The 115,569-nt window shown below is 41.2% G+C and overlaps 1 protein-coding gene across 4 annotated transcripts; it reads left to right on the top strand.

Annotated features, from left to right (window-relative positions):
* Window positions 1-52,616: 52,616 nt before the first annotated feature.
* LOC118106433 (endothelin-converting enzyme-like 1) lies at window positions 52,617-101,358 on the top strand. 4 transcript variants are annotated; one of them, XM_035154974.2, is made up of 19 exons: window positions 52,617-52,814; window positions 61,210-61,325; window positions 61,456-62,648; window positions 63,346-63,414; window positions 64,666-64,776; window positions 64,884-64,976; window positions 67,139-67,263; window positions 78,237-78,459; window positions 84,369-84,467; window positions 85,023-85,097; window positions 88,323-88,426; window positions 89,843-89,901; window positions 91,806-91,857; window positions 95,360-95,427; window positions 96,005-96,153; window positions 97,222-97,287; window positions 97,878-97,973; window positions 98,967-99,043; window positions 99,801-101,358. In XM_035154974.2, exons 3-19 carry the CDS (start codon window positions 61,791-61,793, stop codon window positions 99,898-99,900), a joined length of 2,424 nt encoding a protein of 807 aa, XP_035010865.1. In that variant the 5' UTR covers window positions 52,617-52,814; window positions 61,210-61,325; window positions 61,456-61,790; the 3' UTR covers window positions 99,901-101,358. The 4 variants fall into 4 exon arrangements, with proteins under 4 accessions (XP_035010865.1, XP_035010863.1, XP_035010866.1 ...); XM_035154972.2 differs by lacking the exon at window positions 61,210-61,325; XM_035154975.2 differs by lacking the exon at window positions 61,210-61,325 and having other exon boundaries at window positions 96,029-96,153.
* Window positions 101,359-115,569: the final 14,211 nt, after the last annotated feature.

The raw sequence follows: 115,569 nt of genomic DNA on the forward strand, positions 1-115,569 counted from the left end.
AATGAGACAACAACACAGTCATCACATTGTTTCTTGGAATTCATCACTTCCCGTTTAGTTGTGTGTTTTTTCCTCACTTTCTGTATCATCACTCACTCTTGCTCCCTTAAGGCTTCTTGGTCTCTGGAGCAGCCCCACCGTCTCCTCTACGTCTATTCTGACACCATTACATTCATTATGTTAATATAATGTGCTGATCCTGACATATCTATATCAGTGAGGGGAATGAACATAGTCTCTCTCATGTCACACTGCTTTTCTCACTTGGTCTAATCTGTTTTCAGTCATGCTTGCATCTTCTCATTGTCTTCTCAGCGTTACAGGAGACACTTCTCAAACTTCATGGCCACTCGGCACCGACACGATTCCCATTCCAGCCGCGTTAACAGCTGAACTCTCTGTGTGTGTTTTCACTTTCTGTCCCTTTCTTCCGCCTCCCCACCCACTTGCCTTCCGTTCTCCCTCTGCAATTCATCTCATTTCCACTCCTCCCTCTCTCTTTTTAAACCCCTCTGTGAGCGTTCTTGTTTCACAATCAAGCCATGCACAGCACACAGACACACACACACACACACGCACACACGCACACACACACACACACACACACACACACACACACACACACACACACACACACACACACACACACAAAACAAAGGCTTGTGCATATACATTTACACAGACAGACATGCACACGAGTGTGCACAGATATGCACACACATGGACGTGGTCCACTGCACCTATTCAGAGTCATTTGAATTGAAGTCAATCAACCGAATTTGAATAAGCACACATTTGAAATTTCAAATGAATTCACGTCCATATTTTGTAAAGGCAAAACATATCAAATGTTAACCAAAACATGTGCACACCATCTGCAGCCAGGCATCACTCACACTCACACACACACACCGGTACTGTTTTCTCTCCTCAGTCAGTCCTGTTTACACAGAAAGCGGTGTAATCATTAAGTTTTACGGCTGTGATAACCACAGGCAAGGAGTTGAGACTGTAATATTAGTACATCTATTCCCATCCTCTCCTCTTGCCTCGCTCTATGGGTCTGCTCTAGTCTCCTCTGTTCTCCTCTATCGATCTTGTTTGGGCCACACAGTGTGTGCCGAGGCCGTCTGTGAGGCTATATCAACTAAATGACTGGCCATTCTTATTTCTTACATTAGCCATGGTATCAGGGGCAACAACCCGCTGTGTAAATGTGGCCAACACTCATACACATCTGGACACACGCAACATGTGCATCGACAGACTGGTCCAAATAGAACTGAGCACAGTGGCAGGTAATATGCTGTCCCACTGTGACAGGCCACTCGCCATCCACTCAACGGCTGTGTGTGTGTCTGTGTGTGCGTATAATATGTGTGAGTATGTTCTGATGGGTGTCCATTTTGAAGTGTATCCTTTCAAGGTTTGTCAATTTGTAGAGATTTATATGTCTGGTATGGTAAGTGTTGTTGTGAGTCTTTGTTTGTGTGTGCTTTCTGGTCAGTGTGTGTGTGTGTGTGTGTGTCTGTGACAGGTTTGGGTGCAGGGAGTGCCATTTTAATTTTAATGATGAAGTCAGTGGAGGAGAGATAGTTCTAATTTGCTGTGGCCTCCCCAGTGGCCCGGCATAATGGACTGAAAATGGGCTCTGAATTAATGTTAGGGCCTTCAAAACACAGCCAGGTGGACCGGTCTTTAAAAGCACCACACGATGCAAGACAGCATAACACACACACACACACACACACACACACACACACACATTACACAACCCTCTCTAATCTGAACAGCACTGCATGAGCCGAATCATTTCATCAGCACTTTGTGTTTTAGTGATCATCATAATGTCCGACCAGAACTGAAAACCATCAAATGACCCACAGCAGGTGTATGAGTCAGCAAACTGTGCCTTTTTGACACAGCGGCTTCCTGTGAATTCTCAGTTTCACTTTTCACCTCCACCAAGAAGGTTATGTTGTCACCCGTGTCTGTTTATTGTTTTTGAAATGCTTTTAAGCAAGATTACACAAAAACAACTGAACAGATTATCATGAAACCTGGTGGAACTATGTGGTATGGGTCAGGAAGGAACCCATACCATTTTGGTGTGGATCCAGGATTTCTTTATTTCACTTTCTTTAACATTGTGAGGCATTATTTAACATTTTTACCATTTCCCAGAAAATGATTCATGGACCTTGATGTAAAATCAGGCATGTTTACAGGACTGATATATATGAACGTGTGAAATCTGCTGCAGCCTGATAGAATTGAATGGGATTGTTGAATCTTGTTGGAGGTGCTCTACTGAGTACCACTCTAGTTACAAGTTAGAATACTGTTCACAGATTTCAAAGGGTGTGTGGATGATAAAGTTCACTATGATTTTGTACCAAAATAAGCTTTTATATGTAGTATTTTTTAATGCAGGTAAACCAGCTAAATGGTGATTGACTCCTTTTGCACTGCCAGTAGACAAGTTTGTGTTTCTTGTGTGTGTGTCATGTGCTATTTGTCATGTTCAGCATCACGATCATGCTGGAAGCCAGGGTTATTAAAGAGTAGCAACACGGCTGGTGGGCTGGTGACTATGTGACAATGGTTTCTTTTATTTCTGTATATATCTTTTCGCTTAGTCTCGTCAAATTCATTGACTGAACAATGCACTGCATAAACAGTGATGGATGAGATTCATGGCAGAGATGACAACGAGTTACTAACCGAGGTGACACGTGTAAAAGCATTGCCCTGCAAATGGATGAATATTAGGGGGCCAATAAATACCAGTGACTGCTGCAGTGACATTTGACCTGGGAAGAAATGTCACGTATACCCTTTCTTACTGCAGACAAAAGCCAGTTGTCAGTGGGTGTGACTGTGTTTTTGTGTCCCGTGTTCCAGAATGGGCTATACAGTAGAAATTCAAAAAGTCCAGTCCAACGTGAAGTTATTAAATGATCAGTTTACTTATAGCTCTTCCTAGTTGTGTCTTTCCTTTTACATTTTTTCAGTTTTATATAACTTGGTTTTGAGATATCCACCACTTTCACCACCACCACCACCACCTCAACACAATTAACCTGAATACATTTTCAGTTGTGCTTTCCCTGGATAATTCATGTACCCGACTGTGACACCTTTAATTGAAACTACATTTGACTAAGGAAATATTCTTAGGCAACCTAACAGAGATTCTACTGAGGGGTTCTTTCATTGCTTCTAGGCAGAACAAAATAATTTAATTCCACACTGAATTAGCGTGGCTGGCAAAATCCCACTGGTGAATTTTACAAAACCTCAACTTATAGAGGCAAAGCTTTTTGTATGTCAGGTAAAGTCCATGGGATCCCTGCACCAATACATTTTTAGGAAAATCCCATTCATGCTGTGATACTCTTTCGAAGGCAGAAAAAAAGACAGTATTTTATACATATTATGTTACATTTTTGCTTTTTACTGGGATTTCTCTTGGTGCTGAGAGGATGAATATTTATAACTGTGCTGAGTTATCAGGTTTCAAATGCAGGTCAAAGCTTTTACTTAACCTCTGAAACTCTTATCATCTGTTTAATTGATTGTTTTGCAACCTTTTTTTCTTTTTTCTTTTACATCTAAATGCTAATTAACAAATCTTGTCATGCTAACAGACTGACCTAAGCTGATGAACGGTGTGAGCATGTTAGGATGACAGGATGGCCACAGCACACAGCTGTAACTGAGAAACTAACATTAGTGTAGTCTTTATATCAAGCTGAATTACAAAGCTTTTATTTTGAAAAGACGTGAACTTGGGTCTGAAGATTGTGTCACTAGCTTGCCAAACCTCTGAAATGGGCGCCATGCAAAGTATGAAAAATTAACACCAGTTAAGTCAGTCATTCAAACTTACCTTCAAAACTCTAAATCAGTTTTAATTTTATGAAAAACATTGACTATATAATCTAAGGATTGGTGACCTCTGGCTACCATAGTAACTTTGATCAAGACTATAGGTGGAAGTGAGATGATGTAGCGAATCGAGAAACTAAGTCCCTGTTGGCAGAAGGTTGTGGTCGATGGATGGGTAATGGGCGATTATTTTTACCATGGTGGTAAAGATCCAGTATGTCTGTGTGGAGGTGACTCAGTGAGCACCTCCAGGAGAACCAGGGAGAGGGGATTGGCAGAGCTGAGACTAGTTGGCCAATCAACTCTCCCTAAATCCAAAAGGCCAGCCAGAGACAAACCACTCAACTCAGCATATTAACTTGCATTATTCTTTAACATGAATTCACATATCTCAAAAGTTAAAGGCGACTAGCTTTGCAGCTCAGTCTCTGCCTCTCCTGTGTCTCTGTGAGCTTCGCTTATATGCCTCTCTCTCTCCCTGGCAGGGACAAGTAACATGTTTTGTTGGAGGACTTTTTGGTTGTGGCCTGAAGCTACAGTGTCTATTTAGTGTCTAATTCTACTTCACTAAAGCATTTTTTAGACTTGTCTCGTGAAGGAACTCAGGATAATCGGGTCTGAACTTTCTCTGCAGTTTTGAGGGAGATTCTCCACTGGAACGCTTTTTTTTCTTCATTTATGCGTCTGTCATGTGTTAGAAGCGTCATCAACCCCTCACTAGCTCAAAGTGAATCCTCTCTGCCTCTGCTGACTACATAATATGGGGCCAGATGTAGAAAGTTCACAGAAACTCCAGAGCCTCTCACTCGGACATTTGCGTTCACACATACACCTCTTCCAAAGAATTGAGTTCAGTGCATATCTGAAAGTAGCTTTAATGTCCATTTATACCTTTGTTGTGTTCTTTTCTCTTTTACTTGTGGAGACATAAACAGTGTTGTATTTCTTTCAAAACAAAAATGGTTGAAACTGGCCACCATAAAAATGTATAATGTTAGAAATACTATGATTCAACAAGGCCCCTGTTCATACCTGGCTTTAACATGCAAGTAGGGTGATCCAGTCATGAGTGGACAGCCCTAGGTACGTCTGTGTGGCCCCTACTCTATATGCAAATAAACATGTGCCTCATTTCTGTTTCCAAAAACCAAATGCATTGCTGTTTTGAGCCAGTACGACCTTGACAGATGGGTCCGTTGTCAATGTGTTTATATGTGTATGTGAGATATAGAGCAAGAGAGAGCCTGAGTGAATCAATGTGCTGCACACAGCTCAACAATGAAATGAGATTTTACCCTATTGAAATAGATGACGCGGTCAGTGTTGATGTTATGGTGATGACAAATAATGATGACGTCAGATGAGTAAGTGGTCCTTCATATTACATTTCATTTAGCTGATGCTTTTATCCAAAGCAACTTACAATAAGTGCATTCAACCATGAGGGTACAAACCCAGAACAACAAGAATCAAGTAAGTACAATTTTCTTCAAGAAAGCCAAACTACAAAGTGCTATAGCTAAGTGCCATTTAAGTGCTACTAAATCGCTACTTTTTTCGGAAGAGATGTGTCTTTAGTTTGCGGCGGAAGATGTGTAAACTTTCTGCTGTCCTGATGTCATTGGGGAGCTCGTTCCACCATTTAGGAGCCAGGACAGCAAACAGTCGGGATTTTGTTGAGTGGTTAGCTCGCAGTGAGGGAGCAACAAGCCGATTGGCAGGTGCAGAGCGGAGTGAACGGGCTGGGGTGTAAGGTTTGACCATGTCCTGGATGTAGACTGGACCCGATCTGTTGCAGCACGGTACGCAAGTACTAATGTTTTGAAAAGGATGCTGGCAGCCACTGGTAACCAGTGAAGGGAGCAGAGGAGGGAGTAGTGTGAGTGAACTTAGGTAGGTTAAAGACCAGTCGAGCTGCTGCATTCTGGATGAGCTGCAGAGGTCGGATGGCACCAGCAGGTAGACCAGCCAGGAGGGAGTTGCAGTAGTCTAGGCGTGAGATGACCAGAGCCTGGACCAGAACCTGCACCGCCTTCTGAGTGAGAAGGGGACGTATTCTCCTGATATTGTGCAGCATGTATCTACAGGAACGGGTTGTTGCAGTAATGTTGGCAGTAAGGGAGAGTTGACAGAGATATGTGGCCAAGGATGCATTTGAGTTCACACAGCTAAAAGAATGAGGCCAGATGCGTTCCAGACCACCTCCCAATATGGTCTAAGTAATCATATCTCAACGTGTCCTCAATGGATCTTGGATGCCTTTACACCAGACTGTATATAAAGATCGCTGTAGCATCTCCACTCCATACTAAGCAAGTTCCCAATACAAGCACCTGACCAAACCTGAGCCAGTCTCAGCTGTCAATCATGTCATTTCACCTAGATTTAGAAGCATAAAATAAAATCAAACTTACCGGAAAATTAACACTTGAACATACATCAGTGTAATGAGAACTACCTTCAATGACAGAAATCATCTTTAAGGGAAATTCATTTGATTTGCATTTTGACCTTTTGGTTTGGTCCATGTCCCATCCACTAACACGGGGGAGGCAGGGTTTCTCACCTGTACTACAGCCAGCCACCAGGAGAATGTACTTAGAGCTGTCCACTTGTGATCAGGTTTTAGGATGGATGTTAATAATAAAGATCTGAACAGGCACAAATTCAGTGAACGTACTCTAATAAGTGGATCTATCTGCTGAGTGAGTCACACCTACAAAATATTTTAAGAAAAAACAAGAAGACACTGTTGCTTAGAATTGTATTTGACTATGGCATAACAAACGACCTTTAGACCTTTCCCCAAAAGAGAAATGATGAAGTTCTAGTTCCCTCAACACTCTCACGCCACTGGAGTTTGCGCAGTAAACAGCAGGATGTTTCCTTTGTTCCTCTCATCATGGTGTATCTGTTTGCATAATTTCTCCACATTTGCAGGTCCAAGCCATGATCAAGTCAGACATGAAAGATATTCAGGATACATGTACTTCTCTCACTCTTTCTCATTCACAAACACAGTTCTGCAATCTACATTTTGGTAATTTGGCTGGTGACCTTATTTGCTCAAGGACATACTTGATCAGATTTTGACCAAACCTTTGGGAATCTCACTGCTGGGTTATGGGATTTGCAACATACTGCGTGGTGAGGAAATGACCACTGAGGAAATCAAGTGGCAGCTGATAAAAACATATTTCCGGCTGATTGGCCTTGGGAGGGATTGCATCAATAGCAAGGGGTGAAATGAGCAACTGCCAGAAATGTACTGCACTAAAAAAGACATATCTAAAAGTACAAAGGGAAAGTGATTCTTCTAAGAAGGTGAACAATATCCTATACTTTAATTGAGTGGACCAAATTCAGTCAGGCACACTCTTATCCAAGGAAACTTTGAAATCTTTAGATAACGGGATCTCACCTCATCTTAAAGTTTAGTGAATCTTCTTCCCCTGCTTCCTCTTGTTGTAGCTCCTTGTTTGCTTCACCGCGTCCTGAAAAACACTAAAGGGCCCTGTGTCTCAAGGCAAATTAGATTTTTCTCAGTTCCAGTCAAACCTGAGAGACAAAGAGACTGACAATGAGAGAGAAGACGTTTTGGTGCAGGCGACAGGAATGAGACTGAAAAACTGATTGCATATGTTCTGTATTTCTTGCCCTGTCAGTGGTCTACAGTGTTTAACAACTTCTGTGCACAATTAATCACTTTTTCTGTTATGCAGAGGCAGGATGGGTCTGTTCACATTGAGACACACTGCTGCTGTGGAGGAAGGATACATATAAACCAGTGGTATGCAGTGACTTTTACACAGAATTAAAGTGAAGGTCTGCTACTCGTCAGTGGTGATGGAACTTCACAAAGCTTTGAACTACAGCCAGGTCCATCACTTTTTTGGGTATAAAAGTATATTTTGTTATTATTTATGTAACTACATCATTGACCTCCTATTGTGTTGTTTGTTATCTTCTCACTTAATTAAAACAAGATATAAGACAGAGGCCCATCATCAACATCAATCAGATATCCTGCTGAAAATCAAGGTAATAGATGACAGCTCTTCCATGTGAATGGACATTCTTATCGTACAGAGATCATATTGTTAATGAAAATGAGATTTTGCTGTGAGTGCATTTGTTAAACTATTAATATGTTTTGTTTGGTTGGTAAAGAAGTTAAAAGTAGGACTTTCTTAGATAAATAAGGATTGAAAAATGCGGAGGGGCCCAGGCCTGTGTTCGCCTTGGCCCCCAAAATTTCTAAATCCGCCACTGGTGATATTTATATAGTTATGTGTGTGTGTGCGTGTGTGTGTGTGTGTGTGTGTGTGTGTGTGTGCCTGCGTGTATGTGAAATGAAGAGTGGTTGTCGTGAGACTCCAGTCTGAGGTCTTAGTTCCAAACAGACGATGGGCCAAGGAGTCTGCGAGCCAGAAATCTCAGCCTGTGGCCAAGTAATCAATGAACCATTTGTAGTGATCATCAGTCCCATCAGCCCCTGCTGATATGCTGATTTCCTGCGATGAGACGGGAAAAACAAGCTTGCTTGGAGGAAAGGGGTGAGAGAATGACAACAGTGCGGCACGGGGCATACTTATTTGATCTTGATTGTTCTGCGGTAACTCTAATTCAGTTTGTCAGTTTGACATTCAGGTCAGGGAATACACAGATAAGAGAAGACATGTGGTTAGACATCAGGACAGACAGCTTCATGGTGTGAATACAGCAACACGAAGACCTGTCCAAACTGATAGATAGATGGATAGATGTCCATGTTTTAATTTATTCCTTTTCTCCATTTTTAATAAATTCTGAGAAATTTATAAAAAACAGTTTTAATTCCGACCATCTACAAGATGAGTCATGACCATAAAACATTTGATTTTGTGCAAAAATAAATTCCTATATCGAAAAACAAAATAGGTAAATGACAGAAGAGTGAATGAACTACGTATCCGATAAAGCGTTGCAAATGGTCCCTTTCTTATGACAGGTGAACTTAAATCTCAACTTTATTTTCCTCATCCATAAATAACCACAGAATGTTATAAAGGGAAATCACGGTTACTTTGTCGGTCATAGCCGATATGATTTTCATGACTGATAAACATTTTCATAATAACAGCAAGCTCCACCAATCACAGACATTGCTATTACACCAGAGGATTTTGGGAAGTGTAGTGCTTAGAGTTGTGGCTTCTACAGGAACATATAAAATCGTTTCACAATTTGAAAGCTTGTGCTAAGTCTACCTTGCCTTGGATGGTTACAACATTATGGTTGATGATTAAATTCTCTATTCAGAAAATGAATGGGATCCAGAACCACGCTGTTTAGCTCTATTGGCAGAGACACACTACAGCAAAGAAAGAGCTAGAGAGAGCTGGTAAGTGCAGAGAGTGAGTTTCCTCAGCACGAGGACAGAAACAGCCAGACTCAAAGGAGGATATGCAATAAAGTATTCAACTTATCTTCACTCTGTCCCACTCTGTTATCTGCTGGATCAGCTCTTTCAGTCCTCACTCTGCCACCGTGTCCCAATAAAGGAGAGTGGCTGACTCGCCTGCACTGATCTGACAACACATGGACAGAATCAATCAACACTTCCAATCAAGCCTAATGGAAAACACAAAGCAAGGGTGTGGCTGTGTGTGTGTGTGTGTGTGTGTGTGTGTGTGTGTGTGTGTGTGTGTGTGTGTGTGTGTGTGTGTGTGTGTGTGTGTGTGTGTGTGTGTGTGTGTGTGTGTGTGTGTGTGTGTGTGTGTGTGTGTGTGTGTGTGTGTGTGTGTGTGTGTGTGTGGGTGGGTGCGTGTGTCAAAACGAGAATGACCTCCCTCATCTCACTAACACTATTTAACACACACAGTAATTACCATACTTCTTAATTGACCCACATTTATTTTGGATTCATAACTTCAGTCCTAATTCTTTATCAGACCTTGAAACATTTTCAGCCGACAACCTTCAGGATCCTGCTTATAGTGACCAAACTGTTGAGTATAGTCAACATGCAAAAACACAGTTTCACTAATGAAGCTACCTTATTTGGTAACAAACTGAAAGAACAGAAGCAGCCTATTATGTCGGATGCTTCTACCACGAACAACAACCCTGTCTCCTGGAAATTATGTTTTTAGACTGCAACAGCAAATATGTTTTGAAGGATAGGTAATCACTGGCTCCATTATGTTCAGAGGCAATATATTTTTTTCAATGAATGAAGAGCTGCATTTGCTAATGGCAGCTGAATTGTCAGGAGGTGGTTGGGGTGATGGTGAATGTACTTAAGTGCATGACTGTCAAATCAGAGACAAGTGTTTACAGCCACAGGCCCAGCTGTGGTGAGGGTTAGGCAGCAAAACCACTTTGTAAATAAACATGTTGTGTCTGATTTTTTCTGTATTAAACAAGAGCTCAATCTTTTCCTTAGCTTAACCAAGTGCAGTGAGTGCGACGGAGCCTAGGGCCATGTTGAAGAAAAGAAAATTCAGAGAGTTCTAGAATAACATTGCAATACTATGAGAATAAAATCAGAATATTCCAGGAAAAAAGTTGTCATCTTACAAGAATAAAGTCGTAATATTAAAAGAGTTGTAATTTTAAAAGAATAAAGTTGTAATATCAAAAGAATTAGCAATCTTATATTTAAATATAACCATATTTAAAGAAAATAGTCGTAATTTTATGAGAATAAAGTCATAATTTTAGGCAAAGGAATATGGAGCTTCTTCTTAATTTATACTTAAGTTTAAAAATAAAATACTTCATCTTTTGTCTCAAGTATCAGGATTTTGAAAAGATTGTGTAAGAAACTGAGTCTACACTGAAGAAAGAACCTCACAGCCTCTTTAGTGGAGGAGGAAATGTGGTCGGCTGTGAAGCAATTGCTACTTACATCTTGCAAAATATGCAACTTAACATTAACATCATCTTCATTATGTTATTTAGAAAATGTAAACCAGTTATGTTTCCATCACAATATGTTTGCTGTTGCAGTTTAGTTGTATACAAATGTGATTTTTAAACAGACATGGTTGTGAGTAAGGCTGCACTTAAATAAATCAGGTTCTGTTAATGCACACTGTTTACTGCAAAAGAGTTTGGCCAGACAACATGTTAGACTGAAATAATTGAGTATGCCATGACTGTTTAAAAAAGAATGCAGACTTCAGGTTGTCTCTGATAAAACCAGCTGAGTGATGTGTTCCTGATGTAGGTATGTTATAGATATTGCACTGACAGTGTTTTACTTGGACTTGTGTCACCACCTGTGACAGCCAACTCTAAATAAATCTGTTTGGAGGAGCTCTATTCAGCAGAGACTGAGTTGGCAGAAATGGGCAACAAAAGCCAGAAGAATGGGCTATACAATACAAATATAATGAGCTGGAGGGTACAATTTAAAGTAAAATATATACAGTGGCTTCAGCATAAATGTCCATTCTTGACCTTGAGAACATTTGCTGATGAAGACAATGGGACCGATGTTACTGTAACTTGACAAACTTGATGTAAATTTCTTAGGAATGTGACCTGCTCATGCCCATTTTTAGCATAATTTACACAAATTCAAATTTGCTCTAAGAATGTTTGTCCCCTTCCATTTGTGGGAAGGTTTCATCCACAAAAATGTTACGAAAAAATAATTCACAATGGTGGTATCAGAGAATTTAAAACAATTGGAAATATTAATAGTACAGCTGTCAAAGGCAGAAATAAAGAGGTAACTCTCTGCCAGGGTATTACGGGGAGTATCTCTTATTTACCCACAGGTGAAGCACTCCTCCACCCTATGCACCTCCTGGAGCCCCGCCCTGCACCGCCCTGCACCGCCCTGCACCATCCACAGGCCAATTACACATTGACCAATCCTGCTCTCTTGTCCTCGTGGGCAAGAGTACAAGAAACCCTGTGTGATGTCGAGTGGGGCGGCTGAGATTTCAGTTGATCAATTTGCCTCCAATGTTTTTTGTTATTTATATGTAGAATATTTTTTATTTTTGTGTGAAACCGTCAGTCAGGGGAGTAGGGCCAGGGTTTAGGAAGAGGGCTTGTCGTTTTTTTAGTTTTTATTTGGTGTCACCCTCTGCCCCTAACACTTTCTGAAGCACTTTTGTTCACTGTTCACTGTTGGTTATGCAAATCATTTGTTGCACTATTACATAAAAGGCTGTGTTGCCGGACACCATCGGCGCTGTGTTACTCCCATTCCTCCTAGACAACAACTGGGTTGTAACACAGGGCTAACTCCAAATCTCACCATGTTAAAGAAAGTGAAATAAAAAAGATCCTGGATCAGCCCATTTGACCAGATCCTGGCCAAATTTAATGGGTTCATTTCACCCCCCCACAGAGTATGGTTAGCAGAGTATTCAGTTTGCATCAAGTTTAACTTCATTTTAGTTAATTTTGGCTGTTGGAGATTACAGAGTGTCTGTGTGCAGCCAGATGAGAATGGTGTCACAGCTGCAAATTACTCCAGTGTGCAGTTTAATAAGAAGCATATGTCGGGTGGCGCTGTAAACGCCTGCTGCCGCCAGGTGCTTATTAAACACTGCTTTCTATCAGAGAGGCTTTAAGAAGTCAGGGGCAGTAGGATAAAGAGCGAGTGGAAAAAGACGGACAACAACAGGTCTGGACTACTTGTGAATTTTGTCCATAGAGAAAAATCATAGCACGTGAAAACTGGTGAATAAAACAAATCTATTTCTCATGCTCCACTTCTGCACAAAACGGTTTGCACGAGTGGTTTGAGTGTTGACAGCTCCAGGAGAAAAGATAGTAAGCCGACCATTGATTTTGACTTTTAACACAGTGGAGTTAAATATTAAATAAAGGATTTACACTAAGCCAAAGGCTAAACCTTAAAAGACATATCTATCTATATATTTGTATTTCAGGGTAGGGTCTGCAAGTTGTTTCTGAATTTTTTTAAAAATCTTATTAGTTTAAATCCTCTTCATGTCCCTATAGCCATCAATAAACAAAAAAAAGTCATCTGAAAAATAATTGTATCTGTGGACCTCGCAGGACTGTAATAAACACAACCAATCATTTAATTTCAGACTTATTTAAATGACTTTGATTGATTTAAATGGCTGGTGTACCTGTCTGTCACTAAACGCCCTGCCTGTGCTCACCCTGCTCGTGATCTCACACGATAGCCAGGTGTTAGTGAGTGAGGCCCTGAAAAGTCAGTAGTTGTCAGTGCACGTTCATGTTTTGGGGCGTAGCTTTTCGAGAAGGCTGATGGGAAGGTGGGATGTATTGGTTGCATTTTTTCAGATTGCTGACTTTTCCAGGATTACCAACCCTAGCTTTATTTGATGAATTGAACACACACTTCAGAAACAGATTCACAAATGTTACTTGAACCATCATAATGATTGCCCCATATCACACGAATTGAACTACCACACTATGATATTTTTTTTCTTTATTTAACAACTGTATTAGTTTGCCATAACATCTAATTTAATTTGTTTTTATTAAAACCACGTACATGATTAAGGCTTCTACGGTTACTGATGTGAGTATTGTATCACTATTGTTGGACACATCACTTGCCACCTTTATCACACAGGAATATGGACAACAGATTTCCTCTTAATTATTCTTTCTTGTGCACAGTGAAATGTATTTCACAATTGGAATTTAATCACTTTAATTAGAGAACACTGTAAATGAACCTATTCATGGTGCCACATAAATGTTTTCCTTTTTTCAAATTGACGATTGAACACAGTTTTCCCTGATTACTATGCAGGAGCTTCATGTGCCAGGGTTTCACCAGTGAACTCAAAACTCTCCACATCGGAAATAATGTTATGTAGATTACATGGCCGGCGCACAGTCAACACAAACAGGTCATTATTTTTTCATTAGCATCACAGTTACTGCCAGCTTCTGCCGACACAGCTGCTGTGTGTCAACAAGCGTTTGCACTGCTGATAATGCTATTTGGTTTAACACCACCGGGTAACACCTATTTGGTTCTGAGAACGCTGACATTTAACTGTGTTTAGTGGTGTCCAGTCTCATTTCTGAATAAATGATTCATTGGACCTCTATCACTGCGAGAGGAAGCACAACTCTTAACACAACTCTAATTTTATTCACTTCAATGAAGACGTTGCATAGGTTGTCATCTCTCGCTCTCTCTCTCACACACACACACACACACACACACACACACACACACACACACACACACACACACACACACACACACACACCATGCCAGGTCTGCAGCTCTGTGCCAGGGCCGTTGTTCAGCCCCACAATCGATATATGTCAGACAGAAACCTCAGCACTGGCCAGAGGGGTCTCATTCATTCTCACTCACTCACATTCACACATCCTCACCAGCTGTTTTTCTCTCCACCTCTCTAAAAATCCAAGTGTGAGCTGATTTTGTTCAGAGAAAAGAAAAATTGCAATATATCTTTAAAAAATGTAATAGCAAATATAGCCTGATAATAAGTGTAGAGAACAAGCAAACACATGTATGGCCAATTTGTTGATCATTTGTTACCACTACTACCATTTCTGTTACTTTTCTACCCCGACGACTCTGTTTGAGGTGCCCTCCCGGTTCCTTTGTAATATATAATAACTGATTAGGATGTTGTGAGTGACAGCCTAATTGAGATGTTGATATGTGTTGACTTCTCATGCCACCGAAGGCCTTTCTCACTCCACTAACAGACAAATAAAAGTTTCAGCTGGAGGACATCTCCCGCCCATATGTCTGCTGTGTGTCTGACTGGTGCACTGTACTGAATTCGAGTTGCTCCTCGGGTGAGGCTCAACTTCTTTCCACGTCACCTGGACCTTTGTAAAATTAATATTTCAGCTTTTTCTGAAGTGTGGCAGCACATGTCTAACAGAGGCCAGTTCTGCTGCAGACCTTCTGCAGGAAGAGTCACATTAATGCAAGACTGAGTGAGTCACTGGAGAAACACTTTGTTTTGTGTGTTCAACAATAGTAATCTAGTTGTTGTAAACACCAAACTTTTCGAAGACATTATAAAATCTGACAACCGATTTTGAAGATGGAATGAGGGTTATTCGATGGGAGCTAAGGATGAGCTGTGCTCCTCATCACAAGGACGTCCTGAAGAGGAGCTGGTCGTAGTTTACCTTGTGAAACTGTTGTGGAAAATTGTCAAGAATGTATTATTGAGCACCTTGAAATGCACCACATGAGTGTTCTTAAGGTTTACGCTGACCTCGGTCCTTCCTTTCCCTTCCATCTTTGTGATTGATCGTCATTCAAATATCTGCACTGAAGAGTAAAAGAAACACATCAGCTGGTCCATATGTAAATGACAGGTAAACCGCTGAAAACATCAGACATGTCTAGGTCACACATCTAACCCTAACCCCTAACCCTAACCCTAACCCCTAACCCTAACCCTATGTTACATTGTAAGTGTGTTATGGAAATGAATCATTTCATTCATGCTTATTCTAACAACACCACAGTCAAGTTGAAGCACTGACTTAGAGACTACTAATGCAGTGGTAGCTCAGACAGTCTTATTAACATAAATGACTTATTATCACAATGTTAAAATAGCTTTAATAATAATAATAATAATAGCTCTGATAAACCTTGTTATTAATGACACAAACAAGCATCTTAGGCGTCAGCCAAAACATGACAGTGACATACATGAGACTCAACATGATGAATGTGTTATCATACTTTGACCATAGACTGTATGAGACTGATTGATTATATTTGACTATAGTGTTGACACAGCACTAAAATGTGTGGAGCTCTGGTGATGCAACAGTAGGGTTTGACTATCATGTGGGTTAGTGACGTTCAAATGTTCCAATGTTAATTGGCTTGGATTACATTACAAATAATAATGCCCTGCCAGTTGATTGGATTTGAATTTGAGCTCAGATCACAGGCTGTTTTTGGAAAACCGAGTCAGAAGATCTTCATTTTAAGTTACAATACGTTCTACAGCACATTTAAACCTCTGGAGTTGCCCTCATTAAGGGAGTCAAATACAGTACGTGATGCCTCCCTTGTTTTATTTTCCTCCTGAAGTCTGGCAGATGGTCTGTGTACAGGCTACATGTAGGTCTTAACAAATCAACACTTTACCCTCAGCTGACCAGTAGTTTGTCTTCACTCTGGATTTTTCATTTATGAAATAATAATTTCATGACAGCCTGAGGGACAGTGACTGACTGTATCTGTTCCATGTAAGGATTCTTCAGGAAAGATTGAAGAAAATGTTTACGCTTTGTTGGAGTTCATTTATTTTTCCATTTTGGAAAAGGATGCAGAAATATAAAGTAGAACCATATTATACTGATTTATACGATAGATTTTATTTTCTAGAACCATAGGAGCTAAACCACTTCAAAAAGATTGATTTGTTACAGTTACACTGGAGCTGCTCAGGTTTGCTGCTACAAAACTGTTTCCTGACAATTCTTGTTGTTGATGCTACTGGCAGGCTGGTTCAGTGCTGCTGTATCTCTGCCTCCTCTTTGATATTCAGTTCAATTCAATTATATTTGTATAACCATATAGCCATATCAAAATATATGCAATATCTCAAGTGTCCCTCTGAGGCAGCTCTGCTGCTGCCTTTTAAACCCAAAGATCAATCAGCTAACAGCTCTCAACTGTGCTGATTGATCCTCTGGTACAGGTGAAGGTGCTCTCCCAGCTACCTCCACAACGGCACGCTCCAAATTCAGGGGCAGCTGGTTTGACTACGGAGATAAAAACGACGGCTGGATTGACCACGGTGTAAAAATCGATGTGTGCCCGCTCAGCTGAGTGTAAAAATTATTTAATCATAGACACGTAAAAGTAGCAAGAAGAGTGTGGCCCAATGTAAAGGAGTAGAAGTCATTTTTTTCATCACAAATGTAACTGAGTAGGAGTAAAAACTATTTAGCAAAACAACTACTCTCAGAAGTACAATTTATTAAAAGTAAAAGTTATGCGTTACTACCCACCTCTTGACCCAGACTTATTGATACACAAGGTGAGTGAAAGCTGAACCATGTAGTCCGATACCACAGAAGAGCTTTTGCAGCAAAAACTACTAAAAACCTTAAAGCTGGCTGTGATTTAATAAAAAAAAGCTGTCCGAACAAACTGTGCATCACAGCTTGCTACGTATGAGGCTGCGTAGTTGCAGACTGGTCAGAGTGCCCTTGCTGACACCTGTCAACTGACGAAAGGGCCTGTAATGGGCATAATAACCAAACCATTGAGGAATGGGAGATGGTAGCCTGGTCAGATGAATCATGCTTTCTTGTACATCATGTGCATAGCACGGTACATGTGCATCTTTGACCTGGGGGAGAGATGGGACCAGATGCACATTGGAAGAAGGCAAACTGGTGAAGGCAGTTTGATACTCAGGGGAATGTTCTGTTGGGAAACCTTGGAACCTGCTATACATGTGGATGTTACTTTGACATGTACCGCCTACCTTAAAGCAACCCCTACCTTTCACATGTTGGCAAGAGCTAGAAGCACTCAAAGGATGCAGGACAGATGCTGACCTGGTGTTCTTGTTACTTTACAAGTAAGTCGTAACTTTAGCTTGTTTACTTTCTTGTGCTTGATGTTGGGTGGTGTAAGTGAAGTTGTCAACTGACAAGTTTATCATCAGAAACCAGATAAACCCATTTCAAAAGAGGTTCACAAGTTAGCAAACGATTCAATGTGATTTGATACACATCATGCTAGGATATTGATAATTGCGTTGGCTACTTGCTTGCTGTGTTAGCTTGTATGCTACTGTTCAACTCGAGAGTTGAGGGCAGTGAACATTTACTGCCAGACCTCAAAAACCCAACAAGGTTGCCAGCTGCCGATTTCTTCTTCCTCAGCTTGTCAACAAATGCACATTCACAGCTGCATAGGGAAGCTCAGACTGCAACTGGCATTTACAACAGTGAATTATGTATCCCACCTCCAGTGGGAAACTGCATATAGCTAACAGCAAATCTTGCATTGTGTCACTTCAATATTGTTGCAGACGATTTCATGCCAATGTATAGAGTTTATACCATATACATATACAATAATCTATACTATTTTTACAATAGTCTACACTATAGACTACTGTGTCAAAAACTACATGGGTGGCTTGAAGAACATGACTGACAGCTCAGGGTGTTGCCTCCAGATATCAATCTGAGGGATCTGAGGGATGTGCTGAACATACAGGATGAATCATGGAGGCCTCACCTGACTACTTACAGGATTTAAAGGACCAAGGGCCTCTTGGGCTCCATGTCTCATGAGGGGGGCCTACACAATATTAGACCAGTTTTAATGTTGTGGATGATCGGCAATGTGCTGTGCAATAACTGGAAGCCTGATAGGTACAGTAACCAGGGTGAAGGAGGCTTAATATACTGTATGTCAATTCTGGCTCTTTCTTTATCCTTATTTTCCATTTCACTATTAATTTGTTTCCCATTACTCATGATGTTACTCGTTCATTAGCACCAAACTATCACACTCTTTCTTCCAATCTTTATATTTCTCTCCCTCTACCCCTCTTTCTCTCGCTCACAGTGATGTTGCTGATACGGAGGGTTGCACTGTTGTACAAGGCTGAAGGTAAAGCAAGCTCATACTCTAGCTGATAATCCATTTCACCTGAAGCAAAAGCATAACCTGGCTGCCGTTTTTTGTCAGGTTTTGACAATGACGTAATGTGCTGGCCGTGGCCACAGTGAGATAACCCTGCCAAGACTGTAAAAATGTCTGGGAAGGACACATCTTTGCATCCTCTGCCAGAGGAGACTTCAAGTAGTTTCTTTTCCCTCCGAAGCTCTTTGGAGAGCTTACAGCACAGTGACACCAACATTAATTTCCAGAAGATGAGTGGATCTGCAGATTTGGGATCGAGACCAACTTCAAGAGTCCAAATAAATGTCAGGATGTACCGGAACCCAAGCCTGACTGTGTAGAAGCAAGCTCAAGAAAATATTGTTTTCAATTTAAGGGATTCACTGCAAAGATATTATGCTTGTTACACACACACACACACACACACACACACACACACACACACACACACACACACACACACACACACTCATATATATAGTATATGTGTGTGTGTGTATATGTGTGTTAATGCAAAGAATATCCTATTAATCTAATCCAATGCATCATGTGTTTTATGTCTTTTATCTCTTCATTTTATTGCATTGTATTGTGTATTTTTGTGTTCTCTGCTGCAGGTCAGTTTTCCCTCATGGACAATTAAGTCCTGAACCTTTAAAAGCTGTTCTGTTGCTGTGTTACTGGGGCACCTAGGCAACACCTCGTAGTTGATTATGTAGCGGATGCTGTGCTTCTATGTCGACTTTAAAAAATGGCTCTAATTTCATCAGGATCTGGTGATCTTGTATGTGCTGAACCACTTAAAGACATCAAAGGGCAAAACCAACATCAAAACTAATAAATGATAATGTTCTGTGAACGTCCACTGATGCATCAAAACATAATAATTATAATTATAACAACAACAATAATAATAATAACAATTTTAATGTTTTCAGTTTTCTCAGATGTGCCAAAACCAAAGGAGACACTGCTGAGATAAAATAATGGATCTACTTTAACATCAGCAGTGGTAGAAAGTGACTGAGTAAATTTCCTGATGTAATATACATAGGTTCAATTTTGAGCTTCTTGTACTTCTCTGGAATGTTTTCATTTTCTGCTACTGTATAATTCTACTTCACTGCACTTTTTGCCTCCCTACATTTATTGCCGAGATAGGGCGACTTGTCAGATTTACATTTTACATCGAAAAATGCAAAGCATTATTAAAGATTAAATGTCTGGGACATTTTAATGATACCAACAGAACACAGAAAGACCACTTCACCGGAAGGCGACTGTGGCTCAGTAAGCAAACGGGGTGTTCATTAACCAGAAGTTTGGTGGTTTGATCTCTGGCTCCTCCAGTCCACATGCTGAAGTGTCCTTGGGCAAGACACTGAACCTTAAAATGCCCCAGAGAGCTGTTCTGTCAGGGTGTGAATGATTTGTGATGCAACATATAGAAACGGTGTATGATTGTGTGTGAATGGGTCTGTCACTTGTAGTAATGCAGTAATTACATTTTCCTTTTTCACCTTTCATTCAAAAAACAAATATGACTTTCATTATAATTAGGATGATTTGATTTTGAATCGTAGGTTGATGTAAACCAACTCAAATTAAAGCTGAGACTGACCAATCAATCAATAAAATGTTATTTGTATAGCCCAAATTCACAAATCACAATTTGTCTCATAGGGCTTTAACAAGGTGTGACATCCTCTGCCCTTAACCCTCAACAAGAGTAAGGAGGAAAAAAGAGAGAGAGAGAGAGCAACATATGAGGGATCCCTCACATGTTGCTCTCTCTCTCTCTTTTTTTTGTGCACAATCAGTATTGATTAGAAGAAACAGTTTGTAGCATAATGGAAGGTAAATGAATTGATGAATTATTGTCAATAATGGCAGAGTAATGTATAGGCTATGCCTTATTATGTCTCAGATTTAATTTGCTGAAGCACATATTCTAAAGAAAAAAATTGTCTAACTGTCCAGACTGTAAATCCGAACCAAACCAAACAACGAGGAAGGGTGCAAACAATACAATTAAAGCTCCTACAAGGAACTTTTTATTTTTTGGAGCCTTTCTGTGAACAAAAGTGTTTCCATTGCCTCCTCTCGTAAAAACCTTGGTCTAGCAAGCATGTGTTTTGGAAAAGGGTGGAAAAAAGATATACAGTTGTTTACAGGATGCATAGCGATAAGGTAATTTATCTTTCTGTTACTGTATGATTGGTATCGTTATTTTCTCGACGATTGAAGGCCCCTGCTACGATGATTACACCGTCTGGGTGGGCCGCCAGCAGTTTGTTCATGACGTCATGCAGCTTTTCATATGCTACCTGAGCCGTAGCTTGTGGGGGAAGTATAGTGCCATATTTGTTATTATTGTGAATTTTCTTGGAAGAAAGAAGGGCCTGCACCTAACCGTGAGGACCTCTTGGTCTGGGCAGCAGTGTTTGGAAACAATGTCCGAGGCTGTGCACCAGCTGTTGTTCACGTAAAGACACACACCTCCCCTTTTCCTGGAGTCCCTTGTACGGTCCACTCTGTAAACAGAGCAGCCGGCTACTTCGATCGCCACATCTGAAATGTTGTTGTTCAGCCAGGTTCTCTTTGATGACAGTCACACAATGAGGCGTAATTCTCATTCTGAGCTCATCCATCTTGTTTGTAAGAGACCTGGAGTTGGCATGACACAGACTCGGGAGCACTGGTATGTATGGGTTAGCCTTTAGCCTAGTGCGTAGCCTGGTTCGCTTCCCCCGCTTCTGTTTCCTCTCCCTCCTGCGTTGTTTTGCTGGTGGGATGTAGGGGTAAGTCGGACCTCTGTGGGGATAAAAGGGTTACGGTAGGGCAAGAAGAATAAGAAGAAAACTGCCATATATTGTCTGAACACAGACATTGAGAATAGTTTATAGAAAAAGGCAATTTTCTCCCCGATTGTCTCATTTACTGTTATAGATCATGAAGAGGCAGCAATATTAAAATGAAACCGTTTCATAACCAATTAAAAACTCTTTATAGGGGCTGTAGAGGCTATAATTATACACGATAACTGAATGGACTAAATAAAGAATAAGAATAAAAATAAGAGACAAACAAATTTGAGACTAAATCTATGTCTTCTTCGATATACAATGTATAATGGGAATTTCACAATATGCTATACATTAGGGCAAGTCAGGTAGATGTATTTATATAGGCCTATATATGACTTATGTGATACATAACATGATAAATAAAACTTTCAGGTGAGCAGTCACAAGGAAAAACAGGAAGTCCTCTGTCCCGACACAATGAAGCATCTCTGCAGTCTGATGACTGACGTTTTGGAGAATTCTTTGTCACAGCAGAACTGAACAAGTCTGTAACTGATGTTTTCCGTGATGTTTAACAGTTTATGCAAAATCTTCGTTTCCACAACCAGCCCCCGGGGCTTCAGAGACGTCTCCAGACAAATACAGCTCATAGGCCTAAGCTCGGAAAATTATATTTAATCAGCAGCAGATAACGGGGGTGGGCTGAGGCGGTGTCTGATGACGCTCTGCTCCAGGGCTCTTGAGACCCGACTGTCACAGTTTATTCATTCTTTCATTCATTATTCGCCTGCCCTTGCAATATCACCAACTCTCCTGTCATTTCAGACCCTGCCACTCCTTCCTGCCCTGCAATCACCCGCCTTTCTCGCCTTGCAGCCACCCGACTCCTCCCCACCCACCTGCACCTTTTTCCAATCCTCTAATCTCCTCCTGGTATACACTGGCCCATCTCCTCTCATGGCCTGCCAGACTGTCTGGTGTTCTCTGCCCAGCCTTCCAGGAGCCCGTTCCTGTATTCCTGCCGGCCTGTTCCTGACCTTTAGTGTACTTTTAGATTTTTGATTCCTTTCATCATTATGTTCAACTTCTCACCTCCCTTAACAATAACGTACCAGCAAATAAACATTCATTGTGTATTTACCTGATTTGATATCTTTTTTTCACTTGACACTGTAAGTTGGTTTGGACATTTATTTGCTCCCATGATTAAATCTTAACAATCTGTTGAATTTAACCTTTCAAGTTAATGTCATCATGATTTATAAATATTCTTATTATTGTCATATCTGTTATCAAACAAGGTGTGGTGTGCGTCTGATGTTGGCTTGTTATCAGTTCAGTTATTATAATCACCTACTTTTTTTAATAAAGTTCAGAGGAAAAAATAGTCATCTTTCCATTTGAATGGGGAAACTTAATGAACTGGTTCACTTTGTTGCTACTGTTATATCATTATGGTATCACTACCAGTAAAATGAACGTCCTCATCATTCAAACTTCAACAGAGGTGAAGACTGGCCATCAGGCAATCATCAGCCGATTCCACCTCTGTATTTATTTATTTATTCATTCATTCATTTATATATTAATATTGTTTAAGGCTGTCTCGACTTGTAATTGAAAAAAATCACACTGAAAATGATCCGTAACCATCGTTCAGTTTGATTCAGGTCAAAAACACCTCCAATGGTTGGACTAAATTTGATGCGTTGTTCTGAATGTGGTCCAAGTCAACTTTCTCTCTTTTGGTTCAGACTACACTGAAAAGTCCAAATGTCTGGACCAAACAAGATAGGTGTGAAAGTGCCCTAAGACTGTTGTGAAATAAAACATAGGCTTTGATACTATTTATGATCTGTATTTACATTCTGTAATCAACTCACTATAAAGCAAGGAAGTCTAGGAGGACGAATTCTAGGACCTACTATAGTGGTAATCAGAAAACCACATTTACTGTTAATTTCAGTAAGCACAGGTATTGACAAATCAACCAGGACTGACATCATAAGGATTATAACACAGGATTTTAAATGGATGACAGAGGCATTTTACACTTTTGTATCAGTACATTAAATAAATCTGATGTGAGTTCTTTAAGTGTCACCTCGTCATACTTGTGTTTCAGACTGAGTTGAAGACTATGTGTCACAGTTGAATTAGAGCTCTCACATCTCACTTTCTGCTGAACCACAGTCACAGCGGGGGTGAAGCAATAGAGAAGTCTTCAAGACAAACAAACAAAGAACATCTGATTTTCCTTCAGCTCTGTTGATTTAGAGGGTTTCTCTCTCTGAAAACCTCAACTTGGACTCGTGAATGAATGAGGAGGTCCAGTACTGTTCCTGGATCAGAGGTGTTGGGATTTTGGAAACATGAATTCAGAATCTTTAAAGTGGACAGAAGATTAGAAATATCCAGATGTGGCAACCAGAGGAAAATGACAGAAACATAAGTAAACACCAAGCAAAACGCAGATCCACCTTCCCCTGTCATTTCATTTCAGCTCACACACACCAACAGACACATAATAAACCCCCTACACACACATGCATCATTCATTTTACCTTCAAATGAAAACACAAACACGGACTTGCCAGCTCCTCACATATACAAGCACACAGACACACACTCACTCTCAAATGTAAGTGCTCACACACCACTGGCAGTGCTTGACTTTAAACATACAAATACACACACAGTCACACATGCACACAGTCCCACTCACACACACAGTCACACATACATCTATATATTGTGGACAGCTGTTGAGTCAGTCAGTGGATTCACTGGTCCGTGGTAATAACAGAGGGGCTGATGGGAAGGCAGCTGAATGTTTAGCGGCTGGAGCAGAGGGCAATCCCAGCATGGCCCCCACCACCAGTAGCCCTCCACACACTCACACACTCACACACACACACACACACGCTATATCTGCCACCCTTGCTGTCACCCCCTGTAGTCCACCCCCACCACTGCCAGTCCACAGCGATTGGAACATGGCTATCCATTCTCATCAGGGGACGGAGGGTGTGGAGGAGGGGTTTACAGAGGGGGGAGGAGATTAGAGACAACAGCTTGATATTCCCCAGAGGAAAACATTCAATAGCAAGGTTGAGGAACATGAGGAAATTGAAGACATGGATGGGAGAAAACAGGAAATACGATACAGAATGAAACTTCATTCATACGCTGGGATTAATAGGTTGTTATTCTAATTCATTCTTCATGACCTCAGCAGAAGCACCAGCGAACAATTAAGGCTAGGCTATGCAAACGCAGCCTGAATACTAAATGGTAAATGGTTTGTATTTATAAAGCTTGTCAAGTCTTGCTGACCACTCAAAGCGCTTTACAGTACAGTTTGCCATTTGCCCATTCACAAACACATTCATACAGTGCATTGGTTGAATGCACTTATTGTGAGTTGCTTTGGATAAAAGCGTCAGCTAAATGAAATGTAATGTAATGTAATGCATCTATGAGCAGCACTTTTTTTTCCTATGAGGGGCAATTCGACATTTCAGCATGCAGATAGGGAAGAATGGGATCAAACTGCCGACCTTCTGGTTGGAGGACGACCGCTCTACCCCTCAGCCACATCCGCCCACAGTAAAAATGACAGTGAAATCTACATGTGTCACCTATTTAGCTAATTGGACCTCTGCTCAGGTTGTGCTCCGCTGTGCTCTGAAACCTGTTCATGTCAATGGCATGCAGAGTGCAAGAAGGGAACACTGACACATCAAATAGAAATAAAGCATCCAGCCAGGCTCAATGCACAATGGAGGAAAAGGTGTTTGAAGCAGAGAGAACACTAAATGATCCCGAGCCGAACCCTACAGGCACTCTGTTATTTTGTTAGTCCGACTCGATCCGAGTGCGATGCAGTTAATGTAAGCTGCAATGAGTTAGTGTTACTCTGTCCCTAATATGCATGGTTAGTGCTCGTCTTCAATGATTAGTTACTGACCCCACCCAAATATCTTTCAAAAAGCCCAATCATTTGGTGCATCCACAGTCTAGAGTTCCCCGGATAAATGACACAAGTTTACAGGTCACATACACATTTTTACATTTTGAGTCCAGTAGGCAGGTCAGGTTTTTTTGACAGTCAGGTGCCTTGTTGGAGGAGAGTGTATAAACAAAAAAACTGAAAACTCTGTAAGTGGTGCACATCGCTCTCTATGTAAAAGGGCCTTAAGGAGAGTGAGGGCGAACCATCAGTCTGTCTGTGCTGAGGAAAGTTTTGATTAGTCAAAATGTTATGAATATAAATTAGTCCTAATGTTCACTCCTCCTGTTATGTATGCATAGCACTATATGTACTGTATGTAGGACCTGGTTAAACCTTACAACAAGCCCGTCCACGCCGCTCTGCATCGGCCAATCGCCTTTCTGCTCCCTCACTTACATGATTCTTGTTGTTCTGGGTTTGTATCCTCATGGTTGAATGCACTTATTGGAAGTCGCTTTGGATAAAAGCATCAGCTAAATGATATCTAATGTAATGTAATGTATGTGTGCATTCCCTACTCTTGCTGTCATGCAAAAAACAACTGTGTTCTCTAAGCAGCAATGTTGGACATACCATCATGTTGGGATGAGGTGAGGGTGGATCTTTGGATGAACTATGTGTCCTATGCATTACCAAAAAAAGAACAACATTGATCTCTTTAATTTTGCTTATATTTAGAGTGGATTCACTAATTAATTGTTTTGTCATTTACGTTTATAAATGTGGGAGTGTAAATGAATGGTACACAGCTGCAGTGGCTACAATGTAATCTGATGCAGCATCTGCAGTCTACGAAAGTTCAGTTTTTCACCCATTAAAGGAACAAATTGTTATTCTGGGTCTTTGCTAAGAGTCTGGCAACATTACAAATGACTCGCTGAACGAGAACGAAAATACAGCTCAGTTCTTTCAGATTTGTCAAAAACAGTGGTTTATGTGAGTCGACTTTGTATCCAGCTAAATTCCTCACATATCCTGCCGGACAGACCGATAGTAGGAGGTGAAATACAGCAACAATAGACTACAGCATCATTACTCATTACATCCTAGAGAGATTTTATATTCACTCCTCTTAAATATACCTCAACACCTTAACAGTATTCACTTTATTTCAGGAGGATATTTCAATATTTTAATTGTCAAGACTTGGGTTTGCTCATATTGATTGATTTTTAAATGCTTGATAAACAACTTATATAAGAGCCTGGGACTAAACATAGAAGGCAGAGCTTTAGCCAGTTCCATACAGAGTGAAGAAAAGTCTCTTAAACCCCTGTAATCAAATCCAAAAGTAAAAGATGAGTTAGAGACTAATAAAGGCTGAATGAAACAGTAAGCAGACTATGGACACATCAATCTCCTTCAAGAGGCAGGGCAGTGTGACTAACATAAAAAAAAAGACTTGAAAGAAACGTAAAGTGAAACAAGGAGTTAAAATGAAGCAGATAGACACAGAAAGATCTTGGGAGAGTAAAGCAGAGAGTTGAAAATATTTTCTAGCATGAAAGTTGGTAAAAGAAAGAAAAAGAAAACCAGTGGCATGTGGAGATAAGTGTATGTGTGGGTGTGTAATGAGGAACCGTGCAGCACCACCTGCATCCTTCAGGCAAAAGCTGTATTGACAGGTGTCAACATCAGGGGGCCTAATCTTGTTTGGATTTTTCGCCAGTGGCGCTTGTACCTGTGTGTGGTTAACGGGTGGACATCTGACTTTACGGATGAATTTGTGTGTATGTTGTATGTGTGTGGCTGTGCAGACGCTCGTGTGTGTGTGTGTGTGATGCCTGTGGCGTTTCTCTCTGGCTGCCCATAGAGCGTTGTATCTGGATGTGTTTGCACGCAGCAGCAGAGCACTGGACAGTTAATGCTCTGTCTCACATCCAAACTTACAAGCAACAGCAATTGCTGCTCTACACTTTTACTTTTTATGTTGACTTTACACAGACAGGTACCCCTCCGGAAAAAATCCAAACAAGATAAATTAGTCATCAAGAACATTCAAACAAAACCTGATGTGAAATATTGACAAGAGGATCATCAGACAATTAAAAATCAACAGGGGAGCAGAGTCATTAATCATAGCTATTTTGGGATTGATTAAAGTCTGTGAGGGAGATTTTGACAGTTCGAGTGTCCCACAACCCAGATACTGATGCTCGGTTTGAAGCCACAGAGACTGACGAAGCACAGCAGGAGAAAAGACTGCAGCTCACATTGGCTTTGATCGCATTGTTTTTCAGTTTGATCCGATTGAGCTGATATAAATGACAGACACAGTGGAGTTAAGATCAGAGAAAAACACTGTCTCAATGAAGCAACACTAATGTTGATGAAATAATATATCTATATAACCAGTAGTTAGTTAGTTAGTTAGAGTACTCGTTAAGTTTTTGTGCACTTAAATGACTGTAGTATTAATTGGTGTTGTTTAAGGTGAGGTAAGAAGTTGTTACACACTTCAACTCCACGGTTTGGAGAACCTGGTTTCCACGTTTTTGACATAAGGAGTAGTTACTGCCATCTGCCTGCAACCTCAGTGTGATGTGTGTACTCGGTAAGCTTCAAATTCTTGTCAAATCAAAGAACAACTTTGAGCATCCATCCATTATCTATACATTTTGTGGGTCGTAGGGGGAGCTGGGTTGATCTGTTCATCTGTTACTCTTACATGTAACAGATGCAAAAATGGAAAAAACAAAAAGAAAACAAATATACGGTGGCCCTGAGAGCTCAACGCACTGCAACTTAAGAAAACACATGCAAGTGGACAAAACACAAGCAAAGTAAGAAAACATCTTCATCAATTTCACAACACAACACAACACAATACAGAAATGAGCAGCAAATACAGAAACGCACTGCAAATACAGAAACGCGCAGCAAATACAGAAACGCGCAGCAAATAGAGAAAACGACAACGGAAGTGTTTCCAGAGGACAGCTAAAAGTGATGGACACTGCTGTCATATTTTTCGCGAACGGTGAACTTAACAGTTTTCATATGATTAACGTGAACGTAACGATGAACATGAGTGAACGTCACGTTCATTTTTTAAATCATCATCGTATCAGGCCATCATGAAATACCAGGAGCGGGCCCGCTCACTCGCTCGGAGAGACACACAGTGAGATCAGAGCTCGGAAGAGGAGGCAAACTTGCTCTTTTGATAGTAAAGGTCACCTACCCCTGCACAATATGGACAATACATTGCCTCACAAACAGGGGCTTGCTTGTTAGCGCTGTTTATTCAGTTTAACAGAAAACGGCATGTCTCTCGCTCAGACCGTTGAGGAGTCATGACGCTCTAAAGACAACATGATATTTGAGATCGTATACAGCCCAGTGGGTCTCAGAGGGTTAACAGGATACATCTGCAGTAATAAAGTTTGTTATTTATTAAAATAAACCAAAAACGTTTAAAGTTTAGCAAATTTTCCAAGATCACTGACGGACACCGACTTTAACAACTCCAAACTGCGGCAGCAACAACAAGCGGACGTGTCCATCACTTTTAGGAGTCCTCTGGAAAGACTTACGATGTCGTTTTTTGTATTTGCTGCGCGTTTCTTTATTTGCAGTGCGTTTCTGTATTTGCTGCGCGTTTCTGTATTTGCAGTGCGTTTCTGTATTTGCTGCGCGTTTCTGTAATGTGTTGTGTTGTGTTGTGAAATTGATGAAGATGTTTTCTTACTTTGCTTGTGTTTTGTCCACTTGCATGTGTTTTCTTAAGTTGCAGTGCGTTGAGCTCTCAGGGCCACCGTACAAATATCTTCAGGCAAGAAAAAGCGGTGTCACTCACATGTAAAGAAACAGACGAAGATGTCAAGAATGTTTGTGGTGATAAGAGCCGACACCGCTGTCTGTGTGTGGTAAAGAAAATCACGTGATCTGCACAGCGGAGTTAATACGTTACTTTCTGCCTCTGCCTGCTGCGCCCAGCTGCTCCAAGCCTCGTCTGAGTAATGCATAGGATTTGTTGCTGTTGTGCAGGGAACCTCCTGCTGCGTTGTGCTCTCATATTCACACAGTCAATTTAGAGTCTCCAGTTAACCTAACCCCAGTCTGCAATTGTCTTTGGACAGTGGGAGGAAGCTGAAGTTCACACAAAAAAAGAGGGAGAACTTGCAAACTCCACCCATAAGGAACTCTGCAGAACCGTGATTCGAACCTGGAACTTTCTTGCTGTGGGGCAACAATGCAAACCATCGCATCATCATACTGCCCCAACCTTTGAGCAGAGTTTTCCGAAAATCTGCAGCTTTATCAAGGATTATAGAGGACACCAAGACGAGCAAACAATGGCCTAACATTCGAGTATCCCCTTTAGAAACAGGTTGAACAACCTGGTTGGAACAAACATACTTAACCATTAAGACTTTTAGCCACAGTATGCGAATGATATTTTGTCAGTTAGGTTTATGGTTAAAACTAAGATCACGGAAACCTTAAAAGATATCTTCAACTATTTTCACATTGTGCTTTTGTAATACTGCCAAAGTCACAATGGTCCAATCATTTTGAGAAAAGGATCAAAGTCAATGCAGCATAAACAGAAAACAATCTATTCTCTTTCTTCTAAAAACCTGTCACTGAAATGACCCACAATGCAACATAACCACCATCAGAGATTATGGTGTGTTTGGCCTAAGTAGCCAGTGTAGCCTCACACAGACGAGGAGTGGGACCCTGAGCACTTTCTACTCCACACCAAAACAATGTTCAATCTTTAACGTTTGAGTTACTCCCTTGAGGAACTTTATCACACTTCACTCAGCTATTGAGAAAAAAAAAGAACATTAATTTGCAAAAAATGTTCCCACGAGTGTTTCTTGGTTTTGTGAAAAAAAAAAAGTGAACCACTAAGAAATTATCACACGGTGAATAGGAAAGCATCTCAGTAATTATTAAAACTAAAATTTAGCTGTGCAAATTTTAAATTTTAATTCTATTTAAAATGTACAGATCATTGAATACATTTATAAAGTTTATTAGGCTAAAAGATATGATAGCAATCATTTTGTGTACGCTAACCAATTTGCCAGACGCTAAGTTGTGGGCACTAAAGGTTAGATTAAACTACCAGGTAAAGAAAAAAATTTGAATTTTAAGTTATGATGTTAAATTTTTTTTGCAGAATATAGATAATATAAAATGTCAGACTAGATTTAATTTGTTCACTTGAATTTGCACCATCTCTGAGTCATACAGCTGCTCTTTCTGCTCACAAGACTTTCTTTGTTTACCTTCCTAAAGACACTGCTCTTTTAATGAAATGACCGTGAAGAGAGATCGGTTTAAACGCATTTAAGAGCCTATGTGCACATATACATCGAGAGTGTTCATGCGTGCACGTCACGGTAAACACTCTGTGTGTCCCTTCCCACACTCATGCGTTTGGGGGAGGTGTTATGGCAGATGATGGGGAATTAGAGAAGCGAGTAAATTGAATACGAGTCTTGGAGGTAGCCTCATTATCGAAAAGGCAATTCCAATCCAACATAATTAAGGCACAACAATGCAATAACTGTCAGCTCATTACGGAGAATAATAAAATTCACATCACAGTGTCACTCTCACAAATGCCAACTTCAGGCGCCAACTGTGATCATGCAGCCAATCCCTCCCTCTTTAACGGAGAAATTACAATGGAGCTTTGGGTGGAGGCCCATCTGCTTGGATTTCTTATCTCCCACTCCTCTGTTACTCTGTGAGGATTAGGCTAGATGAGAGGATGAGGAGGTGTTAAGTCAGTATGCCAACTGTAATTAAAAGGGCATTTCTCTTTGACTCCAAAAAGTATGAAACAGGAGGAAAGCTTAATGATACATCAACAATGTATGCAGTTTATATGTCTGCATCCAACCTTATCATCACTTTATTTTTAAAGCCTGCAGGACAAATCATTTGTGTTTCTTTTTCCTTTAATATTCTCACCTATACAGGTGATGTTGATATGACAGTCTCTGGCTAACTTGTGATTACGTCATGGCTATTGTTGTGCAATAATGCATTAAACGTGATACCATAAAATGGTGTGCCTTTCGGCATTCAATAAATTTGGTTATCAAAATAAAATATTGAATATTAATATTAAAAATATTAATATTAAATAATAACTTGAATTGATTAAAGTTACCTCGGGGCACCACCCTTCAAAGGAAGGGAAAAGATAGCCAATTTATTGATTAAGTCTCATAAAAGTACTAACTACAAATTTGGAACTATCTATATGGTTAGCTAACTAACCATATAGATAGTTAGCTAAGTTGAAGGATATAGAGTTCTTGACAGTGTAGAGGTTGGCAAAATTCACTTATGCAACATTAATGAAAAAACATTTGTGAAAGAAAAACATTTATTATGAAGGTAATAAAGTACAAAAACACAAATTACTAATGGTGTACTTAATATATAAAGATGTGTATGTGAGTATGCGTGTGTGTGTCTGTGTGAGTCAGCGTGCTTCCAAAATGGCGGTTGGCCACTCCGAAGATAACGGACTCCCCCCTTTGGAATGTTTACGACATGTGGCGGGGGTCAGAGAGATTGGTGAAGAGATATGAATGTGTCTGTGTTGGTGCCAAATTAGAGAAAGTTACTAGATGCATGCAAGGAAAGACTGAAGAGCATAACTAACATTAACTTTCAAATAACTTGTAACCACAATATCACAGCAACACAAATCAAACTTATAAACATCACACGGAATCGAATAAACAGTCTTTGCTTAGCCTAGTGTAATTATTAAGCCCAATTGTGTTACCCGTCCATGGAAAGGGAAAAAAGGTTGCTGTGCTGTTCGAAGTTCTGTGAAGTCGTCTTGCTCCCTAAAGAGACGAAATTCCCATCACTATTTTGGTGACAGTGTTCCCTGTTGAGTTGAGGTGGAAAATGATAAGACAAAATGGCATTTTATTCTAAAAATGCTGTAACATGTGGCTGAATACTGAGGCCTTTCACTAAGTGGAATTTATACGTTGTCTGAACTGTTTGAATATGATTTGTTAGCAGCTAAATCACCCAGATCTGAAAAATGATTTTGCCTCTTCTAAGAGTTTATACTTACAACTTATATTTGTGATCTCTTTTTGGCTGGACCAAACAAGTTTGTGATGAAGTTTAACCATTGGTTTACTGAATGCTGCCTGACTAAGTTAAAGGCCCAGTGTGTAAGATCTAGGTGAAATGTTTTCACGAGTGTGTTTCATCTAAATTACACAAATTGTTGTTTTATTTACCCTAGAATGGGCCCTTTATATTGAAATAATTTATATTTACATCAGGGGGGTCCTTTTATGGAGGCCGCCATGTTTCTTGTAGTAGCGCAGACTGGACAAACTAAACACCCTTTGAGTTTTTATGAAAACTGAAGGTTATGACGACGTCACTGTGATAAAATCAGGTTTTTGCAGAGCAGAGCAGCAGCTTGGAAATGGCTTGGAAGTTAACATATAGGTTAAATAAGCCACATTTCAGTCACTATTTCATACTTGTTCCATTGTCTGACAACAGAAACAATGAAGTGGAGGTTGAAGCAAACAGATAAATGACACCGGGTGTAAAGATGATCCAATGAACATGTCATGAATGTGCATATTAGCATATTGCAGATTCCAACAGTTTCCAATAAAGTCATCAACTTTAAACATTGACTATAAATGGTCGAGTCATGTGGCCTTCCAGGTTTTGACCACATGATCTTGTGAAATCCTTTTTTTGTGTAGTTCTAGCACAACTAGTATGGTTCACATGACCCTGTGTGTGGCAAATGAAAGGAATCTGTGCTCCTATGTGTGACGGAGCAGCATAACCATCTTCAGCTTACCGTAAAAGAGAGGGAGACAGAGAGAGGGGGGTTGAGGGACAGAGGGAGGGAGGGGGTGGTTGAGGGGCAGAGGGAGGGAGACATGATCTCTGGGAGAACATACAATTTAATTATAGCTGCAATCAATCTGATTTACAGGCACACACACACGCGCGCGCGCACACACACACACACACACACACACACACAGTCTTGTCTCCGTGACTTCAGAGGACATTACATTGGCTTACATTAATTTCCTGGAGATTCTAACCTTAACCATAACTACTACAGGCCTAACCCTTACCCTAACCTTTGACATGCCTTCACCTTTAAACGATATGATTTATACTACGTGTACTCGCTTTATAAGATAGACATGGCCACATAATGTGACTGCGTAAACAGATTTAGGTCCCCACAACGTGAGGAATCACAAGTGCAACCAAGTCTCTTATGAGATTAGACTTTCTCACTTTTTGTTTTTTGGGGGTGTGTTTTTACCTTGTTTCCTCTGCTTGTACTGAAGAGAAGCACCTACTGAAGTAACACTGACATATATGTACATACATGTCCCTCGGGGGAGCAAGGCAACAAATATTTGATGGATTGATTGATTCACATGCACACGCACACACGCACATAAACAGTAGTATTGTTCTCAGCAGTAATGTAATCTTGCCTCAGCTGCTGGCTTAATCAGACTGATGTAATAGGAAACTGGTATTTATGTTTTTCGGAAAAGATGGATTGAGTGGAAGGAGAGAGGAGGGTGTGAGGAGGTTACAGCCCCAGACTAACTCTACTCAGCCCGTCAGGCCTGGGGAGGGAGCAGAGGGGTGAGGGAGAGAGGGAGAGGTAAAGGGGGAGATTGGATCAGAAGAGGAGAATAGGTAAAGAGTTGTTAAATGGAGGGGAGGAGAGAATGACGGATTATTTATAAAGGGGAAAAGATGGAGAGATTGAAAGAGGGGGAGGAAGAGGACGAAGGAGGAGATTGGACAAAGTATAGATAAACAGATTAGAGAGTGAGGGAGTGTGTTTTTTTTTCTTTTCATTTCTCATTTGTTCTTGCCAAGAGAAATGGTCAAGTCAGAATGTGAGTGTGTGTGTGTGTGTGTGTGTGTGTGTGTGTGTGTGTGTGTGTGTGTGTGTGTGTGTGTGTGTGTGTGTGTGTGTGTGGTATGTATCATTAGGATATGGAGTCAAGTCTTCACATCCCTAGAAGGAATTGTAAATATGTAAAATAAATTAATATTATGTTAGAAAGAGCAGAGAGAATGGCACTGTTTATGTTGTGTTATACATATACAACCATGATAATATATGGAGAGCTGTGTGTGTGTGTGTGTGTGTGTGTGTGTGTGTGTGTGTGACATCATTGGGTTTGTAGTTGTCCAGTAGACAGGAGGTAAGATTCCAGCAAATAATTTGTTGCAATAAAACAAAGTGGCAAAGATTTTCGTAAAATCTTTGTGGTTCTATAAAAGTTATTTTATTACCTAGTTATCAAAGGATAGGTTTGGAGATTTTTACATCCATTTTTACACATCATTTCTAAACATATGATGGAGATTGTTGTTATTAGTACTTTTTTATAGTTTTATCATAAAAAATGTAAAGGCCATCGACCACACCGATTAGTTTGACGTGGTTGAACATGAGTATAAATAAACTGTGCTTCTTATTCCTCAGGGAATCAAAATTAGTCTGATTGGTTTTCTTAAGGTTGTTCCTACCTGGAATCAGACATTTGTTTCAGTTGAATCTTCGTCCATTGAGTCAAGGTAGGCAGCATATAAATGTTATTTCAGTGTTCAATTCAAAGTGGAAGCTGTCCTGTGATACTCCCTTTGTATGTGAGAGAAATGGGTTTTACATTTGTGCCGCTTAGAAAAAACTGAAGTAAACACACACATGATCTGAGTACTTAGCCGAGGCCCAATATATTTACATAAACTTGACCTGAAAAAATTCGGTAACACAGAATGGATATCTCAAAATAATGCGAGGAATCTCTGTCTGTCTGTATGAATGTATGTATGTTATTCATCCTCCTGGTAAACGTTTATCCCACCTACTTCAAACTTGGCCTGTGTGTTGCTGTGAGCCCAAGAAAATGCAGAGGAGAATTTTGGTGCAACTGGGACATGTCCAATAATAATACATTTTTAACAATGACACTCAGTAGAGCACATTCCCTGGCCAAGGCCCAACAGTATCCTTAAATCCAATCAAGCTGCACCAGATTTCACACACTCATAGATATCAGTTACCTAAATGTGACAGATTTTTTTTAATCAAGCCCTAGGAGTTATCCCCATGAAAAACAGTGGACATGTTGAAGAATGCCTCCTATTGTGAAATAAAGTACAAAATAAAAAGGCTCTGTAGCAGCAAGGGTTGGGACTCTTGACGAAAATGATAATTTCAAGTCGAAATTCACCAAACTCTGAACAAACAGGTGAACAATTCTATGTTCACACAGAGGGACCAAGTAACCCCCAGTTCAATTACTGCAACCAGCATCACCACACACCAAACTAACGGCCCAGATCCAATGGACGTGTTTCGAATGGTCACTGCATTAGTAGACAGAATTTAAGGAGACATGCTTGAGTATGGAAAGGATTAAAACATGTCACAACCAATAACTCTCTTCATCTGAATTGAATTAAAACAAACGTGAAAAAAATCACTTTCTTTTATAGCTGTTTCTGCTGTGCTGTCAGTCAGGTGACATAAGATGTTTTCTCCCAATGGCATCTACATTCTCCTATTTCCTTTCCCCCATAAGCACTTTCTCTGAAATAAATCAAAGTAAAGCTGAACATAGCCATTTGGGATAATTTGCGTCTCCTTCTTGTCACTGCGTTCTCAACAGCTGGGCTCCAGGGCTTTTGCTGCTTTAAATAGTTGTATCTTTGTTTAACACAGTCAGCATTTTCTCCAAGCTCTTATCTGAGTTGTGTCAATGCGGTCCTTGTTTCATATAGTCTGTTTATTACACCATGTTGTGCTATCAACTGGCTGCCTAACACATCAGTGGCAGGGGGAAACCCATTCAGCAAAATGTGGCAGCAAAAGCCAGGTAGGTTGCCATGGACACTGCTATGTTCACGGCTAGTTAGAACCAATGAACGTCATTTTTCCAGCCACTTTTTTTGGAAGGAGAGGTGGTGGTAAATCTGTTTTTGGAGATAAAGAGTCTTTAGGGTTTTTACAAATGCATTATCAGGTTTTTCTGTTGCTTGTTGTTTGACCAGCTTCACTCTCTCTTACCCCACTTCTCCCTCTACTACAGTCATTGGAAATATAAATTGCAGCGGCCATGATTTATGTCACTGAGGGTTCAAGGCTTTTGCGTCCTTACAAGTTTTGTTCTTTACGTTTAAATTTAAAAAACGGACACATGACTGCACTGTGCTGTTTTGTGACGTCCAAATAAAAGACTGAGCCTTTATGAAGTTTAATTAAGTTTGTAAGTTACCAGCAGCTTGTACCAGCAGATATGCTGCAGTACAAGTCAATGCAATAACTGAGGCGATCACAAAAGAAACATGGTTTAATTCTGTTTAGTCATTCCACTGAGGCAACATGAACAATTCCAGGTCAATGACCCTAATATCTAAATGGAGAGTTCTCATTATTAATGTTATTAGTTACACTTGTGTTCTGCAGTGAGAAAGGTCTATACAGCCTCATGGAAAGATGTTTTTTGACCTGAAGAACATTTAGTGTGTGACACTGTTCAGTTGTGCAGACACAGAGTGAAGACATAAAGTTGCACTATTAGGTTTTATGGTTGTTTTTTGTACACTAACATTTTTAATGTGCAGGTCAATCATCCAATCTGTATGTGGAATGCATATCTCACAGACTGTTCAAATTATTGATTTCACACTTGCCATGTGTATTGTAAATTGCTTGAGAGAGGTGCAGGGCCGTGTTTGGTGCAATATGTACAATATTAATAAGAATATGAAAAAGCAGGGGATCAGTGGGGGAGGGGCAGTGAGCTAAACGTCAGTCATGGACCGAGTTGAACATGTCTTCTTTTACATCCTCGGATAAACTACAGCACTGGTAGGTAACCAACAGCCGGTGGCCAATAATATCTGACCCACCAGATCATCTTAATAATTTGATGATTTTTATTTCCCCATATCAGACAAAGGCAGACATTCAAGGGAGTCACTGGTGCTGATCTCCATCGTGGCAACAACATTCACACAATCACTTCCTCTTTAGCAAGTTGTCTTCAAAGTAAAAGCACATTTGTTTTATTGCTGCAATGCTATTTATCAGGCTAAATTACAGAGCTTTTATTTAGAAAAGTTGTTAATTTGGGTCTGAACATTGTGTCGATGGCTAAACAGATATGGGGCCATTATTGTAGCAAAACTACTGACAAATGTGAGTCTCAATCCGTCTGTGTGTAATCAGATTTGTGAATGTGTACATTGATCTGCAAATCTGTATTTAGAATTTGTGTATGTGTGTAATCGGATTGAAATGTGTAAAGAAAATATCTTCAAATATGTATTGAGATTTGCAAGTGTATTGATATCTGTAAATGTGTAGAATGTAAATAAAAGTAAATTAAAGCAGTATTAAAGTATATATAAAATAATGGGAGAAAAGACAAAAAAAATTGCAGCTATACAAATTTCACAACCAGAGCCATTTGACAAATCCGTAATGGCCAAGATGGATTATCAATTTGAGAGATTTCTTGTTGCATCAGGATTAAAGGAGAAACCAGAGGAATATCAGGTGAATTCACACCTTTATGAAATAGGAGATGCAGAAGAGTTCTGCCAATGACCAATGAAATAAAAAGGATGATGTGGTTAAAGCTGCATTTGGACAGCACTGTGTAGGAAAACACAATGTCATTTTTCAAAGAGCTCAGTTTAACATAAGATGTCAACTAAAAGAAGAGAGTGCAGAAGTATTCATTACAACAGTGCAAGGTTAGCGGAACACCGTAACTTCGGAGTGCTTAAAGGGATAGTTCACTCAAAGGTGGCTCGCCAGGCCCCTTGTGTCTCTATACACGCACCAATTTGGCAAAATCACACATTCAAGCCAGGACAACTAGATGTGGTTTTTGCAGTTTGAGAGAGAGAGAGAAGGCCTTGAGTATTTTCCTAGATTTGTATATTAATGGCCAATTTGCTTCATTTAGTCAAGTACAACAAGTACTAAATTTAATCTTCCAAATTAAAATTATTTTAGATATCTTCAAGCTAGGCATTATGTTCAGGAAGAGTGCCAAGATTTAGGCCCAATCCCATTTCACCACTTAGCCCTTCCCCCTCGTTTTGCGCATTCACGTGCTAACGTGTGTAGGGGTACCCAGAATGCATGCGAATCACCGGCCAGCTGGGAGAGAGACACACAAATGTAGTATTTTCTCCATTAATAAGGATTTAAAAATTACAACAGCCTTAAACCTTTTGCAAAATAATCCCGTATTTTCACATAATTTCATGTCACATCCCCCCCCTCTTTGAAGATAACCGATGCATTTGATGTAACCAACATATAGCAGCGATGTTAATGAACTTAATTGCTCCTCTAGTAACAAAGCATCCTGGCAGGGTTGCCTACAGTATGTAGTGGTCTCTAGAAGTGCTGTCCCAATTCGTAGGGGAGGATTTCTACCACTACCCATTGTAACTCTGTTTCAAGGGGCAAGATAAACCCACGAAAATAAGGGGTAGGGGTAGGGGATGGGAGAAGGGGTGAAATGTGATGGGGCCCAAGTGTCCGTAAGGCCCGACATTCAAATTCATGTCTACAGAATTTGCAATACAGAATTGTGTTAAAAGAATGGCTTAAGTGAAAAATTGGTGCTGAGCTAAAGTTAGGAGGTGTAGCAGTATGTAGCAGTAGAGTTGACAGTACCCACAATGCAGTGTAGAGAACCTCCGGGTTGACTCAGTAAAACGTTGTGTTCACCTAACTCCATGGCGTCCTGTCTCCTTCGTTATATATAAATAGTCTGTATTTGACCAATCCCAAAGGTTAAATCAGGATATTATTACACAGTGGAATTTTAATTGTTGTATCAGGTTTTAATGCTACTAGTGTTTTCAATTCTTCTTAGTTAGACTATTCTAAAAGTTTAAATCATAGTTTATGCTGGCTGTTTCTGTACTTGCACTGATGAGAAATGACATAATTTCTGCTGCCTCATTCCATTGTTCCGGCTGGTCGCACAAAACTCAACATGGATTGAGCTGGTGGCAAGAGTCGAGCACATCTGTCTCAGATGTCTATTCTTCCTTATCGATGTCATTAATGACAGAGCATAGATATTTGAGGGGTGATTGCAGAGGCTGTTGGTAAAAAAATAAGGAATTCTGCAGGAAACTATGGAAAACCTCTGCAAATGGTTTGTCGAGGCAAAGAAGCACACACAAGCCAAAAGTGGTGCTCCTGGATGTAGCAAGCCGTACTGGAAAAAAAGCCATTCTATATGTGTTTGCTCTTCTTCTTTGCCTTTTTCTGTGAGTGTGGTTGTATTTGTATCAGCGGCGACACCCATAGTTCAGGAGAGGACTGCACTGACTGCACTCAAGTGTAAGTACACTGTATGACAGAGAGAGGCGTCACAGTGGGCATGCACAATGACCAATCCTTCAAGCATAATCACAGCTTGAGCTCACTTAAATCTGTATCTGAACGTTGGTGTAGCATTTTTGCTTCTACAGAAAATAAACTCATGATTGAAAACAAGGACCTTCCAACATCTTTACTCTAACTGAACCAGGGAGAAAATGTGGTGCTGTCTTCCCTCCCTGTACTTTCTTCCTAGCTCACTACAGATGTGTGGCTGTGGTGCAGAGTGGAGGCAGGTTTAGCCCTCGCTCTTGTTCCTCTGCTCATCCCAAGGGGCTCTTTAAGGAGCTCACGGCTTCCACAGCCACGAGACCGAAAGAAAAACACACACTCACCAGCACGTGTACACGTACACATGTTCTCAAGGTGGTGATAAGGAGCTACTTAAGGGTGCTTGAGCTTTCCCACTTGAACCCTTGTTTATTGGCTGCGAGCACACCTTGTCCTGCAGCTTGGCTGGCTGTGTTTTCTTCAGAGCAAACAAAACCAATACAGGGGGAAAGAGAGCGGTGTAAATAAATACACACATGGCTAATTCTTATAGACACATATGCTTACACATATTTCTTAGAGACAAAAAGTCCTTTCCTGGCACCACTTTTACCTCTTCATCCATCCCTTAATGAGGCGGTGACGAGCGATCTGGTTGGGATTTTGTCAGCGGGTGGCTGGAGCTCCACAGACAGATTAAAACCCAATTATGTTTTCATTTCACGCTCTTTTATTGGACCTGATAAAAAAAAATTGGGAATAGCAGAGCAGAAGGGTAGAGAGAAAGAAAAGGAAAGGGGACAGGCGGAGAAGGCTGAAGGGAGGAGAATACAGAATGGGCTGTAACTGTTAACTCCTCCCTCATGACGAGTGTGTGTGTGTGTGTGTGTGTGTGTGTGTGTGTGTGTGTGTGTGTGTGTGTGTGTGTGTGTGTGTGTGTGTGTGTGTGTGTGTGTGTGTGTGTGTGTTTGTGTGTGTGTGTGTGTGTGTGTGTGCGTGCGTGTGCGTGTGTGTGCGTGTGTGTGTGTGTGTGTGTGTGTGTGGTTCTCCCTTGAAAAATAGCTGTAGAGGCTGCAAGGACATTAAAATGAGATATTAAGGCCATACAGTCCTACACACCTGCAATGAAAATAATGTATAGATGTACTTTTATCTGGCCTCCATTGAACATCATCAATCACACATCTACCATAAATTTGTGGTTCCCAATCTTTTTGGTTCAAAATCTCAGTCAGATTAACTCAAGTAACACCTGCCCTGTTCAAAAAACTATATGTGTTATTTCAAGACAAAGTATGTAACAAGTCTTCATTAAATGTCTAAAAACAACTAGACCTTGTTATATATTTTGGTGACTTGTGTAGCCTACTTATATTATCCAAAATGATTCCAACAATTTTCAAACCCAGGGAAATTCCCAATTTCAGTTTGACTTGCGATATATCAGCTTTACCTGTGGCTGTGCTTATCTTTGCTATAACTTCCAGGACAAACGAAGGAAAAACACACTCCTAGCAAGTAGTTGGCTGTTTATCCCACTGTTTGTATTGTGACTGGTCATGGATCACGCACAAGTATTTGCGCCTGAGTCAATGTCATCACACTAGCTCTTTTCTTATTGTTTTTATTGAGAGATCCCTAGTGGTTGGAGTTACATATTGTATGTTTGAAAAACTGAAATATATATAAGTCGATTATATGTCAATATTTTTTCGTACAATTGAACTATGAATGCATATGTTTCTCTGGTCTCGTTAATATTCACTTCACCACATTGGCTAGTTCAAGTTTTACCCTGTACTTGCAGCTAGCCTTTCTTTTTGAGCAATTCATCCATCGATTTCTATCATTAAACTATTACTGTTAGCTATCTATTACTATTACCAAATAGCTATTACTTTTCAACTATTTGAATAGTTAATCAATTACATTTAGCTTTCTGTTATTTTGCTAATTATATCAACTTTTTTAACCAAGTGTTTCATCCTTTTATCCATTGTTTTTGTAGCTTTTTCAACCTTAACCATTTAACTATTTCAGCAATTTAGCCCGCACAAGCATTTATCAGTTTCTTCTGTCTTCTTATTGATAACTTTTAGCTATCTAGTTATTTATCTGATGGCTAACCAGTCTCCGATAGCTTGCTAACCAGTTTTCCCACTCAGTTGCAGTGTGTGTATGTGTGTATTGTTTCGGTAACTTATTTCACTAACACTCTTTTATTTCTTCTGTATAAATTAGAGCCGTTGCTATAAGAAATTAAAATATTAATGGGTTGAACAAAGTTAATAAACAACAACTTTGTGGTCAAAAAAGAGAGACAGTTAGCTTTTTTTTAACCACAAACAGCCATAGGTGTATCGTTTTTTTATTTTAATTTCCATATTTATAAAATTGACTCTCTAATCAGCTGCAATCTCTTTTGTCGATTGACTTCTGTGGCATTTAGTCATCTTTTCTCTGCTGTTCATGACAAACATTTCAGCGCTGAGCTTGACTCACGCATGGCCTAATCTCTTCTGTCACGCCATGATATTTAGCCCTGAACCATGAACTTACAAATGTCAGTAGGATGCAGAAGTTTGACTTCAGCTTTCTGTCACATAAACTTTTCACATTCTCTGACTACTGCAGATCGCTGGTGTACAAGGACCCCTGTTTGGGAATCACTTCTGAACATTACAAGCACACACTCACACAAACGCACACACACACACACACACACACACACACACACACACACACACACACACACACACACACACACACACACACTGTAAAACATATTCCACCACCGTACATTGGTGTCTTATGAGGAGACAGACACGCATTTACACACACAAGCTCCCGCATTGCCCTCCAGTACACTATCTGGAGTAATTGATTGATTGAACAAGAGAACCGAACAGGACATACAGCTCAACCTGGTCATCTCATTAGTAAATCCCTGGGGACCCTGTCAACATGCTAAACATCCACCTCTTCACGCACGCACGCGCACACACACACACACACACATACACACACACTGTGCCCCATTTTCTTTCCTCCTCCAATTTCTCTTTCCAATCAAACTGAAGACGACGACTTTTGCCCTTGTCCTGGTTTTGTCCCATGCCCCCTCTACCACAACCCCCACCTTTGCCTTGTCCATCACTCAATCATCCCACACCTCATCACCCAACACCTACCCATCCCTCGTGCTGCTGTCGCTGTAACACTTTTAATTACAGCAAGTTAAAAATTACGAGCCCGGAACACAGAGTCGCTGGCAGGTTGGCTTTAATTGCCTCGTGGTGTAATGCTGGACAGAGGAATGGGGAGGGTGGTGGGAGGGTTAAGGGGGAGTGGGTCACTCTTGGGTAGCAGAGAGAGAGAGAGAGATAAAGAGAGCAAGAAAGAGACTCACTTTCAGATGACCCTGTTAATCAATGGACAGCCAATAGTGTAGCAGAGCACGGAAACTGTTTCCTCCCTCTCACTCGGTCTTCCCCAACCTTCATCCAACAGTGTCAATGTAACACTCACTCTCACACACACACACACTGTCTAAAAATTGGCAATACAATATGAGGCCTGCACAGGATCAGTGGAAGTGAGTCACTTATATGTGTCACATTCCGTTTTTACACTGACATAGCCGGTTTCCACAAGTTTTTGAGTAAACCTGCTAAAAAAGGCGATTGTGAACATGTTCGACGTCACAAACTAAAATCTGAGGCGCTCTCTCACCTTGTTGTCTTGCTGAATTAGTGCGTTCACCCGGTTATCATGTCACTGCTGATAAGAACCGGAGCAGATTCAAATCTGTGTGTACTCTAGAGTCATTTAATCTGGGAGTGAATGCTGATTGTATCCATTCCCATTGTAGACAAAAGCCAGATGTAAGTTGGTTTTGGTGGGTTTTTGGACCAGTGGGAAAGGGGCAATTGATTTTCTCAATAGTACACCCCCTCTTGGTCTTGGCTGACTGTGCCTACAGTTCAAAGCCAATGTGAATATAACTGAATCTCTTGAGTATTTGCTCACCGGTACCTCTCTTGGTGATCTGCTTGGTAATTCAAATGGTGATGGACGCCGCCTTTGGCAACCTTCCCGTTTTGATTCAAAACAGAAAAGCAACAAACACACCACGCCACCTTCTCCTACCAGCCATGAATTCATCATGATTTGAGGTGATTTATGACTCCACCCTCCCTCATGTGGATAAGCACCACTGGAACCACTCAGATATATTAAAATGGAGCACACCCCTCCACCACAGCCCTAAGCATTGTGGTTAGCTAACCTAAATAAGCTGTAAAGCTCTTGTAGCTTCAACAGATCTCAGACTACTGCAGCTGGACGACCGCTTCACTTCGGCCTGTTCTCTCCCGACTCCACCCATCTAATGAAACAGATATATTTTTGTCCTTTGCGGCAAATGTGCATTAAGATGGAGGTCGCTGCGGGGCTAAGTGGATGTGTGTGCAGATGGTGACAGTGACAGAGATGTAAGTGATGGTGGCATCTGACCAAAGGATCCATATAGGGATGACATCACCCTCTGAAGAAAAAAGAGGAGGAGGGGGAGGGGGAGGAGGCGGGAAGGAGGGGTTAGCAAACTATGAGCTCAGAATATCAATGCAGGAGGACAGCTTTAAGCACTTCTGGCACTGGAGCTCCAACCCTCTCCTTCCCTCCGCCCTCCCTCCCCTCAGTGTCTATAACTCGTCCGTTGCCAGTCTTTTATCATGGAGCCCTGACACCTGTCCTTTTCCCACCCCTCCCTCATGTTCACGCACCTTTCTCTCTGAATTCAGGTTGCCACCTGCTAATCTGGTCTGTGCCTTTTCCAATCACAGCTGTGACACTTTCCCTTGAGCCTTGAGGTATCGTAGCTTCTTTCTTCTTCTTTTTTTAGTTTGCTGCCGTCATTGTGTGTGTGTGAGGCTGACTGAAAGGACATCTAGGTTTATTTCAGACACACACAGGAACACTTAGTCACACCAGGTCAATAGTGTTTAGCTTGTTACTTAAAAATTAATTCATTAATTATTTTTACCCATCCTACCTTCGGGCAGATATTAGACCTTCAGAACCCAGTAACCACACATATGAATGATTATAAAAGCCAAATTGAATGTAGGAGCAATCTTCTTGTCATCATCTTTGCCGTGTAAAATAAAACCGGGGAAGCTTTCCACAGGGATAAACTCTACTTTTTATTGTGTGACATTTCCCATCTTTTCAGTGTGAGAGGACAATGACTAAAGACCGTGCAATAAAAAAAAAACAATCTTTAAAGTTCTCTGCTTGTCGCACTGTGCAGGCCAGGTCGACTGAAAGCTTGTATCATGTGAGATGCTGAGATGTAGATAAATTGTAGTACTGCAACATAAAAGACGTCATCCATCTGCACCGCTCTCATGTTTTAAAACTGTGGCAACACAACGTCATGAAGTAGAGAGGGTCGTCCAGGGTCGGTGGTTCGATCCCCAGCTCCTTCAGTCCACATTCTGATGTGTTCTCGGTCAAGATGCTGAACCACAAATTACCCCTGATGGCTCTACCAACACTGTATTAATGGTGTGTCACAGAAGAAAATGCTGCATATAGTAGCACTGTATAAATGAATCGTATCATAATCAAATGTTATTTGTAGTGTTAATGGCTTTGAGTGGTCCATAAGACTGGAATACAGTCAATTTACCAAAAGAAGAAAAAGGGGCAACATGGATAACTAATACTGCAAAGTGAATTTCAGACATATTTTCAAGCAGTAACATTATGTGATCTGTTAATCTGCTACATGGCAAAACATATAATGTGGAGCATTTATTGTTGTTTTCCGGTTAGTTGGTATTGTAAATGTTTTTCTCAGCAGGAGTCACGATAAAGGCATTTTGGCCCATCTAAGGTCACAACACCTACAGCTGGATAATAAAACAATACCAATAATTACAATTTTCATCAATATTGTTGTAGCTTAATCCAACTACTTTTCAAATGACGAGATGAAAGTCCAGACTTAAAACAGAGATTTTCCTCAATGAATAGAAAAAGGTGGATACACATGTGATTATGGAGGCTTTGCACAAACAGCTCAGTAACTACTAACTACTGCTGTTTCTGTCCCCTGCTCCGAGAGCATTATGGGTAATGTAGTTCTTACGATAAAACTTAAAACCTCAAACATCTGGCCTCTAAATTATTCCTGGTACTTAGTTTGCAAATCAAATAATCAACATTAGTTTAAACAAATAAAGTCACATCAATATAAGATATGATCAATGTATATATCGATATAATGCGCATACATTGTGTAAACACAGGGAGGCGGAATAACACATAATTGATATCAGATTTGTGAAATGTTTTGCTGTTTATGAAGTGTTTGTCATTACCTGCTCATAAAGAAAAAGGGTTTAAACTTATTTAAACTTAAGAGAAATAATAATATGACACTGATAATTATCGATATTGATTGAATCTTGATAATCCCATATTGCTCAGCCCTAACAGAAACTTTAAATTACCTGTTGCTTATCCTTGAAGATCATTCCATGAAATGTTATTCCTTCATGCTTCTCCACATCAGCTTTGCTCTTTTTCCTTCACAGAGCTCCAGAGATCCTTCTTCCAGTCGTTTTTACCACACATGAGGATGTAATGCTTTTTAAGACATTAAACTATCACTATCAAGTTAATTATGTTACCTTTATATTATACTAGCAAACAATTAAGCCCGGGATGGGAAGCTTGAATCACTTTGAGAGCAACACGATAGAAGAATGAGGAATGGTGCCACGGAGCAATAAATGACGCTCACAGTAAAAGAGGCCGGCGGTGTTTGCCAACCATCTGGAATATGGTCTAATTTGTTAACAGTAATTACAGCGACATCTCAAAGGTAATATGCTGCTGATTTACCGAAGTAAAACGGCTACATGTACATCTTAACGCCGCTTCTTGTGTTCCCATGTTTTTGAAGCGTGTTTGTTCCGCCTCTTCCTCCACCACGCTCTCATCCACCCCTTCATCTCTCCTTTACTCCATCATCTCTCTCTAAAGCCGTTGAGCTCTTTCCATCCATCTCTCTCCTTCCAACCATATCTCTCCCCCTCCATGCCTCCCTCCCTCTCCGGCTGTTTTAAGGGGAGCTCTTTGAGGATCCACTGACTTAATTACTGTAATGGGGTTTCTGACACTTGAGACTAAACAAGTGAAACTGGGGAAAGGAGCGACCAAGGGGACGTTATTAGTTTTTTTTTTATAAAAGCTGTGAGCACAACAGAAAGTAGCAGAAGGCCCTCAGAGGGACGTTCTTTTGCAGCAGTTTCCTGCACTTTTTATCCTTCATTATTAAGAAAGTTTGACTGTGTGTGTGTGTACGTTCAGGAAAAGAACGTGCACCTGTGTGTGTAGCGGGAGCGTTTGCAGTCCGCGACATTCAGAAGTGTTCAGACGAGGCTCTCCGAAAAAAATGGTTAATTAAGCAATTATTGAACATTGCAGCTGTGACTCGTGGGAGATGTTTGTTTTGCAGGTTGTTTAAGGCTGAAGTTTTTAAACTGCGGTTCAAGGATTTTCAGAGTTCGTTGAGGGGATCAACTGGGATTTTGTTTTGCAAAAAAGTTTCCTCATTTGAGTTACTTTAGCAAAAGTTAGCTCAACATGTGAGGGACTGAGCTGTCAATCCCTGGAAGTCAACGTTTAGTTTATGACGTGTGAAACACCTCTTGATTAAATGAATGAAAGACACCGACTGGTTTTCTGCGTTTGACTGTAAAATAGAATTGCCCTACGTTGTCACCAGCTACACATGCAGGGACCTGGATCCAAATGAGAAGGGAGAAGGGAATGGAGGAGGAAAAAAAGAGGATGGAAAGAAGAAAGCGGAGGAGGAGGAGGAGGAGGAGGAGGAGGAGGAGGAGGAGGAGGAGGAGGAAGGAAGGAATGCAAGCCAAGTTCTTGTCCATCTTCATTATGATTCATTTCAGTTTTTATCAGTCACAGAGGAATCTCAGACGTTTGGCTCGATATACTGGCACACACACAAACACGGACGTGCGCATGGATATTTAGAAGAGGCTCAACTCAGTTTCAGTTTCATTTAATCAGAAAATAAATTTTACTCTGGACTGTAAAAAATGTAAAGAAAACTTAAAAAGCTTGTTTCAATCTATAATTATACAACTATGAATAAATTAACTGCCAGTATTAGAAAATTACATACTTTCTCAAATAGCATTTTAAAGTGAACTGAAGGAGACCCGGCTGCCCACACATACAGATATTTACAGTCACATTAGATTTCAGTGATATTGCATATGAATATGCTGACACATAGGTACTTTAGAACTTATTTACTGCTCATTAAAATCCCCCTGGGAGCAGATCTCATGGTAATATACAGTACCTCTTAGATTATGTGATATGTTGGGTGAAAGTTGACACTTTGGCCGAGTGGTGATGGAGGAAAGCTAATTGACAGTCCACAACATTAAGGGTCTATCCTCTGGGGAGCTTGAACACAACCAGTACATTTCCTGATAGCAGAATTCCTGACTATATTGTAAGTTCATTTCAGCCTCACGGCAGAGCCAGAGGAGAGTTCATCAAATATTATTATTCATCCTCTGGAGAAAACAAATACAGACAGGACGTATCAAACAAATGCAGCTGTTAGGTTTCTAACTAGGTTGTGTGGTATATACTGCCTTTAAGTAATATCAATATCAACTCTGGAATGTATGCAAAAACCGACCAATGAGTCTGTTGACCGAATATGTGCATCTGCTTAATGGTGCATTTACTGCTAACATATCTAGATGCTTTGCAGTTCTACATTTGATAATTCTGTGCCCATCAGTTATGTTTATATATTTATTATTATTGTGGATAAAACTGCATCTTTATTCCTCACTACAAAAGAGGGTAATGGAAATTTCAGATGGGTATGATGACATGCAAAACAGTGCAAGCTGCCAAGTCTCTGGTTCCTATATGAGTGCAACTTTCACTTATCAAGAACTAATCCAAATTACCACCTTAAATGGGCAATCCTCCACATAGATGCATTAACCTATTAACTCTATTGCATTGGTATCAGTACTAAAAGACAAAGTTGAGAAGACTGAAAAGAATGTTGTATTGTAATATCGCCAATGGAACACAAACCACCAAGCCTCACACCTTGAATTACAGCTTGCCTCATGAGGATTCACAAGTAATGTGTTTATATTTCACAAAACTGTGGCATCAACATAACAACAATTTGTTTTGCCAGAAGTTTCCAGCCAAGACTTTAATCAGCTTTAAGTGTTTGTGTTTCTCCCCAGTGTCGCTTTCATCCTGAACATGTACAGAATGGTGTCATATTGAGCACACAAAAGATGCTCATGGAGTTATTTGATTTAAGAAACTGGATTCCAGCTACAAAGTCGAAATTATGTTATCATTAATGTGTTTCCTTTCAATACAAATAAATGTTTCCTTTGTTCCCAAATTGATTATCTAAGTGTATCATTTTTTTAAGACAGTTCTTGTTACATCTCACCTTAAAATCAGTATCAGCTAGCTCTATGAAATTAATTATGGTATTACACTTTGATCATTTTTGACCTTGACCTTTTTGACCTCATATAGAAAACACACTCATTGACTGAGTACAACAGAGATTTTTACTTGGTCTAATTGAATTATTCTTTATGTGAGAATTTATAAGGCATAAGAAATACAAAATCAGAGTTCCAAATGTGGTTTAACACGCTTCAATGTGATTCAATTCAATTCAATTCAATTTTATTTGTATAGCGCCAAATCATAATAAACGTTATCTCAAGACACTTTACATAGAAGGTCAAGACCGTGAAAATGATAGAGAAACCCAAAAGTATACAATGTACAGCATCAGGCTTTTCTGGGAAACCTGCTCGTACATCAAAGAAACAATGACGCTTATACAGAAGATACAAGGTTAACACCAGTTATGGAAACAGATTTTACAGTGATTCATTGATAGGAAATTGATGTTTATGATAAAAGTTACACATTGAAGCCTTCATCATGAACCAAGGCCTCACACTAAACTTGATTCTCATATGAAGAGACGTACAACACCAAATGCACGCTCACACCCACACACACACACAAACACACACTCATCTCTTTTACCCCTCTGGGGGGTTGAATCGGCCTATCAGATAGCTGAGGTAGGGTGCCGGTGGGGGGGCAAGGAATATAAATGGTGCTCCCAGTTCCCCATTAGCCTGTCTGAGTGGAAGATGGAGGGTGGTGGACGCATGGGGTGGGGTCAGGCTCAGGTGCTGAGCACACAGGAGAGAAAAAACCTCCTCCCCATCCTCCTCCCTCCTCCTCTTATCTTAGTTGTTGCACCTTTTAGGCAAGCAACCTCCATCCATCTTCAGTTTGGCTAAACCTGAGAGCTACCTGGAGACTACCTCTCCAATTCTATTACACCCATCGCTGAGGAAGGTGGAATCTATACTACTGGTCGCTAATGTGTTCTTGTAAAATCAGCTCACTTCCCGCTGTATGTAATTTCAGAATTATCATCTCTGTCTCTGTCTTAACTTCCTTTGTGAAATGTCTGCTTCATCAGGGACCTTAATGAATCCAGTGAACCAGGACAAAAGTTATATTTTTAGACTCTCAGAAATAGACTTCCGTCATCAGCTCATATGGACTTTCCAATCATTGTTAAGAGGACGTGTTGAGGGAAGTTAGCGCAGGTGTGTGTGTTTTTGTGTGTGTGTGTGTGTGTGCGTGTGTGCGTGTGTGTGCGTGTGCGTGTGCGTGTGCGTGTGTGTGTGTGTGTGTGTGTGTGTGTGTGTGTGTGTGTGTGTGCCTGCAGTGCTGTTGATTGTATATGTGTCTGTCCATGAGAGCCAGAAAAAGATGGAGAGAGTGAGTTTCCTTGCCTCTCCCCGTGGCAGCAGGTGTGTAAATAACAACCTAATAAAAAATGAGGCTAAGTCAAAGTGCTGAGGGACCAGACTGCCACTCATCCATGCACTCCCTCCCCTTCTCTTTGTCAAACTCCGACATTGATCCCAGCTCATCTGCTCATTGTCAGCGTTCCCCGGCTGCACAAGGCTCCCTCCCTCCCCTCTGCTCTGCTGGGCCGCTCGTTATAATTCTGGGTCTGTAGGCCGCCAGTGTTGTGCCATCATTTTACCAAGTGTCCTGCTTCCGCACGGGCTGACAGCTGAACCCAATCTCCCCTGCTTCACTCAGCCAGATTAAAAGTGTGCCTCGTTTGCCTCGTTGTCCTCACTGTTGTTACCTGTTGGCCGAATGAGCCCCAGAACTGCAGGGGACAGAGAGCGAGAATGGCTCTGAGCAATTTTAACCATGCAAAGTTGGTCATGAAAAGATTGTCAATCAGTGTGAAAATTGAAACATCTAAATTCACTTTGATTATACAGTGTATGTATCCTACAGTACAAAAAGATCAACTGAATTCGTAGAATCAAATCAGGTAGACTGTCTTTATCATTAAATGTCAATAATATCTCACCCCGTATAAAATAATACAACCTTAATGTTAGCCAGACTTAGCCCTCAGTTCAACAATTGAGAGTCTGTGTTACTCAGTCCCAAAAGGTAAAAGTCCCAAAACAAAGTTTATGCAGGTGTGCGTGGAAAGACGTCGCAGAAATAAAAAAACAAGGATATTCCATAAACTTCTCTATTTCATTTGGCTCTTTTTCATCATATGCTCCACATGAACCATTTAGTTTAGTTGATTTTATTCTGCGTTGGTATTTTCAGTTATTTCTGTATGCCATCTTAATACATCATTTTTATAACTGCTGTGTTTCCTTGGCAATTAAGTGCAATTCTTAAAATTGGTGCTTTCTGTTGAGCAGTTTTCTTTTCCATCAATAAGTCAACAAACAAAAGGTCAAAAAGAACCCATTTGTAGTCACTGTCTCTAAAATCCGCTGACACTCGTCCTCCCTCAGCTCGAGCCTCCTCTCACTGAACAATCAGAGTAATGAAATGGCCGGTTAGTTACTCAGCTGATTTGCATAATAATATTAGTTGACCTTTTTGGTTTGATTAGTTTGGTTTGTGTGATTTTCAGGCTACATGGAGATGAATGTTCTCCGGTTCTATAGCTAATGTTTAGCGGTTGTTCGGAGCACACGATTTATTACAACGCACTGTGTGTCGGGGTGGCACAGTAAAATGTTGCAGCCCTATAATATCAATCAGTGGAATAGACTTACTCATTTGGGAATTAGTTGATGTTTACCCTCTGAGCTGCTGGGAACATATAACAATTCTAATCTGCTTCTTTAACTCAGTAACAGAGGAACTTACTTCGCCATTAATATTAGAGCTGGGACATGCTCATGGGAGATCGCTGCACAGTCTCCCTGTGGGTGCTTTTAGCAGATAAAACACAGTGGGTTAAAATGGGGATATGCTTTTATCTGCTGTATGATAAAATCCTTTTAATGTGGAGTTGAGTTGTCTGGGAATGTGCATGAGTCAGCAAGTCCGAATTTCTATTCTTCCAAAACAGAAAACAAATAACTCAATAACCCAATATTAAGTCAAAGCAATTACGCTTAAGATATTAGACATAATTACTCACGCAAATATCAATTAGAAGCAAAAGAAAATGAAAGAATTAAAATCTGTTCTCTTGAATGATGTTTGAGAGAGTCTGTGTGTGTGTGTGTGTGTGTGTGTGTGTGTGTGTGTGTGTGTGTGTGTGTGTGTGTGTGTGTGTGTGTGTGTGATCAGCCCGTGCCTCACCTTGTTAATGAGGGGACCCCCCCCTCCTCCCCTCCCTCCTCCCCTCCCTCCCTCCTCCATACATCGGAGGCTGTGAGCTGCAGCGGCGGCAGAGAGCGGTGCGGATCCCCGTGTGTGTCGATCTCCGGAGGCGGGGCGGACCGGATAATCTAGTCGGACCTTAAGTGGTGTGGATCTCCATCCATCCGCCTATACACACGCATACACATACATTTTCACACAGACCGGACCAGGGCACTTTAACTCTCGGCTGGGACTCAGATCTACTCACCACAGGTAAGCTCCTCATGGGTTTTTTGAACAAGTTTCCGTCCGTATCCACATGTCAGGAGAGCGTTCGTGCTGAAACAAGTCGCTCCACCAGCCAGCGCGTTGTGTGCAGTGTGGCACGACAGGGTTGTGTGAGTATAACGATCATGTTATTATTGTATATTGCATGTTAAAATATGAAGAGCAAAGATAAAATAAGAAGCAGCGCAGCTTAACTTGGGGGTCACGTCTCAGAGCCGAGCACGCGCTGTTGAGAGGTGTCCACTCCTCTTTTACGCACATGGTGCCACAGTCAATTTTCATCAAAAACGTCCACATGGACGAGTCTAGAAGTTTTCTGGTCAATACTAAGATGCTTTTTCTAAATGCATTGAGGCAATTATCACGTGTGCGTATAAGTAGGGCTAATTGTTATTTCTTTATCTTTTCTTTTTGCGGAGCAGCTTCACCAGTCTGCCTTCCATCTTTACGCACCACCAGCTTTGCATCGCCCAGAAAGTTGTCATATGTTACGGTCGATCTCTTCAGAATAGCCTATTGAAAAGCCTATAACCCTACATATCAGTCTTCAGGTTCACGGCTCCGTCCACCGACAGAGACACGCTTTTCTCTCTTGTGGAGAATTGAGCTTAAAACCTCAGAAGGTGAATGCTGCTGTGCTTCTTACTGGTGAAACTGACACAGGCTGCAGAATGGGACTTCAGAAAAGTAAAATATTATGTTATGATATGATTACGTTTAATCAGGCACAGAACACAACCCATAAAAGCAGCCTTTAATTGGATGGAATATAAACCTAAAAAACTTATTTTCAACTCCCTCGACTGAAATACATAAAGAGTGGGTAACTATTAACGTACTTCTCATGAGTAGCTGAGTAGAGATAGTAACTTAATATCTCAGGGGGGAGGACTCAAGTAGTTAAAAATCCCACTTTTTGAAATGTGGTTTGGCATACTGCTCTACAGAAGAAGACTTATGGGAGTCATTACGGTTAATAGAGTTACTGTATGTAAGTGCTTTATACCTGTCAGTCAGTGTTTCACTTGAATGATGTGCGTGTGCGCATTGGATGGAGAGAGTTAGTGACTGAGAGGGTTTTTCAGGGGTTCTCCTGACTAATTGTTCTGTAATAATTGATTATTAAGAATGTCCTTATATTGCACATGTGGGATATTTAATAAATACACAGAGCACCTCAATAGTTAATAGCACCACAAAGGGGGTTCTTCTGAAGTACAAGTCTAAGAAGTATACTGTATCTGTCGGTGGGACCCTTGAGCAATACGTCCAAATCTGTAGCCCATACAAACACACCATAGCACTCTACTGCAGCCTCTGGCGACTGGTGATAAGGCTCGCGGGGCTCCCAATGCTCAACCATCAGAGTGCCGTGAAGCTGCCGGGGCAGGCTCTGTGACCATTTTGATTAGGGGATAATAAACCCATTTATCGGGGGCTTTCAGGTGACGTAACGCAGCTGAGGGGAGACAGAAGTAGAGTTTCCCGCTAAGCTCTTATTTCTGGTTCTCTTGGTGGTATCATGACAAACTGCAGCAGAGAAAAGAGGAATGTGCTCTCAGTGAATTCATGTTGAGGTGTGAGTTTGGCTGTCTGGAAATTGTAATAATTTTGGTGATAAGTTTTGAGGGAGACACCAAGCACACCACTTGCTGAAGGCAGGAGATATGCGGGTTTAACATGGTGGGACATTTACTCTCATTTCAACGGTGAATACTACAGTCTGTATGGACAGATATGTTTTATGGTCTTTGCAACATGCCCTCTGGCTACTTTGTAAATCTGTTGCAGAGGGGAACGATTTTTATGTTGATACGTTAACTTCCAAAGCACTGAAGCCTGTTACTCCTAAAGCACAGCAAGTCTGTAGCGGTAATTCAGTACAGCTCAAGCTGGTACAGCTTACATTTCTATTTGATGTGCTCATTTATTAGGAAACTGATTTACACCAGTAAAATATTCACTTTTTATTTTAAACATTTAGAATCAATCAGCTCACGCATCACTTACACAGAGCAGTCATCTATTAAACCATTTTTGCACATTTGCCTTAATTCTATGAGAACTGGTATCCATCTGCGGAGTCACTGTAACAGTGATGTGAACCTGACCCGTCAGAGGGCTCCAGTTATTGATTACCCATTGATCTTCACTGAGGAGTTATTGATAGCAGTTAGAGAACAAGAGACGTGTAGTGTAGTTTCTTTAAAGAGCAACTTAAGAACCTGTTTTTGTTTGAACAAATTCACAAATTCAGAAACTGAATTTCCTGTGACTGCTGGCCGTTGGTTGCTGTTCCAGGTTTCCTCTGTCTCTCCCCCCTGTCTATAGCAACACATTATAGGCATTTTCTGATGTTTAATAGCCGTCTATAAGATATGATGTTTATCCCGAATTCGTAACTCTTATTATAATGTCTACATGTATATCAGGGGTGGGGAACCTTTCTCCTATCAGGGGGTCATTTCATTCTTTCTAACATTCTTTAGGCCATACAAAATGATTTAACACAAATATCCCGCTAACCTCTCTAAAGCTGCTTTCAGACATGCACAGCTCCTGAATTTCTCATACATGTATTATGTGAACGCAAATTTCCGTGTGAGAGCCTCCAGAATTTCTGCTGAATTTCTCCGCCTGGCCTCCTAGTATAAAGTCTGCAGAAACTCCGGAGGAGCCGATGTGAGAACACTGCAGGAGATCCTCTGCAGAATTCAGCGCAAGTGAGTGGGTGTGTTGATGTTGCTTCTCACACAGACGCATAAATGAAAAAAGGAAAACAAACATCTCATGTTGACAAAGCGGCGCCACACACACACAAGACACAGATGAAGATGTCAAGAGAGTTTGCGGTGATAAGGTGTTGATGTGCTGTAAACAAAATCACGGGATCTCCGCAGCAGAATGAATAAGTTAGGTCCTGCCTCTGCCTGCTGCACCCCCCTCACCTGAATCCCGTGGAGGATTTATTGCTGTTTTGAACGTGTCCGAGCAGAGAACCTCCCGCTGCGTTGTGCGTGTGTAAAAGGAAAACTGCGGAAAAAGTCCTGACCCAAGTCCCCTGAGTTTCTCCGCAGGTCATGTCTGAAAATAGCTTAATGCAATGTCTGGCACTGCTTCTCTTTGGCAAAGTGTCTGATGTCAGGTGGTAGTGATGTTGATGATGTTCCTCACAGCTCGTTTTCCAGGCTTGGGTCACACGTTCTAGAGCAAATCGAGTCCCTTTTGAAGAGAACTGCTCACAGCAGAAGGTCATCAGTGCATGTCTCCTCAGAATGGGAAAATCCTGAGGACGTACAATTTAAAGAACTCAAACAGAGGGAGGCTGAGAGTTTTCAGCACATTGTGTCTTTGCGGCTCAATGATTTTGTGTTGTTGGTTTTCATACATCAGCCGTTTCCACACTAAACAGCTTAACACATATGCTCTGTTTTCTTTTGTTTACTTTTCATGAGCTGAAATGTCGCGACAAATGCCGGAAGGATTTTGGAAACTCACCCTGTTCACATGTCATAGCAGACTTTTGTTTTCGCAGTGTTGGAAGATGCAAAAACAAAATCTAAACTAATCCTCACCTTTGTCTTGCAACAACACTGATTCCTCCCTCGTATCAAACTCGGCAGTGATCCCAACTGAACACACTGACACTGTCCCTGTCAGAATGTGATCACTTTATCTAAGACCATTTGTCCTTGTGGCTCCAGTTCAGCTGCATGTTTCCAGCTGGGATGGTGCTTGGCCTTTTTCATCAGTTTGAGCACGTCCCCGCAAACTATAGACACACCAAATATAGAAGTTTGTTCATTTCGCTTGGAAAGCGCGACTTTCTGCATCTTCTTTTCTTTTCTTGACATGTCACTATGATCCTTGTCAGCCACTGTGTGTTCATTCACCTTGACCGTGAAGTGACAGGGGTACAGCTGGAGGGGACCACCCTGAAGGACATCTTCAATCTTATGTTGTTTTGTGTTATCACAGATCAAAGATTTATTGCTGTCATGAACATTTTTTTGTGTTTCTGAGGGTAAATAGAAATTGTCTCATGGGATGTGTACAGAGCTGGAGACCGCAGGTTCCCCACTCCTGCTCTACTGTATATGGTGGTGTAGCTGGTAAAAGCTCAAGTTGCATTAACTCAACATGAAGCATCTTTTTTTCCTGGCAGAGGATGAAAGCTGTGAGAGTGACGTCACTGATTGTGGTTCAGACCTGATTAAAATACTATTTTACAGTTAGCTTAGCGAGGCTGATTCTGCAGATTCAGCAGAGGAAAGTGATGGAATTTGGAAAATGATTTTGCCTGATTGATTTTTCACAGTTGTGGGGTAAAGTTGACAGAATTACTGAAAATAACTTGACCTGGGGCCTGGATCAACTGACAGCTAAAAATAATTATCTTACTCATAGTGAAGTTACCCTTTAAATATATTACTATGTTGTTTATTTGGAATTAATAGGAGTTTGTCAGTTTGGTACCGTCTTCAGGACCCCTGGACGTCCCCCGTCCCCACTTTGAGAACCCTTCCAATAAGTTAAAGTCAATGTCTGATAAAAAAAAGATAAAAAATCTATGGGAAATGCTTGACAACTGACAAGGTGGTATGCATGACCGATTGTGTGTGTGTGTCTGTGCTGCAATTTCAGTTTCCATGCATGTGTGTGTGTATGTGTGTGTAAGAGCGTGCAGCAGTTTTAGTATAACTCTCAGATATTAGGCCCTGTCATTTTCGGTAAATAGCCATTCATCATGCATGCCTCTCAGTGTGATGGTACACACACAAGACCCAATCCATTAGCCATGGGCTGGGTGTCCACTCAGAATGTTATAGTGTGTGTGGGTGTGGGTGTGTGTATACGTACATTCATAGCATAATTTTTCTATAAAGCTTGTGGAGTCCTGACCTGAGAGAGTGCATGTGCATTTGACAGAATGAAGGAGAGAATGCATGTGCTGTGTAGAAATTCAATATTATTATAGCCAGATTCTCCTTCATAGATACAAAATGTTTCTGACCATGTGTGTGTGAGTATGTGTGTACATTAGTGTAACTAGGGGGAGGATTGATAGATGATATGTTAAACTGATAATGATAATGACACTGCACAAAGACACACTATCCTTGACTCTCACCCAGTTCTCTGCATATCCCATCACTGAACTCTGCTCTTGGCAGGAAGAGAGTGCAGACAGACATTCACAACATGTTGTCACCAGCCGCTGCTTTTCATGTGGCAGCCATGAGCCGCACGATGAGGATGTAATGATGCATGAGAGCTTCATGCTTTCCCCTCACTTCCACCATCCATTGTGCAAGCACCTCGACCAACCAGTAGGGAGCGCTAGACCACTCACAAAACAGGACGTTGGAATTGGATGATGTAAAACCCAGCATTACGGAGAGTGTTTTATTGAACACTCAATCTCAAAGTGCTTTATGTTGTTTATTTATACAATATTCAGGAAATACAGGATGGCTAAGCACAGGACACTTGAGCTGCTTTCAGACATGCACTGAACTCTGCAGATCCTCCGTATTTTCTCCGGAGGAGGTGCATATGTGAACGCAAATGTCCAAGTGAGAGGCCTCGAAGTTTCTGCAGACTTTCTCCACCTGGCCTCATAGTGTAAAGTCTGTAGAAATTCTGGAGAATTCAATGTGAGAACACCTCTGGATTCACCGCGAGCGAGTTGAGGGGTCGATGGCGCTTCTAACACATGACACGTGACAAAATGAAAAAAAGTAAAAGAAGACAAATATATAAGTGAAAAAGCAATGAAACACACGTAGAACACAGACAAAGATGGCAAGAGAGTTTGTGGTGATAAGAGCCGACACCGGTGTGAAAAGAACCTCCTACTGCGTTGTGCACGTGTGAAAGACCGACTGCTTGTAAACTCCTTTCGACAATTCTCCAGATTTTACGAGCAGGTCATGTCTGAAAACGGCTTTGCAGATTAAATTGGGTTCATGGGAATCAGTAATGTTTTCCAGCACATACATTGGACGTGAATGTGTGTGTGAATGGGTGGATGGCAAAACTGTCTATATAAGTGATATATAAATACAGGCTATTTACCTGCACACCCTGAAATGAGCATGCCAGAGCGTGTGCCAATTTATCTCCTGAACAACAAATTATTATATTCCACGGACCAACAGGTGGTAGTAACATGTCATGATATACTGCAATACATAAGTAGAGGCAGAAGAAGAAGAGTGGCAGTTACAGTGTAAGCATGGACGTGTTTGGATTTAAATACTTACGATGAAGGGCATGCCTTCAGACCCATAGACTGTCGATATAGATGGACGACATGACATGTCACGACAAGCATCTCCATCACGTCCTGGTGGCTGTAGTATTGGTCATGGTTGGATGGGACATTGGCCAAAAAAAGCCTTAAAAAGCCAAAGCTCACGTAAAATAAACGTTTCTCAAAGATGGTTTCTGTCATTTTTGTAGTTCTTATCACATTGATGTTTGTTTGAGTGTACATTTTTCTGGGAAGTTTGGCTTTAGTTAGTTATTTGTTGCTATAGAAATGGGTTGAAATGTCATGATTGACCTGCCACTGGTCCGGCAGGTGTATCGGCTGGACCTCGATTTTTCCTCTGATCGCTAGAAGATTGGCTGCAAATAATGTCATTGGTGTAATATGGCAATGTTCGTGTCCAGGATATTTTGGCTTTAGACATGTCTTCCATATTCATTTAAATGGACATACAAATAATGGTGGACACCACTGACTGTAAACATACCTTTGGTTTGTTAACAAGACAACACAGGTACCACAGGGCTCTTTGAATGGAAAATACAATGGATGTGTGGAGTGGCAGAACAAATGTACACAGAAACACGGCATGCTTAATAAATTGGCGAGCTGTAATGTAAATGACATGTGATTTGGAGTAAATGGGCTAAAGCAGCAGAAGCACACAGCCTTCTGTTCGTAGCACAATGAGTTGTGAGGTTGTGATGTGCAGATTTTCCGGGCTATTATTCACTTTCAGGCAGCACTGATCCTTGCAGATGTGACCAGATGATAACATTTATTTCATGCAAACCTTCACAGCTGAATGGAAAGTTTAATTTGAGCTTTACTTTCTGCCTTCTTATGTGAGGGGATACCCTTCACTGGCTCCTACCATAAATCATACATCAAATTATTCCACATGAACGTTTATTCCCAGGGATATTGTGCTGTAACAGGAAGAATCCCCTGCTGGCTTCCCGGCAATAAAAACACAGTCAATTGTGTTTGCACAGACCATCCGTTGTTATCATTACCTCTGCTTGAACCACAGATCTCTGCAGTTGGAGATATGAATTTTATTTCTTCACCATCCATGCATCAAGCTTTCTATATTCTGTCTATCACCCCCCTCCACCTGTACACATACTGCTTTATGCCACTAACCACTCACCTGCCATTCCCTTAAGATTTGTACTCGCCACCTCTCACAGGATGAAGCGCCCGCTGCTCGTCTCTGTTTACCTGCAAAGACTGAACTTCTTATTCCTTTCTCTGATTTTGTCTTTCTTTCCGACTATTTCCTCTTCTTTATCTACATAGAGCACTCCACAGTAAGGTCAGGGAAAGCTTGTTAAAGACGCCGGTGCTGAAGTTTGCTATTCTAAACGGAGATAACGGATCCATTTTCACAGATCAGCTTCACAGCTTTAAGCAAGTTCACTGTGTAACACACACATATGCACGCACCCACCCACCCACCCACACACACACACACACACACACACACACACACACACACACACACACACAAGACATAGAGAAAAGGGCTTGCAAACTCACAGTGGAAGAGCATCCAAAAAACAATTTGTCTGTCAGTCTCCCTGTCTAAAGGCTTGTGATATTGCCTACAGGCTAGTAAGCAAGTAGCATGCATCAGCAAAGGCAAAGCAGAATACAAACAGACGTAAAAATATTTAATGTGTCGTTTGTCTGTTAGTGCCGCATTATACCAACTCATGGACACGCTTTGAATCCAGTCTTGTGGGACTTACTTGAAAAACCACTTAACATCAAGATAAATGTAAACACTTTGGGATATTTGTGCATTTGATTGATATTTTGGCAGCTGCTTGTAATGTGATAACGTGTTATAATTTTTTTAAATCTCAGAAGAGGATCGGCTAATGCCATCGCTGCTGGAGTTGTTTGTAAGTGTGTATGTGTGTTGGTGTGTGTGTCTTCAGCTTGGTGAGACAGGACATAAATCCTGCCTGCCCCTCTGTAATAATAAAAAGTTTTACATCAATTTGAACTGACACAGGCTAAGTTATGGTGATTGCCACGCCTCTCCATGTCCAGCTGATACTCAGCTCTTTTCTCATTTCTCCATTGATCTATCCAAAGCCATGAGTCACCGGGGGCATCTTCTCCCTCCGAGGGATGACTATCACCAATCAATTCAACAGCCTTAGCTGACAAACAACAGAAGGAATCCATGTGGGGGAAATGTGCCGAAAAAGGTGCTATTTTGTCATTCTCTGCTGCTGTAATTGTGGATTCAATTTCCAATCTCTCTCTCTCTCTCTCTCTCTCTCTCTCTCTCTCTCTCTCTCTCTCTCTCTCTCTCTCTCTCTCTCTCTCACCTTACAGAACCAGTTACCAGTTGGAGAGAGGGAGCAAAGAGGAGCAAATGGAAAGGGAGCAGCAAGAAAGAGGATGAGCGAGAGAAAGAAGGACCCGAGAGATTCCTCATGCTCAATGGGAGCCCCCTCGCTCTGCTGATTTAAAAAGAATAAAGGGGACTTTGCCTAAAGAGGCCCAACAGGATTTTGACTTCTCTTCAGTGTTTTGCCCTTTAGCGGCAGTCCTCCCTTTTGTCTCGCGAGGAGTTGTCATGACAGTACTCTGAACGTAGAAATAAGTTATTTTTTCATCCATTTCACCCTGAATCCATCGCTGCTTTCTACCTAAAACAATAATTTGCCATGGAGAAGACTTACTCACTAACTGCCCACTATGATGAGTTCCAGGAAGTAAAACATGGAGGTCGGTACAGCAGTGACATCCTAAGCAATGGCATGACCCTTCACCTGGGAGGCAGCCTGGACCGCCATGTGGGGCGAAGCCGAGGAGGGACCTTGTCAAACGGTCGAAACAAAGATCCAAGCAGCGCCAGCAGCAGTGGAGGGCTTCCTCGATGGAGCCGGAGGGAGATCTGTCTCCTCTCTGCACTGGTCTTTGCTGCAGGCATGTGTGTTATCTTGGGCAGCATGCTGGCACTCAAGTACATTTCCCTGGACGCCCAGCAGGACCCACAGTGCCGACAAGACTGCCAACGCAAACGCTCCCTGCTGCGCACGGCTCGCTTCGTTCAGTCCAATATTGACCCAACCATCCAGCCCTGCCAGGACTTCTACTCCTTTGCCTGTGGCGGTTGGTTGAGGCGCCACGGCATCCCAGAGGACAAGCTCAGCTATGGCATCATCACGGCTATAGGGGAGCACAACGAGGAGAAACTACAGCACCTCCTTCTGGAGCCAGTACGGAGGCGTGGGCCCGACTCGGCGGAGCGCAAGGTCAAGGAGTTCTACAGATCTTGCGTCAACATCCAGGAAATCGACAAGCTTGGCTCTGACCCCATGACAGAGGTGATAGACAGCTGTGGGGGGTGGGACCTGGCGGGGGCTCCTCCGGGTGCTGCTGGGTGGGAGAGCGAAGGTGCACCTCAGAGACCGGACTTCGATGAGCTATTGTACAGGACACAGGGGGTGTACAGCACTGCCGTCTTTTTCTCCCTCACTGTCAATGTGGATGATAAAAACTCTTCCAGGAACGCTATCAGGGTGAGAAGAAGCTGTGTGTACTTGTGAATGCACGATGTGACTTCATGGGGCCACAAACGTATTGATTGTTATTCATCCTAGGTGAAAAGAGGACAATCATGGGACATTAAAGTTGTGTTCAGACTAAACACAAAGTGAATTTTCACCTGGTGTATATAAATGTGTCCACTGGTGAGACTCTTCCTCATTTAGTTCCTGTGCCTTATTATGACCTATTGCAGGTGAAGGGTCTCAATATGCAAAATTCAGTTTGCATTTATTCTGAACACACCTTTATAATAAAGCCTTTATTTAAGGTGCATCAACAGCTCTGAAACAGTCTGAAACAGAGTGTTTCTTGTCAGGTTAGCTGTGTAATACCTGATCTGAGTCACTGTTCACTGCTCATAGACAAACCGTTATGAGAGCAAAGCTGAGATTAAATAACAGATGACATGTCAGTCCAGCGCACACACTGCAGGAATTATTTATGAAGGTCATAGATAATGTACAAGTTTACCATATGTGTCATGGCCTGCACATACTGGCATTATTACAGTCCTTTGAAAATACATATGTGACATATGTGACTATGTACCAGAAAATTACCATATGATCTTCTGACCGTGTGTGTGTGTGTGTGTGTGTGTGTGTGTGTGTGTGTGTGTGTGTGTGTGTGTGTGTGTGTGTGTGTGTGTGTGTGTGTGTGTGTGTGCAGGTTGATCAGGAGGGGCTCACACTCCCGGAGAGAACCCTCTATCTGGAAGAGGATGAGGACAGTGTGAAGGTAAACATGCCTCCTTTGGTTTCTATCAGTTATTTTGGTCAGTTACACATTTTGTTGTTCCTCAGGCTCTGCGCCTCAGACACATTAATTGATGCGAAATTCATTTGCTTAGTCTCACCTTTCATTTGAGCTGGTTTACATTAATATATAAAGTACTGTGTGGGAGATATACTGTAGACACAGTATCCAAAGTTTAATGAGTCAAAAGTAGTTCGACCTATTCACATTACTTCAAACTAAATCATATTTTATATTTTTGGGAAAGATCCTTTGCTCACTATCCTTTATTAAGAGGACAGACAGTTTCCCGTACTCAGTATGTGGGGGGCGGCAGCAGCCAGGATGTGACCTGGCCGTTTGCCGTCCTCCTCCACTCTCTCTCCCCATGTCACTCAGTGTCATATCAATAACCCCAAAAGATCTTAAAAAAAACCCTCTGCGGTCACTGACCTGCTAAAGTTTTCCACCACAGACATCAGAAAACACTCTTCCCTGGAGATTCTCTGTCAGAGCATCATTGCAGCTGTCCTCGATCAGCTCTTGCTTGTTGTTTGGTCTCTCTGCTTTTAGCCTGGTCCTCAGAAGAGGAATGAGACTACTGACCCTAACCTAAACTCTCAACTCTCAATCGACTCTGAGCCATGTGTGAGCTCTTTTGTGCATTAACTATTGTTGAGACAACACAGCTGCATAAGAAACATTAGTGGCTTAATCTCACACACGACTCTTTCCACACTGACGTTCACCCATTCAAATGAAAGCCGACACTAGGCACTAGTACCATTATATAAATTCAAATTGAATGTGCTAAAGCACAGAGCCTGAAGATTAATAACTGAGCACATACTGTAGGTCTGGACAGTATCCACCTAACCCTTCCCTGTCCATCCCTCCTTCCCATCACTTCGTTTTCTCTCATTTTTCCCTCCCCTATCGTCCCCTTCATTATCTTTTTTCTACCTTTACCTCACACTTGACGTCCTTTAGGTTCTTTCTCTTCTTCCTAACCTCCCCTCCTCCTAGTCTCTTCTCTTTTCTTAACTCTCTCCCTCGTTCTCTCCTCCTCCGTCTGTCTTACTGAACCATCTCTCTCTCTCTCTTCTCTTCATCAATCCACCTGTTTTCCTCTGTCACCCGCTGTGCTTTTGTTATCCTGTCCACTTTGCCACATGTCAGCCCCCGTCGCTGGCCATTACTGATGATGTCGCGGCTCCTCCTGCCTATTAACGCTGATGTCGCTGTGCTTCTCAGATCCTGGCGGCGTACAAGGCCCTGATGGAGCGCTTGCTGAGCATGCTGGGAGCTCAAGATCCCACACAGAAGTCCAAGGAGATTATACAGCTGGAGACTCGTCTGGCCAATGTGAGCTTATTGCGTGTGCATGTGAGCTTATGTGAGTGTATGTGCGTGCATGTGAGTGTATGTGCGTGTGTGCGTTGTTGTGTAAAATTTCCTCTCTCTCTCTCCAGATCACTGTGTCCGAATATGATGACCAAAGAAAGGACATCAGCACCATGTACAACCGCATCACCCTGAGGCAGCTACAGCGCATCGCTCCTAGTGTGGGTACTACACACACACACACACACACACACACACACACACACACACACACACACACACACACACAGCACATAAACATCATTTATGATATAATATGTATGTGTGTATATGCATGTGAACGTGGACTGAATCAGACCCACACACAGAGACCTAAGTGACTCTCAAGAGCTGTCCGCCAGCAGGGGTAGTTGATGGAAAACAATGGAGAGAAGGGACGGAAGGAGGGGGTGAGACACTGGAGACACGAAGAGGGAGAGGGAAGAAGGTGGAGGCTCTCCTCTGAAGCAGCGGGAACACCAACAGAGAATCATCAAGATGTTTTAATGGTCGAGAAGGAGGACTGGAGGGAGGGAGGGGAGATGGAAACTGGGAATGTGCTGAGAGGAAGAAAAAGAGTTACATTTTTCAGATTCCCAGCCAAAAAAAACTGTGGAAACAAGGGGTGTGACAAGGAAAAGGAGAAACATGGAAAGACGTAGATCAGACGTTGAAGATTCAAGTAGAGTAGAGAGAACACTGCAAAGTTGCTTCAGTGTGTTGCTGCTATTCATTAGTCCAAATGCAACTAAAACCCTGGAGATTGTCACTCAAGATTTGTGAAAAAACTACAGTCACAAGGATGCTGCTGTGCAATTATAAGTAATAGCACCAAGCATGAACAAGCAGCAATCTGCCTTATACCAACCCCCCACATTATTGTACAAGCTATAAATATAGGATTGTGAATACATTTTTAAAAGCATCATTTATGTCTAACAAATATAAATAGGAACATATGCAGTATACATTAGACAAAGACAAATCAGTAGTATTTGCATTATTTATTCCCAGGAACGTTGTGCTCCTACCGTAGGCCTCCTGCCAGCAGCAAGCTCTGAGCCTGTTTGATTAAGGACCGGGTCACAGGCAGACCTGAAGCAAGGGCACATTTTTAATGGAGGGACAGCAGCAGCAGCCGTGAGGGTTGTACAAGCGATTTCCTTTTCCAGTGTTGTTGCTTGCAGCATTAGCTCTTAAACGCCCATTTAATCTGCCCGATTCTCTGCTGTCTGAATAACCATCCTCTGCATCTTCGTCTTCATTTGAGTTGAATAGCCTATATACTGAATTGGATTTAAAAGTTCTAACACTACACAATACAAGTAGCAATATTACAGGATTATTTCATGTGTGATGTGACTGAAATTAAGTAAATGAAGTTCTGAGGTTCATGGCTCTTTAAAACTGAATCCTACCAGTGCAGTTCTATTCTAAACCTGCCTGTTTGGAATGGGCTGTTTACTTGGTCTGTGATGATGCTGCTTGCACTGCACAAAGAGCTGTTCACCTGTTCATGCAAAGTTCAGTGAAGCTCGACTCAGTACGCAGAACCCTGAACTGGAGACTCAGTTGTTGCCGTTGTCGTGAATGCATTGTCACTTGCGTTGATTAGTCCCATGGCCGCTGCTGCTACAGAACGCCTGTATATTCAAAGTGTATTAATATTGAACGTCCAAATCGCACCAAATTTGACAATGCACTTTCTTTAGCCCTGAACAAAACACTTACCAAGTGTGGAGCTGATAAGATGAACTGTTCTCGATATCTGCGAGCCCCAACAGACAGAGAATTCCTGAATTAGTAGATAGAAGAGGATTTTTCCTGTAGGTCGGTGAACACTGTGCATCTTTACTGGAAGAGATAGACAGAAACTGACTCGCCCACTTTGTCCATTTCACAGTTGTGATGTGATATCAATAGGTCCTCATAAAATAACATTACTTGGGCAGCAAAAATTGCTTTTCATCACAAAAGCCACAACAACAAAATTGTAGCCTGTGTTAAAAGTTACCATGGCCGGGTCTAGAAGTGAAAATTGTGTAAATGTGGGTCAATTCCCAGACTGAGCTTGGCATTGTGAAGCCGTTACAGGTTAAAGAGAGAAAAAATAAATGTTTCGTCCTCATATTTTTAAACTTATTTTCCAAATCTTTTCATCCTCACAGCATCTGGGTTGGTATATTGCTCTTTTAAGTGTCTGACACAGGACCATACTGATTTGGAAAGCATCATGGTCCGTGGCCTGGAACTCCCAACCGTTCAAAGAGTATTTAGCACATTTGACAGCAACTGTATTTAACATAAAAAAGAAGTGACTCGATCATTCCCTGTCCAACCACAGATTCACTGGAAACGGCTGCTGGACAAAATCTTCCTCGAAAACCTCTCGGAGGACGAAGAGATCGTGGTGCTGGCTACTGACTACTTACAGAAAGTCTCTGACATCATCAACACCACTTCAAAGAGGTAAGGAGAAAGAGAGAATGGGCGGCGGGTGGTTTGACGGCTGAGGGTGTGGGGCAGGGAGAGAAAGATGAGGGCACTGAGGTGTATGGAAAATCGATGAAATTAGACGCATTCATTTTTGAGTCCATACTTTTTGAGTGCGAGTAAGCGCTTTTGTTCTTAAGTTTGTGTGTGTGCGTGTGTGTTTGTGTGAGTGTGTGTGGGTCGCATTTGGTTTAGGGCTGTCACTACTATTTTGGCTACAACGTATAATGTCACGAGTTGTATGGATTGGGCTTTGAGTGCTGCTATGCATGTATTTGTGTGCACATTAGCCAATGTGTGTGTGTGCGTGTGTGTGTGTGTGTGAGGTGAGTCACTGTTGGGTGAACTTCCACTTCTACAGCAGATGATTATTATTGATCTCACACCCACACCTTTCTACCACCTGCAGACTTAGACAGACTCCAGGGGAAGCTTTAGAGGGCTGTTGCACACCAGGATGTGTGTTACAGCCACTGATAGCTTGCCAATAGTCAATGTCCTTTACACAAATACACAACAGCCCTCGAGGATGGGTGACTGGATGGGTGACTGGATGGTTGACTAAAATGTCACCTCTACCTTTCTGCTAGGCAAAGAGGTGGGTGGTATTTCATCCCACCTCCCAGGTCACTGTGTTGTCACTATGACCCATCAGTTCCTCTGGTCAACCAATCAGTGCCTCAACCTGTTAGACCTGAATATCGTGTACGCACCAGATCAGAACTTAACACAGAGAAAGACACATTAACTAACAAGTCCCCTCATCACTGAGCAACTATTCCATCTTCCTGACATGAACACAACCAGAGCAGCAGCTAGAATCAGAGGAACAATTTGAACTTGAATTGGAACTGCCTAAAAAAATCGTGAATCCAGGAGACCCATTTCTTTTGACAGGGTTTTACCACCACCACTTGTTACACGATACGGTAAATGCATAGTATTACAGTGGTATTATCTACCATTCAAAGTGCTTCACAGTACAAGTCCAATTCACCCATTCAACCACACATTCATACAGCGTTTCTTAGTGCTACGCTTTTTTCTATCACACCATCCATACACTGTCGGCACAGTCAGGGGCAATTTAGGTTTCAGTATCTTGAACCAAACTGTCGGAACAGGGATCGAACCACTGACCTTGTGGTTAGTGGATGACCCTCTCTACCGCCTCAGACAAAGCCACAGAACTGCCGTGAGTTTTCTATGTAACATCAGCCCAACTCATATGTGCCATCATGCAAATGGCTTCATGGTTGCTATAAATTGCTAAATTTTATGTCTGCATTTGGGTTTTTTCCTTTCTCCAGTTAGATTTTATGTATATTTATTCATAGTAAATGTTTCTTTTCTTTACTTCTTATTATTATGTCCACCAACCTTTGTATTTTATATAAATTACTTTCATGATCAACAACAAAAGAATGTATATTTCTGCAGCGATTTAGCTCAGCTCCCATCAGTGTCAGATTTTCTGTTTTGCGCTGCTATTTATTTCGGAACAGACTATTCCTGATCTCTTTTATCTGCTCTCCTGCTGCGCTCCTTCTTTGTGAAATGTAGTTTTACATCACAACAGTCCTGCATGCACATGCATTGAGTCAGGGTCATATCATTGAAGGGTTTCATTATCTCCTTTGTGAATATACAGTTACCTGCGCCTCTGTCCAATCCATTTTCGCAGCCTCACTTCTCCACAGGTTGCAGGAGCCAGGTTTGATGCTCTGTCTCTTCTCTTGTTGTTTACCAATCTTCTCTCTGACTGGTCTGTCCATCCATCCTTCCTGACGGCTTCAGTAATAAACGAGACTCTGCTTCCATCACCCTCTCTCCCTGTCTTCTCTCCCCTCCACCTGTGTCTATATGACATCCTGTCTTCTCTCCCTGTTATCGCTTCTTCACTCAGTCAGGGTGAAAATCCAGTGCGGAGCTATACACAGCAGCTTTACTAGCTTTTATTTCCTTGTTAAATCAAATGCTGTTGCAGTATATGACCAGAACATGCAGCGTTTAAGGCTTCTCCACTCCTCATGACAATTTGCCCCTCTGCCAGTAAAGGGAAAAAGACGATCAAAATTATGTTGGGTCCAAATTTAAACTTAACAAGACAATTTTTTTATTTAATAAAGTGAAAAGCTTTGACATTTTAATATTGACGTTATAAGTCAAGACTGTGAGATATAATTTTATTATCGTAAGTCATATTAATGGCACAAATATGTTGTGAATTATGATTAAGATGAATTATTAATTTCATCTTTACAACAGTTTCTCATAAGTTTGTCTTTGAATTTCACTTTTATTAGGTTGGAGGACTGACCTTATTTTTTAAAGAATAGTCAAAATCAATGGAGCAGTTGTTGACTTATTCAGTTTAGCTCCAAAATTCGTGCAATTCCCATAATGCAACTCAACACGTTTTGCTAGAAACTCCCAGCCTGGTAAATGCCAGAAAATTGCCAACATTTTAACATAAATGGACTGTATTTATATAGCACTCTAATCTTATTTTATCCACCCATTCACACACACATCCATACAGTGCTTTTATATCACACACCATTCATACACTGCTGGCACAGCTGTCAAGGACAGTTTTGGGGGTTTAGTATCTAACCCAGCTTCTGAATGCATAGGAGCCAAGATCGAACCACTGACATTTTGGTTAACCGACTACATCCTGGACCATAGTTGCCCCATTGGCTGTTCAAGTCCATGTCAAAAACATCTGACCTTCGTAACGTCATCATGCTTATAGCGACTTCAGAAGGATTCCTACAGAACCTCAACAATTAGTGCATATAGGGCTGGGCAATTAACCGAAAATGTATCCAAACCAACATGTATAACTTCTCACCGACCTAATATTGCTCATGTCTAATACTTTTCCCGATGCGTGCATTCACAAACTGTTGGGTTTCCGCTACTTTCCGCGCCGTATTACCTTGCATTACACTAAGCAGAAGTTATTAGTATCTGAACAGGACTTGAAGTCTACTTTGTGTTTGTTTGATTTTCTCGAACGTTTATGAGACTCTTATTAAAACACATTGAAAAAAAGACATTTTGCGCTCACGCAGTTCAAATGCAGCACACAACTCGAAATGTGACGCGCACAGCCTGAACGATCCGGATTCATCATCCGACATCTTCGATTAATAACTTAATAGATGTGATGGTCAGTTTGTGTGAAGCGCTACAGAGACGAGCAGACACACACACACACACCCTCCTGCAGACAGGAGAAAAGAGGGGGATTGAAATAATCGTGATATTGATTTGAAGTCATATCGCCCAGTCCTAGTATATTTTGTGTTCACACACACACCGAGTAGTCCCCACTAGTAAACACTTAAAATTGATAGTTGCCGAGGTCGAGCTGAGGAGGGTTGGTTGATGAAGACCCCCTAATTGATTAATGATGAATGCACACAGGTATACAGAGAGGTCTGGTGTTATGCCGAGGACTGGCCAAAAGGCGTGCTGGAATTTCTCCCGGTGCTGCCGATGTCCAGACTGACACACAGGTCAATGTATGGGAGAGAGACACAGAGAGGGATAGAGTGCGACCAGGAGCTGCACACATCTCTACAATGATGCAACTTCACTAAGCAATGAGTTAGAGACTGTTTCTGTTATCACAAAAAGTGCAGATGTTTTCCAGCTCATTATGAAACTGCGGTGAGACAAATTAGACTGTGTCGGGCCTCAGAGTCGCAGTAATTAATGGGAAACACTGGTCTTTTCAGTTTTTAGCAGGAATGGGCTTCCATACAATGACAGTTAGCAGCAGCAGTTTGAACTTTTAAGACTTTCTTCCTCTCTGTCTGTCTCTTCTTTCAGTCAGTCTTCTTTTCTCTCTTACCCTCCGTTCACCTAACTCTCCTATCCCCTGCTCCACCACCTCTCTCCATCTGTCTCTCTTTCCCCATCTTCTCTGGCTGCCTCTCTCCTTTTCAACTTTGCATGAACACCCTGTAGTTGCCCTCAATCTGCCTCTCTGCTCTCCCATCTCTCCATCTGCCCCTCTGCCATTGTTACCTATCTATTCCTCCTTCAATCAATTCTGTGGGCTACCTTCTGTCATCTTCTCCCTCACCTGTTCCTCACTCTCTCCCAACATCTCTGTTGCTATCCTTCCTCTTTTTAATCTCTCTTACTCAGTCTCCACCTCCAGTCTGTCTCCAGGTTCCGTCTCCTAGGAAGTTCATTTTAGACTGAACCGAACAAAGGTTGGCGTTGCTCATTCACACACACACACACACACACACACACACACACACACACACACACACACACACACACACACACACACACACACACACACACACACAGAGTTGTACAAATGGTGGAATGGCGCTATGGGGTATTGCTCATTAGCATTGCTTATGAATGCCCCGGTTGCTCACATCAAGGGGTCCTTTCCACCACTGCCAGTTATTAACAAGTCACACAGCTTGTAGCAAGAACAGAAAACACATCCACCCATATAAATACAGACTTCAGGAAACTGAAGTTAACATTCACATGGAGATAACACCAGGAATCTGTACCTGCAAGTGCAAAATCCTGTCAGAACAAAAAACACTTCCTTCCTCCAGTGTTTCATCTGTTCGGTAGTTGTGTTACTCCATGTTTGCTTTTCCCAACTAATTAATTAGACAAAACATTATTTCAGTATTAGTAGGGATATTATATGCTATTGACTTCATAAATTAATAGAAGAGATGTCGCAACAGCGGAAATAGCATAAATATTAATCAAGTAATATGGAGTCTACAGCCATGCTAGCGGCTCTGTGAGGCTCTGCTTATCACAGTGTTGTGTTGAGCTTGTTGAGCTAAGAGCTAACATCAGTATGCTAACACGCTCACTGTGATAATGTTAACATGCTGATATTTATTCTGTATTCATACAATGTTGGCAGAAGAGGAAAACACTCTTTATTCAGACTCAGGTGGTGATGCATTTGCAGTGGTTTCTCCAACAGTTTGTTGACATGTCTGTATAGTTACCCTCACCATGAGGGAAATATTAATACTTTCACTTTGACACTACTGACACTTACTTAAATAGGATTTCTCATGCAGGACTTTAATGCAATGTAGTATTTTTTCACAAGGATCTGAATTCTTCTTAATCCACTGGGGCTCTTGAATGTCTGCAGGAAGTGTCATGGAAATCCATGCATTAGTTAATGACACACGTGGATGACATGACCCCCCCAAAGTAAAGTCAAAGTGTCTCGATCGCTCCCTAGTGGCTGGCTGCAGTATAGGTCATAAACCCTGCCTCCTCCATGTTAATGGATGGTACAAGGACCAATCTAAGTACAGATCAAACACATTTTTCTCAAAGATGGTTTCTTTCATTTTATGTAGTTCTCATCACACTGATGCATGTTCAAGTGTTAGGTTAGTTTGGTTTTAATTCGTCATGATTGACAGCTGAGACTGACTCACAATTGGTCAAGCGTCTGTATCAACTGGACCTCGCTACCACGGCTCCATCCCCAGATCAGTACTGTACAGACTGAGGCACACACACACACACACACACACACACACACACACACACACACACACACACACACTCGCACGGTTCCATTGTTTAGCCTCATATAGCTGGAGTCAAAGGTTGTGGCAGAGGTGTTGGCCCGTGGTGTCATTGTCCAGTAGAGCAGATGGTGAAGTGGTTTTGTTCTTCTCAACGTCACAAACGGACCACAGAAAAACTCTTTTGTACATTGTCATACTTTGCTGAACTTGTGTCACTCACTGACACACACACACACACACACACACACACACACACACACACACACACACACACACACACACACACACACACACAGATCAAGAGTGCATTGAACTCATAACAGAGCCAAAGGCATTGGAACAGACTTTCATATGAATGCAGACAGAGAGGAATGGATTCTTGGTAAATTGGAGGAACAGTTTGAAGTGGAACTCTGAGGTGAAAAGGTGTCCGACAAGAACACAGACAGGTGCTTCATCTGACTGTTGTGTTTCGTGACAACAGGATGGATGGTTAAAAATGAATGGATCTACCATCTCACCACCTTCCTTCCATTTCTCACTTTTCCCCCCTGCTCTCCTTCTCTTGACTCCTTGTATTTCTTTCCTCCTACCTCCTTTCCCGTGTCATTTCTTTTTTCATTTCCCTTCTTCATTCTTTTCCCTTCTCCATGGCTACATTTTTGTACTTTTTCTCCCCTAGTCTTCCTTACATCTTGCTTTTCATACTTTCTCTCACTCTGTATTTTCTCTGCCTTTCTGTCTTCCACCCATTTTCTCTACTTTTCTGTTACGACCAGATGTGTTTTTCTTTATCCATCCATCCATGCCTCATTCAAACTCCATCCTAATCCTTTCCCTTTACTACCAATCATGTTTCCCTCTATGCATTAAGTCTTTTCTTCTCCTCTGTCTTCATTCTCTTAAACTTGGTTTGGGGTTGCTATTGACAACTCCATCTATCCATTGCACTCTCATTTTCTCCTCTGTCCATTTCCTCTCTCTCTCTCTCTCCATCTTTTAGGCATCTTATTGACGGATCCTTTTCTCCATTGTTATCTCTCTCCATCCTTACCATACTCTCACATTGATGGCTTTCCCATCATACAAGGCTACTGACAAGAGAAGTCACACGTCTGTCTCTTCATGCTCCATCCATCCATCTTTCTGTTTTTTCTCTCTCCCTCCAGTGTCTGTGTGTGTGTGTCTATGTTTGTGTGTGTGTGTGTGTGTGTGTGTGTGTGTGTGTGTGTGTGTGCAGTCCCATTGGGGTGACTGCAGCCAATCCCATTAGCCAGATGAGCAGGCCTCCAATGAAGGGGAAAGCACCAGCCTCTCTCCCACATACCCCCCCCTCTTCTCTCTCTCCGTCTGCTCCCTCTGTTCATCCGTCACTCTCGAGGGCGTGTGCAGGGGTAGGTGGTGTGTGTTATTTCTCCTGCCTGTTTGGAGTCAACTTTGAAGACTAGCGGGGAGAGTCTCTCATTTCGTGTGTGTTTGTTTAGAGGTGTTTTAAGCAATACAATAAAATTGAGTTCATGAGTAACCCACAGAAAAGACAGAGCACCAGCGGAGGGTTCGCTTCCTGCTGGGTCCACCACTTTTAAAAATGCACACTCGAGGTAATTGTAGAGCTTTTGTTCACATGAAGCTGTTCACCAAACGTTGGATTTCATGGTTAAGTAGCTTTCAGCAGTCGAGGTCTGATTCCCAGCTGGGCCTCCCAAGCTGAAAATACATGCAGTCCTGCTGCTATATTGTGCTTTGGATGTACATCTCAAGCAGAAATGTGTGCGCTTTTCTCTCTCTGTGTTTGTGTTTGTATTTTATAACCTTTTTTTTCTTTTTATGTCTCATTACTACACTTTCATCTTATTATTTTACATGTAAAATTATTATATCTCTGCTGTCTGCATATCCAGAAGTGAAGTTTGGACCAGAGGAGGTTCTCCCCTCTCTATTACCTACAGGGTCATTGCCTGTGCTAATGTGTTGATGCAGTGCACATGGGCAGTATCTTTTCATCTCCCTATTCTCCACATTAAAAAAGATTCACCTAATGAGCCTTCACTTAGTCCTCGAGTGATTAAACCTACTTCCTGATCTGTACAGGCCCTCTGCTTTCGTGTAGCTCAGCTGTGACTCCATGACTGTGCAAAGCACACTAACACATGACACGCAGGGAAGAGTGGGGTGATGTGACCTTGTAGGGGAGTTTCTAGGGGGCTAATGATAAATTGATGACATTTTATATATTTTGTGACTCATTCCAATCACCATGTAATGCAAAACATGGGATGTTTAGAAGGAAGTTTGCTGCTATGAATGATTGTTGAAAATGTCTTTGAGTTTCCCATGTCAAAACAGTAATACAAATAAAAATTGCTTTACTAATTACTCATCAATTAGTTATATAGTATATCAAGCAATCAATAACATTTTATTTGTATAGCCCATATTGTATAGCCCATATTCACAAATCACAATTTGTCTCATAGGGCTTAACAAGGTGTGACATCGTCTGTCCTTAACCTTCAACAAGAGTCAGGAAAAACTTGTTTTATTAATTTTGTCACTCAGCACAGCTTCATTGAAAGGTCTTCTAATGACTCCTGACATCTCTTGTATTCAACAATGGACTGTAAAAAGTAGGACAACATGACAGCTTCCCCTAAAAGTGAAGCCAAACTATTTCAATCACCACCTGGTGGCTGGCTGCACAAGAGGTCATAAATCTTGCCTCCTCCATGTTAGTGGATTAGACGTGGACCAACTAAAAAGTCGTACGTTAAATAATTTTATCTCCAAGATGGTTTCTGTCATTTGAGGTAGTTCTTATCACACTGATGTTTGTTCAAGTGTTAATTTCTACAGTGAGTTTGGTTTTAATTAGTTATTTGATGGTATATAAATTAGAGTGAAACGTCATGATTGACAACTGAGACTGACAATTGGTGGAGCCCTTGTATCCCCAGGACCTCGCTACCCAAGCTCCATCCCTGATTGCTAATGTGCAGACTTATATTTGGGATATTGTAGCTTCATTTCTGGATAGTGGGAGCAAGTGAGGACACGTCATCCATCTTTATATACAGTCAAAAAGCTCTGTCTCAATTCAGGGCTGCATCCCTCTGAGGATGCGGTCTACCCAGCCCACGAAGACCACCTCCTTGAAGGCAGCATAGACAGCAAAGTTCGAACCGATATAAGGCGGGAGAGGTTGGACCAGGATTCACCTATTGGATCCTTTATTGCTTGGGAATGGAAGGACACATTTGTTAGCTGCATTTGAAGTAGCTGTTGAAATGGAACTGTCTATTCGCACTGCTGTGACCCAGTCTTCAATTGCAGCCTCTGAAGATGCGGCTCCTGAATTGTGACGCAGTTTATGTATTCAACACACCCTCAAATTCTGAGCAAACATCTGCTGATTTTTAATATATAAATTTTTTTAGAGATTTCTAGCCCCCACACCAGCCTGAGACATCTCTGTCCGGTCTCTCTCCCTGAACACTTGAGGACAAAATTGACATCAACCATCCATCAAACAATGCATCACTGCCAAAACCTGGTAATTAGAGGTTGGTACTACAATAGGAAGTCAAACTGCTACAGCTTGACCTTAGCTGTAAATTTGTCAGGTGATGAAAATATATTTTTTATTAACCTTGTGATTTCTAGTGTTTTACTAACAGTCTGATATACAAGTAGTTTAACAAGTCAGAATACGTGCATCGTTTTCAGATCACCAGAGCAGCAGTCTCATCAGTGTTCTGACTCAGTGTAACAATGATTTGAGGGCTGGATTTTAAATGATGTCTACGACTTGTTATGGATGTAACAGCATCACATTACTTTTGTATTTTAATGGTCCATTTACATAAGAACATAAAAGCGTTTACTGTCAGGAAAGAATAAACATATGTTGTTTCAAGTGTTTGAAATGACCGTTGTCCTGCTTTCCGGTGAAGACTGCCGCATATAATCGGCTACTACACTCAAACTGTGCAGCCATGAAAAGAAAGCAAACCACTGGTGCAAATTTAATTAGCGTTGTGTGTTTGTTTCTTAGTAAGCACACAGCTCATTGTGGATTATCCCCCTTTACTCTGAGAGATTACTGTCATCGCTTTTCTTCATAGATGCCTCGAGTAAAACCTCGCTCCTCTCCCCATCGCTCCCACACATCAGGAGGAGAACTGTAGGTTTTACCATTTCCATATAGATGACTTCCATACATGTATTTTCTCTTTTGGGCAGACACACAATCTGCAGCAAACAGGTGATGACAAAGTCACACCAAGCAGCTAATCGCGCGTAGCAGCCACACATGTAACACATGTTGATTAGCTGATGGTGGCTGATGATCAAGGACACCACCTGAGGCTCTCGTTCATTTATTTGCCCTCCCCTCACTCCACCTCCTGCTTTCCTTTCACTTTTCCCGTCAATTAAATTCACTTCACAAGTGCTTTGTTGGCGGGGACCTCAGGGTGCTGTCGCCAAGGCGCTTTTGATTTAATATCTGTGGTTGCATCAAAAAAAGAAAAAAACAGTGGAAAACAACAACATGCCTCGAGGTTCGCATGGTGATCTCCCAGTAGGGGTGATAGAGGGGGGCATTTGTCTCCGCAGGGCAGATGAGATGTGTGCGCCCAGTGGGGGCATGAGGACACAGCAGCTCTCTAACTCTATCGTCTGGGGGAGTTCGGGGAGACACAGCTTGAATACATTAATGAATGATCCATTCTCTCGCCTCCCACTCGACACTTTCCTCACCCCTCTGCTGCCCCTCTGCTGAGTGTCACTCTGGTTGTGCTTTAACTGTTAGACCCTCTTGACTCCTCACCGCTCGCTCTCGATCACTGTCCCCCTCTTGTTTTCCCTCTAACTTTTCTGGCTCGGAGGGCAAATGTAAAAACAGAAACTGGGCCATGAGGAAGATTACAGTTTGACTCCGCAGACGTCCCTTTACAAAGACTCAAGTCTGTCCTTAGTCCTATAGACGTACATTAAAGAAGTAGAGCGCATATCTCCACCAAGGCCCAACAGTCCCCTTAAAATCAATCAAACAGCACCAAATTTGACACTAGATATCAATCCTCTTAACTGTGCCTGATGTTTTTCATCAAGATCCCTGAATGATTCCTGGGCAAATTGGTGAAAATGTAAAAAAAAATTCTTTCAAACAATGTTCGGAAAAAATCCAGAATCTGCCCCTTTCTCTGGATCCCCATCAAAAGTGTATGAATTCTTCCTTGGCCCATGTTCCGTCCCTCCACTATTCATCCCAAAACATCTGTCTCTCATATGGTGTTTGCAGAGCTGTTACCGTGTTTCAATGGTAGATTAAATCCAAACCAAATCTATGAAAATGTAACTGACCCGTCCTTCTCATGTCATCTGTCTTAGGGTTCTCCATAACTACATGCTGTGGCGCATTGTGGTAGCGCTGAGCGAACACCTGTCCACCGCCTTCCGCAGCATCATCCACGAGTTTTCTCGGGAGATTGACGGCACAGAGCAGCAGCTGGAGCTGGGCCGGCTCTGCCTCACCCAGGCCAACAAACACTTTGGCATGGCTCTGGGAGCCCTGTTCGTCCACCAGCACTTCTCCTCACAGAGCAAGGCTAAGGTGGATGGATGGATGGATGGATGGATGGATGGATGGATGGATGGATGGATGGATGGATGGATGGATGGATGGATGGATGGATGTTGGGACTGTAGATGGCTGGATTGTGATGGCTTCCATTTTGTCCCTAATTTGTTCATTTTCACTTGATGATTTAGATATATAGAGAGTAATCAATCAAGCTTTTTAAATTTTGTATTCAGCTTTTATTTTTCTATATATTTTAGGTGTAAGTGTGACTCAAAAGTCACAGTTTTGCTTCGATGCTTGGTTTTATTTTACTGTCCGGACAGTGAAAACATTATTTCCTGATATTAATTAACTTTCTCTGAAACTTCAAAACCAGTGCACTACAAAACTGACTTTATAGTAGTTGCATACCATATGCATTTAATATGTAATATGAAAGTGAGATAACATTAATGTTCTCTCTCATTCCTCTCCCTGGGCATTGTCTATCTACCTGCAGTACATGGGTATGGTTGGTTGGTGCCCAGAGAGGACAACATAAATGTCATTCCATCTGGAAATAAGTAAACCAAAACCAGCACATTCAGTCTGATAGCTAATAGAAGGAAGCTGCCCAAATCCAACCCAGTACTTTGTCACACTCTGGCAAGCAGTGCTTTAATTGCATGGGACTCCATTCGCTCAAATGATGCAAATAAAGTGGCTTCCTGGGGATGTGACAACATGTTTTGCCAACCATTGTCTTGTTGACTACACAGTTTAAGAACCAGCCACACGCTGGGTCTGGCCTCACACAGCACACAACATTTCGGAAGTTGTATTGGGGGAGATAATTCAGACGTTTCCGATTTTTAAGAGCCAGTTTGGAGATTGAACCCTGTGTCAAGCTGCAACTGTATCATTTATTTTTAATGAATGTGTTTCCAGCACTACTTAGACTAAGATGTGTGCATTAATGAGCAATTTGTCTGCAGTCCCAATTGGTTCCAAAAAAAGGACTTGGAGAGGAATCTCACTAATGTCAAACTACCCAATGTTCAAAGGCAGCCAGAGGAAAACCCACATAACTGACCTGGAATTCAATTTTTGTGACTGCACTTATTGCTGAATTATAACAATATTTTACCATTGTTAGAGTAGTTTCATCAAATCTGACACTTAAGGGCTGTGACAGTTTTTCATATTTTTCTTTTCTGTAGCTCCACAGAGACAATGTGGGGGGGGTTCCCCTGGTCGGTTTTGACATGTCTAGATGACTTTGAGGGATTTCATTTTGATCAATCACAGCTATCTCCTTAGTCTCTGTACCTCTCACTAGCTGCTTCCTTTGGTTTCTGATTTGCTCTACACTGAGGTCAGTCTTTTCTAATCCCCACTTCTGCCATTTGGTCGCCTTCTCTTTCACCTCAATCCTCCCCTATATGTATTCTTATCTAGTCTGGTGTCAATTCTAGGACATGGGGATGTGGGTCCCAATGGGATTTCTGACCTCTGTAACCCCAGACTCTTTCTCTAAGCCCTCCATCATCGCCTTTCCACCTCCTCCTTCTTCTTCTTCTTATACTCTGACTGTCCACCCGTGCACGCTCTCTTACTTTGAGCTGCCTTTTCTTCTCCTCTTGCAAACTTTCAAATCTCTGCCAAAGCTCAGGACTTTTAAAGCAAGTCTGACACAAGTGGATGTGTCCACTAATTACTTTCTATGTACTGTACCTTAATTGAAATTAAAGTTTGCAAGCTCCCAATGTTCTATTTAAGATTCTAATGAGATACAAAGTGTAAATTTCAAAGACGCTTCAAGCCAGTGGCTCCTGTCTGATGAAGAAAAGAATGGAAGAGAGGGTGTTTTTTTAGGGTCAAGCCTCCATTAGAGTTTTTAACCTAATAAAATGAATAAATCCATAAGTACCTAAACATCACACTACTGGTCCTTTAGAGTGTCTGCAGGATAGAAAATCTCACACTTGCTGCATTTTCTGCTGTTGTCCCTGTCCTCATCGATCATTTTACATTGCTCACAGACATGGGTGTGTACAGTTCTGGCATGTCCACACAGGTTGGAGACCTCATTATCAACACCAGAGGTACCAGACCTGAGGCCAGTGGCGATGTGTGTAGCCTTGACTGACTCACTGATGCTGCTTGCCTCAGCATGACCTGGAATTAATGAGCGTCAGGAGCTGAGAGGCTGACAGGAGACAGAGTGGGAAAGACAAGCTTTGTTGTTACTCTGAATCGCCAATGTGGATATATTGTCGAGGGACACAACATGTCCCGGTGCCATTCAGGAGTAGAATTTCTGCTTACGGTGGGTTTTAGAAAGCACCAGTAGAATTATTTTAAAGATTATTTGAGGTTTGGACAGAAGAAGTTCTTCGTTCGTATCACGAGAAAAGACAAGTTATTTAATAATTTAATTATGTTTAGTGCCAAAACATTTTAAATTCTTTCGGACACATTATCTGTATGTGGCATCTAGAGCATGGTTAAGAGAAGATAGAGAATCTGAAAAGGTTGCTGTCATTGACAGGACATGAACTCTGCTCTCCAACACAAAAGTCAGATACTAACACCCATCCAACACCTCAACCCTTACACCCTTACATTGTGCCATGCTACATAAAGGTGGGTTTTGATGTGAATCCTGTGGAATTATACAATGTACACATGATTACCAGGGACACTGAGCCTAAAACTGCATGTGACACAAACAAATGCCCAAAGAATCGATGTAGATAGACCTAAGCAGCTTCTGGTTATTTAAAGGGCAACTCCATCAGCTTTACACATCAAGCCTGTTTGTGCCTTGAGAGGCAGCTGTGCTGTACGATAAACTTCCACAACTGACGTGACTTGAGTCAATATCAGCTCGGTCTGGAGATTACGTTTGAAAAGGTATCAAATCTGGAGGTGTGGACGTGGAAAGAAGTGAGTTTATCAGACCTCTGGAGTCTGTTCTGCATCTCTGCTTGAGACTAGTGGCTCTATACAACATTAGCTGCTACAAGCATAACACACACACACACACACACACACACACACACACACACACACACACACACACACACACACAATCTCCACCCAAACTGCCTCCAGTGCAGTGGCAGGGTTTGAATAAAAAAGATGATTTTGATCTTTATCCTTAAAAAATATATATCTACCATGAGTGCGTCAATGTTATAGGCGGTGATGGAGCAAGTACTCCACAAAAGTAACACACTAACTTTTCCACTTGAGTAAAAGTAAGTACTTGCTGAGTCTATTGCCTAATGCAACAGTCTACTATGTCATTGCAACTGAGTCTTCACAAGTGAGCAGGGTTTAATGTTACCTGCCCACTCTGATTGGTTCAGTGGACCAATTCCCCTCTCGTTATTGATTATATAAAAAAATATTGAAAACAATATGAACATGTTACACAATACATTGCAGTTAAAATGCAGTTGAGTAGAAAGTAAATATATTTGCTGATACAGTATATGTTGTGAAGTAAGTAAAAAGACCGGGAAATAAATCTACTGAAGTTAAGAACAAATACATGAAAAATGTACTTAAGAACAGTAAACGAAGTAAATGTACTTTGTTACATCCTACCACTGTTTATATGTGTGCACTGCTAAATCCATGGACTCTTTTAATTTAACCTTAGAGATGACTAGAAGTCATTTTATGGCACTGTATTGAATATACTGGAATTTTGAAAAGAATTGACAGGACAGATATGAGACAATATCACCAAGCCTGGTTTAATTGAAGGTGATTCATTTACATTGTGACTGGTACTACACAAGACAGACTGGAATTAGCATCACACACAACTGACTTCAAGAGCTGTGGCTCTTGAAGTCAGTTTAACTTTGGGGAGAGCCCAGGCCAAAACAACAAACAAAATAACCCCATTTAGAAACAACACCACACTTCTGAATGAACCACAAAAAACAGTTATAATACTAAACTTCCTAACACCCAAAACAGGAGAAAAATGGGTGAGGCCAAAAATAGCAGCTCTACACTTCAAAGCTTTTGGCAAGATTTACAAAGGAAGGATGAAATTAAAACTGAAAGTAGAACAGACTGAAAAATGAAACAATCCAAAAGTAATTCTGACTTTATGCTAAAGCACCAGGTTATCAGAGACCCACAGGTTAAGTTTGGTCTAACACAGCTCTTCACACACATACATGGAGAGAGGTGCAGCGCCTCAGGTCTGGACCGATCAGGAGGAAGGATCCAGAGCTAACTCACTACGGGAGAATTTCAGACTTTGAAATAAAAAATCTCATCTTTTTGTTGACTGAGAAGGACGAGGACAAGATCATCATCACTGAATGATATTGAATCATCATTTTTTTCTGGGGAATGAGCTGTACCAAATCTTCTAAAACTTTTTAATGAAAACATTTTGCAAGTTTTGCAAATTCGTATCAGTGCCGGTATGAAGAATTTTGAAATGTGGAATATTCAAAGGCAAGTATGTCACATTTTCTTGTTTATTTTTCACACCCCTGGTGTGTAAAGGCCTGAGTTAATCATGTCTTACAATATGCAGTGGTTATCATGCTACATGCAGACATTTTGCAGCTTGCATGCTTTGTGGACTGCAAATCCTAGTTGACCCATTTCAGTTACTCTTACTTGTGTTGGTGCTCAGCTGGAAAACAGCACAGAGTCCCATGTTATTTAAAAAAAAATGTCAATCACATAAATAAATCCAGTGATGGCGGAACACTTTGACTTGTGGTTTGTGGCCTGTGTGAGCTGCACATAGGGTCAGTGGTAACTAGACTGGAATTAGCATTACACACAACTGACTTCAAGAACCGCAGCTTAATGGGACGACAAAGGTGGATCAAATTCAGCATTGTAACTCTCTGATTTAGTAGAAATTTAGATTAATCTTTTTATGGTAGATGGACTGTATTTATAAAGAGCTTTTTCAGTCTTATCTACAAATCAAAGCACTTAACAGTACAAGTCACCCATTTACACACATTCATACAACACCTTTACACACATTTTACACTCTTTCTCTAACACACACCATTCTGCACAATGTCTGCATGGGCGTCAGGGGCACTTTGGGGCTCAGTATCTTGCCCAAGGACACTTTGGAATGCAGACTGGAGGTCCTGGGGATTGAACCATCGCACATCTGATTCGTGGACGAACCACTCTACCTTCTAAGTCTTATTAACCAGTCATATTAGCACAAGCAATGGTACACAGAAAAGCACTCTTGGCAAGTGATCATCACTACCACCTGCTCCCAGCAAGAAACCACAATTGGAGGCAGAGGAAACTTGCATAAAGCACATTTTAAATAAAAAATATTGGGTATTTAATTAAAGGACAAATATGATACGTTTTCAGTTTTTCCCCTTCCTCTAGTTAGTGTATAGTTTTTTTTGTGTATGTAAAAGGTCTGGAAAGTAAAAAAAAAATTAGAAAAAACTTTAATCAGTGGAAAGGGGAGCTCCTCCCCCCAGAAAACATTGCTCCCTGAAGCAGGGGAAACGTCTAGTCAGTAGTCTGCATCATTCAGTTACCTCCATTATCTCCGCCCAATATTTGCATGCCTAGGCCACACAAATAGGAGTAGAACGCGCTTGTGACACCGATAATGGAAATCCTCTGTCTACAAAGGCTGCCTCCTTCTTGGGCCGGGTAGACCGCGTCCTTAGAGCCTTTGAAACCTTTTTAATTAATAACACAAATTAACCTGAATAACAGCCTAATACGTCTCCTTTGAGATTCAAACACTGAACAGGGGCACCAAGGTTTATATTAAAAAAATAACTAAAACTCCAGAAGATTTCTCTTGTGAAACATTCCATACTGTCATAACATTGGCAGAAAATGTGTTTATGGAGATCCACGTAAGTTGTAATATGTTTTAAGGATTTTGACACTTCTTCCAATATGATGTGATCTCCCCCCAGGTACAGGAGCTGGTGGAGGACATAAAACACTCCCTGGACCTCCGTCTGCAAGAGCTGGACTGGATGGATGAGGCCACCAAGGAGGCTGCCAGAGCAAAGGTTCGGAGCCTAAGTCAGCTTCTGCATCGCAGACACAGCTCCCTGCCAGATCCGATTAGTATTTGAAAAGGATTTAATTATTTCTTTGCAGTTCTTTTCTTTCCAGGGCTTTGATTGATTGCTTGGTTAGATGGAAGTGTGTGATAGAATACATCAAGGGCTTGACATTGAGAAGTGAGGATCTCCTAATCCGGATCTCTCTCTGGTGCTGCTTTAGGGTCTGCACTGCAAGATATCCCTTCTAATACTTTTACAATCTGGAGTTATAATCCTTTTAGAGGGCCATGCTGAATATAAAGAGCTTCCCTGTAATCCTATTACTTTGGGTTTGCTTGATTAGTGTGTGTGTGTGTGTGTGTGTGTGTGTGTGTGTGTGTGTGTGTGTGTGTGTGTGTGTGTGTGTGTGTGTGGAAGGATAGTTGTGTACCTTGGTCCCTAAACGAGTGTGCATGAGTGGTTGTTAGTTATTGCAAATGGATGTTACGTGATTTCGGACCAGTTCTTCCTCCTCTACTTCTCCATCTCTTCATCATCCTCTCTTCCTCCCCCTCGCAGCTGAAGCACATGATGGTGATGACCGGGTACCCAGACTTCCTGCTCAAACCTGAGCTCATAGATCAGGAATATGCGGTGAGTCACAAACTGTCCAGCCATCTTCACCATGCACAAGTACCCACCCTCACTGTTAATCCCATTTCCCAGCAACCCCTCCCCCTCTCTAGAATCACTTTCCAGCAGCCATTACAGTGCAGCCTGGGTGATTGTATTCAGATCGAGCAAAAATACATCATGCACAGAAGTATATAAACACGCACTGATGAGAGTGTTCATATAAATCACATGATTTAAGTATGTAGATCTAACGAGGTAGCACATGTAAAACCTGGGAGCAGCTCAGCTGGCAAAGAAAATGTGCAATCAGGAGTGTGTTGATGGAGAGCCTGTGGGGACAGCTGCATAAATAAAAGATAAGTATATACTTTACATCTGCGGACAACTGGGATGAGGATTTGCTTAATTGTGGGTGGAGAGAATAAAAGTGTGAACCCAAGAACTCAAAACCAATCAAGTTCATCATGAAGGCTGTGCTGAAAGAGGGGAGGTGATTCAAACATGAAACTGCAACTATATACTCTGAACAAAGTCGTCCAGACAACAAGTCACAGTGTACAGTGAAACTGGTTAACATCAGTGGTGGGTAGTGATTAAGTACATTTACCAAGATGTAGTTTTGAAGTACTTGAGTGAAGGGAACAGGTCATACAAAAACACAAGCTAATAGCAAACATTGAAAACTCAGTATTTAGACAGGTTACTGGGTCAGTCTCCAAATTTGTACCCCATGTGTCAGCATAGCCATGAAGCAGAGTATTTATTTCTCCTCTGTGTGTGTGTGTGTGTGTGTGTGTGTGTGTGTGTGTGTGTGTGTGTGTGTGTGTGTGTGTGTGTGTGTGTGTATTTGTACAAAATAACTCAAAAATGCATCGACAGAATTTCACCAAGCCTGGAGATAATATTATATGGGAGTGTATCTGTAGATGATTGACTTGTGGAAGTAATCGGTCAAAGGTCAAGGTAAGAAAAGTATGATCTGAAAAGAATTTTACCAAAGAAATCATAGGAAGACAATATTAAGCAATTCATCCAAAAATGATGATGGATGGATCATATATTGTCATATTTAAAGTGACGTTGTAGACATCATATTTTTCACGGAAGCTTATATAGATCGAAAAATCAGCTAGGATTATGATGTAGGAGTGAAGTCTTCATGACATAAGCAGAAAATGACATCATACAATATACTACTGAATTAACATTAATAATCAATATGCTTAGAGAAAGGGTCGACACCTTTTTGGGATGAACTAATCATTCATCATCATATGGTATAAATGACGTCTTGATGATGTCTTTATGAAATGGTTTTATTACAACATAGAAAAGTTAGCATGGCCTGAATGGGCTATATACAGTGAACATGCAGGGTATCCTTCACCATTCTGATGCTTTTCATTGTATTTTGAAAACTAGATAACTGCTCCCAGATCAACATCGTGACCAAATGTATAACTGCTCTGGGGCCTTTTCCATCAGTACATAGGGTTAGCCTACAAAATGAGTTGTCTGCTGGGTTGCATAAACAGGGGAGTCTGGAATCGAGTCAAATTCCTCAGTCTGAAATATAGTTTTAGTCTGCCAGGCCAAACCATTCCTTTAATAACAACTTTATTTATAAGTAAGCTGTTGCTCTGCCAGTGTTTTTGGTTTTATGTTAAAAGTGCAGACTCGAGGTAGGGAGGCGGTTGTGGACATTCTGTCAGAGACTATGGTCGGTCTCCATGCTGCCACAGTCACGTCAGTGAGTGTTTATGTGTGTATTTTCTTCTCAAACACTCAGAGGCAGATCTGGCCCTGTGAGCCTAAACAAGCAAAAAAAACAAACAAGAGAGATTTTGTGTTTACTGTCAGTTTAAAGGATAGAGATGCTTCCAAAGCAAGTAACATTAAATTCCTCTGGCATGTGAACAGAAATGGTCCTCAATCTGTGTACAGTACACGACTGCAAGTACATTTTAACGCTAGGCACCAGCATCAGAACAGGGGGAATTAAGTCATGAATAAATTCTGCCACATTCACCGCAGATTATCACTGTTTCGAGCTGATTAGCTGCTGACTTAAAGGTTCAGCTCGCACTAACCAAAAACATCCAATTAAAGAAATATGTTTACTGGCTTTCTTACCAAGACTTAAATTAAAAGAGTGACTCTCATGTCCATCTACATACTAAGTCCACAAATCTCTGTCTGTGTATGTATGTGGAAGGCATAACTCAAGAACCGTGAATCTTATCTGTTTCACACTTCCCACATGTATTGTTTATGGCTCTAGAGGGTGCATTGTTGAATTTGGTGCAATTTGGACACATGTTATGTTCAATATGAATAAAGGTTGAATAAAAAGGCAAACAGTGCAGTCAGTGTGAGTTAGAGTTTTTTTACCATATGAGATTGAAACAGACATTCACGGCTGCTGATCCCGCGGCAGCAAAATTCATAGAATCACTTCCTTTTTATCAATAGTCTTCAAAGTAAAAGCACATGTTCGTGTTGTAGCAGCAATGCTTTATATCGAGCTGAATTGCAGAGCTTTTATTTTAAAAAGATGTGAACCTGCGTCTGAAGATTATGCACAGTTCGGTAAATCATTTAAACTTATATATAAACCCCCAAAAGTGAACAGCAATAAAGCAAATTCTGTTTCATTTCATGAACAATATTGATTTTAAAATCAGAGCAAAAAACTGAATCCAGCTAATCATAAGTCACTTTTACAGTTTCAGAAAGCTGCAACCAGCACAACCACAGGCCAAACCAACAGGCCATTCCAACAGCATGTTTACAACAGGCATGGAACTAGACAGTAAAATGTGAAACTCGGGCCGGAAACCAGTTTGATTAATTTAGCCCTGAAGACAAAAAACAGCAAACCTGTCTCTGTCCAGTGGTAATAAAACCTTATCAGAAACCAGGACCATCCTGAACTCTGGATTGTTTCAAGAAGTGTGAAAGACATAATATTCTGGCACATCACAAAGCAAATAGTTATATTGATATTTTTGTTTTATACGGATTAAACGATTGAAGTATAATTTGTTAAGTGAGAGCTCAAGAGGGCGAATTTGTCAATATCGATCAAAGCCAGGCTCGCTGTTTCCCCCAAATGTCAAATAATCAGCTACTGGAACTATCTGACAGAAAGCGATGAACAGTGCACTTCCCAAAATGTCTAACGATTCCTGTACTGCATACAGTGAAGGTCTTCACACTGACCTCGTGTCTGTGGTTTTGCAGTTTGTCGTGGATGAGAAGACCTACTTCAAGAACATCCTCAACAGCATCAAGTTCAACATTAAGCTGTCGGTCAAGAAGATCCACGAAGAGGTGGACAAGAACGCGTGAGTCCTCTCCTCGCGTTACACAAGTGACACTAGGCAGCCATCACCACTCACTGACACGCAGGGCAAAGCAATTAAAGAAGGTTAATATATCTGAAATGTATTCTGAGCTCACGCAGCTGAGGCTCACACCGGACGCTGCTGCAGTTACGCCACTGTGAGTGGGTCTCGCTAATATGTCTGACATGCCTAACATGTGTCCCTGTGAATCCCTTTGTAGTTTGACACATTTGTTGATGTGCCTCTAAATTAAACCAACAGATACCATATTGACATACACACAGCAGGAGAAAATCCATTTGATTTACTTATCTTTCGCAGCCAGGCAGCAGAAAAGTGCTGTGGGACATGCCGCTCTCTTTTTCAAAATAGAGCCCTGTACGGTTGGATTGAGTGCCTCTCCGCTATGACAACACAATAAAGTCGCATTAGTATTCCAAGGTGCTCAAAACAACTGTATCATTAGCCCACACTCAGTGCCCTGAAGAGTTAAATCACATACTCCCTCTATATCACCAAAAAGTGAACCCTTCATCATTCACTCTGTCCTGACGCAGGGAAAAAAATAAAGTATCACTCCTCCTCCTCTTCCCTGTGTTTGTCTCCTCTCCATCTCTCTGCAGTCCACACACAGCCATCACTCTTTCGCTCCCAGAACAAGGGCATCGCACACTTTCAGAGTTAGTCATTTGGGGGATTTTATGCCAATCGATTAGTCTGGCTTTAAGTGGATTACCATAAAGGAACTGTCCGCAGTTTCATATGCAGGGAGGGAGGAACTCTGGCCGTGGGACCGGACACACTGAGCGTTTCTCACCGGGGAGTTTAGACAGAGAGAGACAGAGGTGTTTGGGATTCTGTTCAGGATCTGGGGTGTGTTTTCAAGTCGGTAAATTGGTGTGTGTGTGTGTGGTTGTACTTGTACTTATATATTTGTAAGGACCATTTTGACAATAGACCTAGAGGACATTTTGGCTGGTCCTCACTTTTTCAAAGGCTTGTTTGAGTGTTAAGACTTGGCTTTAGGGTTAGGGTTACAATTAGGTTGAGGTCAGGGTTATTTAGTTATGATGGTTAAGGTTAGGGTAAGGAGCTGGCAAATGCATTATGCCAATGAGTGTCCTGTTCATCTCAAGACTGGATGACCTGATCTGCCCCCGATCTCTGTCCAACAGTCAACATGTGAGCGGCCGTGCACTCCAGATATCTGTGCTGCTGCCAGTCCTGCTTTTACTGTTGCTTGACCACATGACTCCTTTCTGACTGAGACAAGACAGAGTGAAGCAAACGGTCACACTGTGTGTGTGTGTGTGTGTGTGTGTGTGTGTGTGTGTGTGTGTGTGTGTGTGTGTGTGTGTGTGTGTGTGTGTTCCCATTTGTAATCCTCTGTTTGTTTGACACTGTTTCTCTCCTCAGGTGGCTTCTCCCCCCTCAGGCCCTTAATGCCTACTACCTCCCTAACAAGAACCAAATGGGTCAGTGCAAGTCTTCATTATACATACTGATATTTGTGTTCTCTCTGCCATCTGTCTACACACACACTCACACACAAACACACTTTCCCCTATTGCCATTCTGCACCATGACATGGACCTCGCATTAGTTACACACAATTACTCCATGTTGCCGCCTGTTTTCTGCAAGTCAAACACGACGGCTGCTTAGAGGGAACAGCGTCCACTCCCTCATATCATATTCCCCGTCATCACTCACTTTCTACTTCGATCTCCACCTCACATACTTAATACCCCCCTGGAGGAAAAACAAGCCGTGACACTTTCCCGACTTTTAACAAATCTAGGCTTGCTATGTCACCCCTCCCTCGCTGCTCGCCTCATCTTCTCCCAGGCTTCCCCCGCTGTCTGTGTCAGCCTGCCTGCTGGATTAAATCTCTCACCGAAAAATCAATGGTGCACTCGCGAGCTGATGCTCGAGGACAAGAGGAGTCAGACAAACACAGTCATCAGTGCCCCTTGGGTCATTTTTTTTTCAACCACACACATTATTTCTCTCACTTAACCCTGAACTTTTCACTTCTCACCTCTTTTTTTCTCAGTGTGCTCATTTCTGTATTCAATTTTTTCTTTAATCAAATTAATTAAGTCACTTAATCCCATCTCTCTTTTTTCTTTTTTTATGTCTAGCATCAGCTTTTATTTGAAGATACAGAGACAAGGACAGTTGTGTAATTTCTCTTATAGTTGGTTTTCAGTCAGAAAATGTCACATAATGTTTCATAAATGTTAACCAACATTGCAACTATCGGTTTCCATGACAAAGTAATATGTCAATTATCTATATTAGATTTGTCCAAAATGTTTGAAACCTTAAATCAGTTATTTTACCGTCTGTGTGATGCTACTCATGTGTGCTTTGAACTAAATTCGAATGTCCACAGTTTTATGTTTAACATGATAATGATTTACAAAATCTAAAATGTGAACCATCATCGTTTAACACGTTCGCATGCTAACATTTGCTAATTAGACAAAGTGCAGCTGGAGGGAGTGTTCTAAAGTTCCTCCAGATATTTTGTCATTGACCAAACTAATGCCCGATCTTGCCATGTAAAAGAAAGTGAAAAAAAAAATCTTGGATTCACTGGTTTATCCAGATTCACTCCAACATTTTATGGGATTTGTTCTTGGGTCACGCCCCAACCATTCCACAAAAATGTTGTAAACATTTTTTGCGTAATCCTTCTAACTAACTAACTAAGAGAAAAACAAACAGCAGACAAATTCTCACTGATCTCACTTAAAGTTACTTCAAGCCCCTAAGATGTCTTTAAGTGTTAAATTTCTGTGCGACAGCCAGAGGATATTTGTCTTAGGTTGTCCGTCAGACCCATCCTCATGAACATGTTATCTAAGGAACACCTCAACACATTTCTTCAAATTTGTTACAAAAGAGAAGGGGAGATTGTGGCCATGTTTGTTGACTGTTGTGAGGAGGCATGTAAATGTGAGTTGGTAATTCTAGTTCTTGATAATATTTCATGACTAAATAACAACAGTAAAAAAAAAAGGGAAAACAGACGTATCATGTTTTCTGTAGCGCTGGAGGAGCTTTCCAGTTTATGTACAATATTATGTCGTCAGGATACTGTAAACTGCATGTCATACTAATAATAATGATTAATTCTGCATTTATACTTTTTGAACATTGAAAAGCTGCTGCTTCATCAGGACTGTGAGATAGTGGTTTGATCCGTTCTGACTCAGTCTAATCTGGTAACTGTGTTTTCCTTTTCCAATCTCGTCTGTTCCCTCTTAAGGAGCCCGTATACTGTCACTGAAAGTGTGTGATATTCACACGAGCTGTTGGAGTACCTGAGCCTTTCCACTTCCCTCATGTTGTTTCCTCATCTCTTTTCCAGTCTTTCCTGCTGGCATCCTTCAGCCCACTCTCTACAACCCTGAGTTCCCACAGTAAGTCGCCCTCCTCCTGTCCCTGCCCTCCCCTGCTGCTGCTGCTGCTGCTGCCCACAGGGAGGAAACAACATCTTCACAGCCACAACAACAGGCCATTAAAGCCTGCGTTAGTCTGGCCAGCCTCTGAGTCCCAGCATGGCTGATTAAACCAATTTAACTACCCACCAAGAGCTCAATTACTGAACAAGGTCCTGCTAATGGAACAGGTGTCACTGAGAGGTCGACTCTAAAAGTAACTTCGCTGAACTTACATGGCTTCCCTGTCCGTCCAGCAGTTCTGGGAAAAACTATTCATAACTTTAAATTAGTTATACATTGAGAACAAACATTTTGTTCTTTGGCTGTGCATTTTACAAAGATACTTTTTTGTGTTTTTAATAAGGTTTGACAGGTATCATGGCCAATAGCAATTTTATTTTTTAATACGGTATCTGAGGAAGTTTTCCCTTTTATGGTAAAATGTAGGATCTTTACAAATCAAATTATTGTGAGACAAGAATTTCAAAAATGTAAAAAGTGATCATAACTCAAGCAGCCCCACAAAACGTTTGCTTGGATAAACGGGTCTAAAAGGGGAAAAACTTGAATTAGAAATCTGACCAGACAAGTCAAGCCACCGCTTTGAATACTTTACATACTATACACATATTTCTGTATGTATGTACCAGAGAAGTATTAAAGTTTGACAATCAGCTATAAGTATATAACAAGAACAAACACTTTAACAGTCATGAAGCTTTACGGTGTAGCAACTGATCAAATCTTTAATATTTAGGTTTGACTCAAACTATATAACCGTCATACAAAAATGGTGAAAACCAATCTAATCCTTCGTGTAGGCCCACTACATCTGCCAAAGAGTATACATATATTTCTAACAATTTGATTGAAATCTATACAACTCTTAAAATGAGATATAACGTTTATTTCGGATTATTTCTATAATATATCAAAAGTTGAATTCATCAGCCACAAAATGCAATTTTGCCGAGTTTAGTACACTTTTGGGTTTTGCTTCTACAGCTTTACAAGGTCTGGTATGACCAGAATACTCAAATACCTTATGTGAGTGAATGTTAGTAAAGTTACCATATTGATTTGGACAGTTTGCTGAGTTTATGACTCCTCTCTTCCGGTGCTATACTGTTACATGACATTTTAGGCTGTCACATATAAACCTCTCATTGGTTTATAGAACAGAAAACTCAATGTACCTCACCAGGAGACATGGGCTTCTCATTTTCTCCTTGTAGTCACATTCCATTTGCTCTCAGTCAGGTTGTGTAATGATGGCATCTTTAAAGCACCTTGCTCAGCAGGATCTTTGGGGAAATGAAGGTAAATTAAATGAACCATTATGCTGTAATTACCACATGGGACAATCACTTCAGAGGATCATGTAGTTTCCCATGTTTGAACCCATTAATTACAAACTGACTGAGGATAAATGATTTATACCTGCATGTAATTTACATTTCTCTTGGCTATTTCTCACAGTCTCATGGAGGTAAAAGATTAATTTCCCTTCCAGCTAACCACCGTCTTCAATGTATTTTTTCAGTACAGTATGATAATCCACTGAAAAGGGTAATTCTGTTATTTTTTAACCTAGGCCATTTGTTTTTTAAATGTGGGCATGTAAATGAATGGTAAATAACCACTGCTGCAGTTTCATGGCTGGCTGCCAGTGCAGGTTATCCACTGGACAGAGTCAAGTTCTAATGTGACTTTGAATAAGGTTTTCAACATTAGGCAATTTTAAGAGGTTATCCATGATTATGCATTTAAGAATGAACATACAAACATGTACACTGTAAGACAAATTATGCCAAAAGATTTTTTTCGGTCAAAATTATTTGTATGTCAGAGTTTCCTTGAACACACCAATGAGAGAAACTTTTAAAATAAGTAAGCTTCAACTCTCTGTGGTTTGGATCATGGTCAGTGAAAGAACCATGAAGTGCAGCACTGGGGAATATGCAGGTAAACAACTTCTTCTCCACTCATCACACCCTTTTGTTCACCAAAGCTATTCACAGAATCATACTGCTGCCACAGAGAATTATTTTAAGTTAATGCATACAATCCAGTTCAAGTAGCTAAACCTGCTGCATTCATACCAACTCTCCTGAGCAAATAAAAAATAACACAAAACACACGCATGCACACAAACGCACACACACACACACACAGACACTTCACACAAATATGAGCTAATTGCATTTAGCAGCTTGTGTATCCAACATTAGGTAGCACTTCTGTGCCCTCATTCGGTGTGATCACCACTACTTCCTGTACCCACTGCCATGCATGTTAATCAATATTAATTTAGCATTTTTGTAAGGTGTGTGTGTGTGTGTGTGTGTGTGTGTGTGTACACCTGTCCCCTTTAAGTTATTACTGCAGTAGCCCTAACCTCCCATAAACTCGCACTCTCCTACTCCTGCTCACACTCGCCCACACAAGCACGCACACAGACACACACACCTCCACTATCACGTTGAGTATAATGAAGCTTCAATCAGCCAGTTAGTTCAGCGAGGGAGTCTGGCCCAGTGTGAGGCAGCGTATCGACTAGCTGTCAGAAAGTCATTTTCAGACGTAGCCATGTGAATAGCCCCGAGCCTGCCCTCTCATCGCTCTCTATATCTGCATGAGCGCCAACGACAGCACTTTGGATCGGCCCACGGTCAAGGAGAGGTGGAGCAACCCATAGGTCTTTGGAGGCAGGGAGCATGGAGATGGACGCATGGAGGTCATGGGCATGACAAACAGACCTCTGATGTTCTCTAATCAGTGTGAACATGGCATTTAACTTTTTATTCAATACCAGTCTCAACCACGTGGATCCAAAATTAGGTCCCAGGTGTATTCCATCTGGCTTTGCTGAGCAGAATTAGCACACATTGACAAAACAAGGGGAAGAAAGACAAAGCATTTGCGATACCTCAGAAGATCAAAAGGTACAGACACATTTGTGTATTTGTAAGAGGAAGTACTGCAAAGTATTGTTAATTATTACTTTTAGAAAAAAAAACTCCCCTTAAATGAAGGCCCCTAAAGGTGTGTATTATGCTCCAGACATTTTATGAAATTTGTTGAACTTCATTTTCTGCCTCATCTCTTGAAAAGCTAACTAGCTACAGCCCATTGCTGTTTATTCCTAAGATAACAAAATCCACCTCACAGCACCTGTAAAGCTCACAAACACGTTATATGGTGACCCCGTTCAGACTTGGTATGAACAACAATCCTGAGTGATCAAATCACAAGTAAGTTAGTGGTCATACCAGAGTAGCAGCAAGTTACTGTGTACTGAGCTGATCGAGGTTGTATTGTTGCCTATGAATCCAACTTTTTAAAAGCAAAACATTCTCTCCCTTAATAGTTCTTAGATTTGTTTTAGGTTAAGGTAGCTCAAGACTTTTTAAAGCACCTGTACAAATTATCAAAGTGTCAGTTCTGTCTTATGTTCCATATTTCTCTTTTCTGCTGCCAGGTCTCTCAACTACGGAGGAATAGGAGCTATCATTGGTCATGAGCTAACACATGGATATGATGACTGGGGTGAGAATGACAGCTTCTTCACCCATCATCCATTTCAACTTACACATATCTCCATTTTTCACCATTTTGTCCCCATCATCGCAATACACAAGACTACCTGAGAGAAAGAGCAAGGGTTCCCTGGTGATTACTGTAACTTTATGACATTTGTAGGATTCCTGTGTGTCCAACTGTGCAGTAAAGACTATTTTGAGCCACAATCTCTGACTTTCATTTCCAGTCAAAGTGCTGCCCTTTAAAATACAGTAAAAGAATTTAATGAGGGGGTGAACTTCCTGCCAGCCACCTTCTCAATGCTGCATTGAATGTTCTACCAGCTTCTTTGCCAGAGAGACAGCCTCTGTTTTATTAGACAAATTTAGTTGGTTGGAAAAGTTGTTCCATTGGCTCATGAACTGATTACATCAGCCAAGGTCAACCATGGATTTTAGAACAATTACCTAATGGTTTGACTACTGCAGCTACCAAAAAGGGGCAAAAAAGATGACCTGCTGGGCAGCTCTTTGGACTGTGAAGAAAAGTTGCAGGTTGTGGTGTCTCCATGCTAATACCCATGCCCTTTTGCCCTTCATCTTAGTGATGCAATGGTTCATGTCCCTAGGGGGCCAGTACGACCGCCATGGCAACCTCAAACAGTGGTGGACGGAGGACTCCTACAGGAAGTTCCAAAGGAAAGCTGAGTGTATCGTCAAGCTCTACGATAACTTCAGTGTTTATAACCAGAGGGTGGGTTTGCAAACACGTACGCACACTGCACCTCTCCTATGTGCATTTTTAATTTTCATGGTAACATCATATACAGAAGCTATATAGTATGGAATGTTTATATTACAAACCATATGTCAGCTAGTCAGTGTCCATTACCGCAATGATGCAATTTATTTATTATTTCTAATAAGATCAATACTACTATGCTAACATATGAAAGACTTGCATAATTTAGCTCAGATTACATGTGGATATGCAAACCTAACTTTTATGTTTCTTTAAAGGAGCATTTCACCAATTTTACATTTTACATTCCTAGTTTGGTTTCCTCAGAAGCACTGCTCAGCCTGCAAAAACAACTGCATTATGTCTTTTGTGGATCTGCAGCAGCTTTTAAAGCCTTTCAACAGATAACATTATTTCATGGCTCTAACCCTATCTACCTCTAACTCGTACTGTGTTCAGACATTATGGTTACATTCTGTTTTTATCTGTGTCTACAAAGTCCAGAGAGCAATGTTAAATAAATACAGTATACTTTTGATGGCGTCATGGGAGAGTTTCATGGCCTGGTGGTATTTTGGTAACTCTACCGCTCAGGTAAAACTCTTGCCAAGATTCAGATGAGACGGTCAGTATCACTCTTATGTCTGCATGGTAAATATTAAACTACAACCAGCAGGGGATTAGTTTAGCCAGGTTAGTTTAGCATTAAGACCAGAAATAAGGAGAAACAGCTGACCTGCCTTTTCTGGAGTCTCCACCGGTTGCCTAACAAACTCAAAGTGGCAACAAGGAAGGAAATCCCTGACATCATCCAGGAAGTAGGCAAACCCCTGTAATTTTTAGACTTAAGTTTTTATACAGACTAGTAATGTGTTATTATTGAGTTTTAAAGATGCTAGCGGGTGCATTTTTTTACCTTTGTACAGAGTAGGCTACTTCTGTATTCATTTTTTTTTTTGCTTTTATCTTTATGCTAAGCTTAGGCAGACTGCAGTCTTGTCCATTACCAGCAAAAACAGCATAGGCACAGAGCTGTTGAGACCCTTCAGTGTTTCAGAGGTTTCTTTTCTGTGTGTCTAGGTGAATGGTCGTCTGACACTGGGGGAGAACATAGCAGACATGGGCGGGCTAAAGCTGTCGTACTTTGTAAGTAATATGCCATAACATCCATGTTTAAATATCAATACACAAAGACTCTGAAGAAGATCTCTCTTTATTCTTCATGACCTCTTAGTGAAAGTAAAGAGCAGAAGTGCCTCTTAATCAAGATAAAAGATAAACATTCAAACCTAAATTACCCCTCTCTGCTTGCATTATTGTGTGTGTGTGTGTGTGTGTGTGTGTGTGTGTGTGTGTGCTTGTCTGGACAGCGGAGGATCTACGATGCTGCATAATTCAATTCCATATCGACTGTGTCAGTGGTCTATGTTGAGGAGGGGAGTGGAAACAAAAAGTACAAAGAGAATAAATGGAATGAATTTTAAATAACTCGCAGCATCAGAATGCAACAATAGGGTCACGATGCCTGGTGGTCATGTCAATCAGTCAGATTGGCTGAAGCAAGTATAACGAGCAAGTTTTCATCATATCTCATGGATTTCTTCAAGGGGAAATCATTGATGTCCAATCTGGATTCAGATCTCGATCTAATGTGAAGAGAATAGGTTGTGTGGACATGAGGTGTGGAAACATAATGTTGTCAGTTGATTTGAATCTTCTGTCGCTCTCCTGTCCAGGCGTACCAGAAGTGGGTGAGGGAACATGGTCCCGAGAGGCCACTGCCTGGACTCAAATACACTCACGAGCAGCTGCTCTTCATTGCCTTTGCACAGGTACAGAAGTCTCCCAACTAATTCACACTTGTGTCTTTCATTACATTTGTATGTTAAGTCATTTCAGCAGCTCTTCTCGGCTGGAGTGAGTGATCGCACAGAGCAGGTAGGAGTTTTTTATTATCCCAACATGAGCTGATGGATTCATTAACCACTGGAGGGATCAAAAACAAATGAGTGTTGATGACAGTGTGGTGTCTAAAAGCACCAGGCCACCCCTGCTCCGTCTATTATGATCCATCATTGAAATGGCGGTTTAGTCGAAAAATCCATGGCTTAATGTAACAATGACAGAAATCTAGAAACACATTTTAATCCGGTTTGCTGAGTTTTATCCCATTTTTGAAAACTCCTGACACAGGGAGGTGATGTGAAAATCACCTAACGGTAACGTTTATTTATACACTATATTTCCCCTGTGAGTCTAGGTTGAGTGAAGAAGCATTATCTTCAGCTCTGAGACATGTCAGCCACCTCAGTGTTCACAAAAAATACTCACATCTGCACAGCAGGGCCAGCGGACATGACCTTTTGAACTTAAAGCAAGGGTTGGTAATCCTTGAAAAGTTATCAAGAGCAGGCTACACTTTGAAAATATACAACCGATACATCTCACCCCCTCCTATCAGCAGTCTTGGCAAGGCAACGCCCCCAAAACAGAGGAACCTGCACTGACAACGGCTAGAGGACTTTTCTGTGACTCACGCTCGCTAAACTCTGACCTGATTGTGTACAGGCAGTCAGGTCTGTTAGTGACAGACAGGTACGCCAGCCAATCATGGGGGTCATAATCTTGGTCATGTTTACTTCAGTCCTGCGTGGGCCACAGACACTGTCTTTTCTTCTGACAACTTAATTTACTTATGGTTATCGGGACGTGAAGAGGATTTCAACCAACAAGATAAAAAGTGTTTCAGAAACAGCTTACCAACCGTACTTTTAATAACCTATTAAATATCTAATCTCACTGTTGAGTCAATGCTGTCATTTCAGAACTGGTGTATGAAGAGAAGATCTCAGTCCATTTACTTGCAGCTGCTGACTGACAAACACGCGCCAGAGCACTACAGGTACAGTGCACACACTCACAGAAAACAGAAACACCCAGGATCCATTTATAAGTTAGATTTATGCAAATTATCTTCAATTCTAATACACCCAAAATACATGACACTACTAACTACTGTATAACTAAGAGTGCACAGGTTGTTGTTGGACTGCTCCCTTTTCCTTTGAGAAAACAACCCATTTATACTGATACATTATCACATAACTGCATTGCATCTACATGTATTGCATCATATACACATCATGTACATAGAAATGTTCTGCAAACTTTTCACGTTAAACGCAGGCAAAATATCCATTCTCTGATATAGTTGAAAGGAATATTTGTTACCATACAGTGAGTGAATAAAAAACACTACAAACAAATCCAGATTATTATGCAGATCCACACACTTTCACCTGTTCATCCTAGCACTCTACAGATGTTGGATTTTCTGTATTAACGATCTCTGTATTATTTCTTAAGGAATAACAAAAAATTTGAAAAATGCTCTATCTCACAATGTTGAAGAAAATGTAAAAAGAAATCCTAGATTCCTGATCAAGAACAGCAACAAAATTGAATGGGTTCTTTCCTGACCCATACCACATCCCTCCACCAAGTTTCATGGTAATCCCTCAGTAGTTTTTGTGTTATCCTGCTAAACAAACGCAGATAGAAACCTAACCTCCTTGGCGAAGGTACAGTAAGTACTGTATAGCACAAACATACACAGATGTTTACCATGTTGGTTGTGTTTGTCTCTCCTCCCCCTGTAGAGTGATCGGCAGCGTCTCCCAGTTTGATGAGTTTGCCCGTGTGTTCCACTGTGCCAAGGGTTCTCCAATGAACCCTGTAGACAAATGTTCCGTATGGTGACCTCTCCACCCGGCCTGGCGACCATGGGATGACCTCCGTCTTCATAGCCCACACCCACACAACCTGTCCTATATCACACATTCATCAGAGCTAACTTGATGCTACAGAGCGCATTACGCCTATTGTTGCCTTTAAAAAGATACAGGAAGGAAATGTATCTTTTCAGCATTACAAATATGTTTTCAGTTTGAAAAGTTTACTGTCCATTGTCCGCATCTACCAAACTAAAGCATGGGTCACATGACCATTGTTCTTGTACATGAATATCATTTGATTACATATATTTTTCTACTTTTAAATTTATTTTCAAATCATCTATTTTTGTATTTAAGCATTTCTTTCATTATGCATGTAACTCATATGCTATTTGGTTTTCAATCAAGCAACATGTTTCCTCACTTGTTTCCCTTCTTTGTAGCATCAACTGGAAAAACTAGAAAAGAACCAGAAATCAGAAGTTTAAAGATTGGTAGCAACAGTAACTTAAACGGGACAAGGAATTTAAAATGAATTGGGATCAGCAGTGTCCTGCCTGTCCAAATGTTGGTGTCCGTTCAACTCGGTAATGGAGTTCAAATTGTTAGGCAATGCTGCCCTCTCATGGCTGCAGAGAGCAATGGTGCCTGATCCCCTGTCATGACTTGTATCGTTCACCCCCACTGGTCTTTGTTACTGTGAGTGTTTGTAAGGTTTTTAAGATTTGTCAACTTTTTTTACAAAAACAAAACAAAAGGAGGTGGATTCCAGGTTGATGTTTTTCTCAGGATTTGTAGCAAAGTGCAGCCGAACAGGGAGTCTCTATATCTACATTCAACTCAAGTCTACACAGAGGAGCTGGTATATTTATCAAACCGTAGGATGAAAACTGAGAGGAGAGGAGCTTTTTCATCGCTGGAATTCACTGAACGGGCAACGACCTGACCCTGTTGGACGAGGTTGATCCCAGAGCTCCTTTCTGCTGGAAGTGGAACAAACTCTGCTGTTGGATTATTCGCATCTCGTGTTCCCAGATCAAATCTGCATGCTCTTATACGACCCGGGAATCACGCGACAGGACATATGTTCACAGTTAAGTCGCCAAATAACAGAAGCCAACTATCCACATGATAAAGTGCAACTACAACAGAGGCAGGATCATACATTTGTACAAAGTGATATAAAAAAAATAACTTTTGTATAAAGAATCAGTTGGTATAAAAAAAATCAGAATCTTTGTATAGTCAAGAGGTATATCAGATGTTATGGTTGTATAGTTTGTTTTGATGAGAGTGCATGTTTCCTCTCTTACCAACGTCAAATCTGATGGATATAAATGGAGGACATCACACACACACACACACACACACACACACACACATAGGTCTGACAATACAGCTGCTACTTCATACAGCTGCTGCTATCTCTCCCTCTCTGTTGGTCACTGTTTAATGTTTGAATAAAAACAAAGGATCACTGTGATCAGGCGTGGATGTGTTTATGTGTTTGTGTTTGTGTTTGTGTGCGTGTGTGTGTGTGTGTGACATACATCTCTTCTGTATGTGCTGCTCATTATCAGTGTGCATGTGTTTTCAGCTGTGTCCTGCAGTGATGGGAGCCAGTTCTCTCTTGGCCTCCCAGTGCTGGATGGTAGACGTCCACCTTTGCCTCACTTTGTTTAAAACCTGCAGCGTGAATCAAACAACATATTTAAATTAATCTAGCTAACTCTGTTCATATAAAATAAGATTAAATCAGTTACAATGAGCTAGGGTGAAGCAGTTATTTCCACAGTTTCTCCTTTGATAGTTCTCCTTTGCTGTTGCAACATGAACTAGTGTCTTTACAGCGTTTCAAGCAACATATGTGCTTCCAAATGTGTTGTAATAAAAACAGATGCTTTTGAGCACTGGAAGTAGCCACAGCATAGAGGAGCATATTAAGTCTCGAGGTAATTAAACAGTGTTTTCACAGTGAGGCAACTACTCATTTAATGCCTGGCTTTCTTACAATAAGATCTGCCCACTCGTCATATGCATATTAATGACATTGATGAATGAAAGCTGAAATGAGTGAACTCCTGGAACTGAGAAAACACAACTGAACTAGAATAGCACTTCGGAGAGCACATACCTCCATCAAGGTCCAACAGTCCCCTTATGAGACCAAATTTAAATTCACTAGATCTGGATTTTTATTTAGATCTGCACCGAATTGGACATACATACAAATATCAGGCCCCTAAACATTATGATTTTATTAATCAAGGTCCATGAAATATTATTTTTTAAATCTGTGAAAATGTTGAATCTCTTAATGTTAAAGACGGGGAAAAAAATACTTGGATCAGCCCCCTGATCCAGATCCACATCAAAGTTTTCTGGATTCTTCCCTGACCCATATCGCATCCTTCCACTACGTTTCATGAGAATCTGTTCAGTAGATTTTGCGTAACCTTGCTTACAAACAAACAACCAGGGGTGAAAACATAACCTCCTCGGCAAAGGTAAAAAGGGCATATGTGTTGAAGGGGTTATCTCCATACAGCTCTGTGGACTAATCCTGCTTTAATAACCTCTGTAGTCCGCTGGAGTACAGTCACTTCATCCCAGCTGCAGAGCTGAAAACACTGAAAGACTTGACCAGCCAGACATGATCTCAAGTTTGAGATCATTTTATTGTGGCTTGCATGTACCAGTCATGGTCCAGTTTCTAACAGAGTCCCATATTTCTCTCAAACCATTGTACCTAACAAGAAATACTTTTTACATTAATGCAATAAAAAGACTGAAACTATATTGTGACCTTTATAGGACACTGAAAGCGACAGACTCTCCAGTTCAGACACGCACGCTGGTGCAGCCCCTCACTGGCTTTAGACAGGTCACCTTACCTGGTTGGCGAGTCCTTAACTGCAATTTTTAGCTGTGCAAGGACACAGGAAATTCACAAAAACTGAGTGAACAGTTAAATCTGAGGCACAAGATGCAAGAAGAATGTGCTAACAGTTTTTCTTATTATGCTTATATGAATGACTCATTGGCCAATTAATTCTGAGGAAAGTATATACAGAGTAAACAAAAATGAGATGAGATGAGAAGGCTGCCAGCCTCTGCTGTTTTGTACCATGCTTCAAACAGCACAGTCAGAGGTAAGGATTTTCAATGGGGATTATGTATTTTCATACATATTTATATATTTACACAGTTCAGTAAATCTCTCAGCGTTTTTTATCAGTTTGCAGCTTTTACTTTTAGACATTTCCACAAAACTTGGAGACTGAGATGCTGTGAGGGTTAGTGAGGGACTTCAAATGGTAATATGATTTGCAGTTAATGCACAGAATTTATTGCTGATATTACCATCTTTTTCTTTAAAAAATAAACCTCTACAACAGAATAAAAAGATGAATACAATTTGGTACCTCTGAGATTTCTCGGTGCAGTGTTGTCATGGCAGATTCGTAGTCGTCTCTGTATTGTTGCTTTACAGCTCCGAGCTGTTCAGACAAATGATCCATCTGTTTTCGAGCCTCATCTCTGCAGTTTGTATACAGCACACAAAGTTATCATTGATACATGTTGTATGAGATGTCTCGATCACATGTTCATGTTTGTCCACACACTGTTACTGAGCTGTTTCCTGACAGTGTACCTCAGTGTGCTGGTGGCCTGGTACTGCTGCAGTTTGCTGTTGGTCAACACAGCCTGCTTCAGACTCTGGGCCAGAGTTTCTATTGTTCGCTGGCATCGTATCCAAGGCCTTCTGCAAAGACTCCAACTGGAAAGTTTAGACACATACAGACAAAATTTTGTTAACGTAATTGGATGAACCCACGGGGGAGACCCTTACCGAAATTGAGCAGTGGGCGCCTGTTGACCCCTGAATACGCCTCCTCTGCACTCTGTACATTGATATCCTTTGAGTACACACAACAGACTATACATAGCAACTTTATTAGATTGTTCCTAGAACTAAGACAAATTGCTGCAATAGAGGAGACAATGCTACACGTCCCTGAGGTTTTTCTTATTGAATTAATTAGAAATTCATTCAAGAATAGAAGCCATGTAAACACAATATCAAATCAAAATCAATCAGCTCTTGAAATTAGATTTTGTTGAGGGCCTCACAGAACAACAGCATTACATCACAATGCAGAACCTGCCCTGAAGGCGCAATTCAACCCTTTGACAAATACACAATTTCAGTACCTTTGCTATAACAACACATCTGATAATCAGTTTTCTTATAAGGAACCGTTAATCCAGTAATATGGGTTTCATTGTTTCATTGTCACATACTAATACAAATTCAGTTCAGATTTAAATTCACTTTCAGATTTTTTTATATTAAGTTTATGCACCTGACAGCCATGAATCTTGAATACATCAGGTCAAGTAAACTTTTATTGTCATTCATCCACATATTAAGAATACAGCTGAACGAAATGTCATTACTCTCAGGCCAGAGCGCTAAACATCAGTGCAGCATAAAATGCAACATAAAAACTGAACCGAGTGATAAAGCAAACTAGCACAGTTAGCAGGGGCAGGAGGGGCTGCTGCGACCATGTGTGCCACCATCTTACATTTCAAAGACATGAATTCGTATACCTGGCATCACCTTCTTAATATTTAACTTGTTATCGAAGGCAGATTTCAATTATACAAAAAAAGACACTAAATCTGATAGTAAGTTGTTTCATCCTCTCCAGTAAAGTGCCATTTTTACTTATTGTGCTCATCGATGAAATGACTATGTGTACATCAAGGGTTTTTCATCCTGCAGTTTATCTAATTATACAAAGCATTGTACAATTCTTCAGCTCACTGTTGTGGTTTTACAGCACATGACTGTATGATTTTGGTTTGCTCTCTCCAATCACATCGCTTATATATAAGCTCCAAGACCTACTGTGCACTATAGCTGCCCATCATTAAACAGCAGACACACCGAGCTAGCACCGAGCTGTCGGGACCAGTGGAGCATTTAGCAGTTAAAAAGTCAGACACTTATCTCAGCATTTGGTGCAGACCAAACCAGAGCTAAAAGGAGATTGAATCTAAGACGTACAAATAAGCGGCTGCACACAAAGTTTACTCCAAACAAATGTCAATGTTCCTCCCCACACAGCTGGATGTGATACACAACTGTTTGCCAACATGTTCCCCATAGCAATGTTATGGAGTGATAAAATGTACGTCTATGTTTCAGCATAAATATTCACATGTAGTGCTCTCAAATAAATTCAAATTCAATTGACGTACCTGAAGCGACGCCTGCGAGCTAGTTCAGGCAGCCAACTCGAGCTGCACTGCTCCAATCATGTGACATACATCATGTGACATACCTCACTCTCCACAACCATCTATAATACACACCCACCTTATCAGGTGGTCTATTTAAGCAGAGAGAAATTTCCCATTACCCTCTTTGCTCGCACTGCTGCTACAGTATTGCTACCAGTTGCTTCAGCCCCTCCACCACCCCAGCATCCACCTGTAGGCTCCGACGGGGAGTTACAAGTATTTGCTCATCACTCCCATCGAACTGTGCAATCATATGGGGGAGTGATTAGGTTGGAGCCTAGACGCCAAACACTAAACATGTTCTACTGCTGCAATAAACGTTTGAACGTGAGTTGTCTGACTGGACTCTACTTTCTGTTCTTCTCAGTTAGGTCCTTCAGCATCTGGTCCAGCTGCTGCAAACAACCAGGCAAACACACACACATTTCTGTCAGGGAAAGAATTTCAGTCAGTACATAAAAACACCTGCTGCTGCTCTAAAGCATTCACCTTTCCAATGAGCCTCCTGTGCTCATCCTGCTGACTCTGTAATGCTGAGCTCAGAAATCCGGCTTTGCAGACCACCAACATGAACACAAAGCAGAACTTTGACCAACTATTGAATTCATGGTGTATATAGAACTATATCAGTTTATCCTACCTTGGCCTTGTTAAGTCTATTCTCCAGGTTGCTTTTCTCAGCCTCCAACCTAGTGACAACAAGACATAACTGGTGGCCAAGGAGAGAAGGAACAGGGAGTATTTTTTGTGTATTTGACTATTTCAGGGTTCAAAATTTCTAATTGCATTGTCACTGTTTCTGGCAGCATTTATGCCATCAGATAACACTGGATATCTTCACAGCATTGCAGACCATTATTTAGGTTGGCTGTGTTTGCAGCAGAATGATGCCAAGAAAGAGGCAAAAACCTAAAGAATACAATCATATCAGAGATGGATGGCAGACACTGAATTTGATTTTCAATAAAGGAAAACTATCATATATCAGTCTGAGACGTTGTAAACCAATATATCTGTCTGTTCCTACTCTTGTCAAATGTTGATATTCCTCCTCCTTCAGTAACATGTGCTCGTTTTCCATGAGACATTGAACTTGGAGAATCAAGATAAAAGTGAGAAAAGATGGGAAACAGATGCTTCAGATGATGGTCCGATACATGGTTCAGTCTGCTGCTGTTGCATCTGACTGTGAGTTTATGTAAAAAGTAATATTTCTGTGAATCTTCATTGTCCATATGCAGTATTTGTCCTGTATCTGGAAATTATTTGGGATGTGTATTATTCCCTATTTTCTGATTGTTTTATTTTGTCCAAGTAAAAATATGAACAAATATATGATCATAAAAACTTTGACAAAGAGCTAAAATTTGTAGTGTCAAGAAAAACTGATTTTTTTCTCCACTTGTAGCTGAGGCTGCTGAAGAGCTTAACATTTACAAAGTGAAAGGGATAGTTCACCGAACAACTACTACTCACCACTATGCTGATGGAGGGGTGGGTGAAGTGTTTGAGTCCACAAAACACTTCTGGAGTCTCAGAAGTAAACTTTGTTTTAGCAGAATCCAATACAATTGAAGTAACTGGTGACCGAGACTTCAGATGTAATAGACGACAGAAAAAACATAACATACCTCCATAGTGCTCGTGTGGTGTCATCCAAGTGTCTGCAAGCCCTGACATTCATATTCGACTCGAAACGAGGTCATTTACAGTGTGCCAAAACTATTGGCCAAAGAATGCAAGTGTGCATCCTGCGAGAGGTCTTACTACTGTTATGTGAATATCTGTGAAACAGCAAGCATTCTGAAAACCTCTAAACTGATCTAAAGAATGCAGACATGCATTCTGCGAGAGGTCATACCACAGCTACATGAAATATCCATGTGCAACAGCAAGCATGTTGCTGACCTCTAAAATTATAGACAAAAGAACTGTTATGAGAAATATCTATGTATAGCAGCGAGCATGCTGCCGACCTCTAAAATGATTGACTAAAGAATGCAGATATGCATTCTGTAGGAGTTCATGCTACCATGAGTGAATTATCTATGTGTAGCAGTAGGCATGCTGCAGACTTCGAAATTAAAACGTCATGCAACGATTATGTGAAATATCTATGTAGCAGCAAGCATTCTGCCAGAAGTTGTACTACCGTTAGGTGAAAAATCTATGTGTAGAAGCATGCATGGTGCAGACATCTACTAATGAATTACTACTCTCTCTCTCTCTCTCTCTCTCTCTCTCTCTCTCTCTCTCTCTCTCTCTCTCTCTCTCTCTCTCTCTCTCTCTCTGCTTGAGTAAGTGAAGTGTTGTAAGTTTGCTGGAGATGGGGCAGAACACCAGCTGCGCTTCATCAGTTAGCCAAGCCCCTTCATATACTCTGCCCTGCCATCTCCACACTGCCAGATTGTAGATTCAGCTACCAGTTAGTGACCTGCGCCTCTAGCTCCTTATTACATCTTTTGTGATTTCCTAAGTCTAGTATTTTTTACCTTGACTCATCATGTTCTCCTGTTTTCCCAGTCCCTGTCACCCTGTATCACTCCGGCAACACCACTCAGCTGCTCACTCTGAACCCCAGTGGCCTTCTCCCTCCTGGTTTTGGATTGACACCCCCTGCCATCACCTACATCTCTTGCTGCAGTATTTACAATAAAATACTCTGAACTGATCAGCTGTCTCCTGTTCTGTCTGCACTTGGGTCCACTACTTAACTGACACCCAACAGTAGAGTTATACGATCACAGGGAAAGACACAGAGAAGCAACAATTACCAAGATCTCAAACTATTCCTTTACAGAAATATGTTAAACCTGAAATTGGCCTTTAGGGCCCTCACTTATACCTGATGCACAAATTGTCTTTGCTTGTTTAAGACCGAGACAGACTAACTGTGGCAAATGACACAGGGGCTGCAGGCGTCGGCCTCTCCGCTGAAGAGGGGCCCAGAGCAGGGGCTGCAGGTCCCGGAGCAGGGGCTGCAGGTCCCGGAGCAGGGGCTGCAGGAACAGGAGCAGGGGCTGCAGGAACAGGAGCAGGGGCTGCAGGAACAGGAGCAGGGGCTGCAGGAACAGGAGCAGGGGGTGTGGAGACAGGACCAGGTGTGGAGACCCGAACACGCGTCAATATCCCAGCCGACGTATTCGGTACCGGAGTTGCGCCCTCCATCAACTTCAGGGCTGCGTGGGGACGCGGAATCGTTGCACGCTCACCGCCACCTCATCTCCACACACACACTAAGCTGTTTGTGGTTTGAACTGCTGACAGAGCCCCTCCGGTGTCTGCCTCTGTCTCTCTCTTCAGTTGCTGCCAACTGGTTCTCACCTCAACACACAAGATCTGATGATCTGACAGCAGCAGCAGCTCAGCCTGGAAGGTCAGAAACTGACAGCATGTTCGCTGCTGTTCACACACACAAACACACAGTGAGCTGCTTCACGGTGTACAGTACCTGTCTCCTGTTCTTCTCCACCTGTCTCTCCATCTCTTCAACCCACTGGAGGAGCCTTCTTACTGTAAAAATACTTGTGGTTTTAAAGGTTTTTTTTACCGAAATGTCACTTCCTGTCTTTGCTGCTGAGAGTTGAATGTTGATAATTTGTTTAATTAGAATAAGCTCATTGTATAAATAGATGGAATCCTATCTTATGGCCTTTGCAGTCACTAGATCTCCACCAGATATTTTAAAGTTTGGAGAGAAGCAACATACAAGAACAACTCTGGGGCAATATTCAAGATTTATATATATTGTTCACATAAGATTGTAAACAAGAACAAGCACACATTGAACAAAGAAACAATAGAATAAAAAATACAAGAATACAAGAATACAATAATTGAAGTACAAATACAACACTCTTTTATTACACTTCTTCTTCTTTCCAATCCCTCTGGCAAAATCCTCCACCTCACTGAAATAGTGACAGGAAAACATAATTACTGCTGTGCCGGGTTAACAGAAATATTGGTTAGACTTAATTAAAAGTACATTAATTAACATTACAACTTCTTAAGGCATTGAATAATATTAGTAAATAGTTAGTTGTTCATAGACTAAGATTTTATGCATATTAATAAAATAAATGACATTCTGTACATCATGGTCATCAAGTAAACACACGGAGATGTCGCATTGCACTACGGTTTCATTAAACATGTGCACAAATTGGCAAAACGTTTTGCAGCAAGCCAACAGATAAACTGTTTATAATGCCTTTACTATCAAAGATACCTACTCACAGTGTTGTGCAAGTTCACAACTCTCATGAACTATTTCAAAGTTCAGTTCATACAAGTAAACATGAACAGTTCACGTTCATAGTTCACCATTTAAATTCTGAACTAGTTCATAGTTCAGTTCATTTCATAGTTTTAAGGTGGAAAGTGAGAATGAAAGACTTAACTTGTTTTTTAAAGAAAACTTTATCCATCACTACCCCTTGCCTTAAACTGTACTTCATATGTATCAATTCCTAAAATAAATGTTTTTTTTAATTTTTTTTAATTATTGCTAATTTTGCCTGTTTATTTATTCATACCCTGCAAACAAAAGGCACAACAAATCATAGTGCTATGCCTTGCTATGAAACCAATTATTAGACTAGACCTTAAATTCTATCATTTAAATTTATAAAATAAATGTGTGGACAGAGGACAAAAAGTTCTTGGGGGGGTTTGTTTTATTTGTCTGTTGCACCTACCTTTACAAAATGGCTTCAGTTAAATAATGTAGGCTATGTAATATTGTAAAAAAACATGAAATGAAAATGAAATGAAATGAAACATGAAAATCAAGATGGCCATTTTTATCAAACAGCTCAAGAGAGGTAGGTTGTTAACTTTTCAGACAAAGTCCTGAAATATTACTTGGACAGCTTAACAAGTACTGATGACATGCATTTGAACATCAAAAACACTTTGTAACTCTTTATACTGTAAACTGCACCCCTGTAGAACTCAGGTGCCCCTCTGTTATGGGACTGACACTCAAAACTCTGAGTAAACAAACATGTAAACAATGTTCTTATCAAAGAATCACACAAGCTTGCTTAGTCCACAGACTAGACTACTGCTTTTTGTTAGCATTTAAAAGCAATTGCTTTTCAAAGTTGGCATCTCCCAACCTGTTTCTCCTGGGCCTAAAGATCTGGCCACCAATGCTGAATAGCCTCTCTACTGGAGCGCTCGAAGGGAGTGCTGTGTTGTATTTGACAAACAGCTTTGTCAGTTTTGGTAAGACTATGTACTCCGTGAAGTCATCATTGGTCTGTGCATCCAGGTAGATGTCCACCTCAGACTTTTTGACACTTGATGGGCGGTTAAATTTGAAAAAGGATGACCTTTTGCTCTCAGAGCCACCAGATGACTGGGCTTGATTAGAGTCATTAGCTATGTCAACAGATTGAAATTCTTGCTTCAACATCATGCGATATTGCAAGCGCTTAATCTCATCCTCCACCCAGTCCATCTTGAATGCTGGCAGTAGTATAGCTGCCAGTATGTTTTCTCTCTTTTCGAGCATGCCTTCCACTCTTGTAGAGAGTGACTGTATCATGTTCTGGATGAGGGGACGACATGCAATTAAACCTTGCGTAGCCGTAGGCTCGAAACTCTCATCCAATAGGCCATTCAAATCATTCTTCAGCTGGACAATAGTGGGAGCCAGGAACCCAAGGAATGTGTTTTTCTCCCCCTGAAGGATGTTCAGGGCAGAGGCTAGGGGGCTCATCACATTCACAAACTTGTGTATGAAGTCGATTTCTTCTGGAGTAAATCGACGTAGGCCAAACTCATCAGACAGTGTGCAGGAGGAGTCTGTCATATTCAGGATCCGTAGACAGACTGGCCTGGGGAATCATAGTTGCTATTTTAGACAGTCGCTGCATGGAGAGGAACATAGAGTTCCATGGTCTTCATCTGTGATTAAAGTATGACTTTGAAGTTGATCAAAGGAATCCTCCTTTGATAGGAATCCTCCGTTGATCAACTTCAAAGTCATACTAGTGTTGTAGAATGAAACAGATCATAGCAAATTAGCTCACCTATTTAAGAGAAACATTTGTCAGTGGAACCAGACACGACAACCGTGAGCCAACATCAGACACACGAGAAACTTCTCTCCAGTGACTTTCGACCATCACAAGACAAGAGAATACTCTACAAAAACTTTTGTACACAGCTACAGAAGAAAGTACTCTACAGAAACCTTCTTGCTACACTGCAGCACCTGTTAATCAACATGGAGAGGATCAAAAGCTCAGGAGATGAGCAACACAAGTGCAGCATGAAGAAAAGGCTCCGCAGAGCCCTCCAGGACTCGCAGAGGGAGAACCAGGAGCTGGCGGCTGAAAACGCCCGTCTGGAGGAGCTAGAGGCTGAAAACGCCTGGCTGAAGGAGCTGGAGGTACTAAACGGCCGACTGGAGGCTGAAAATGCCTTGCTGAAGGCTGAAAATGCCCGGGTGAAAGACCTGGAGGCTGAAAACCAACGGCTGGAGAAGCTGAGGGCTGAAAACGCTGCTCTCAGAAAACAGATCACCATGAAAAATATTTCCTGGGGAGAAGAGAGGAAGAAGATGGTCGAGAAGTTGATGTATTCTGCCTCACATCTGTTGAAGTCCAAAGACGACCTGACCAGCTTGATTCAGCTCGTGGAGTCTGAAAAAGCCAAAAAGAAGGAGCTGGAGAAGGAGCTCAGAAACATGAACATGAGCTTTAAAGTAAAAGAGGTCGAGGTCGTCTCCCTGAATGCAGACCTGAAGCTCCAGCAGGACAAGCTGCAGCACTACATCCTCAAAAGTGAGGCCAGGTCCGAGGAAATAGAGGAGCTGCAAAAAAAAATGAGAGACTTAGATGAAAGGAGGTCCACCGAGCAAGAGGAGTCCCTAGAAAAGGAAATTAAGCTGGAGGACGCCATAAAACTCCTGATCCAGCAGAACATTGTGCTTCAGGTACATTACACCAACTCATTCTGATTGAATAATATTGGATTGTTGATTTGTTTCCGATTCAGACTTTGAAAAAGAAAAGAGTGAAACTTATGTTGTCTCTGTGTTTTCAGGAACAGGTCTTGAAGACCGACAGCTACAAGGAGAGGGTCAAGAAGGAGAAAGAGGAGAAGAAAGAAAGGAAGAAGAGCGAGAAGGAGGAGAAGATGGAGAAGAAAGAAAGGAAGAAGGAGGAGAAGATGAAAAAGAAAGAAAGGAAGAAGAGAGAGAAGGAGGAGAATGAGGGGACGACGAGGAGGAGGTTCCCCTGTTTTCTCTTCAACTTCAAACCCTCCTAATCTCCTCTCCCATCCTTTCTCTCCCTCTGCCCTGTCAATCATCCCCTCATCCCAGCTCCCCCCACTACCTTACACCTTAACCCCCTCCCCTCCTCACCCTCCATCTACCTGTATGTGTTAGAAAATGAAAAAGAACGATCTATCAATAACAGTGACCTTTCCTCTGTCTAGTGATTCCAGAAAGCTCTCAAAGGCCGATTGAAGAGCAGTTTTTGTGACTGTTGTGATTTCTTTTTTAATAAACTTTGAATAAACAGACAACCAGCGCTGTGGCTGATGTTTGGTCCACAATCAAAATGATGAAAACCAAACATTTATATGTAAAAAAAACTAAATATCTATTTATATTTTATTCCTTTGTATTTTAGCTGGAAAACACACATTCTCCGCAGGACTATCCTTTTATTAGATTTAATTATATTATTTTGAAAGACACTGACAGACCATGTATCTACTTAACTAAGGTATGTTTACTTAGTTTTTCTGCTTATTATTCTGCATCAAAATATACAGAGGCTGTACATCACGTAATAACTCCGCTGCAGAGATCACATGGTTTTGTTGACACCCCATCGACACCGGTGTCGGCTATCCTCACAACAAACTCTCTTTACGTCTTCATCCTATATACAGTCTATGGTTCCAACGTGTATCATTTGGTGTTACAAACCCAATCCCAAGCTTTTCCTCAACAAAATCGGAGGCTTTTGGACTTCTTTTCACTCTGTTCCATAGAGCAGATGCCTTTGAAAAGACGGGCCTCGCTCGCGTTTTGTACTGTCTATCAGATACCTTTTCTGTGTCTTTGGCAACCAGATTTAAGGTGTGAGCCATGCACCTTCTGTGAGGTGGAAGGCAAGGATCCTCTAAATCTGAGAGAGGTTTGTCTACCTGTTGCTGGGAAATCATACCCTTGAAGGCTGCAGACAATGTGGGTTGGGTCATTTGGGGCTGTTGGCAGGGGGTCTTGGTCTTTTTTTGACTTTCAATTACTTGGAGATAACTTTTTAGGCTAGCTGGATGCTTCAGCTCCACATGCCGTTTTAAATTAGATGCGGATGAGGCTGACGTCCGGACTTGCTTTTTCAGCGCAGGAAGACACAATTTGCACAGAAAGGTTTTTACTGTCGGGATCTTTATCAGACAGTGTGTAAAAATCCCGCAAATAATAATAAGGTGCATCGGATGAGTCTGCGTCTCTGCTTTCACTTGCCATTTTTATATGAGACCGAGAGCTGTTGTCTTGGAATACGTTGCTTGTTTGGACTACATGTGTGTGCGATGAATCATACGGAAGCGTATTGCATTCACTTGAAAAAAAAAAAGTTCTGTTTTTCCGAGATAATTATCTCGGAAATTCCGAGATAAGTTCTGTTTTTCTGAATAATAAAAAAAAAAGTCCTGTTTTTCTGAGATAACTATCTCGGAAATTCCGAGATAAGTTCTGTTTTTCTAATTATTTTTTTTAATTAATTAGAAAAACAGAGCTTTTTTTACATGCTTTTATTTTGAAAGTGAAGTTCCTGTATAGACGCTATACGTCGTGGCGCTAATATACGGAAGCGTATTGCATTCACTTTTTTTACTATTTTGATGAAGTTACATTTTGCATGGACGTTTCGCACAGAGCCCTTGTTCAGCGGGCTGCATGTAGCTGCTGCTCTTAGACAGTCTTTTGTTTGGCACGATTTCTTGTATTAGCGCCATGACGTATAGCGTCGCTTCAAACTGTCAGACTCTCCTTCTGTATAAATAACAGTGAACCACAAAAGACTAATGCAGCCGAGCGTGTTGTTCTCTTATACTGTCACAGGCCTCAGCCGAAGAAGGACACGAGAGATGGTTATTGACTCGGGACATCACACCCAGTTACTTTCCTTCACACTTCAAAACTTCTCTATCGACAGAACCCTCCTCCGTTAGAACCCCTTTCAAAACAAGAGTCCCAACCAACACCCTGCTTATAACAGGAACTACACATCAATCTTCCATAATAAAGCCACTAAATAAAATAGCTTACACTAACAAACGAAATATTTGAATTATGGACAAAAATGAAAACTATCCTTTATCTATCTGTAGCATATCCCCGACAGATGGTCGAGACTTTCAACTGATGTTTTCAGGTTTATTTCAAACTTCCCTAAACAACACCGTAAGAGCGTGTGCCTCTTCGGGGGGTCGCTTTTTTTTTCAGAAAAACAGAACTTATCTCGGAATTTCCGAGTTAGTTATCTCAGAAAAACAGAACTTTTTTTTTTTTTCAAGTGAATGCAATATGCTTCCGTAGAATCATGGGTAACGTAGTGCGAAGTCGAGTTAGTTGGTTTAGGTTAGGCTACATCGCGGACATTGTACGGGCACTGAGCAACGACATGGTGCAAGCATTCGATTTAGACAGCGTCTCTCCTCAGGAGAAGGAAAACATTCCGTAACGTTTCAGCTAGACCTCAGATAATATGAACGTGTTCACCGTTCAAATTCATTATTTGTCATTAAGTTGCGTTCAGTTCATCGTTCTCATAAAAATGAACGTGTTCAATGAACGCGTTCTTTTGAACTCGTTCATGCACAACACTGCCTACTCATACTTGAACTAGCTAACCTTAACTTTGATATTTATTCAAGACAGAGGAATTGTCTTTTAACATTAAACAAATAACAAGTGATTCAGATTCAGTACTCACACTTATACTGTCGTCCATCATGCAGGTCCGTTGTCATCCAATTCCCAAGGTGGCGCTGACATGAAAAACAGAAGACCCTAGAACTTCAGTCCTGAAATTGCTGCCTCCGGCTCTGCAGGAGCATTCTACTCGTCTGTGCTCCCAAATTCTTCTCTGTCATGTGCTCTGTCCACAATATCATGACAATTAAATATAAATATCATCATCACAACTAAATATGGATATCAAAGTGATCTCACAATTGCACAATGCAAAGGAAAATAATTTCCTCCACTTTACTCCACATATAATTCAACTTATTCTATTATTCCAACACTTTATTCCCGTTTGTGCTGAACTGATTGTGAGCTCCCAAAAAAACATGTAGATAAAATAGTAAAACAGAAATAATAGGGTTGGGTTAAAAAATA

Source organism: Hippoglossus stenolepis, chromosome 4 (genome assembly GCF_022539355.2).
Source record: "Hippoglossus stenolepis isolate QCI-W04-F060 chromosome 4, HSTE1.2, whole genome shotgun sequence".
Taxonomy (NCBI): domain Eukaryota; kingdom Metazoa; phylum Chordata; class Actinopteri; order Pleuronectiformes; family Pleuronectidae; genus Hippoglossus; species Hippoglossus stenolepis.

Excerpts from the sequence above, each read along its gene's own strand:
- LOC118106433 (XM_035154974.2), top strand. The coding sequence starts at position 61,791 with ATGGAGAAGACTTACTCACTAACTGCCCACTATGATGAGTTCCAGGAA. Across the intron at positions 63,415-64,665 it reads AGGATGAGGACAGTGTGAAG|ATCCTGGCGGCGTACAAGGC; the intron begins GTAAACATGCCT and ends TGTGCTTCTCAG. Across the intron at positions 67,264-78,236 it reads ATCAACACCACTTCAAAGAG|GGTTCTCCATAACTACATGC; the intron begins GTAAGGAGAAAG and ends CATCTGTCTTAG.